We start from the raw sequence: 121896 nt of genomic DNA, 5'->3' as shown, positions 1-121896 counted from the left end.
AGTGGGCAGGTCAATCACCTGGCCTCAGAAAAGCAGATCCATTTGAAGCTGTGTTACAGAGGTAGAAGGAATAATTAGCCCCTTAAAGAGATCATAATGTACTTTCCCTACCCAACTTTCTTACCCTCTCAGTAGCTCAAAGAGGTCAGAAGGTTAAGAAAGGGTCCTGAGGCTCTGTTGGTCTCTTAGTCCAAACTCTGACAGGTGTGTTTCTTTTTGTTTTCTCCTCTGTACTTTTCCTTTAGATGCTGGTAAGAGCCCAACCATGCTTCCCCTAACACTGTGGATTTCATTCATTCTTCAAGGCCTCCCTCCTTACTGTGTGGCCGATCTTCATGGTGGCTTAGCTCAAACAGTATGACCTTTTTCCTTCTTCCTTCCTCTTCTTCATTCTCTTCCTTCTCCTTCACTTCCTCCCCCTCCTTCTCTTTCTCCTCTATCTCCCTCTCCTCTTCTTCTATCTCCCTCCTCCAGGCAGCCAAGATTTGTAGCTTGCTTGTTTTCATTTATTTTTAAAACTCTAATAACATTTCTCAAGCTTTTATTTTGATTCCATTCTTAATTCCTTTTATTAACAAGACTAAGAACCCCAGGAGAGGATTCTAATTTACCCAGTAACAAGGGTGATTCTGACAAGATCAACCCAAATTTTTTGCTACCAATTTAAGTGTAGAATGATTTCTGAGGTAGACTATAGAAGCAACACTAAAGAAAAAATTAGAAAACTAGCTTCATAAAAATTTAACTAAAATATGCATTCTTCAGAAACTATATCTAAGAAAATGAAGACATTGTGATACATGCCTTTATTTCTAGCACTCAGAAGGCAGGGGCTGGAAGACTTCATGAGTTTGAGATCAGCCTGATCTACATAGGAAGCTGAGTCAGCCAAGCCTACATCCTGAGACCCTGTCTGAAAAACAGACAGACAAACAAACAACTAAAAAAACACAAAAAAAAAAAAAAAAAAAAAAGAAAAAGAAAAAAAACAGCAAAAAAAGAAAAACAGTCAATTCACAAACTAAAAATATTTGTAAAACATACATCAGCTAAAGTTTAGTAGTATATAGGATATATAAAAACCACACCTAAACAATTTACTAAACACTCAATTGAAAAACAGGAAGTAAGTTGCACAGACATTTTTAAAAAGATCAATGAAAGGCAATAAATATATGAAAATTATGGTTATCACAATTATGGAAACGCAAATTAGAGACCACAGGTTACTACTATCAGCTAAGAAAATGTTTAACCGTAAAGACAAATGCCACCAGATATTGATGAGGTTTTGTAGCAACTCCATCTCTAGAGCATTCCCAGTGGGAACGCAATCTATGCTAAGCCCTATAGTTTATTAATTTTTCCATTAGATCACCTGGGCTTTTTCTAGTTGTCATCTTTTTTGAAAGGAAGATACTGTGAACATTCATGTACAACTCTTTTTAAAACTTGTTCCATTTAAAGAGGAAGTGAATACTCTGGACTAGAATTGTTTTATCTTGATGTAAATGTGTAGTTTGAAAAAAAAATTAAACTACCAACAAAACAACCAACACTGAAAAGAAAATATATAGAGTTAGGGAAAATATTTTTAACCTATTTAGCTAATACGTAATTTATGTCCAAAATATCTAAGAGGTATGGGCAATTCAACAGAAAAAAAAAATAACTTAAATATGGGCAGGTTTTAAAGGCTTCCTCCACAGGAAATAAATGGGTACTATTGTAAAGCTAAACAAGAATCCACAAGTAGGTCTAGCTAGTAGGCCCCAGAGGTCAGCCTACTACTATTATTTTGTTAAACTGACCTAGTGTCAAACTCCTCTCCAAATCCATCTCTGTATCTATAGATTAGTGCAGCTCTTGGGCCTCAGCAGATGAGTTTCTTTGTGCAGTGAACAGTGAATGACGTAGAAATTCACAACTGATGCAAAGTGCAAAACATGAGTGTCTACAAAGCACCATCTGGAAACAGATCATCTGCATGATGTGACACCTCTTCCCTCCTAGGCTAGGGACCATCATGGAAGAAGGCACAGAGGGATTTAAAGAGGTCTGGAAGACCAGGGTGACATAACTAGACCACTCTATTCATGAAATCACAGCAGCTGTAGTTGTCTACAAAAGACCTGCACAAGAGCAAATCAATCAATATTTCAACATGGAAGAGAGCTCATGAGCCACCACTCTATTGACAGTTGATCCCTTCTGGGTGAGGAGAGAGTCAGTTTTAAGTGTAAGGCCTCTGGTAGGTTGCCCATGCTCCAGTGGATAGCCCAACAGCCATGAGTATATGGAGAGCACAAATTGAATTTGGTTGGTTATTTTAAAAACTAGGACATGAGATGGGAGGGGTGGATTAGATCAGGGATAAGTTGGGGGAGAGGTAGGAGGTTAATATGATCAAAATACATTATATACATGGATGAAATTCTCCAACAACTAAAACAAATATTATATTAAAACATTAAGTATTTTGATTGCTTTGAAAAAAAATCTCAACAATGAAAAACAATGGGCACAGTTGGAAGACATTTCTCCAAACAAGCCACATAGCCAAGAAGTAAATGAAGAGATGCCTACCATCACCATCCATCAACTAAATCAAACCCAAACCACAATATGTTTCCTATCTCACAGTTCTTTTTTTTGTTTTGTTTTGTTTTTTGTTTTTTGTTTTTGTTTTTTCGAGACAGGGTTTCTCTGTATAGCCTTTGGCTGTCCTAGAACTCACTCGGTAGACCAGGCTGGCCTCGAACTCAGAAATCCGCCTGCCTCTGCCTCCCAAGCGCTGGAATTAAAGGCGTGCGCCACCACCACCCAGCCTATCTCACAGTTCTTACAGTGGCAAATGCCACAGCTTGAAAATGGTTTGTGCTCTTCAAAGGTCCAAGTGCTAAAGTTTGGTCCCCAGCATGCAGTAAATGAGTGAAACCTTTAAGAAGTGGGAGGGTCATAGGACTGTTCCTTCAGGAATAGATTAACATTGTCTGTGAGCTCTAGTCTAGCCTTGACAGCACTGTTTGGTTCATCTGAGAATGGGCTGTTTCTAAAGCATGGGCCTAATGTTTTCAGGCATTCTCTCCCACAAATGTTGTTGCCACTGATACCATTCATCAGCAGGCCCACACTGGAATCCAGCAACTGTAAATGCCACCCTCTTTAACTTCAAGAACTTTAAGCCATACAAGCCTACTTTATAAAGTATCCAGTTTTAGGTGCTTTGCTATAGAAAATAAAAAGGTACCAAGAAACTATAATGAAGACAAAAAAGACAGTGGTACCTGCCTCTAAACCAGTTACTTGAAAGGCAGAGGAAGGCCACAGTTTCAAGTCTGCCTAGGCTACAGAGAGTTCAAGACCAGGTTGAACAATCCAGTGAGATCCTGTCTCACATAAATGGTAGGCTTAAAAGAACTGCATACTTATTTCAGCAGTAATGTATTTGCCTAGCATGTACAAGACTCTCTAGGTTCAGACAAGTACCAGTACCAAAAAAGAAAACACAGCTCAATAGAAAATGTTGGTGAGAATGTAGGCATCTATTTCTTGATGTATAAAACTCTCCATTCCCCCCAAATGCTATGAGAAAGTCCAATATATCAAGTGATAACATATTCCTCTTGGTAGATCTAGTAGGGAGAGAACTGGAGCCCTCCAATTCCTGGAATCCCCAATGTAGTTCTTTAACACCAAGTGCTCTTGGAAACAGAACTTTAAAAATATCGCCAGAGAAAATTAATTGGTTTAGTTCATTCCTCTCATTTTTACAAGTGGGCATTCAAACATTCTGTGCTAAATACAAAGGACAAAAGAGACAGACACAAGATTGAGACAATGATTACTAGAAAATCCCTACATGCTCAAATTTTGTGCTGTTCTACTGCCCCCTGGTGGACAAATATTTCTGAGCTTGTGACCCATGACTCCCAGAAATGGCATCACTATACATATAGCATCTCAAGCAGTGGGATATTTCTGAGACAGGGAGGCAGGACCTGTGGAGGAATAGAATATGAGTGACGCAGAGAAGAAGGGGGGTACTAATGAGGATGCCTAGCTTTTGCTCTGCAACTGGTTTAGTAGTGAAGGGAAGAACTGGTGAGGACATGGGGGGGGGGGGCTTATTGTTCACACAGCTACAAAGTTGTAAAATCAGAAATCTTAAGCTACACATACTATATCTAAAATGACAGATAATCAAAAGTGGATAGTGGAGGAAACCAAAAGGGCAATAAGTAACTTTATTCAGATCAATATTGAAGAACTAGTCAGTTTCATAGTTTCAACTGTTATACAGTACCTTATAAAACTACCTATGATACCTGCAATGGTTGGATTCTTTTTTAACTATTTCATTGTAAAAATGATACTAACATGTCAAAACAAATTAAAATGTTTTGAGTTATGATGAAAAAATAAACTACCTCTGATTAAGTCCAACTCATGCTACCATGAACAGAACCAGTGTCCTCCCAGATGTCCCCTACTGTCCTCTTCATCCATTTCTTTAGGGTGTATTCCCTAGAGTATAACTTTCTTGACCAGATATTGTAAAATTCTTCTCCCAAAATGCTGTACCAGTCAACTGTGCACTAGGTGTGCCCAACGGAGGGGGGGTGGGAGTGTAATGAGTTTTTTTAAATTGCCTATTCATCTTTCTTTAAAATTTGAGATTTCTGACCATGGTAGTAGGACTTCAGGGTGGCCCACTATGATCATTGCTGCATGACACTTGCATGAAAGTGTATTTTCCAACAACATTAAGTAGGCTGACCTATATAACCAATGGAATGAGGGACATGCAGTGTGTAGATTCTAAGAGTAGGTCAAGGAAGAGATTGTAGCTTCTTTCCCACTCTTAGATAAGTTTCTCTGTCTAGGGACACGAAACGGCTATCTAGTGAGGTCCCAAAAGAAAGAAACAGCTCCCTTACCATCACTAACTTGCCCACTGTAATAATCTTGTCAACTTGAGTGGATCTAGAATCAGAGAAGACTAACAAGGTACATCTCCAGGTATGTCTTTGAGGGTATTTGCAGAAGCTAATAGATGAACAATACATTCTGAATGTGATTGGTGCCATACACGGAGACCCCAGAGGCCTAAATGGAATGATAACCAGAGACACAGCCAGTCACTGGCACTGCCTCTATGCTTCCTGCTTGGCTATGAGGCCAGGCCTCCTCTATCCCATCTTCCCATTCACTCATGTTGTTTAATCACACTAACACAAAAGCTAATATACCTATTATATGAACAAGTGCTTTTACAAGTGAAACTTGCAGCTTAAGCATTCAGGTACTTGCAAACATGGCTACATGAATGCTTCATCTGACCTGAACCAGAAAAGCATGTGAGGCCACTCCCAAGCCCTAGCTTTGTCTTAGTCAATTCTTTGTCTTAGGCAACTCGTAAAAGAAAACATTTAATTGGGCTTGCGTACAGTTTAGAGGTTTAGTCCATTATCAGCATTGTGGAAAACATGGCAGCACACAGACATGGTGCTAAAGAAGGGACTACATCTAGTTATATATCTAGGCCATAGGCAGCAGAGAGAAAAAGCTATTGGGACTGGCTTGAGCATTTGAAACCACAAAGCCCATCCACACCCCTCCCCATGAAGCACCTCCTCCAACAAGGTCATACCTACTTCAACAAGGACATGCCTGCTAAATCCCTCAAGTAGTGTACTCTCTGATGACCATCTATTCAAATATATGAGTATATGGAGGTCATTTTTTTTCAAGATGTATTTATTTTATGTAAATGAGTACACTGTCACTGTCTTCAGACACAAGAGGGCACCCGGTCTTATTACAGATGGTTGTAAGCCACCATGGGGTTGCTAGGTATTGAACTCAGTACCTCAAGAACAGCCAGTGCTCTTAACTGCTGAGCCATCTCTCCAGCCTATGGGGTTCATTTTCATTCAAACCACCACAGGAGTCAAACTGACATTGTTTTAGCTACTGAGCTATAAGGTAATTTTTATACAGACACATTAATATCCCAGAATTCACTGCCAATTTGCAGGAATTCTCTGTATAAACGTAAAACATCTGTTTTGAACTTTACATATACCCTCTCTCGACTATTGGTCTGCAAAATCTATCCAGTGTTTTTAAAATGATAATTTTGGCATGATCACACTCTTTCCCCCGGCATTATTGTTCATGTTAAATAGACAATGGGGTAGGTAGACAGGGCTGCTGTGGAGGCAAGAAAGTGACATAATTATATTCTAATTAAAACGTTTTAAATCCTGCTGCATCTTTGATCACAGTGTATTGTCTTATATTTTGTTCTATCACAGCCTTCTAGAACATTCTCTCATTCTCTAATCAGAAGTTTAGCATCTTCTCTTTAATCTCTGGGAAATAGGAAAAGTGTAAATTTTCTAATCTGTAGTTTAGCAACTAACAAACTTCATGAAAATCAACTTTCTTGGGTTCAAACGTTGTATGTTTGAGCTACAAAAAGCTTACTTTCTTGAGATATATTTTCTGGTGTGACTGGTTTTAAGTTGATCTGTTGCCACCCCTTTGATATCATAAGGCCAAATTCTACAGAATAAAGTATGTATCCTTTAGATAGCTGAGTTTTAAGGAGGGTGTTAAAGCTCTCAAACCATCAATTATTTGAATTACACTTTTAAATTCACCATCTTGACACTGCTAAAATGTTATCAAAATGTTATGCAGCAAGTACATTGGTAAGTCAGTGCACATCATCTTATGTGCAGAGAGCAGAATATTTTCCACTATTTACCTTAACAAAGTAACCTATTGTGGAATTGAACTGGTGCTCTTAAAATATACAAATTTCTGCCTCAGAATGTAGAAAACTAGGAAATGTTCATTTCATCCTTAAAGCAAAGTAGAATAGAACTAAATTCATATTTATAACTATTCAATCTTATAGGAAATCTGAACACAAATGCAATTAGCTGGTCCAAAATTTGACTAGGTCAAAGACCACTGACTCATGCTCCCTCCATGCATATCAGCGAGGGCAGGAAACAAATTGGTGAAGACAGTGGACAATGGGAGGGGGAAGACTGTCTGAATATAGTTTTTTGAGTCCTCAATCATTTCCAGATTCTCCTTCCATAAAATCTATCTGGCGCTCAACAGAGAACATCAGAATAAGCAGTATACAGAGTAGTGTGTATTGTGGTGCATAACTTAAGATGGGGAAGGGATGGCAGTCATGCATCTTGTGTAGAAATTCCACCATAATGGCCAAATTCATTAAAAAATTATCACCGAATTCACCCAAGAAGAAACTGCCCTAGAATATAATATGAGGCCAAGAATTCAATTTCTAGCATTTCATAATCTGTGCATTGTGGTGGACACCTGTAATCACAGAATTTTGGAGGTGGAGACAGGATGATAAGAATTTTAAAGCCATTCTCAACTACATAGTGAGTTTGAAATCAGCTGTATGAGATTCTTATTTTTTTCTTTGCTTTTACCAGAAATTCTAATTTTAAAAAAACTCAGAAATTTTAAGAAAAGATTTTTCAAACATATACATATGCTTGTAAACACATTATATATATATGTATATGCATATACATATATATATAATGTGTTTACAAGTGTCTGGTAAGCCCAGCAAGGGTGTTGGCTCACTCCCTACACAGTTGGTGTAGCTGGAGCTACAGGAAGCTGTGAGCTACCCAATGTGGGTGCTGGGATCTTAGTCAAGTCTTCTGGAAGAGCAGCAAGAACTCCTCTGCCATTTCGCCAAGCCTTGAAAAGACTTTCCAATTCATACTTGTATTACCCCCAAACCAAAACTATGGAAGAAAATGACAGACCAATATGTCCAAATGAGCAGATGCGAAATTTATCAACTCAATAGGAAGCTGAATTTAAGTATTATATTTTAGATATAGATATGCAGTTTATCCAAAAAGCGCAAAGTTGTTTCAATAATCAATACAATCTACTAAATTTTTAAAAACTGCTCATTTCAATAAATATAAGGGGAAAAAAACCTCAATATTCACAGACTCTCAGTTCAAGGGCGTTTATATAAAACTGATGCTCCAGAATTGATAAAATAATCGTTCTCAAAGATGGCAAAGGCAAGTGTATCTTATTTATCACTCCTACCTGACAGTTCAGTATGAGAAAATGGAAATAAGAAAAAAAAGTGAAACTATTTATTTGCATTTGACAATATAAAGGAAGATCTGAAAGGATAACAACAAATCACTAGAATTTTTAAAGGGCTTTTTACTTATATTTATGTGTGTGGGAAGGATGTGGATGCAGGTGAGAGCACATGCCCATTAAGGAGAGAAGAGGACAACAGCCCTTGAAGCTGGAGTTACAGGCAGTTGTGAGCCACCCAGTGGTGGTAGTAGGAACCAAACTTGGGTTCACTGCAAATCCCATGAGCACTCTTAACTGCCTAACTCATGTCTCTGCCTCTACCTAAAATCAGTGAAATTTAATATGACTCTAAGAAGAGTACACAATCTGAAGCCTATCACAGTAAAATGTATTTCCATACATAAGAATAAAATATTGGAATCAGAAATTACAAAAAATAAAATAAAATCATACCCAAATCCCATAACACTGTATGTCTAACAAAATATATAAACGATTAAAAAAAATCAAAATAATATACAATGCTCCAGATTTGAAGATTGCTTTGTTTCAAGTCTCCTTTGCTTGGTCTACAGACTCAATGCACTCAAAACCCCAGCAAAACCACTGTATATACAAGCTTATCCTAAAATTTACATGTGGAAGTACAGAATCTAGAAGTGCCAAAAACAACTGTTTAAAATAAAAAGTTGGAAGGCTCACTACCCAATTCCAAGATTTATTATTATAGTAAATCAGGCAGTATGGGTAAGGTCAAAACATGAATATGTCATTAAAACGTCACAGTAATGAATGCCTATTTCAGGCAAGAGCCACGGAAGAATGCTGAATTACTGGACAAATCTCTAACTACAAACTTAGTATCTGTGGTAACTCAAAGTATGTCCCCACAAGTCTACTAGTTGTGATGGTGCTTTTAACATAGACCACATTCTTTGAAACTCCTTTCTCTAGAAGCAAAGATCAGTTCCTCTCCCTGATGACCCATAACCTCTGAACTATGTTTTAAAAGTTCATACTCACTTCTAATAATGTACAACACTAAGAGTACAATTAAAATCAGAACCTCCAGACCCTGAGGACTACCTGACATAGTGCAAAGGGCAGGCACATTACTATTGTCGTATCTTCTCAAATCCCTGTTGCGGTAGTCTTCAAAATTCCTTACTTCAGACTACTCAACGAAAACATCAAACTGAAAACAGGGTGCTGAACAAAATTTCTACCATTAAACTCTGGTATCAAAGAAACTAACGTGTGTGTGTGTGTGTTGTGTGTGTGTGTGTGTGTGTGTGTGTGTGTGTGTGTGTGTGCGCGCGTGTGCACGTACACCTAGTAGTTTCTAAGATAAACATGGCCAGCTACTTACCTAAAACAGAAAGGAACTGAAGGTATATAGTTTCTCATTAGAACTGACTCAACTGGGAGAATAACATCTAATATTACATATAAACTTACGATAAGGGTGTTCAAATAAAAGCATTAAAGCAAAAATACTAGTAAAATCAGTTTGGAAAGTTAAGGAAGACTTACTTTGCAGAGAATAGAGCAATGTGTATGAGTGATAAATGCCATAAAGAAACCTGGTTTTATGTTAATTTTTAAAAAGTTTCAAAGAAAAAGAAGACTGGTCTATAGGCTGGATGAAAAGATGGTGTCAACCATACTTAAGTCTTGATTGTATTACCATAACAAGCATTATATTATGTCTATTAAATCATTATCTTCATTATGGACTTTTCTAATAAGATTTGAATGGCAGTTTAAAGAGAAAAGCAAAGGCATTAAAAGTAAGATTTCATTTTTCTTTACAGCTGAGCAGTATCCATTGTGAAATGCACATTTCTCATCCATGAGTAACACCCATTGTGTATATGTACATCTCTAATGCATTTATCAGCTGGACTTGATAGATTCCATTTCCTAGGTATTATGAATAGAGCAACAATGAACCTGGATGGTGCAAGTTATCTCTAATGTAGGATGTAAAACCTTATTTCCTTACTGTGGTGGTCTGAATAGGTATAGCCTGCATAGACTCGTGTTTGAATGCTTGGCCTATAGGGAATGGCACTGTTAGGAAGAATGGTCTCAATGGAGTTGGTGTGGCCTTGTAGGAAGAGTATCATTGTGGGAGCTTGGAGATCTCCTATGCTCAAGCTACAACCAGTGGCCGTCTCCTTCTACTACCCACACAAGATGTATAACTTTCAGCTCCTCTGAACTACGTCTGCCTGCACACTGCCATGCTTCCCGCCATGGACTAAACCTCAAACTGTAAGCCAGCTCCAATTACCATGTTCATGGTGTGTCTTCAAAGCAATGAAACCCTAAGACAATTACCAAAGGGTATGGTAGTTCTCTTTCTTTCTTTCTTTCTTTCTTTCTTTCTTTCTTTCTTTCTTTCTTTCTTTCTTTCTGAGAAATTTCCAAATTACTTCCAAGGTAGCTACTCAAGTTTTACATTCCCACAAAGAATATGTGACAGTGTTATTTTTTCCACATCAATACTAATACTTGCTGTTATTTGTATTCCTTTCTAAAGCCATTATGACTGTAGTGAGACAGAATCTTAATCTTTATTTGCATTCCCCTAAAGCCTAGGATGCTTAACATTTAAGTGTTTACAAGCCATTTTAATCTTAACCTGAGCTATTTCTTTAGCCCCACACAGCCCATTTTTTAATTGGGTTGTTTCTTTATGTTTAGATACTTTAGTTCTTTGTATATTCTGGACACTAATACACAATTCTGTGTGGTGTTCACTCCAAAACCATTTCCTTTGTTGTACAGAAGCCATCTAATTAAGAGATCCTTGTCAATTGTCGATTTTACTTCTGACATTAGGGAGTCCTATTCAGAAAGTCTGATCTCTACCCTACAAGCTAAAGCACCTTCCCTGCTTTAGCCTCTACCAGTTTCAGAGTAAATAAAATCATAAAACTTGCAGGTAACTTGATTAACCTGGAAAAAAATTACACTTAAGGCACCCAGGATCAAGAAGACAAATACTGCATGTCCTCTCTTATACGGATTCCAGCCTTGATTCATTGTTATGTGTATCTCAGAAAGTGCCAGGTAATTACCAACAAACCACTGGGAGTAGAAGCATTAAGGTAAGATAGTAAAATAGAGATAACATGTAAATGGAGTAGGAATACTCAAGATGGAAAGGTTCCAACATGGATGCGGGTGGGAGAAGGCTTAACCAAAAGCCTGCTATGAAAAAGCTGTATGGGATCCCATGATCTTGAATGCTTGGCAACTTTAAAAAGCAGACGGCATAAAAACACTTGGTAGCATAAAAGAAGAGAAGCAGGGATACGGGGTTAGAGGTTTAGGTGAAGCTGAAAGCAGGGGGATAGAGAAGGGCTGATCCAATCCAGTCAAGAATGTACAGAGCCTTACAGAACCCTAGTACAGAAGCTAATTCAAACGGAAAAGGGGGAGGGGCTGGACAGAGGTCCCTGCAAAGCGTGGACAGTACTGCTCTCAGAAGACATGAGTTATTTAATGAAAACTAAGTGCCAGGCATGGGATACCTCCCTTATGAGTTACTGGTGAAGGAGGCCTTGAGGCATCTAAAACAACTTGTTACTGACATTGCTCTTGGCTGCACACCATAACAGTAAAACCTATTTCTGGTCAGGCAGTGGTGGCACACACCTTTAATCCCAGCACTTGGGAGGCAGAGGCAGGCGGATTTCTGAGTTCGAGACCAGCCTGGTCTACAGATGAGTTCCAGGACAGCCCGGGCTATAGGGAGAAACCCTGTCTCGGGAAAAAAAAAAAAAAAAAAAAAAGAAAGAAAAAAAAAAAAACTATTTCTGAACACAGCCCACTCTGATTTCTGATTTCCATACACTGAGAAATTAATGTCAAACTAACCAAGACACCTTCTCCCTGCTAACAAGGTTTTATAATACTGGAAGGTGCTTGATACTGCTAGAGAAAGGTTATCCATAGACTTGCTACACTACTAACCCACCAGGAGCATTGTACTCACTGATACAACTGTGGCATTAGGGGATAAACAAGCTTGCTAACTGGATTTGAATCTGATACATAACCTAGTTAAAAGCCCATGACTGGGGAAAGATCACAGGCCTTGGGGTGCAAGGTAACTTACTGACAGTGCTTCACTAAATAGTTAAGTAGTCAAGCCTCCTAATTAATATTTATGTTTATACCCATACCCATAGATATATGCTGCTTTCGACCCTGGTCAAAGAAACTTCTTACACTGGGCAACAGTTGTCGTGGAGAATAAGAGATTGAATGTTCAGGTGTATGAGTCATCTATACCAACCTCCCCCAAGGCTCAGGAAACATCATGGAAGAATGGGCAGAAAGAATGTTAAAACCTGGAAGATGCTAAGTAGAGCTGTGAAATGATGTCTTTTACACAAAACATGGATGAAACCTCATAACTTCTATGTTTGCTTATACAAGACTGGCATAAGGTCAAGTCAGTGGAAACCTGAGTGAGGACAGGGAAGGGCTTCTAAGGTCTCATTCCTTTCAGCAGAGCTATTCAGTTACTGGCTGGTGAGGGAGAGTTACTTTTCTTATGGCCAATTAACAGATGCCCATGCCCCAGAGAATGGCCTACATCTATTCAAATATGGTCAGTACTAAGTGGATTCAGGGTTATTAATAATAAAGACGACAGTGAAGACATGAATTTGGGATGAAGACAGGTTGAAGGGTTCTGGAGGAAGGGTGGGGAATTAAAGGGAGATATGGAATAGAGGTCAAATCAAAATACATGGCATATATTCATGACATTTTCAAAAGTTTTTAAAGTTAAGGGAGATATTCTTAGATGATGTAAACAAAATGGAAGACAAGGTAAGACATCACATTTTACATGGACTAAGATGGCTACTGAGAGGCAATGCAGGAATTTAAGGCAAAGGTTAAGAACAAATCAAAAAACAAAACCAAAGATCTGGACAGCTTAAAGTATGTTGTTTCAGGAAAATCTGCATTTTAAATTGCCAGACTCAGATCTACTAAAGATTCCCCTTCAAATCCCACAATTCTACTGGCAATTATGCTAAGAAAAATAACCCTATATCCTTAATAAAAAGTAATCTGGGCCATACCAATACATCAGGAAGCAGGTATGTTTCATGGCATACAGTTAGCACTTCAGAAACATGAACTATAAGCACAAAACAGATGTATGGAGAGGACAAGGCAGGGAATGGAGTAGGAAGGAAAGGGAGTGACACACAGCCTGGTGTGGAATACTTTCTAGAGCTAGTTCTGACACTGTAGATGTTCAATACCATCCTTACTCTGCAATCATCCTCTGACAGCGGAAACTCTACTATAATCTTCTGATAGGAAATGAAAACATTTCTTCACACACATTTTTATTAAACAAATAAGGTTGGTAGTAGAACAGTTTTTATTTAATGCATAAACATATAAGTCCCATTATTAGAGAAATTATTCTTATTGGTAAATATGGTCAATGGTCACATCTATGTATTAATTCTTTAAAAATCAGAAGCAGTAATTAGGATAGACTCTATGTCCTCTCCACTACATTGTGAAGTGTCTTGTGTAGTCATATTCTATTGTTGGAATGACAGCTTGAACAAATTTCAAAAAAATTAAAAGATACCTGAATGTCTTTAGCTAAGGAAAATAAGATTTGTAAATAGTATTGTTCTAAATCCATAATAATTATCAATTTTATTAATTTATCAGAAATATGATAAAATCTTATATTGAGTAGGCTATTAAAAGTTGCCTAGCCACGAAAATTTGTATCTGCTTAAGAGAGGTGCTCTATAAATGACTGACTGGCTATTTGCTCTAATATCTGAATTTGAAATTTCTAAATGAGAAGTTCATATATGTTGAATTACCACAATTTTTATAAGGCAATGTTGTCTTTAATGTGTTCAAATAAGTATAAAACTTATTCATTTACTTTGCCCCTTTACTGCTTACAAATTTTCTAGAATTCATACGAACTTAAAATGAAACAAGTATGCAAACACCATAGCAAATGAAAAACAAATCAGATGCAAACACTTCATAAGGGATTCTGAATTCATAAGGGGCATTTAACAACCATAGAATGGACTATATTGTACCATTTTCATTTAATAAAATGGTGAAGTTTTCTTTTATTGTACCTAGAAACATTGTAAGCTTACTTAGTTTTCAATAGGAAAACTATTATGAATCACCTATAGCATTCCAAGCTGCTACCTAGCCTTCAGCATAGAGATAAATGTGAAAGTTAATGTACATCAAGATTCCAGAAATAAGTCTTATTAGACTGAAAAGAAACTTGTTTGTTTCTGTTACAAATCAACCAAAGTTCCTCTGCAGAACATGTTTTATTAGCAACACACAGGTTATCATGCATTTATTTAAGGTCTGAGTAACCCGTCCCTCACTGAATGGCACAAATCACAAAATTCAATACAAACCTATGTCCAAGTTCATTCAGTTTACTTGGCGTGTCATCACTCACTGTGAGTGCTCTGAAGAACCCGATATGGATGCACACATCTCAGAGAGATGTGGCGAATTGCTTGGACATTAATACTCATTTGTGCTTCCTGTTCACCCAGAGACTGAGCAACAAAGCCAAAAGATACTTTTCCACAGGAGAGAAATTTACACTTGTACTTTACTTTCAATTAACCTGTTTAACTTGAATTCTTTGCTTCAAGGAGGGCTAAGGCTGATACAACCTTAACTTTACCATCGTCTGATGGGAACACATTGTGCTAAACATTACCTCTGTAACAAGGTAGAGTTAAGTGGCACATACACACACAGAGTATAACAGCTGACTGTGGGCTACTTTTCATAGTATAACACATCCTAGAGAAATTAAACTTCACAAGAACTTCCACACATGAGGAGCTAAAATAAACTAAAGGTTCTGTTATGAAAGTTACACTAAATTTCCAAAATGAACAAAAAAAAAAATCTGTAGGAGCCATTTGCCACCAATCAAATATACACATAAGGATACATATGAACACCAAGCTCTCCCCCGCCTTCTGCAACTGTCTCAATAATTTTCTTCATCACTTCAGCATGCCTAGAAGCAGAAAACAAATCTTATTAGCATAGGTCAATTTAAGCAAAATAGGTTTCACTTATAAACAAAATTTTAAAAAGCCTACTGTAATTGCTCAAGTTAATTTTTAATATAGAATAATTGAACTAAAAAATATGCTGTTAATTGCTGAGCCATGAAAACACTTCCACTGAAAGGGATTTCTAAAAGTTATAATCATCACCATAAACTCAATAGCATCAGTTAGCTTTTTGATAATAGAGGCAGAAAACCACAAGAAAAAATTCTTCCAAATGATAAATGTGAAGCTGGGGTTATTTGTTCTAGAAACATAACCAGGTATAAAATAAAAAACAAACAAACAAAAAAGCTATGAGACCCCCCATAATCTTGTGATTTTAAATGTTTGTTATCGATACAGTGTGTGTGTGTGTGTAGGTATGTGCATACCACATGCATGAATATGGGTATATCTACACCATGAACATGTGAGGTCATGGGACAATTTTCAGGCTTGATTCTCTCCTTCCCTAGTAGGTTCCAGGCTTGTGGAGCAAGAGCTTTTACCAATAGGCCATCACACCAACCCCTTAACTGTTTAAATATTTACTTAGCGTAGGGAAAAAAAAAAAAAAAAAAACTATAGCCGAAAGGCTCAATAAAAGCTGAGAATCAGAGCCCCTCTGTATTAATGAGTATTATTTATCTGATTCTACTTAAAGAAAAACTTCGGATTTACATGAAGACAGTAAAATCTCAAGATTCTGTCCTATGCACAGGTACACATAATTCAAATCTCTCCTATGCTGCAAATTGAGTGACATCAACTAAAGGAAAAAAAACAATATACAAAACAAACAGTCCTTCATACATTCCCAAATTTATACAATGCTATTTCAGTTCTTATGAACAATCTTTTACACAGAGGAAGATCCTCAGAAAATTGGCACAGTCCAAGGCAGTCCTAAAAATGTCCCCATTTCTTGTATAGGGCCTCAGATTTTTACATCTTATCTCATTCTACTTCATTTAATAATCATTTGTTTTGGTAAAATGTTTAATGTAATTATCAGGTACTTATCTCTTCTTTTCAATAGAGTAAACTTATGCCACAGGCACATACTCCACTCAATTAGAACTTATTAAAATTCCAAACTGATAGAACAGATTGACTCTCAAAAAATGATCAGCTTTAGATATGTAAAATTAAAAGTACGCCACCTGGTGCTTATTATATAGGCTGTTCTCACTACAGAGAAGGGAAGGCAGAGTAAATCTACCTACACAATTCACTTAGCCCCAGTCCTGTGCATGGTGCATATAAATGTGGAAACAGGAGAAGCAAACCAAACATCAAACAACAACAATCAAATCCTAATGAATTACTTTATAGAAATATTAAAATTCTTGACATAAACAAGCTGAAACATGGAAGCAAGTTTTCTCTGGGGTAAGAAGTTCAGCAAATTGGATTAACATTCCTCAAGCCTCAGGGTGGGGAAAGCCCAAAGCAAGAAGACACATTCCTGACCACAGAGAAAGACGCAAGTCATCTAGGTGGGGCTAAGGCCAGAGCAAGTGAGAAATAGTTAACCTGAAATAGTTGGTAATGACAGGGTAGGGCACAGTGACATGGTAAAACTACATTCTTGAGAAGAATGAGTGTGCAGAGTGATTTTCACATGACTCTAAATCATTTGGGGTGGGTTCCTCTGAAATGTTCCACTATTTTTATGTTATGTATCCTTGACAACCCCTCACCCCCCTTCCCACTCCCCTGGTTTGTGGTTTACCCCTTTAAAAACCCTCCTCAGACTGACTGGCTTTGTCAAACTCTACTCCTGCACGAGTGTGCAGTTTGACCGCTGGCTGCCAGCTCTCTTCCCTAATAAACCTCTGCTGATTGAAAAAAAAAAAGTTCAGCAAATAAAAAGGTTGCATAAAATAAAAGAACACCATCAACGGTTTTTAGCTTTGGTACACACTGTACAGCCCAAGATGAGATAGAATTTGCAATCCTCCTGCCTCAGCCTCAGCCTCCCAAGTAAGAGTGTTGTGATTATAAGTGTAACCCACCATGTTCACCTAAACAATTTTTTTAAAAAAAAAATTCTCACCTAATTTTTCAATAGATTATCAGCATTCTCAGTATGTCATGAATATTACTTGTTATACATACTAATCCAAAGAAACAAGCATGTTGCTTTTCTGTAAGGAACATTCGAGACAAATCATGTATCTTGGTTCAACCTGACTTTACTTGGACTCATGAAAACACACTGACAAAGAGAATGCCAAAGCTCAGAATTCAGCTGCCTTGAGAAGGCTAAAGAAAGACCTCCTAAAGGAAGAGCTTACACGCCACACTCATGTAAGGAGGCCCTCGCAACACTGTAGACCATGTCTAACGGGTCAGTGCTGAGTTACAACAAGCTGCCTAAGCTGCTGATAAAACAAGAATCATCAATAGATCTAATCTATAACTAAACACAGAAAACCAAAACGAAATTCTTAGTACTACTTTTAAAATAAATCAGTAACATTTATTGTCCTTTCTCTTGAATATTTAACTAAACAAAAGAACATTTCTAAAGATGAAATTTTGCTTATAAAGTAAAATTTTCTGTTACTGATGTTTCCACATCCCCAAATAATAAATTCATAAAGTTGACACATACAAACAACACACACACTCGCTCTCTTTCCCCATACACATATACACCCAGACCTGCATGGGTGAACTGAACACATAGGAGGTGGTGGGAGATGAGGATGGTTTTCAATGGTCACTGTTTTCTTCACATGATCTTGACTGATGTCTTCATACATGTGCTCAACTGTCAGAGGCTGCCGTTGCTGAAAACATAAAAAGTGCTGTGAAGCCACTACTGAAGCTTGTCTCCTACAAGTATTTATAAAAATTAATTCTCTAATATTGCTTGAAATTTACAATTCCAGAGTATTCAGGATGACCAGATTGTTTGAGAAAGGATTCTGGACATTCAGGCTCTGTAACAGGAGCCATCATTAATGTTGAAAAGATGCCACAAACAGGTAAGTTTATAGATGCCAAACATTTGTAAATTTTAAGAATTTCTTCCTTAGACATTTTTCATTTTTTTATTTCCTTTTAACAAGTCATAAAACGGCAAGTTAAATGAGTTGATCTTACTTCAATTATTCTCTAATCCATTAGCAGAATAAAAATTGGTAAGGAAAATAGTATCTGACATATCTGACATAATCAGTTTATAAATGTTTACATACGCCACAGATGCATCCTGACAAAATATAAACAATTATACAGAGTTCAACTTCCTGAATTTTGAAACAATAAGCTTAGAGAAAGACTCAGGAGTCAGTATACAACATTATTTGTATTTAATACTTAGCACTGTCCCACTGAATAGTTTATTCTAAATGTGAATCAAGGTCAGTATTATAAAACTGCAAAAAATGACTTCAAAAATTTAAAAGACCATATACACTCACGGATCAAATAAAGAAACTGAATTAAATCTACCAATTTAAAGTATGTATTTCCTATTTCTTTCTCCTTTACCTCATCATAGCCAAACAACCATAGCCGTGGGGTCTGGTAATATTTATCATAAGTGATATACAGGTCATAAGTTCTTGTTTGCAAAATAGCATCTTCACCTCCAGCGTCAGCTTTAGCTTTACAAGCTTCCACTATTTTCCTTGTGTCTAGGGTAGCCTGTCACACAACAATGAAAGAAAGTTAGAGCCTTTAAAAACTATTCTAAAAGACTATTGTCATTATTGAAAACACTAACTCCCAAGTTCAGTCATAAAAATTATCTTAAAAATACATCAAATTTACAAACCTCATCTGTTTCCAACAATCCACTCTCTTCATATTCTTATATAAAAGAGAGAAAGAAAAAAGTTAACTGAGTTAAACTTAATGTATCAAGACTTTAATCTGTTTAGTTTGACATATTATCATCTTTTTTCTTCTTGAAATTTAATACACAGATTTGTTCTCACCATAGAACTTACAACCTCGGTATAAGATTTTCTATTTTCTTACCAAATCATGGGCTTTCACCTTGTCACCTAAAGTACTTTCCAGACTCTCTCAGATATACCCAAGTGCATAAGTGCCCTGAGGCCATTATTAAGTAAAATAAGCCTTACTTGAACACAAGCATGGAGATACCATGACAATGGCCATGATATAATTGAGATGCTGACAAATGGAAGCCACATAGTATGCAGCACACATATGCTGGACACAGGGGTGATTTAGAGATCATGGATGAAAGACGTTGCTCAGCATAAAATGCCATCGTTTTACTTAGAAAACATGCCTCTGAAATAAGGCAACAACCACAGCTGGCCACGCCACCTACAACATGTTCTTTAAAGTTAAGAGTGGCTTCGGTTTCACTATGCCCAGGACCATACTACTAGTTTCCACCTTTGTGGACTCAGAGGTTACTAATAAACCAATGTAACTTATTCCTGCACATTGAAACAATTTTTTTCCTTGCCTTTCACATTATATTTTATTGCCTTTCTCCTAACTTTCCTGATGCTGCAGCTTCTTCAGTATTTTCTACTCTGCTTCTTTTATTGTACCTAATTTAAAAAAAAAAAAAAAAAAAACAGCACTTTTAATACTTCAGTAACAGAAGTAGGAAAGACTTCAAGCCTGTGACTTAATCTTCTCAAACACTTTGCCATTAAAGATAAACTCATCAGATTCAATGTCCCCACCAACAGATTAGGGTGTGTAACATGGACACAAACTGTATTTTGAAACAACACTGGATGACTAATGGGAATTACAAATCATATATCTAAAACTGACCTGACTCCTTTCAAGGTAATTACCCTCAGTTAATGGCATTTCTCCAGACATTCAGGTCACATTTGTCTATCCTGCCTTTCACATTTCACACCTAATCCAGCGTCAAACTGCTTTCTTTCTACCCTCAAAATATTTTCACAATTCTGTTTCTCACTGCTATCTATATTATGATCCGAGCCCAAGATACTATTATTTTGTATTTTTCTTTATTCAGTCTATGTTATAAAGAGTTTCCTATTTTCTTTTTCCTCTCAATATACTTCTATTCTTGGTTGTCAACTTGATTAAATATGGAATTAACTAACACTAAAATGGCTAGATGCACCTGAGACATTTTTTTTCCTATTATTTGACAGGGAAGACCCACTTCTAATACAGATCTTTTGAGGTGAGAAGATGCACCTTTAATCTGGGTCACACATTCTGCTAGCACACTGTATAAAGGACAGGGAAGAAGGACACTCCTTCTTTTCGCCTGCTTGTTCTCACCGCTATTAGTAAGTCCATTCCTTCACTGGCATTAGAGCCCACTTCTCCCAAGATTCAGGAATACACTGAAGATTAGCTGAGACATGCATCCTCAAGGACTGAACAACTACTGGATACTTGGACCTTCTGCTCATAGACAGCCATTGTTGTATTAGCTGAACCAGACTGTAAGTTATTCTAATAAATGCCCTTTACATTATAGATAGATAAGAGATTGAAAGACAAACAGACAGACATAGACTCATTCTATAAGTTCTGTTACTCTAGAGAATGTTGACTAACAGAACTTCCAATTTTACAGTCACGTTGATTCTGTTCAAATGTTAACTCATTTTACTTAGCAAACTGCTTCAGTGGCTTCTACTCTCTCGTTAGGACACCATACCATCTGGCTCCCAGTTATTTGTCTGACCCCACTCTCTACTATCTTCTTCTTCTCTAGCTATGGAATACTTTTTATAGAGTCACACATGTTCCCACCTCAGGACCTTTGTATTATACTCCAGTATAAACAGCTTGCTTACTCCCTTTACTGCATATATATTCTCAAAGTATATTCCTTGACTAACTTAGCAAACTATAGAAACAGTACTCCCCAAGATACCTTGTTCTCTTACCTTATCTTTCTCTCTTAACTCTGAAAACAATTTAACACAATATATTTCATTTTATCTAATCTCTGTATTTTTATCTAGTTAAAACAAGAATTCCAAAAGATCATGTCTATTTCATCTCCAGCCCTAAATGTGTTTCAACATACATTTATTTAAAAAAAAATCTGAGGGATGGAGGCTAACAATGATTTAGTAGTATTTAACAACTATGCAAAAGAATAAAAGGCCCAATGAAAGACATAAAAGTTAAGGAAGAAAAATCAGTCACAAAAATAAAGGGAGAAAAAAGTAAGAGGATGTATTAACACAATCAAACAATAAAGACACTAAATAAAGTAAGATTGACTTTAAAAAAGAAGGCCATCACATGGTGATAGCAATTCCTTCATCTACTTTTAAGTATCTGAGATTTCATTTCTATTAAAGATTAATGAAACTGGAGGGGCTGGAGAAGTAGCTCAATGGTTAAGAGCACTAGCTCTTGTAGAGGACTAGGGCCTAGTTTCCTATGTCTACATGGTGGCTCACAATCATTGGCAACTCTAGGATCCGAACACTCTTTTCTAATCCCCTTCATGAATGTGATTCAATCATACATATAAGGAAAGCACTCCTATACACCAAATAAGTAAGTATAAAAAAATTAAGTACAAATTTTGAATAGCCATGTATTTAGAAAGATTTCTAGCACTCCACTATGCTTTGAATCTGCACCATCCTCCAGTAAAGGTTCCTGTTCTGAGTGTATCTCATCTGCAGCATTGTTTTAGGAGGCTGTGAAGCCTTGAGGTACGGCCTGACTATGGAAAAAGTCAGAGGGAGTGGGTTTCTAAAGGCTGTAGCTTAGTCCTTGGTTTTAGCTGCTCTATTTCCTAGCCTGCTACTGTGTAAACAGCTATTTTGCCAAGTGCTCTTCATATCAACAGGGTCAATTCCACCAGGTTTTTCCCACTAATGATAAACTGAAAACTCTTAAAATTGAATCAAAATAGATCTATCTCCCCTTGCTTCTGTCATCTATCATGGTGATATAAAAATAACTAATATACTACTATTCAGCTACAATGGTTGGTTTTGATCTTTTTAAATAATGTTTCATTAATACACCACCCTGCTCTTTCAAATTCATGGCCTCTTTTCTCCTTAACTGTTGTTTTATGCAGCAACAAATATATCAGAATATAAACTGCTTAAAATATAAACTGTATAATGTTACTTATAAAATATGTTTGCAAGACTATTTTGGTATTGGATAACCAACTGGTGTGCTCTTCCCTGGGGAAGGCTACTTCTCCTATTGTCAGTATTCCTTAGCTGCCTGTAGTTCTTGTGTAGGGTTGAGACCTCCTGGGCTTTCCCTCCACCCACTCAGCATGTCTGTTGTCATTATCCTTGTTCAGCTCACATTTGGGCACTCATGTTGGCGAGACTTTAACTGCTGACACTACTTGAAGACACAATCTCATAGCCAACTCCCTAATCCTTTGGCTCTTACAAGCTTTCCACCCCTTCTGTGGTAATGATTCCTGAGTATTAGATATGGAAGGTGTTTTGTTGCTGATGATGCTTATCTGGAAACCAAGGTTATTTCAAAATCTAAAGGAACAAAAGGGGATTCTGCGCAGCTCCAAAGTCCACATTAAATAGACATTAAGTCTCTCTTGCCCATGTGTGACACACACCTGTAATCCAAGCACTCACAAGGCTGAGGCAGTATAATCATGAATCTTAGGCCAGACTGAATTACATAAAGAGATCCTGCTAAAAAACAAACAAACAAACAAACAAACAAAAAAAACTACTATCTTTCCATGTCTAAAAGCACAGGACTGCAGTCCTAACACCAGACTGAGGTGGGAGAATTTTGAGCCAAGACAATGTAACAAGACGCTGTCTAGTGAATCCTTTGGGATTTATGACTAATCATCCTAGTTGAAATAATTCTGTCAAAATCATGTTCTAATTGAAATAGAACATAAAATCAAAACAAGTTTTATCCTGACCTGATAAAACTTAAAATAAACTAAATATTTGCAAGGCTCTTAAATGTTAAGCCAACAAAAAAGAATTCTTAGTCCACATGAAGTATAAATATTCTAGAATCAACAGTCTAATGGAATTAAAGCAATCTAAACTAGTAATACCTTCCATGTCTGCAGCTTCCCCTTCATCTTCCTCTTCTTCTTCATCACACAGTGCTGAGCAATCTTGGAGTTTTATACTGTCCTTTGAAATTAAGTTATACAAGTACATCTCATTAGTTCAATATTAAGCACACTTAACATGAAATTTTTATCAGCAGTATTTATTTCCTTCAGAAACATTATTAGATAGCCTGTCACATGGTTCTATTCAAGGTATTAGTAATACAGAGTGAAGAAAACAGAAACAGTATCCTCCCTCTTGATTGTCTGCCCATGCTTCTTCTGTGAATAGTTTTACAACGTGTATCATTTAGTGATGAGGACACATTCTGAGAAATCACTGTTAGGTGATTTCACCAGAAGACCACAGAGAGTAACTAAGGTAGCCTTGACATTACCAGAAGACACCATCTTATAGAAACTCCAGCATTAGTGAGGCCATCCTCATAAATATTTATACTGAACACTGAGTACGATGGTAACTAACCACAGTAAAAATCAATGTCACCTAATCAGGCAATTTATGTTCCCTAGAAATTCACCTACCAGTGACAATGACTATCCCATAAATAAATCACTGGAAGTAACATGCTAAATGCTGTGAGTGAGAAGTATCAGGGACTATTACAATAGGTTCCAAAGTCACCTCAGGTGACCATTTAAAAGTCATTTCCAACCAAACTCTCACTGCAACAGTATATACTTTAAAAAAAAATTTTATTTTGGGTGTGTACACATGTACAGAGTTCAGAGAAAATTTTTAGAAGCTAGTTCTCTCCTCCCACCAATGTGAGTTTTGGGGATTGAATTCAAGTCATCAGACCTAGCAGTAAGCACCTTCACTCACTGAATCATCTCACAAGCCTCAAACAGTACTTTTACTGTTCACTGCCAGTTTAAAATAGTCCAAAGTTATGTTAACCTATTTAATTACATTTGTAATTTGAAATGAAGTATAAAGCTTTATTTTATGCTAATTTACTAAGAATATCCTAGCTGAATTAATCTAAAGCTATAAGAGCTTACAATTATAATACTTTCATTCACCTATTAATAATATTGTCTAAGAAAGAATAATGGCAGTGAGAGCCTACTTAGGGCTTATTTACCACTAGGAAAAAAAAATCAAATATATCTCTACTACACTTAAAATGTAAACCAAATATTGTCAATACTTGGGTAATGATTTAATGAACTTTCCAGTGTATATCTGACACTGACACAACAAGGTAGAAATGAACAACATTTGAGTTCAGATGGAGAATATTGTAAAGACTAAACTAACTACAAAGAAAGAAAGAAAAGCAAGTTCTATTTATAGTAAATTACAGAAGGCATATACATAGTCAAAAAATGAGTTCACCACTTCTTCTTTAGAACAAGAAAGTTAAGTGTCAAAATAACATTACTGTATTCATTAAAAAAAAAAATTTAGGCAGGCCTGCTGGCTTATAACAGGTAATTCCAGCTACCTGGGAGCCTATGGCAGAAAGAATTAAAAGTTCAAGTTTCTCTGAGCTACATAGCAAGTTATAGTCCAACATGGAAACCTAGTGGAATGCTGTTTCACCACAGAAAAAGAGACAAGCAGCTCAGCAATAAAGCTCTTGCCTAGCACCTCGGAGGCAGTAGGTTCCACATTTAATTCCCAGTACAAAACAAACAAAACATCAACCATATTACCTTGCCATCTGTCATTACAAATCTGAAGAAGATTCAACAAACAAAATAAACAACATGTTCTGAAGCAACAACACGATTTTTGAGATTTCTTCTCAGTCATACTTCCAAAAATTAGAAAATCAAAGGGTAAATTACTAGGCCAATGAACCATCATTCCGAAATAACAAAGCATATTTTGCTTTCTTATTCTTTAGGTTCCAAGTAATAAATCCAAAAGATACAGTGACTAAAATACATACACAATAAGGCCTTAAATTAGTAATTTAAGTAGAGAACACTTCCTAAAAACAAAGGGGACACAGTTGTTCTAGCCAAATATTCTACCTCTAAGAGATCTATTAAAAAATTTGAGAAAACACACACACACACACAGAGAGAGAGAGAGAGAGAGACAGAGACAGAGACAGAGACACAGACACAGACAGAGACAGGGAGGGAGAGAGGGAGGGAGGGAGGGAGGGAGGGAGGGAGGGAGGGAGGGAGGGAAGGAGAGAGAGAGAGAGAGAGAGAGAGAGAGAGAGAGAGAGAGAGAGAGAGAGAAATTGAGGGAAAACCAGGAACACATATACTAAAACTAGAACATTAGCCAGGCAGTGGTGGCATGCCTTTGATCCCAGTACTTGGGAAGCAGAGGCAGGCGGATTTCTGAGTTCGAGGCCAGCCTGGTCTACAGAGTGAGTTCCAGGACAGCCAGGGCTACACAGAGAAACCCTGTCTCAAAAAACCAAAAAAAAAAAAAAAAAAAAAAAAAATCCTAGAACATTTACATGATCCCTACATAAGGATGAAATAGAAATTAAGAAAAAAAATCCATATTTTCATTTGTTAAAAAAAGAAAAGTAGCTGGGCAGTGGTGGAGCACAGCTTTAATCCCAGCACTCAGGAGGCAGAGGCATGTAGATCTCTTAAGTTTGAGGCCAGCCTGACCTACTTAGTTTCACAACAACCAGGCCTACAGAGAGAAACCCCATCTTGAAAGAAAAAAATGAAAAACAGCAAGCATTCTGTATTTTTTCATAGCATTTCAAACAATCACATAAAAATATGAAGCAGACGCACTCAGTCTGAGAAGAGCTAAAATACTTAACCTAAATCAAATGCAAATGTGCTAGCACAAAACCTTTACCCAATTACACTTACATTTACCCACACAAACTTAAGTGATTATTCAAAGCGTCACCATTTTGGCTGATACTAAAGTATTCAGTGAAACCTCTAAAAACAGAATTTTAGAAGTTACTACCAGTAATTTAAAAAACAAAACAATAAAATTGGTTAGAATAAACTACAAAATGTAATACTAATATAACATTAGCACCTGTTAATCAGCAAAGGTAACCTCTCACCAATTTTCCTTTTAACCATTTACTATTCCGTGTACTTAAACTAGTACTTTTATTGTAATTCATAACAGTTACAAGCCCAATTACCTGAGCTTTATCTGCTGGGCCCACATGATGGAATAAGAGAACCAACTATCCCAAGTTATCTGTCAGATTTCTACATCCTTGCTTTGATACACACACATTCACATATACACACCCAAAATAAATAAAAAATACAACTTAAAATTTAAAACTCATATATAGGCAAAACCTAAGGTCACTGACTTTAGAAATGTTAAACAATACCTTGCTTTCCAGTGTTATCTCCTTAACTGCTTCAGTAATTCCTGTATTACCTGTTTAAAATTCAGCAGAAAAAGTTACTAAAATTAAGCTGCAAACATTCCAGTTATGTGAATAAACCATTTATTTAAATTCTCACAATTCTGAAATATGCGTATCTTGACAAAATCTTTACAAATGAGATTTTACAAATAATCCCAAAGGTACCTCCAAAAATATGTCTCAAAGAAATTCTAATTTACAAATTTATCTATACTACCGTGGCTTGGCCCATTTACTCTTCTTCATTTGCATTTTTATCACAACACACACTATGATCAAGAGATTATATGACTTGTATTTACAATTTAATTAGACCTGCATCAAAACTAGGTTTTGGTTATGTTAACATACTATTTACTTCAAAAATCTTGGCCATCTGAATGTAGTAAGACCATACCACACTCTTATGGACCTTTTACTTCACCAAGTATTTCTACATTTAATCCTTACAAACTCCATCTGTAAAACAGAGTAACATTTTTTCCCTATGAAGAAATGAAGTTGACAGACAGACTCTGGCTAACTACCCTCATTGTGTTTGGTGGGAACATCCTCAGAAGTCCCTTGTCACAAACGGTACCATGCGATAAGCAGGAGCACTGCACCACAGCCCTGAATACTGTTTCAATCACAGGCACCTATCAGTGCTCAAAAGGACAGTTAAACCAGGATGGGAAACTTAGTAAGATAGGAGTACCTAATACTATTACAAATTGAATTCAAAATGTATTTAGCTCCCAATAAATCCAGCATACTTTCTTATTCTAAAATTGGCATGCCTTTAACATTCCTAAACCAAAGGATGATAAGCTCACCTTCACAAATGGAAGATGGCACACTCCAAAGACCAGCACTACAAGTCTTTATTTCATAGCAGTTTGGCTATCATCCTACAATAGATATGATCAATCAAAATGGTAAAACCCAAATCTCAGCCAATCAAACTAAAAATACAAAATTATTTACTGGACATAAAAAAAACCTCTCATCAATCTGCCAAAATATAGTAATGTATCAGTCAAAATATAATAATGTAGTAGTATCCCGTTAATCCCAACCCCAGGCACTGGCTGGAGAAGCCTCTCTGCAGTGGGAAGCAGTCATGCAGAGAATCATGATGGTCAAAAGGGCTAAGACTAAGTGACTACTAGGTGCTCAGCCCTCAGTATGACTCTTATCCCCAAGGCTCAGGGAACTTCAGGGAAGAAGTGGTAGAAAGAAAGGAAAAGCTGGTGGGTGAGAAGGAATGCTGAGGGATGCTGTATTCTAGACATGACATGGACAATGCACTCATGAACTCACAGCATCTCTCTGGTTATCTGTACAAGACCTACATAAGATTAAGCCAATCAAGCTTACAGCATGGGTAGGGAAGGTACTCATGAGGTTTCATCCCAGGTAAGTACCACTGGTGTTGATGGCTGCTCAGGGAGGTAGAGAAAAATTTGTGTTTGTTTGTTTTGCAGGGAGGTACCACTAGTGGGTTGCCCAAGTTCTGGTGGTTGGGCCCACGTCCATTCACATGTAGCCTACACTAATGCAACTCAGTGAAATCATTTTAAAAGAAAACAAAGGAGGGGATGCTTAGAGGTTAAGTGCTCTGGTTGCTCTTCCAGAGGACCCAGGTTAGGTTCCCAGCACACATGGTAAATTAGAACTGTTTCTAACTCCTGTTTTAGGAAGGCCTCCCCAGGCACTCAACTGTGTGCACATAATGCATACATACATACTGATAAGACATCATACACATAAAAACAGTAAGGACATGACAATTTTTTAAGAAGGACACAAAGGTGAGAGAGGTAACCAAAAATATGAACAATGTATACTAGACATATATATAAAACTGTCAAAAAGATCGTTTTTAAAATATTCGTAATTTTAAAATTTTAGCACACCTGACAAAGCCAAGAAAGCTCAAATGTTTCTAAATGCAGTCACATTCCAGACTTGTGATGTTGTATTCTGTCAATCTGGTTAGTGTTAGAATAGCCACTATCTAGTCAAAAACTAGTCCAAAGGTTGTAGTGGATGTACTTTTTAAGATACTTTGAATAAATATTAAAACCACTATTAAATAAAGCAAATAATTCTTCAAAAAGTAGGTAAATTTCATCCAATCAAGTAAAAAAGAGAAAAGGAAATGAGGGCCAATAACTGCCTGTAGCATCACCTGTTCTTTGGTACTCCAGCCTGTTGGGGCATACCCTGCAAAGTTCAATGGTCATATAAACCAATTCCTTAAAATATACCTACTTATATTACAGTGTAGCAGTGATCCTATCCTGGGAGAGAGTAGGATTTAAGTCTTGGCTACAGATGAAGAAGGAAAGTGTTCACTCAGGCCTGACAATTTATGTCATAGCTAAATCTACATTACATTTCATTTTATTACATTTCCTGGACTTTGTTTCATCTTTTCTGTAAAATCATAGCATCACTTAAAGAAGGCAAAGATCTTTTCTCTTCCAGGTCTATCCAAATCTGTAAATAAATCCATTTCCATGTCCCGTGGTTTTCCCCTAGCATGACAAAAAGCTCCATTTCTCCTGTCATGCCTCTCCTTCCAGCAGTATCACTGCTCTGTACCTCTAAAGAATTGACCAATACAGGGGCTAATAATAGAAAAAACCAACAATGAAAGGTGGATGAGGTGAAGCAAGGGAAACTGGCCTCAGTTGGAAGTACTGCCCCTTTTCCTGAGACACAGTTTAAAATGATAATTAAGTATCTCTAGCCGGGCGGTGGTGGCGCACCCCTTTAATCCCAGCACTTGGGAGGCAGAGACAGACGGATTTCTAAGTTCGAGGCCAGCCTAGTCTACTGAGTGAGTTCCAGGACAGCCAAGGCTATATAGAGAAACTCTGTCTTGAAAAACCAAAAAAAAAAAAAAAAAAAAAAAAAAAGTATCTCTAATGAAGATCAGAACTTATTATATGTATTTAATAAACTGGAAAAGAATACTAATCATTATTTCCCACAGAGGAAAGTGATGTTACTTGTTCTATAAGTAAACATTTTTTAGCAGTCAACTTTTTGTAGACTTTTGCTAGTTCAAGCATACTAACATCTACTTAGCTCTGTGCATTATGACCCTATATGTAGGTTCAAGTTATATGTAGTGTTTATAAAATAAAATACAACTAGAAAATTATAGTCATTCTAGTCAGTCAACAGGCAATTTACTACTGACATGCTACCTGTATCTTCCAGCCTTGAGAAAACTAATGTAGAGCCCTGAAAATTCTCTGAAGGATTGGGGGAAAGCCTAACAACATGAAACAGAGAATGAATGATGGAATGGGTTTAAAATGATGCTGAACCTACCACTTCCCCTAGGCTTTACCACAAGTTTCCAAGCAAATGCATATACACAGTCAGTACTTTATATTGGATATGCTTTCTCTTCTATTTAGAAACAAAGAAAATAAGTGAATATTTCAAATTGCAATTGAACCAACAGATGCTACCTTTTCTTTTTTGACTTTGGGGACAAAATTATACTTTATGTAAATTTTTAAATTTCAAATCAAGCCTATTATAAAAGATTGTGAAAAACTTTAAAATAATTTAAACTAAATACATGCTATTCTGAACACCTCTCACCTGAATTGTGGTATGTATCTACCCATCCCCCGTCCCCATCATCTTCTTCAATGATAGCCTCCAATTCATCCGAATACTCCATCTGTTTACACCGTTTGTAGCATGGAACTATTAAAACAAACAAAAGCCAAATGTAATTACTAGTATATAACCCACTAATAATAAATCCATTAGAAAGAGAAGGCTTCTATCTTAAAAAGTAAAAATCTCACTCTTAAGTAAACCTTTCCTTCCCAGTAAGACTGATAATATAATAAGAGTTACATTCAGCCCACAGACACATTATCTAGCCCCATTAATCCTTTCCAGGTCTGCTTTATCAGAAGACAAGTAAAAAGGCTCTAGTGTGGCATCTCTGTCTTCCTTTACCACGATCTGTGAGGAACAGCTGGCTGAAGCCAGATGAGGGTGCTCAGTTCTAAGCTAATGAATAATATTTCACACTAATGGCTCTGGTCTTAGAATATGCAAACACCACCTGTCACTCTGAAAGGTGGTAGAGGTGACCTCTGAAATGCAAAGCTAAAGTAACCATCAATATGAATTTCAAAATTCATATTTAAGTTCCAATTATTTACCAAGGATAAACAGATTAAAATTCAGTAACCTGCTAAATTTTATTCCCTAATAAAGGTGTCAAATCTTTCATGTAAATGTATTAACAAGTACTATTATTTCACAAACCTATAATTATTGACATCATGTTTTATAAACATTATGCTCAAGATATCACCATTAATTTCCTGATTAAACAACCAGGATATAAATTATCAACCTTAAAAATACATACACTGTAGGAAGGCTGTCTGGATTTCTTGGTTTTGGTACTGTACATCAAACATAGGGCTTTGAGCTGAGTAAGCCCTCTTCCATAGAGGCAGCACTTTGCCTTTTTTTAACCACTGAAATCGAATTGGAATTTTAATCACTGGAATTGAAGGAGACCAAATGGTCTCCTTATATAGCTCAGGCTGGCTTGCACTTACTATGCAGCCCTGATAGCATTCTTTCATCCCTATATGCAGAAAAGGCACACAGGCACAATCCTGCAAAAACTGCTACTTGTTACATATTATCTGCCTTCCAAGTTTAGGTTAAATTACAATAGACGTCAATGTATTGTTATGTGGTTATTTTAAGACCATCACAATCTTCTAATGTTTTAAAAATTAACATCATAAATACGATGACTTCTATTTTAAAAGAGCTGTTGTGCCTGTGGGTAAACTTTTGATGGTACAATGGATAATAAAGTCTTTAATCTTAAGATTTTATATGTTAAAGGTGAAATCAATTTCATGTTCCATAAAAATTCACATCTAAAGATTAAAATTAAACAGCTAAGTATATTGTGATTATAAAATCAACTTTAAAAAAATGATTAAGAGGAATATAAGTTTTCCTGAGGAGTTCTTCCATACTATGACAATTAGATCTTTTTGATAAACAGAACTAAAAAGAAAAAGATAAAAATCAATCAGAAAACATTACTGGGATAATTTCCATCTGCAAGAAGCCTAACTTCAGACACAAATTAGAATCAATATCTATAAATGGAATTTTATTGTTTCAATATACTATCCAAAATTTACTACATGTATACAATGATATAATTCTTACCATTTTTGGTTACCAAAAACTGTTTCCCTGTTGGTAGATATGCCTTCACTTTCAATTCTTCCCCTGTAGCCCTTTAAAAACAGTGGAAAACACAAAAATACAAAAGATTGTAAAAGTCAAATTTGAAACAGAAGATACCACATGAAAATCTCAATACTATTAAGGCTATATTTCTGTGAAAATTGTTTTAGCACTGTTAGGGAAGTCTGCCATTAAATAAGAAAAGCATATACTAACATGAGTAAAATATACTGGGAGATGCAACAGAAGGATTATTTAAGGAGGTAGTGGTTGAATATCGTCTACATGAAAAAAACTCCATAAAACCTATCACTTTGTACAATGACTATACACTAAAAACTTTTAAAATCTCTCTTCCTACTATGTTTAAAATTGAAACTAAAAGATAAAAAGTATTGAATCAAAGATGGTAGTACTGAAAAAAATGCTTAAAAGCAAACAACAAAATCCTGTTACAGCATGTAATTACAGGACCTCCAGCTCCAACATGCTATTGATTATCAGTACTTTAAAAGGCTACTATTAATACTGTTGTCACCTTATAAATAACAAAATCAATGTTCAAAAGGGTCAGAGTGCTCATAATCAGTAAAGAAGGCTGGAAGAGCCAGGTGAAATCAAGTGCCTGTAGGACTCTTCATCAACCACTCCTACTGTGAGTCAGGACCAACTGTAGAGAGTCTGAGTGCTCTGGCCCTGCTCTCTAAGAATCTCTTCAGTCCTCTGTGCACTAGGACTACTAGACCTGGCCAGAACAGAGCTGGCATATGGTGCCTTCACAAGTATCAACACAAAACTTGAAGTTATGCTGCCTTTTCAAGCTTCTTCAATTTAAACCCCATAGATTTGAGAACAAGATAAAGCCAGGAATATTATTTTTAAACCTTATGATCTTCTTTCAATAAGCTCAACTATCAGATTCAGCACCAGTGCCTGAAGTTATAAGGGAAGGAAGGAGTTAAGATGATGGCATCACATGTACACAAACATTAGCATTCAAATATTTTCTTCTGGGACTACCCAGCAATTCAGAAAAAAGTGTAAGCCCTGGCATGGAGTATGACTGGGTTATCAGTTACAGTTTAATTATTTCAACAATCACAATTCATAAAAGTGAAGCTGGCCAAGTATCTCAGTGGCTAAAGGTGCATGCATCCATCTGAGTTCAATCTTTGGCATCCATGAGGTAGAAAGAGAGAAATGACTCCCACATATTATCCTGTAATCTCCACCTGCATGCTCTGGCATGCTGCATGCACATGCACACGCACACACACACACACACACACACACACACACACACAGTAATTTTTTTAAAAATTCTGTAAATATAGTAATCTTAACTACTAATACCTGTTAAAAGATATTGCCTATTTATACACAGCTCCTTCTCACTGTGCTATACTTGCAACACCTTAACTACATGGATAATTTAAGGCAACAACAACAACAAAAAAGCCTTTAATAAAAAAATATGGGTCTATCATATTAAAGTCAAGTAAGTTCTTCTAACCAAATTACTGTTACCTTATTTCTACACTTTTGCCTTGAAAAGGATGGAGATATGTGTATGTGTATAAATATACACAAAACCTAATTATAGCAAGAAATTTAGAACACATTAAATCAGAGAGCTTCTATAGATTTTTTAATTTTAGAGCAAAATACAGACATGTACACATATAAATAAATGAAGCTGGCAATCTGCCATTTCTAGGTGCAGAAGAATTAATGCCCTGTAAGAGACACAGCAAATGATAAAAGCCAAGGTACATGTTAAAAACAAAAGTGAAAGGAACTAAAACAGGTCACAAATGAAAAAAATTTCTAACTTTGGTTTAAAATAATTCAGGTGATTAAATTCTTTAGCTAAAAAAAAAAAAACAAACCAACTACAACCTTTTCATCCTAGACATGTTAAAACATCCATACAACATATATATGAAAATAGTTGATTATATACAGACAACTGTGACCAAAACAAAACAGTTCAACCAGTACTGAAATCACATTTTAGAGAAAAACCCATCTATTAGTACTAAAAAGTAATAAACTTCCATACATTCTAAAGCATATTTGTGTTAAAATTACTTTAGTATTTAAGAATAATGTTAGTGAAAAAATTAATTATAATTCTTTATGGGCCTAGTCCCAGCCAATTTCCAAAGCAGGACCTAAACATTCACCTGTGATGTTAAAGTTTAGGTATTATATCTTAAAAGATAAACTCCATAAAATCTCTGCATTCATCATAAAAATGTTCAAATTTACTAAACTCCTAATCATATTTTTAAAGAACCACATACCAGACCTAGGGAAAAACAAAGAAAATACTAGCAAAGGAAGTTAAGTGAATTTGAGTGTGCTAACAGAGCAAAGTAAAATACATGACACCCACTGTCTCCCACCGTGCACTCTTTATTTTCCTTGGTGTTTCACGGTTTCAGTAGAAGAACCTAATGAAGAAGATGATGCTGGCTCATCGCCCTACTTTTCATGTGTTAACCAGTTTACAAACTGCCTGTAATCCTAAAGCTTCAGCAGTGTTCCAATTTTCACTCAATATTACTTACCATTGCCATGTTGGACAGTGGTGGACTAAGTGATCTCCAGCTGCCACAAACTATGCAGGAATTGCAAGGAATATGAAAAAAGCGAAAAGATACATTGAACATCACTGAGTACAGGATGGCAAAATATCAAACTGATCACCCTGGGTAACTCTGAGACTCAATAATCAATTACAATGAAAATAGCATAAAACCTGCTTTATCAACCTGAAGATTTTCAATTAGTAACCTTAAAAAAGTTTAGTTTAGGACCTATAAAACCTCAATTTTGGAAGAAAAAAAAAAACATTGTTATCATTTTGTTTTGTATTCTGTGTATCCCCGGCTGTTCCGGAACTCTTTGTAGACAGACTGTCCTATCACCTGCCTCTGGATCCCAGTGAGGCACCACCACACCCAGCAAACACTGTTATCTTTAATTCAATTTTCATCATCAAATCATATTTCAAACCTGATATGAAATTGCTGACGGCAAGACAATGAACCTCAAGTGTCAAAGTCTATCTTGCAATTCAGTAGAGTCCTGTTAAGGACTGGAAACTCAAGGAAGATGTTTAAAGAAACAGATATAGGTCTAATGTCAACCTATTTCATTAAATTACAGTGGAGGTTTCTTCTTCCTCCTATGTTATTTCTTAGATTTTTCCATTAATTAATTTATTTATTTATTCACTTTACATCCAGATCACTTATCACTTTACTCCCCCTCTCCTCCCAGGCCCCCTTTATAATCCCTTCTCCTCTGAGAAGGGGGAGGACCCCTGGGTACCAATCCATCCTGGTACATCAAGTCACTTGAGGACTAGGCACATGCTGTTTTGCCTGCATGTATGTCTTTGCATTCCTAGTATCCACAGTGGGTCAGAAAAAGGCATCAGGTCCCCTGGAACTGAAGTTAAATGATGGCTGTGTGTCATCATGTGGTTGCTAGAAACTACACTCAGGTTTTCTGCAATATCTAGTGATCTTAATACTGAGGCATCTCTTTAACACTCTATTATTTTCTTAAACTTTTTTTTTATTTTCTGCTGGTATTAAACCTGGGGCATATTAAACAAGCATTCTGTGTCTCCCACAGCCCTGGACCAATATTGAAAGAAAGCTTTATTATATTCTTAAAAGGATTAATTTTAAAAAGTTATAATATAGTAACAAACAACATGGGGCTTGGGGGTAGGGAGGAACTTAAGTTCTAGACTAACTATGAAAACATCTACAAAATCAGATTTGGGGTCCAGGCTGGATCTCCAGCACCTCTTCACACCAAACCTGGTGGCACACACATGCAATTCCAGGACTTCTGAGGTGGAAGCAGAAGGACCAAAGAGTTCAAGGGCCTTGTCAGCCACTTGGTACATTCCAGATTAGCCTGGGATACATGAGACCCGTCCAAAAAATCTCTAGAGGGAGGAGGAGAAAAAGAAAAATCTAATGGATTCCTTGGGCTTTCTGAGCAAGCTGAAGATTATATAAAATTTCATTTTTCATTACAAATAAAAATTAGACTCAATATTTGAAAAACAATATTTGAAAATTTTCTAGTTCACATGAATATAAGATAATCTCCCTGAAAAATACTAACCTTGCTTACCTTTAAATGCAGAAAACAAGCGTCTGCTAAGCACAGCTACATTGTAACAACTGGAAAGATTTGAAAATGCTTTCCCAATTGCCTCTATTTCACAACAGTTCTAACTTAGAACTATCATTTGTGGGTTATTACACAGCACAAAGTTAGGATACTTTTCGTATTCTCAATACCTTTTGAAAAAGTCTATCTATCCAAAAGTCCATTTTCAATTGAGAGAGTAAAATTCAGCCATATATGCACTCAGAAAATAGCCTACTTAAGATGATAGTTCACCAAAGTTAAGATATGGCAACTTTATTCCAAACATCAACTCTTTCTTCTTTCATTTGATGCCTTTGGGGGTTACCATCACCAAGTGTTTCTTTTAGCTGTGTGGTTGTCAGGAATTTATCAACACATCAAAGTAACAAGTTAACAAAATGCAAGCCAAAGAAATCATTAAAAATGAAAGTTCTTTAATTATATTGCCTTCAAATCATAAGACATTATTTTTATCTAGTGGTCTCTTGATAATAACTATTTAAATATAACAAAACATTATAAAATAAAACTGAAAAAAAAAGAGCTGATAGAACTGCACCAATAATTAGCACATGTGGATATCTATCCTCATTAGCAAAAGCCATTATTACTAGTTTCAAAACGCAAGTGAAATAACATGTTACAGTCAAATTTCAAATCACCAATTGTTTATAGAAGCTTTCTCATAGTAAATATTCTTCTGTGATGTTTCTCAATACTGTACTATATTCAACAAGATACACCCAATATTTGCATTTTAGCAAACATTATTCCTCAACTGACCTTTAATTCATGTATCAGTATTTAAATTAGTTATACAGGCATTTGCTTGTCCCCAAACAAATACAGTATCACCCTTCTCCCTTTTGAAACAAAATATTTCCACATTTCTCAATGAAAACAAAGAGAACTGGAAATTGGTGAGTAAGAGCCCAGAAATAAGAAGAAACAAACAACTCAATTCAGTCGGTAGTATTTATCCCAAGCAAATCATACCTTCCCATTGTCTTTTCTTGGGCTCATTCTAATTTAGCTGAATCCTTTAATTAAGTTTTATCTAAGCCTATCATTATAAGCTTTGTATCAAATTAAGCTAGTTTTGCCTTATTTATTTTCTTTTAAGGGAAAATTCACACCTCACAAGGCTATTAATTTACTCATGTTAGGATGAATTTTTGTTTGAAAACAGATTGGTTCTATAAAACTGCAGCCAAAAATTAGTTATATTCACACAGTAAAGGTAAAGCAAAGTATGCAAGCACAGCATATGATTATCTTTGCTCTTCATTTCAGATAATTAAAAAGCCACAGCTTGACAATGCCTGTTCAGGAAGAAAATTAATGAGACCCTTAAGAACAAATGGACTTTTAATTGGCATTGAACATATTACACTCATGACATCTAAAGCAAAGTAAGCCCTTTCAAAGAATTTCTATTCCAAACTCCTCATTTTACAGATGGGTAAACATGATGCCTAGACATATATAGCTAGCTGATTTGCATAAAGTAAGAAAAATTAGGCAGATGGTTCTAGAAAGCACATTCCTTAGGCTCTTTCCACAACATCCCATGTCTTTATTAAGAATAAAGGCAGTTTCAGAAAAAGAAAAAAAAAAGTCCAATCAGTACAGCAAGCCATTATTAGGCCTCAAAATGAACTGGACTGAAGAGAGGATCAGTTAATTCTCTGGTTTAAGGCCTTTTAATCTATAGCCAGAGCCTCATCATACAACACAGCTTATTTTATGTTTCTAACAAAACAAGGAATATGATTTTACTGCTAATGAATCATGTTGTCAGTCAGTGAAAACTGAAGATCAATTTTAAATAAATCTGTTGCTTTTATTAAGAACAAGTAAGTGTAACACAAACATAGCTATTCATAAAATTGAAGTTCCTGGGATAAATCTGTCTGGGGGTGAATTATCTAAATGAATGAGATCACAATACAAACTTGTTGAACAAATAAACTGAAGTGAAATTCAAAATACTGCTCTATGCGAAAAGTTTAAAAACTATAGGGAGCAGGTAAAATGCCCATAGTTCTAACAGTACTTAACTTTCACCACAATTTGTTTAGCAGACAAATGAAATCATGGTAAAATACTCAGTGTCAACTATGTAAAATTAAGCTAAATGATAGGAGAAAAATCACTAACAAAGTTTCAACACAATATCATAAAATACACATTTGGTCTAAACAGAGCCAAGACAGCAAATGCCAGAGCCAGCAGGGCACATCCTCACACAGCAATAAAAGACAAGTAAACACAACTAATCTCTTCAGCTCCCCTTCCCAACCATCACTTCCACAAAGAGTTCAACTATAGAAAAATATTAGAAGCGTCAAAACGAAAAGATGTTCTATATCGTTTGCTAAGGGAAGTAGAAATTCTCTTAACCTAATTATTATAGTTACCCAAGTGTTAGTTCACTAAAAAAAATTCAAGGTGTTTTCTAACAAAGAAGAAAAGACACTAGTCTAAAATAATTGTAAAAATACAAAAGCTTTATGGTATCTTCAACACTCACCTCTTCTGGGGTAATTACACCCGTTTCCTTAAATTTTGATTCCTAAAGAGTACAGAAAGAATAAAAGTATTAGACCATGTTCACATTCAACTAAAAAATGTCTTAGGGGCAAATATTTGCCCCTCCTGGACAATGAAGAATATACTATGGAACAAACAAAACACTAAAACCTAAATATACTGTGTGTAATAACAAAGACAAACATATAATGTAGATGAATTAAGAGTATAATCATTTGAGTATAATTTGATCAGTACAGTTTTTAAAAAGCATGCTAATATTTAGATCACAGTGGCTCTGGGTGGTGAACAAGTTACAGCACTTTATCACAATGTTTCAGTTAAGCTGACTTATATTAGAAGCCAGCAGAAGAAATCACTTAGTATTTCATATTTTCCATTATTCTCATCTCTACCAGAACTTTTTTCTTTTGTTTCGATTTATTTTCTTCAGAATTGGGTTTTGTTAATCAGGCTAAGCTGATGTGTAACTCAAAAGCTTTCTGCCTCAGCCTCCAGAACAATGGAAATCTAGGCACTATGTCACTACCACCATATCCAGCTTCACTAAACTTTTAACAGTATTTTCTCCTCTGAAGCAACACTGATATTGACTAAATTTTGTTCCACATTTTTACTTACAAGATTTTTGTGGTATAGTCTACAAAATAAAAAAATCCATTTGTGAACATTATTTATTCAACAAATATTTACCACTATATGACAGTAATATGTGAGACAATGTGCTATATGCCTGACAAATAAATCAAACTCATCTTTATACCATGAAGAAGAAAAAAATTAAGTAAGGGAGAGGTGGTATTAAAATACAATAGCTCCTCAGCTAGGGGTTCAACTTAGCACCTCCAGAATCCAATGGAATGTTGACTGGCTTGATCTTGTACAGGTAATCACCCGCACTCTGTATCAGTCCAAAAGACACTTTCAAAGCAGTCCTCCCAACCTCTGGCAGTTGATGGCTGCTAGGAGAAGATAAGTCTGTTTTCTTCAAGTTGTGGCTCTTGGTAGATTGTGCATGCTCTAATGGGTGACCTATACGGCACACATACAGGCAGCAGTGACTGTGCTCAGAAGATTAAAACATAAAGTTGGCAGAGGTATAGCCTGGGGGTGATCTGGAAGGAATTGGAGGCGGGAGTGAGGGATGGATGTGATCGAGATACATTGTACACATATAAGAAATTCTCAGGAAATAAGAACAAAATATACTATAAAGAACCAAAGGATAGATAAAAGACCAAACCATAGGGCTGTCTAGAGTAAAAGCATTGCTGGCCAAGGGAGGAAAACGAAATTCTAGAAGCGAATGTCTGCTGGATGGTGTACTAAGGAGGGAGGCTATGCCAAAGCACGCACAAGATAAAGGAGACGGGGATGTCACCATCACTGTAAGGATTTGGGCTTTACTACACAGCTGGCATCTAAACAAAGCATCTCTAAACCTTCACTTCCTAATAAAACATCATTTCTTTCTAGATATTTCCTTTTTTCTCTTTTCCTTCCCTCACCTAGGAGGTATCTATAAAGATTCTCTTTGCAGGAGTGACAGGAGTGACAAGGTGGAGTCATTAAGTCTTTCTTTTATACTAAAAACATGCTACACATTGCCTCAGGTAGGGAAGCAAAACACTTTAACCTCTGAACTTGGGAGAGGAAGGTGGGTCTCTTAAGAATTCAAGGTTAGACTGGGCTACATAGTGAGTTCCAGACCAATTAAGTCTACACAGTATATATATTTGATTGCTCAAAAAACAGTTTTACAGCCAGGCAGTGGTGGCCCATGCCTTTTATCCCAGCACTTGGGAGGCAGAGGCAGGTAGATTTCTGATTTCAAGGCCAGCCTGGCCTACAGAGTTCCAGGACAGCCAGAGATACACAGAGAAACCCTGTCAGGAAAAAAAAAAAAAAAAAAAAAAAAAAAAAAAAAAAAAAAAAAGTTCAACAAGTTCAACAAAATACAAGTGGTATATAAGATAGTCAGTCATTTTATTTATATTTAATTGAAAGGTGTTTTGCTCATCTCTCCCTCAGACTAAAAGTTAAATTAGTGGTACAATATTAAAACACTGAATCTATGAAGATACAACATTCTGAAAGCATAACATACAAAATAAAAAGAAGGATTTGATTCCAATGTTGAAATTATTTTCGAATTCTTAAATAGAAGAGTAAATCTTAACTAAAATGACTGTCACAGTAAACATATAAACAAAACAAAATAAAATGCTCATTTCAATTGTTCCAGACTCTTCAAATTTGATCCAAAAATGTATTATTTTCAAAAGTACTTTAGAAATAATTATTGAAAAGCATTCCCACTCCCCTTGTCAAGGAAAGACAGAACAGCCTAGTCAGCAGATTTCACCCCTGCACTAAGATTGCTAAAATTCTAACTGAAAGCTAAATACAGAACAAAAACCATGAAAATTATCTGCTTCCCATTTACTGCTCGCTTTTTGCAAAGCAAAATCAAGTTACCGTATGAAGCCTAGAACGTGTAAGAAAGCTCTGAATGAATCTCTGGAAATTTACTTTTGAAAACAAGTAATCCAGTCTGTGCTAATAGCTAACCTATCACAACTTTCACCTAAAAATGTTAATAGTATTTCCAATCTATACAATGTCCCTTCGGTTGTGCTTAACTGTTGCTGTAGAATCATTCAAGTCCAAGATTAATAACCAGTTACGGCTACTTTAAAGGCTTGGGAAACTACAAGTTTCGCTCTAGCTCGGCTCAAAGTTACTAACATGTTATAATTTACTCTGTTCCTTTGAAACCTAAGGAACTTGGGAATCAGATCGCCCGAAAATCAAAACTTCCTATGAAACTTGGAAGGAAAAGTGGCATGCTGTTCGCCACCAAGCTGTCATGTTTTCCAAAGGTTAACCCAGTTCACCTGTTTAAAAAGACTACGGGTGTCAGAACGTTCGTACCTCTGCTCCGCACCACCTTGCCTTGCACCCCAAGGCACTGATCAGCGGAGACAGCAGGCAGCAAGCTTCACTCTAGTTGAAGCCAGGAAGCCGGCGAGCCTTGGGACCGGCCCAGAAGCCCAAGGCCAGAGGCAGTACCTGGCCGTGCGTCTCGCCCCTCCACCTACTACACCGGTCCACGCTGGGGACCGGGATTGGGCGGCCAGTGCAGAGTAAGCCAGACCCTCCCCGCTTACCTTGAGGACGGGGGTCAGGTACTCGGCCACTTCCAGAGCCTTTCCCTTCACCGTGTTGATCACATTCTGCATCCTGGGGCTGGAGCAGCGATGGGGCACGGAGGAACTGTCGCAATTCGGGCCAGGGAGTCAAAAACTGCCCCGGACGTGCCCGACTGGCATCGAACCCCGCAGCCGCACCGGCCCGGCCGGGGGGAGGAGCGGAGGCTCGCGGAGGCCCGGCCCAGCTGTCACCTGGCCCCGACCGCAGAGGCCCAGCCGACTGAGCGAGAGGCGGGTGCGCGCGCAGCCCCCGGCCTCCTCGAAGCTATCTTTCGTCCCCCCAAGCTCCACTCACACCCCTTCCGGGTTCCCCTTCCTCTTCTCACACTCTCCCAACAGCCCCGCGGCCACCTAGGCCTCACGTGACTCGAATCTCACGGGACACGTGACAAAAGTAGGCCGGCTGGGCCGCTCCTCGCTCCGGCCCGCCCCCCGGAAGCGCAGGAAGAAGCGCGCCTGCGCAATGGGCACGCAGGCCGCCCTTCCCAGGCGGGCGGCTCTCAGCTTTGTGTTCCAGCCCTGGAAGGAAGCGGGAGGGTTTTTTTTTTTGTTTGTTTGTTTCTTTCTTTCTTTCGCCTTTGTTCCCGGCTCATAGTTTTTCCACCAGTGGGCCTTCAAAACCTACTGCTGCTACTACGGAGCTAAGCAGTCACTATCTCAGCTCTATGATGTCCGTTCTTCCACTAGAACCTTCCCTGAGCTACTGAGGTAACCGCGCCCTCGAGGGCAGTGTTGCTCGAGCGTCTTAGGGGCCGAGGGAGCCGCCCGCTATTCCTGTTGCGCATGTGTGGGAGGGTTTCCCTGCCAGCGAGGGAAACCTGACAGTGGTGGAGGAGTGCTGACCATTGGCCTTCTGTACGCTTCCACCCACCGGGTCTCTAATTTGGGCCTGTCTCTGCGGCCCTTGACGGCTCTGGGAGCCCATCCTACTTGTGCTCTTTGGGCAAGTATTTACCCTGCCTGGAATTTCGTGTCCATCTGTCATGAAAGACTGACCAGTTAGGCTCACTGACCCAAGATGTGCCTTCTGTTCCCATCCTGGTTCAGTAAAAGTAATTAGCTGTGTTTCAGCTATTTGCACTATGGTCGTTTCTGTAAAAGAATCGTTCCCAGTAAGCTCTTTTTCTACTCTGAAGGAAGAGCTGTTATTAAGAGTAACCCCCCCCCCCAAGACATGTCAAAATTCATTCCTATGGACCAAAGTGGATATGAATAAAGTGCTTTTCTGTAGTCCCAAACTCTCAGTTACGTACTTCCTAACTGATTTCCAATGTGGCCATCCCCTAACTGTCTCCATAATCGCCCCTCCTATCAGATTTTGGCAATAGCATTCATTTCCTTTAAGTTCTTTCTGTTCTCTTCAGTTGTTTTAGTGCTGATGCAATTGTGGCCAAACGACTACAGGTTTCCTTTTTTGTTATGCACAGTCTTCAGTATTTGCATTGTGCTTTAATCCTTAGGTCTGCCAACAGGGCTGCTCATGAAAGTGTTCTTGTTAAGACAATTAAAAACCAGTGGAATGGAAAGAAAATGCTTCAGGCGCTCTGGGTTAGGCCTACCAACTCTGTACACATTACTGCTAGGCATTGTATTCATTACTCTAAGTTCAAGTCGCATCTTACTGGTAAAATATTCTGCCAATGAAGGTGAGTTAAAATGTAAATGTGTATGCCTTACTTTTAGTCATTTGTCTGGTATTCTTATGATACCTTTTAAAGTACTATGTTTTGTGTCAACGATAAAGTGTATTTAAATTTTAAACTTTAACCTTGTGTTCCTTGGCAAGATTTTTTGACCCTGGGTGAAATTTGGATCATTCAAGTTCAAAGCAAAGCACAATGTATCATAACATCTGATTATACTTCACCCAACAAAGTGTTTCTGGATCTCTAGCAAAACGTACAATTGTAGCTTATTTGGAAATACAATATATTTGTTTAGTTTCTTGGCATTTGTGTGAGTCAGTATAAGTATTTTTATCAATGGGACAGTAAAAATTAAAAGTTTGGTATGTATACTCATGAAACCTATTTTTTAATTTAATGGTTTATGCAAATTTTTTATTCTACAAAACTGCATTGGTTACTTCTTAACCATTGACAACTATAAAATCATGACAGCATGACTTTTAGTGGCCTACTTGAGCTCCTACCTGTGAATATAAGCCTTAACTTCAGATAATATTTATCTTTCAGGCCCTAGGCTCCGTTTTGATAGTATATTAATTTCTTTCCTTGATGCTCTGACAAAATACCTGCCCAAAGCAGGTTAAAGGAAGAGGCTTCTTTGGGCTCACTATCTGAGAGTAGAGTTCACCACCAAGGCAAGGAGGTCATGGCAATGGAAGCTTGTAGCAGTTATTCACATGGCATCAAGCAAGAAGAGATAGAATATGCTTGGGGCTAAAGAGATAGCCCAGAAGCAAAGAACACAGGCTGCTTTTCTCCAGTCTGTAGGTTCAGTTCCCAGCATCCACGTGGCAATTCAAAACTGACTATAGCTTTAGTCCCAGAAAGTTGAAATGTACTCCCCAGATCTAAATCCACTTTTTCCACTGTAGTCTTCTGCCACCTAGCTAGAATTCTTCCACCCATTCACATGATATTACATGAAAAATATTTTTTAAATTCTTTTCAAAGTCACACCCAGCTCATTTTCACCTTTTTATTTAGTCTAAGACCCAGGAAATGCTGTTGCCCACAGGTAAGGTGGGTCTTCCCACCTCAGGCTAATTTACATAGTCTCTTATTGGCATGCTCAGAGGCTAATCTGAGATAAATCCTCACAGGTATGAATCATCTTAAATGGTTCTAGATCCTTGGTAATATTGGCCATCACAGTCACAGAGGTCAAAGTGCGTAAGATACAGACCATATCTTAAGAACTTGGTTTATTAGAAGAGATAAACATGTAAATATGTTATAGAAGTCTATTATAAGAAATGCAATAAAAAGACTATATCCAAGATGCAGAGATAGTCTATGAAAAAGTACTGCATATGTCTGGGAAAGGATGGTGAGCAGTGCAGAGGAAGCAGGGCCACTTCTGACTAGACGCCACTCAGTTGATTTCACAGAAGACCAGGGATGTGGGGCATTGAGATCAAAGACAGCAACTTAGAAAAAGGAACAGAGGCAAAAGAATAAACAATTGGGGGAGAATATGTAGTTAGGATGTATTAGGTGATAGTGGCCCACACCTTTAATCCCAGCATGTGGGAGGCAGAGACAGGTAGATCTCTGTGGGTTCAAGGCCACCCTGGTCTACAGATTCAGTTTCACACAGCCAAGGCTACACACACAGAGAAACCCTATCTTGAAAAAAAATCAAACAAACAAAAAGGAGGTGGGGGTTGACTAGAGAGAGAAGTAGCACATTGTTAAGGGTTTCATATGTCAAGCTGTGATGTTCTGCCTAGGGTCTGGGCAAATAAACATTTGAAGGATTATAGCTGCTTGCCAGTTGAATAAATACACTGAAAGAAGGCTAGTTAGATAGGAGATTATTGAAAGTCAAGCCACAGGCGATGAAGACTAACCAATCCTGCTATAAGAATATAGACAAGAGAGTCAAGAAATATTCAAAACACACAAAAACACTCAATTGGACAGTGTGTTGAGTGTGAGGGTTAAAGGAGATAAAATACTGGATATTTCAAATCTTTCCAGTTCAAGTTCCAAGTAGTTCGATAATGTTTTTAGCTCAAATATGGGGACTGTTAGTAGGAAAAGTAAATTGGGTCAAATTTGAAAAAAATTAGTCTTCAGGTATTTACCTTCCATGAAGCCAGGAGATATGCCCTATTTATTGTAATGTATTACAATGACCAGCACAAATGCCATAAAGGTAACACCTAGGAAAGGAGTAAAAGGAGGTAGTTACTCGTAGATGTATTTGGTGAGCTTTAAACTAAATGGTACAGGATTTAGATCTCAGTTATTCTTGAACTGATATTTAGACTCTAGGAGCAGCAGCTTGTGCAGATGAGACGACAGAGCAATGAGAATTACATTAAGTGCAAGGCCAACATTCTGAACATTAAGAATTCATTAGAGCTGGGATCCAGGGTCACATGCATTTGATAGCTTTTTAATCTCAAGATGTGGGAGGTGAAGGCAGAAGGATCACGGGAGGCAGATGTTCAAGGTCTACATACAAGTGGCCTGGGAGAGAAAGAGGGTTGGGAAAGGGAAGAGAGGTGGGGACCACCCTCAAAGAAAAAAAAAATCCCATGTTTTTGTTGCTTGGAATGTAAGAGAGCTAGGACACACAAGCTAAGGAAGGGAACGTCTGTTTTGGCTCACAGTGTGGGAAGACAAAGTGCATCGTGGCAGGAGTGTGAGGTAGCAGCTGGTCACACCACATCCACAGGAATCAGGGACAGACGTCCTACCAGAGAGCTCACTCTCTCTGTTTCCCCTTCTTAGTCAACCTGGACCCAAGGACTTAGGATAGTTTGCCTCACTACCTTCAGCATGCTTTTTTCCCTCATGTAAAGCTCTCTGGAAACATCCCCACAAATGCACCTTCAGGTATGTCACAGGGGACTCCACATCTAATAAAGATGACAGTGAAGATTAACCAGTTATCCAAAAGAGATAAGACAAAAGTGCGGTGCCATGAAAAGATACCAATTAAAACAAGGCCAATAGCATTTGTAACTAGAAGATATTTATCAGAAAATGAGTGATTTGAGCCAGGTGGTGGTGGAATACACCTTTGATCCCAGCATTTGGGAGGCAAAGGAGAAGGATCTCTGAGTTTGAGGACAGCCTAGCCTACAGAGCTAGTTCTGGGACAGCCAAGTTACACAAAGAAAACCTGTCTTGAAAAAAGAAAATGAGTAATTTGACTACAATAGTAAAGTAAGAAGCCAAATGAGTGTTGACTTCTATAGAGAGGAAGATGTGTGATAGGGCCTGGTGTCTTACATTAAATGTATCAATCTTTAAGCTTTATGAATGCTAAAAGTCAGGTTAATAGAGGAATAAAGGGCTGTGCTGGAGTCACCATAGGTAGGTATTGCAACTAATCCTGAGAAGGACAGAGTTTGACAGGAGAATGGGCAGATAGTAAGACCATCCATCGTTCCTTTCTCTAGAACTAGAGGAAAGCCACTTCTAAGTATATGTAAAAGATAGTGGACTGAGGCCATCCACACTGTCATACACTTTGGGATTATCTGTGAGAGGAGTGCCAGAAAGAACTAATAAAGAGTAAAAGTGCACTAAATACCATTGACACAGTGTTCACTATTGTAATCTGAGCCTCCTCGTGTCTCATTACAGTTCATTTGTTTGTATCTCATGATAGAAATCATGAAAAGTGTCTTTTAAGGGTAACAGTGTGATTTAAGTCCCTCTTTAAAATGAGTAAAGGGAGGAGGTATCTGAACTCATCTTCAAATGGTGCATATAGTTGAACGGGCAAATACTTCAATTCAGCTGGATGTTTATTAAATGTCTTGTATGAATGTGACAAAGTCTGGTCTGTTCGTCATAAGACATTTACTTTCTAGGAGTTTCATAAGCATAATAAGTAATTATAATCTGGGTTGTCAAATGCTGCTGTAGAGGTTGATAGATTGTACCTAGAAACAGCAAGTAGTCAATTTGGCATATGTTTAATGTTCAAGGGATTCTGCAGCAAAGAGGGAGAAAATTGGAGAGAGGTTAAGTTGGCAAACCACCTGCCATGTTTGTCAAGTATGACAAAGAGAATGACTAAGAGAAGCTTCCAAGTGTTGGCAAAGAAGGAGAAATGCATTTCTAAAAATAGTACTTAATAAAGATTCTGTTTGTTCTTGTCACTATTATAATGCAAGTTGTTGTTAAGTATTTAGAAAAGCCAGGCAGTGGTGGTGCACACCTTTAATCCCAGCACTTGAGAGGCAGAGGCAGGTGGATTTCTGAGTTCGAGGCCAGCTGGTCTACAGAGTGAGTTCCAGGACAGCTAGGGCTACACAGAGAAACCCTGTCTTGAAAAACAAAACAACAACAAAAAAGGATGTGCCATTGGCAAAATATACCTTAATTTTTATAAGACAAGTAAGTCAGGCTAAATACTGATTCAGCTGGTAAATTCATAACTGTTGGTGAGTCAGGTGCTGAATGGTAGTCATCTGGTTAGAAGTCAGTCTCTGCCTCCTTCCCATGGGACTTTCTTTGCTCTTGATCCTAACCTCCTAACATATTTATCCAAATGTTGAGAAAAACTGTGCCAGCTAAAAGACATTTAATGTAACAAGCATTAAGTATGATTTTTAAATTTAAAATATATTAATTACATTTAAAAACATGCAGGATAAACTTGATTTTAAATTTTTCTGTCACATTTCAGAGAACAAGTATGACTATCTCCCTACTACGGTGAATGTGTGCTCAGAGCTGATGAAGCTGATTCTCTGTATACTTGTGTCACTCTGTGTTATAAAGAAAGGTAATTGCTAATACTGTCTATTTCCTAAATCATGCTATCAAGAAACATTAGAACTGGTGCAGCGTTTGTATCATTTAGTCAAGTCCAAGCTTGAGTATATCTTATAGGTCGGAAACAGGATCAAAGAAAATGTTAGGAGAGTTGTATTAGAAGGTGGGGAGCTAGGAGATTTTCCATTGCATTTCCCAGTGTCCTGCCCTCATCACTGTTGCTAGGTTGGATTTACTCAGTGGGTTTTTCTTAATTCTCTATCTCAGTTTCCCAGTTATGGGCTTTGGCACTATCATATTGCTCTTTCATCTCATGTGAACTAAGCAGAGCTTTTAGAGCATTAAAGTGCTTGCACAGGAAGTCTTGACACCACACAGTTTCAGCCTGTGATGAGTTTCTAGTCAGTTAAGTGCATTTCATAATTTCATGAAATGTGTTCATTGCTTGAAGGGTTTAAATGAATGACCTTGTCTCTTTCTTTGCATTTTATTTCTATCACAGCATGCCTCCCTAAGTCTCTGGAAGTCTGGAGCAGGAATACTAGCTAAAACCAGGATTAGCAAAAGTTAACCATCTCATAGTCCATGCATAGAAATTTTCACTTACTGGTTCCCTTCTCTGATCACCCCTTAAGGGGAGAGTAGAAGCATAAAGTCTTCATTGTTTTGTACTTACTCTGTTGATAGTAGTAAAACATACAAGTCTATCTGAAGTCACTTAGAGTTTCTAAAATTATGGTTCTGTTTCTGTTAGGGTTTAGTTGATTGTTCATTGCCACACAGGTGGGGAAAAGAGATACTAATAAATGCCATATTATCTTTTACTTCTGTAAACCTGAAGTCACTTACAGAGGCAATTTAATAAAGCCCAGTTTACAGAATTATACTAGTAATCAAGTTTAGTGTACTTTCAATGGAAGCATAAGCATTCTCATTGAAGATTGTTTGCTTGTTGTATGATTGCTGTGTATGATTCGTATATTTCTTTCTTCAGAAGATCATCAAAGTAGACATTTGAGATGTACTTCCTGGAAGGAATTCTCAAGTTTCATGAAGTGGTCCATTCCTGCCTTTCTGTACTTCCTGGACAACTTGATTGTCTTCTATGTTCTATCCTATCTTCAGCCTGTAAGTAACAGTGAAACAGGAAATGCCATTGAAAAGACACAAAGAAATGAGTCCCCAAACTGATCTTCCTTTTTCTCATTTTCCACTGGCCTTCCTGACACTTCTCTAGAACCATCTGAATACTGATTTTCCTGTCTGTGCCAGGTCTTCCCATTGTTCATGATTTCTGTGCTGGCTTTTTGGTGGGGTGGGGGATTACTCTCAGGCACAAGGACTCAGAAGTCACCATGATTTGTGTAAATGATCAGTCTCCCTTTAATTTGAGCTCTCTTATGGCCATTCAAGACCTCCACTCAGACTTCCAGAATTAATTCAGAAAATAATATAGCTGATGGACCTCTCTTTAATGTAGCTTATCCATTTACTGTTTGTAAGTGTTTATACCCATATTTACTATATGACTTTTTCTTACTATTTTTTTACATTTATGTATGCATTTGTGTATGTGTACACATGTGCCATGGCAGAAAGTGGAGGGCAGAGAAGAGCTTGTGGCTGGCCGCTATATGAGTCCCAGGATCAATCAAACTCGGATCATCAGGTGGCTCTAAGTACCTTTTCCCATCTTGCTCACCCCTTTCTATATTAACCTTACGTACAGATTCCTTAAGAGTGTGGAACTATATCAATTCAGCTGATAATGCTAGGAATACTCACTTTAAGAATCCTCACTTTTGATACATCTTTTATTTTAATTTGGAAAGGCAATGGCAATCACAACTGAAAGTCTTCTGCCTGGGCGGTGACTCACCTTCAGTCCTAGCTAGGGCTTTGAAGTCGTGGCAGACAGATCTATGAGAATTTGAGGCCAGTCTGCTCTACATAGTGAGGTCCAGGACAGCCAGGGCTATGTAAAGATCCTTGCACACACACACACACACACACACACACACACACACACACACACATAAATAAAAATCTGTTTTCTACTTTCACCTGTAGTTAGTTTGGGTTCCATTGTTCTCTTCCCTCAATATTTTTTAAAGTAGGATTTTTTTATTGCCTCTGTTATTTTCATTATAAGTAGTAGTTTTATTGGCACTGATCCTTTATGTGAAGCCTCCCTGATCTGCTTTAGAAACGGATGAAAAGGAGGAGCAAGAGAACATAACAGGAATCACGTGCTTGGTGCTTTTCCACATGTGGACATCTGTGTGGCTGGAGTGCCCTGGCTGTCCTCTGCTTCAATTCTTATGTCTATAAAATAAAAGAAAGCATGCTGACTCAGCTCAAAGGCAGGTGCTTAGGCCAACTGAATGCCTGTGTTCCTGTCTGCTCTGCGATATGGGGGATGTTTTGTCTTTTGTTTTGTTTGTTGGTTTTTTTTTTTTTTTTTTTTATTAATTTATTTACTTTACATCCCAATCAGAGCTTCCCCTCCCTCTTCTCTTGCCAGTTCCTCCCTCTCCTCTCCCTTCTCCTTAGGCCCTCCTCTTTTTCTCCTCAGAGATGGGAAGACCTCCCAAGGATATCAACCCACCTTGGCATATCAAGTTGAAATAAGACTAAGTAAGTGTATCTTCTCTTATTGAGGCTAGATAAAGCCATCCAGTTAGGGAAAAGAGACTCAGCCCCTCTTCCTGCTACTAGGGGTTCCATGTGAGAACCAAAGTGTACATCTGTTACATACATGTAGAACTAGGTCCATCCTATGCATGCCCTCTGTTCAACAGTCTTTTTGAGCCCCTATGGGCCCAGGTTAGTTGTTTCTGTAGATTTTCTTACAGTGTTTTTTGACCTCTCTGGCTCTTCCAGTCCTCCCTCCCCTCTTCCACAAGATTCCCTGTATTCTACCTACTGTTTGGCTTTGAGTCTCTCTGCATCTGCTTTCATAGACTGCTGGGTAAAGCTACTTATATGACTGTTATACTAGCCTCCAGTCTGCAAATATAGCAGAATATTATTAATAGTGTCAGGGGTGGGTTTTCTTTCTCATGGCATGAGACCCAAGTTGGGCCAGTCGTTGCTTGACCAGCCCAGCCATTCCCTCACGTTCTGCTCCCTCTTTATCTCTGTACCTCTTATAGGCAGAAAAAAAATGTGATTGGAAGGTTTTGTATCTGGGATGGTATCCCCATCTTGCCTTGGAAGTCTTGACTTGTTACAGGAGTTGACCATTTCATGTTCCATATCCCCTATTGCTAGGAGTCTTAGCTGATGTGACCCTTATAGATTCCTAGGAGTTTCCATTGTTCTAGATTTCTACTTGTCCCAGAGATACCCCCACTGATTCTAATTCTCTCTCCTACTTCTCCCTCCCAGTATCCTCCCTACACTTGATCCTTCCTGTTCCTCTCCTGACTCCCTTTTCCACACAGTTCCCTCCATCCATCCACCCTAGATGTCTATTTTATTTTCCCTTTTCAGTGTGATTTGTAATGATAGTAACTGCTTAGTTCATGTAGCATACCTACTACTAAATTCTACTTTACACCTTTTCACATTTGATAATTCCTATCACAGCAACGTGATTATTCATATTCAATAGTAAATATTACTTATATTTTATTGGAAACTAACAGATTAGCTATACGTTTATACCCATTCCTACAAGCCCGGTATTAACCAAATTGCAACTTCCTTATTCTTCTTCCGTAATTATTGCTTGGCTCTTCCCGAGCAGCTACAACCACAAATATTACGAAACAGATTATACGATTTATTCTATGAATTTCTTGCCTAATTCTGCTTAAGGAATTAAATAAAGGTACATAGAAGTTTTAGAACAAGGACTATAATTAGATGCATTCTCTGTTGATAACACAGGAAGCAGCCAGATTTGTGCATTTGCACTGCTCCTGTGTGACCACTCAGCGCTACCACTTCCTTACTCTTAGCAGCCTCTTTCCTCATCATCTCTTCCTCTTCTCTCCATCTGAAGCTCACAAACATTGTGTCACAGTGAGGTGCACTAAGAAAATCCCCTCATAGTCTCCCAGGCAGACAAATAATAAGGAATTGGGAAGCTGGAAACATTGATTACCCTGATTCAATCATTATACATTAGTATACATAGTAAATTACTACTTTTTATGACCAGTAAATAAATATGATTGACTAATTATTATTATAAAATTCAATAGAAAAACATTAGAATTACTACTACTTTTATTCAGTTTCACTGTTTTGTTTTTAACTGTTGTAGCTGTGTTTGCTTTTATTAGTAGTTATATAAGACTGGGTAGTTTGTGGTATTCGCTTATTTGATTTCTTCGTGCAGAGTTTTACTATGTCTCAGATAACTACACGAGAGCTCAAGATCTTCTTCTGAATGCTAACACCACAGATAGATAACAGCACACCTGGTTTCTCTGTTTATTCACCCTAAAGTGATAGCAAGAAGTAAAGAAAAATAACTCATACCTTTTGATTATTGTTAAAGAATATCAGTATTGCCAGATCCAGTTATAGGTTAACAATGGTAGAATTTCATATATTCTGCACAATACAAATATATGTATGTATAAATACATATAAATAGGCCTAGCATGTTCCCTTCTCTTTGCCCATAAAGCCACTATTAAACAGTTCTAAGGGGAGTATGGTTAGAGCTCAGAGGTAAGGTGTGAACAGCTCTTACTTGATTCCCAGAACTACACACAAAAATAATAATTTTTAAGAAGTCTATAAAGCACCTTGGCAGCTGTTAAAATAAAAAACCTAAAGTATGCTTCTCCTTTAGCTTTTGTATTTTTTTTTTATCTATATACATTTAGGTCATTTATACATACCTTTACCAAACTTAAACACATAATGTCAAAATCTGACAATAAGTTGATGATATCTGCATAAATTTACCAAGCAATAAAATGGAATTTAATCCCCCAGTGAAACAGCTGCCCTAATAACCCCTCTGCTGTGTGACTAAAAAGCTCTGTGTCAGGTGAACAGCAAGCCGGGAGGTCCTGAGGTCCGTGCTTGGCTTGGATGGTAATTCTATCTTCTCTCTCTTTCTAGGCCATGGCTGTTATCTTCTCGAATTTTAGCATTATAACAACAGCTCTTCTATTCAGGATAGTGCTGAAGTAAGTAATCCAGAGTGCAAGCACACGCCAGCCTTTAAAGTGGGCCAGTCTGGCTGTAGACAGTTGACACAGAATGCTGAGCCTCAGACTCCATAGACCACAATTTTATTTCTAATTAGCTGTGTATATTAGACACCTTGTTTATCCAGTGAGGAAAGCAGCTCTAGTGCTCTTTAAATCCTCTGCCATTGGGTATTTGATTACCATTGATCAGTATTTTAATTTTTAGTATTTTTTTAAATAGTATTTTTTAAGATCTTGTGACAAGATCTTACTTTGTAACTCACAATAGCCTGGAACTCATAGTCCACCTGCTTCAGCCAGGCAAACTACTGTAGAAGTTTCCTGAAATATATACATATATAGACATATATATGAGTCTCGATAGAGTTACCCTGTAATGTGACAGAAGTACCCCCACTAGACACTGCAGGCTAACAAAAAGGCAAGTCCCACGAATGTTTACCTCTTTTGAGTTATTAGTCAGTGATACCCCTTGTTCTTTTTATGTCAGCTTGCCACAGCTAGAGCTATCTGGGAAAAGAAGCCTTGGTTTGAAACAATGCCACCATCAGATTGTCTGTAGGCAAGCCTTTGGGGGCATTATCGTGATTAATGATTGATATGGGATTGGGAGGAACCAGCTCACTGCCAGCAATACTACTCCCCAGCAGGTGGCAAAAGAAAGCAGGCTAAGTAAGCCATGGAGAACACACCACCAGTATGCAGCTTCCTCCGTGATCTCTATATAGTTCCTGCCTCTAGTTTTCTGCCCTGCTTGGGTTTCTGCTTCCTTCAGGGAGGAACTGTGATTATGATTATGTAGGCCAAATAAACTTTCCTCCCCAAGTTGCTTTTTCCTCCCCAACACTTTTGGTCACAGTGTTTATCATAGCAATAGAAAGCAAATGAGAACATCCCCCAGGCATTGCAGGCCCTTGGCAGTGCTTTTGAGTCCCTTCCAGAAACTGCATTAAGACTGTCACTGAATAATACACTATGTACTTCATTCATAGAACATGGAGAAATCAGCTAGGTTTTTTTTTTTTGTATCTTTTCCGTAGAGCTCTGTGCAAACAATTTGTATAGGGGGATGTGATGTGGGTATGCTAAATGTGCGTGCGTAGTGCTGTACCACTCGTATCGAGATCAGAGGACAACTCACAGAAATGTGCATTCCTACCACTGTGAGATTCCATAATCAAACTCAGGGTGTCAGGCTCGTCTGCTAGCCCTTTTCCCTACCGCTCTGTCCCACTGCCCAGGTTTATTCAGAGTGGAAACGGATGCCAGACATTATGCTTCAAAGCTTCCCTCACGGGTTTGTTCTTACATAAGCATAGTTGTGTCTACTTGGTTCTGGGAAATGCATTACTTGAGTGTTGAGGTTTTAGGGTTAAAAAATAAAAATGATCAGTAATAATTTATCTACCAAGTATAAGTTTTCTCCAATAGAAGCAGAAAACAGAAGTATTACTAATTAGTACAGTAATTTTCTCCAAAAGCATTCACTTGAGAAATCTTTATGGTTCGTCATAACTCTATCTCTGGGAACTCGTTCAGTGCTACTAGGAAAGGTGTTTGGTGTGATTTTCTTGAGAAAGCAGTCAGATGAGTCCTTTTATTGTTTTATTCTCTGCATTGCTTAAATACAGTAGAAACACAATAAAACTGCTCTTATCTGACACCGTTTAACCTGATCTCTCACTTACTAGGTAAGCTAATGATTATAAATTATGCATAGTTGCCTCTAAGAATCTGCAGGATTTGTTCTAATGCCAAATATTATGTGAAAGTCCCTTAAATGACATGTAGTATCCTCATGTAATCTGCCACATTTTCAAAGTGCTTTATGTGGCATATGCTGCCTAATATAATGTAATTGCTGTACAAATAGTTTTAAATTATTTATCCTGCCTAATACAATGTAAATATTCCTATTTTAGGAATAATAAACTCTGCACCTGAACTATCTTTTTAAATACTTTCAATCCACTAAAACTCGGCTTGCTACACAGTAGTTCCTCTTAGTGATGGGAACTGTGTCAGTTCCCAAACTGGATGCTTGAACAGTGCTAAACACTGCATTGTGCTGATTTTTACCCCCAACACACACGCACATGCACACACACACGTGCACACACACACAACATTCATTTTCATTTGAACTAAACACTTAGCCACATACATCACCGTAGCTTTTCTAGTTTGAGATCATTGTATAGTTTGTAACACTAAAACTGGGATAGGTTTGTTTCATTTTTCTTCAACTTCATGAACAGATATTTTTTTCATAAGAGACCTTAACAACCCTAACATATTTTTTCCTTTCCCTGTTAAGTTGAGAATTTTCAGCATTCCACTTAGAGGAAACACCTTCCAGTCTCTCTGGAAGGTTAAACTGTCAGTACCACACTCCCTTTGCACTATTACGTGAAATAAGGGTAACTTCTCTGCAAACATTGTGATACCTCAACAGTATTATCAGAGAGCAGGCAGGTGCTGAGTGACTGCCAGGGAGGTTACACACCTAGAGACAAGGGGCAAAGGAGTGATTCACACGGAGGATAGAGCCAAGGGGGAGGAGATTCTGTCATGCTCCTCACATAGTGGACAGTTAAAATCTCAGTGTTGGCAGATGGCCCAGTGGGTTAAAGTGATGCTGTGAAGATGATGATCTGAGTTCAGTCCTTAGGACACACATGGTAGAAGGAGCACCCTTTCTGCAAGTTGTCCTCTGCCCTTCACATGTGCCTGTGTGCATGCACACACATGTGTATGCACACACAAAATATGGTAAAGTATTTAAACAAAATAAATTCTTTTCATAATTTATCATTTATGTATTAATCTGTAAGAGACTATGAGATCATTTTGTAAAAAAAAAAAAATCTAAGACATAAATTAATGTTTATGAGAACAGAAGCCCTCAGCCATCCAGCTACACTCTGAGCATCAGCCACTGTCCTACAGGGCAGTGGAGGGGTCTGCTCAGTGAGCTCCTGCTGTCTCACTAACTGAACAGGAATTCAGTCATGTGAGGTCAAGTCATCACCTATGCACAGATCCTCAGCTGAGTCGTTTATGAAACATACTCGTTTTCTGAAAATACCCCATGTGTATCCAAATTCTTAGTAACTTTTATCTTCCCTACAGCACTAGCTTGAATCAATAGTTATTTGCAGTGGCTACTTTTGACTTTATTTCAGGGCTTTTCCTTTAGATCCTTTTCTTCACAATATTAGCAGAAAATCTATAGCTGCCAGTATGAAAAACTTCTGAAAGCTATAAAGTTCCTCATCTGCCATGTACAGCAATTCATTATAATTATTTTCATAAATCAGATATCCATTCTCTGTCTACATTTTTTCAGTCATTACTTCCTACAGCTTCACTGTGTGACACCTGCACCTTCAGCAGTGCTGCGGCTCTTCGTGGTTTAACCCCATGTCGTAGGGCTATGACTAACCCCGTCACTGGAATTTAAATCTAGTTATGTGAAAATCATACATGAGAAGGCATGATATACAGAGATGCTGCTTCCTAAGCTACTGTACGTATTTAGCACTTTCAGAGAATGGAGCTGTGGAATTGAAGTCAGACTCATTTTTCTGCATATCTTCTGGGAGTTTAGAATGAGTCTTAAAAGCTGTAGCTGTCTAGGAGGAAGAAGATACACAAAGCCATGACAAATCTTTCTTATTCTTTCATAAACACAGGAGCAAGGAAAGCATTAACCTCTCACTTAGCTTTTTCCCTAAGTGCAGGAATTGCCTACAGTGTCCTAGGCACTTGGTAAATCCTCTAGTGATAACATCCTTCTCACTTGTACTTCTCACTTTGACACTTCTGCTTTTGCTTAGCGTTCCCCATCTTATGGGCCCTACAGATGCTTCCCGACTGAGAGATAGATGCACCTTCTTTGTGGCCTTTGCATAGTTGCTTTTCTGCCCTACCTCTACAAGTATCTGTCCTCGGTATACCCCCCAGGATCTTAAGTCTCAAGTCTGTCATCACTTAGCGTATGGCTCTCTGCTGATTATAATGTAAACTCCCTCAGGAGGGAGGGCACATCTTTATCTGCCCAGTTTGCCTGTTGATTGCTTGTCTTTGAGCTGAGTAAATGACCAGGTAGAACAACAGTACACATCATCTACAGTCCACAACTTCATTGTCCGGTACAGCCAATAAGTAAAGCCTTTTTGGGTTTTATAAGAAATGCTACCCAAGTGTAATTTTTTTCTTTCCTTATCCTCTAGTACTTTGTTTTATGGTGGCTTATTGTTAGGCCCTTGGCCCAGTAGCTAATGTCCTCAACAATGTGTGTGCCGTGACTCTAGTCTTCTTTGAGAAAATTTATCTGTATTGATTACTAAAGCTTATCCGTATTGCCTTTTCTGATTCTTGCAAACTGAACTAAGGTCTTCTGTCAGAATTTATAGTTTATCACAATAAAAATCACTGTGTTAGAGATCCAAGATAGCCCTCAAAAATAGGAGGGTGTGTTACACCTACATATTCAAGGTAATTTGTAGGAAAGAGAAGTTAAAAATGTCCCTCAAGCATTCTGAAAGTGAATAGAAGGTTGGGGTGTGAGACACAGGCCCCTCAAGTTTATAGTGCACTTGGATTAAGGGAATACTAGCAACTGGGTATAGTTTATTCAACCAAGTATTCAAGTTCCCAAATTTGCAGTAGAACATTTAACAGGGGAAAGAGGAGTGATGAAAGCAGAGGTGGTAAAATCTTGTTTTCTCCCTTTTGTGTAGGCGGCATCTGAACTGGATCCAGTGGGCCTCCCTCCTGATTCTCTTCTTGTCTATCGTCGCCCTAACCGCCAGTACCAAAACGTCACAGCATGACTTGGCTGGACATGGATTTCATCACGATGCCTTCTTCACCCCATCTAATTCCTGCCTTCATTTCAGGAGAGACTGTTCCCTAAGAGACAATTGTACATCGAAGGAGTGGACTTTCAGCGAAGTCCAGTGGAACACCACAGCCAGAGTTTTTAGTCACATCCGTTTGGGCTTGGGCCACGTTCTAATCATAGTTCAGTGTTTTATTTCTTCAATGGCCAATATCTATAATGAGAAGATCCTGAAGGAGGGGACACAGCTCACTGAGACCATCTTCATACAGAATAGCAAGCTTTATTTCTTTGGCATTGTTTTTAATGGTCTGACCCTGGTTCTTCAGAGCAGTAACCATGATCAGATTCAGAACTGTGGGTTTTTTTATGGCCACAATACATTTTCAGTAGCCCTTATTTTCGTGACTGCCTTCCAGGGCCTTTCAGTGGCTTTTATCTTGAAATTCTTAGATAACATGTTTCATGTCTTGATGGCCCAGGTGACAACTGTCATCATCACAACAGTGTCTGTTCTGGTCTTTGACTTCAGGCCCTCCCTGGATTTTTTCCTAGAAGCCCCATCAGTCCTCCTCTCCATATTTATTTATAATGCTAGCAAGTCTCAAAATCTGGAGTGCGCACCTAGGCAAGAAAGGATCCGGGATCTAAGTGGCTGCCTTTGGGAGCGTTCCAGTGGGGTGAGTCGGTGCAAGTGCACCTCGTACTTATTCTGTCTTTGGGAGCGTTCCAGTGGGGTGAGTTGGTACAAGTGCACCTCGTACTTATTCTTACATTCAAAGCACATGTATTCAAGAAAGAGAATAGCATCAGTGTGTCAGAAAGTGTCTTAGATCTCTGTGACTTACAGAAATCATGCACTAGACTTCTGATGATGGCAAGGACTGTGTGACTCAGAGTGCCCCGAGGATCTTGTGTGTTCACTAAGTAATTGTATCACATAGAACCGCAGACCCTGAAAGTACTCATTCCTTGTCTCATCCTCTTCCCTAGATTCAGTGGTTAGAGAGTGAGCCAAACACTTTATAGACAGTGAGTGAGAGAACGAGTAGTGGGGCTCTGTGCTCTGACTCCCAGTTTCGTAGTTTTCCACTACATAGGAGTTGGAAAAATGAAGCTAATCTTTTACACTGATAAATCCATGTGAGACAGAAAACTTGTTACCTTAATCTTCCCCATAGCTATCTGTTTATTTCACATAAGAAAATAGTTTTTCACAAGAGCTTTCTTAGATAAGAATATATTCTAAAACAAAGAGTTATTCTGAATTTACAATTTTTGTCAACACACAAAGATGAACTGCTTCACATCAGGAGCCCATTTTTCTCTGCAGAAAAGTCTGTCATTTTCTGGGCTCATAAAGTCCACATGTTTTATCTCTGAGATTTTAATAACAGATTTTAAGATTAAAAAAAAAAAGGTAGATCATGTTTCCCAAACAGGAGTCAGCAAGAATGTACATTCGGGAGTCCTCTGTTCTTTCCAGTGAGCTGATAATAACTGCTTGCCTTGCCCTTTAAGGAATTAAAATCATATTAGTACCAAGAGTTCTTCAAATCATATATCATCCTTTAATCACTTCCCTGAAAGACCTGCAGGTGGTGATCTTGCTCTGAGTTGAATACACTTCACGTTTTTCATTATAAAACAAAAAGTATTTTTTAGGTTTATTTTATTTTATGTGTATGAATGTTTTGCTTCCATGTGTGTACATTATTTGTATGCCTTGTGCCCTCAGAAATAAGAAGAGAACATGAGATCCCCCAGGGACAGGGATTACAGGTGATTGTTAGCCACAGATAGTTGTAAAGTGCCATGTGGGTGCTGGGAACCAAAGCTGTGTCCCCTGCAAGAACAGTAAGTGCTCTTTATCACTGAGCTGTCTCTCTTGTCCCGTCTTTACTTTTGATCATCCCCTGTGCTTCTAATTGTAGCAATTTCAACTCTTTAATTTGACCAGATTATATAAACAGTTAACAAACTAAAAGTCACAACTCAGTGAATAAACCTGTGATTCATGAATTCAGTAAGATATTAAAACATCTCGAATAGTTACCCATTTCCTGTCTCCTTTTAGGATGGAGAAGAGCTGGAAAGACTTACCAAACCCAAGAGTGATGACTCAGATGACGACACTTTGTAATGGTGCTTGGTTGGTGGACAACTCCCACAAACTATGTTTGCACATTTTCAGCATTTGTGGCAATTGTCTTTTCTGATAAACTGATGATGTTTCAAAGCATAATATTCTTTACATGTATCTAACCACGAATAAACAGCTCCATCCAAGACCTATAGCTGCCACAGGGTGGCAGAGTTCTGAAACATAGGACTGCATAACTGAATACCTGATGAGTCAACAGGACATATATGCAGATTGTTTCCTCAGCCTCCAGGTTCCAGAAATCATGTTAATTTGACCCTACAGATACACAAATGGTGACAGCTTGCCAGATACTAATCATGGAACCATATCTTCTGCCTGCCAAGGTCATCTCTCTCTGTCATTGTTAAATTGTCTGGGTTGTCCCTCAGATTTCGAGGCCTTAGCAATAGTCGTTTTGCTTTCATTAAAGCAATAAGACTCTAAAAGTTTTGGCTGAAAGACCTAAGTATCTGGCTGTGCCATAGATTTTATATAACATCCTTTGTGATAAATATTTTTAAATTATTCTTCAGAAATAAAATTTCAGATTTTTATTTGTTTTTTTGGAACTTATAAGAAATTGTATTCTTTGTAATCATCTTTTTTTAAAGCTTTATTTACATGAAAGTTGGTTGCCATGTTATCATAGTTACCACTTGTATTTTAAATCTCCTAAGCCGTTGTGGAGTTGTTTGCTCCATCCTCAGTTTGTACATTTACAAAATCTTGACATCATTACCTTTTGATGTTGAGGGACTGTGCTGAGAATTAGGTTGTTTTATTTTTGAGTTATTAATTGAACTGTATAACTGTTATTTATCTTTGTATAATACCCTATTCTAAAAGTCAGAGCTCTGGCTTTAGGACATCTTTATAAGAATCCTTTTATAAAAACAATAATGACTTTTCATGAACTAGAGTAGTGTTACTGCTAGAGGGCCAGTAGCCAGTAAGTCACCTCTCAGCAACACTTCCTACTTATAAGTGCATGGTGGTTCTCAAAATAGGTTTGCATGCAGCCAGCTGACTCTTCATTGGCAGAGCAGTTATGTGACAGATAATTAAAATGTAAGAAAATAGAGTGATTTGTCCCAGGTCTTATAGCCCCGAAGGGTAATAGAAACAAGCTTCAAGCCTGTGTGTTTACAAACTCCTACATGGTAATGTGAATTATAAGCTACCATGAAGTTTGCACATTCCTTCTTCAAGTTTCCATGTATTTATATATAAGATATTACTATCATTATAATTCTCATGACTACCCAGAATAATATAACTGGCAATCATTGCTAAAACTTTTTAATTAAAATAATTACTAAACTCTTATCTTGTATCTATACTCTGTCATATGAGATGTGGTGTGGAAGGCTTTTAAATTTTAAAACAATGGAATAAGGCAAATATTCAAGCAACTTAAAACTTTGTCTTTGACTAAATCTTGATGTCTAAGGAATGGTTAAATCTCTACCTTACCATAGGCATTCTTACCAAATTACATGAAATGGGATCAACCAGCATGATTCATCTTAAAGATAAGGAAAAATAAGATACATGGGACTCACTTTTAGAAACGAGAGCATGAAAATTATCTTGCTGAGCTTCAGAAGAAATTGCAAAAGTGTAACCTAAAGACATAGTATAGCAACCATTTGTGTAATGGTGTGGGGTAGTTTGATTTTTCTTATTTACAGTTATTTTTTGCATTCTTACTTGTTTGGAAATCATCCACTGTTCACTGTCATGCTAACTTGCCACTCCCTGGAAGGGCTGAGCTGGAAATAAACTGTCAGATAGATGCACTTGAGTGCTTTACAAGCAGTACAGTTTTAAGAAGGACAGTGTGAAGGTAAGAGGTCCAGAAACCATTCCCCAGGTACTGACGCAGTGGGAACTGCATGGCCTAAAACAAGAGTGTGGATGCTGGTTGTGAAAGGAACGTGGCTTAGACCAAGATCCCAAGTCCTGTACCAGCTGCCTCTTGCCCCATAGGTTGTCAAGCTCTTTGTGCCGCCGTGGCCCTGTCAGTCTCTATTTGCTCAGCTTACAGCTAAGGCTTATCTTCTTGTTTCACTTCTGAATCCCCATGTGGAAGCCCTGTTGCTTGTGAGGTAGATATTGAGGCTTTGTAACTGCTAATGCTGCTCTAATCCTTTCTCTCTGTATAAGCCAACTGGCTGGACATGCCCAGATCCTCCTTGGGACCTTCTCCCTTTTCCTACAAAGGTTTTAGCTATGAGCTCTCAACATTCCAAACAGAAAAGGCTAAATATAGTGGGTAAGAGGGTGATTTTCTCTTTCTGAAGCCTAGATCAGAGTTCTTGAAATTGAGTAATTATATATTTCCACTTTTAATGAAGAAAACATTTAATAAAAGTTTCAACATGAATTTTTACTTTTATTAAAGTACATCCAAATAATGTGATATATGAACTTATTTTTTCAAGATAGATTCTCTCTCTCTTTTTTTTTTTTTTTTTTTTTTTTGGTTCTTTGTTTTTTTGTTTGTTTGTTTTTTTGAGACAGGGTTTCTCTGTGTAGCCCGGGCTGTCCTGGAACTCACTCTGTAGACCAGGCTAGCCTCAAAGTCAGAAGTCTGCCTGCCTCTGCCTCTGCCTCCCAAGTGCTGGGATCAAAGGCTGCACCACCACTGCCTGGCTAAGACTGATTCTCATTGTGTACCTTTGGCTAGTCTTGAATTCACTATGTAGACTATACTAGCCTTAGAGTAATCTACCTGCCTCAGCCTCCCAAGCTGAAATTTCAGCTGTGAGCCACCATACTCAGCCTTAGTTACATGTTTTATATGAAAACCAAAACACATTTACAGAATAAAATATAGTACTATAAAGATCAATAAATTTTAAAATACAAACTTTGCTTAGCTTTATGTCAACTTGACAACAGTCATCTAAGAGGAGGGAACCTCAATTAATTAAATGCCTCCATCAGATTGAGCTGTAAGGAAACATGCAGGCATTTCCTGAATTAGGATTGGTGGGGAGGGACTACCTCATGTGCATGGTGCCATTCCTGGGCTAGTGGTCCTGAGTTCTATTAGAAAGTAGGCTGAGCATGCCATGGAAAGTGAGCAAGATACACACACACAAACATACACACTATGGCCTCTTCATCAGCTCATGCTTCTAGGTTTCTGTCTTGTGCTTAAATTCGTGTCCTGACTTCCTCAATGATATGGAAGTCTGTCTCAAATAAATCCTTTCCTCCCCAGATTTCTTTCATTCATGGTGTTTTATCACAGTAATAAAATCCTTAACAAAGAAGGAAATCGATACTAAGATTGTGGAATACTACTGTGACAGACATGACCATACTGTTTTAAGGAAGATTGTGGGAAGACTTTGAAACTTTGGTCTAGAAAAGACATCAAGTGTTGAGAGCTCAGGGGACTGTTCTGTAGGAGCTTGGAAGGTAAGTGTTTCGAGCAGTTCAGAGAGGGAAGCCTGGCTTGTGAAGTTTCAGAGGGAAGCAAAGACTCTTAACAGGCCATTTGGAGAATCTGTGATGTCTGGTCAGCTAGAGCTGAAGAATTAGCTGTCATTAACAAGAGACCAGACCTACTAAAGTGAAACCTTCATCTTACTGGGACAATTGATGCTGCTCATCTGGGGCTGAAGAATTATCTATGATTAATAAGAAACCAGAGTCTTTGAAGTGAATCTTCTAGAATGTGTTTCCTAAGACGCAGCACATAGAAGCTATGTTCCAGAGGTAGCCAAGGTTGTACCTCATGCTGGCATTCCAATCTCCTTATTTTATATTTGAAACACCCAATTTCTTTTGGTTATCTTTGTAACAGGAATGGGTTCTTATGAACTATATAGTTACTCCACTGTAGTATAGAATATTGATACCAGTTCTTTCTATGTCAAGTGTTTGGGTTCCCAGTTTACACCCACCCTCTATCACCCCTGCTGCCATGCAATTCTATTAGTCACTGTTCCACAGTCAGATCAACTTTTAAGGTTCTGTATATAGAAGGACATGTATTTTTTTTCTGTCCGATTTATTTTGCTTGCCACAATGTCTTCCAGATACATTGACCTTACTGCAAATGATGGTTTTTTTCCATGTCTAAATTATATCCATCACGTGTATATACCACATCTCTTCAAATATTTCTCTGCTTATAGGCAAGCAGGTTGGTCTCATATTTCAGCTGTTGTTATGAGTACTTGAGTACAGCCTGATTTCTGTGTATGTATATCCAAAAGTAGGATAGCTAGTCTATTTATTTCTGTGTATGTATATCCAAAAGTAGGATAGCTAGTCTATTTTTAGTTTTCCTAAGAACTCGCTCACTGTTCTCCATAATAGCTGTGTAAACCTTTCCCTTTCCTTCACATTTTCACCAGCACAGTTTGTGTTTTCTTTTGATAATGGCCATTCTACTTTTCATGACTCAGTAAGTCATCATTATTTGACAGTTCCTTTCTCTTGTGGCAGACAGGGAACAGATAGAAGGATGAAAACTGCATAATGTCAATACCTATGCCCAGTAATTCATCCACCAGCAAGGCTATGCTACCAAAACCTTCCCTAATGGTGCCACCAACTGAACTGTGTTCAAACACCCAAGCTTATGGGTGGGAGTACGGAGGTTATTTAAACCATCACTATAGGGAAGAAGTAGATCTTGAGGTCTTACTCTGCTTCTTCAGTCTTTGAAAGTTTTCATTGTCCAGTCTTTCTTTCATTCCCCTTGTTAGAGTTTATTTTGTGACATTAATTGGGGGTGGGAGGTACTGTGGATGGGATTGGCTCCTGATTTCTTATATCTTTGTCTTTGGCATTAAGGAAGGCCACTGATTTGGACATGCTAATTGTGTAACCTGCTCTGTGCTGAAAGTATCTATCAGCTTTAGCAGTTTTCTGATGGAGTCTTTGGCTTTTCTTTTATATAGATTCATGTCTCCTGTAAATAAGGATGCTTTGACTACTACTTCTCATGTCTCCCTCTTATTTACTCCTTTAGTCTCATTCCTCTACCTAGGACTTCTAAGTATGAAATGGGAAGCAAGAAGTCAGTTTGGTTAAACACAACTAAGTAGCCAGTGTTGGCTCAAACTTCTAGTGTCTGACCTTGAGTAGGTTATTTTAGGTATATTTAAACATAGCACTATTTGATGAAAACTTATTCTGGTGATAATTAACTCATATTGTTAGGATCCAAAATTCATTGACCATTGACCATGATGATAGTGGAGCCAATGGGAGACACCTGGCAAGATCATAGGAAGCTTGCAGGGAAAACAGTGTAATCATCCAGGTGACCACCAAACTGCCATTTCTCCTCATTTCTCCCTTGCTGGTGCTTCCTCCCCTTTCCATCTCTATGCCTACCATAACAATTAGCTATCTTTGTAATGGTTCTCTACTTGTCTGAGATTATGTAAAAGGAGAAGTCTTTTCCAGTTTTGTGTTCGAGATTCTAGCAGAATGTATAGAAAGTAGCGTAAATTGTTTTAATCATTTATTCTACATGGAGTCTAACCTTCAGGGTAATATTATTAAGAATGGCGATGTCAAATCATTACTTGCTTAAGCCACTTTGTTCAGTAATTCCCAACTTGGTCTTCTCAAATTTAGGACTGTTTCTAGAATGATGCCCACTCATGTTCTCTTTTGTCTGTCTGAAGACAGTCCATTGTGAGAAGCAAGCCAAAGGAGCTTATGCATGAAGGAAGTATCATGAAAAACTACAACACATTGTGTAGCTGTGATGGGACCTTGCACCAGACAGAAGAACTAGTAAGGTTGAGTGAGCTCAGGCCCAGGAAATCTCAGAGACTTGAGATTGGCAGAGGTCAAGCTGCCTCCTACCCATTTCTGTACCTGATCTAGAACGTGTATCCATGACACCCCACTGAGAGGACAATGCCAGTCAGTCACATAAGGAAACACCCAGAGTCTTTCCCCATGCAAATAGAGCATCACTAACATCTCAAGCTGAGCCAATAAGAACCCCTAAATCTCACTCCACTCCTCAGTGTTTTATAAAGTTGCTGTACATGTGGACTAAAGCTCACAAGTTATTTCATCGATGATCATATAAGAATGACTGTTTTTACTGAGCTGTAACACTTGGGGAAGAGTTCACTCTCCTGTTAGACCTTGGAACTTCCTAACTGGCCAGGCTCACACCACCACTGCTACCACTGTTGCTGCTGTGGTAGCTGACAAGGGACCTGGGACCTTGGCTACCTGCCCTGCCCAGGTTGCCCAAACCTTGCTTTTTTGTTAAAAGCTGTAAAAGAACCTCATATGGCATAGAACTGTTGTAAATACTTTTAGGCTGACATTTCAAGTGTTAAGAAGCCATCTGAAGCTAGATATGATGATTCATGCCTTTAATCTCAGCATTTGGAAGGCAGAGGCAGGTGGGTCTTGCGAGTTTGACACAAACTTGATCTACATAGTGAGTTCTAAATCAGTCAGAGCTACACAGAGAGATCCTGTCTTCTATGTCTATCCAGATGTTTTACAAAAACATTTGTACTGTGAGTTTTAATTTTCCTTAACACAATTTTTTACTTACAAATTGATAGAAGAAATGAAGGAAAGATATATAAACATTTTATACATTTGCATATCAAATAATAGCTATTACATAAGAAAAGAGATGCTACCTTTTGTTTTTCAGTAAATATTATTTAGCACCATGTTTTCCTCTCTCAAGTTAGTGAGTTCTTTTAAATGTCTTAATAACAACTCATGAGTAGGGGAAAGTTTACTATGTCTTTAATCTTGTAAGAACACTGAGAGAAAAAGGCAGGGTATGTAAAGTGTGGAGGAATTCCCTTCTGAAGCTGCCTGCACACAGCTTTAGCAGATGAAGGGGAAACTGGATGGGAATAAGGTTACATATTTCTGTTCAGTAAGGGTATCCATGGTGGTAACTTTCATGATGACGGTAGTCATCCTGGTAGCCATCCTGGTATCCTTGGTGATAACTATGGTAACCATATCCCGCATACTCATCTTCTGGGCAGCGCATCCCCAGTGACTGCTGAATAGCCATTTCCTGTCTCCGAAGTTGCATGGAATCAATTAAGTCATACACGATGACCATCGACCACATAGGAGAAGGATACCAAGATTTAACATTGCCGTCTTTTCCAACTAGAAGCATGGAGAAGTACTCTGGGCTCACTTGAAAATAGTTGCGGATGTCTTTGACCAAGTGGGCTGGCACATCTTCCCGCTCAACAGTGGAGCTCCCTGGAATAGCATTGAATGGTTGTTAGTGGATTAAAGAGTCAAGAGTTCATAGATACTACAAAACAAGAGGAAATTGTCCTGAGAGCAGAAGACCCACAAACCTGTTCTCTTTAGCTCAAAAGCCAGTTGTTTGCTGGAAGTGTCCAAATAGCAATTAAATGCCCGGTTGTGCAAGGTTGTTACTGCCAAACTATGGGACTATGGCATCTCTTTTGAGAATGTTACAAAATACAGAACCCATGCCTTAATTTAATCCTGCAACATCAACATCTTTGCAATCTGTCACAGACAAACAATGACATTTCTATTTCTAGGTATGTTTCCAATTAGCTTACTTTTTTACATTTCAGTTTTCCACTCAGTGGACAATGGAAAGCTTGTTTTGTTGTCCAGCATGCAAAAGAATAATTATGTTGAAAACCAATGGCTGGATCTAAATGAGTAGTATGTGTGAAAAGAAAAAAGGAGATGGAGAACTGCAGTCTTGGGGGGGGGGGTCTACTCTGGCGCTCAGCCAGGTATTTCCCACACTGCCATTTATTTCAAAACAAGGGTCGGTGGAGGAAGGCGGGGCTATGCCTTGTGCAAGCTTCAGTCTGTAGTCATTTTCGTTTAACTTTTTTGAGCCTTTTATTGCCTTTCCTTATCTTGTGAATGGAAATCAAGGTGATAGACCTCATAAAACAATCCTGAGATTAAATGATACAGCACAAATTACTTTGAAAACCTTAGAACTCATTATGGAACAAAAGCATGATTTTGATTATGAACATGGATAGGTTTACTGTTTGTAAGGTTTGAAGGATTTTATATCAAAACCAAGATTAGTCCCCAGTCTAGCCCCTGTCCCATACACATCGTGGGCACACAAGCATGCTGTGTTCACACAGTGTTCCCTTGAGGCGTACCTACCAATTGCATATAGCCAAACATAATGTTTTAAAATAATAAACTATTACCATTAATTGGGAACAGCTCTAAAACTCCTCCAACTTCCTCTCCAACACCTAAAAGCTTCAGAATGGTTATATGTCGCAGACCTGACATAAAAGAAGAAAATCACAAAATTAGAGGAAAAAAAAATTCTGAAAATGTCTTTTCCTTCCATAGACCTGACAGCTGATGATTTTCATGTCACTTAAAGTCTAAAAAGAATATATAACACAATAAACCAAATAGAATAATCTGTCTTTGATATTTCTACAACACGGGAAATTGTTTTTAAAAAAACGACAAGAGCAGTTACAGATTTTAGGATTAACAAGAATCAGGTGGTTTTGGGTGTGAGGCAGACAGACTGAAATAGATTTGCTCTTAAAATGATTCTTGCTGTAAAATATCAAAATATGAAAGTAAAATATCTACCATGAGCTAAGCACAGTGTTGGATTCTGGGGAGGGGAGGGGATTCAACCCGAAAGTTTCATACCTTTTATGGATAACTTCCCCTGAAAGAGAAAAACCACACAAACCATCTACGTGATGGTTAAAGAGTCCGTCAGTCACAAGCGAGATGCTTCACTTGACTGGCAGTCTCTTACTCATAAAGAGGATATATAGGGGAACCCCAGGCAAGCACAGCTGGCTTCCCATCTTCAGCTAAGGTTTCAGCCAAGGAGGGAAGGTCATGCCTTGATAGCTTGTTGGAATTCTTTTGAAGATGAAAAGCATGTGAAGCGATTCATAAAGAAAACAGAAAGATGAAGAGGATCTAACTAACTGGGGTAATAGCTTGGAGCTAATGATACGATCAGTGGAATTTGTTGCCCAGGGAGAAAATTAAGTTTCTATATGGGAGGGCTCCATTAAGGAGGAGCTAAAATCAAGGCAAAATGCCATTCCCCATAGGTTTGTTTTGTTTTCCACCTTTATCTTTTCCCGGAAGGGTGAAGTGTTCTATTCCAAACACCATTGAGTCACATTTTCAGAAACTGATGATCATGAATTTAATGACTCCTAGAAAGCGTGATTTGTTCACATTTCTTGCGTATAACAAAAGGCTTTGCTTACCCTCGTATGGCACAGGCTTTCTGTGCTATTATAAAAAAAACCAAACAAACAGCCCCTCCTAGCTCTTGAGAAGGTATCTACAGAAAGGTAGCAAACCATGATTTTACTTGGTGTCATTGTCTCTTTGACATGGTTCATACTCCACAACCCAAGCTGGTCTGGGACTCAAAAACCCCTAGTTGGAGTATCTTGGTGCTGAGATTACACATATGTACCACCAAAGTGGCATTTGTTTTGACTTACATTTCTACTGTGACTAATCCTTCAGTGCTCTAAGAATATCTTTCATAATCAGCATCATTGGTGACTCTGAAGGGTTTTAAATACAGTTCAGAGTATTGACATAATCAAATATTGTGTGTTGATGGTTGTAAATCATTAGCCATGATAAACAGAGGATAAGTGAGAGATTTCCTGGATTGTCTTATCATTTTGAGCTCACTTGGTGCCTTCCTTTGCATTATTTCACATCTTACATTTGTAAAGTACTTATAATTGAGATATACTTGGCCAAATGACTGAACTGGGTCCCGATAATGCTTTACAAAACTCACAAACACCCTTCCTTCAAATATCAAGTGCAGATTTTCTTTATTCTATTTTATTTATTTATTTATTTTATTTACATGAGTACACTGTAGCTATCTTCAGACACAACAGAAGAGGACATCAGATCCCATTATAGATGATTGTGAGCCACCATGTGGTTGATGGGAATTGAACTCAGGACCTCTGGAAGAGCAGTCAGTGCTCTTAACTGCCGAACCATCTCTCCAGCCCCCAAGTGCAATTTTATAACTGTGCCATAATTATAGACATGAGTCTTCCTACTTGAAGTGTCAAAATGGTCTTGATTTGTAATGTTATAATGATGAATTTTTAAAACAGTGACAGGAAACCAGCCCTTCCATACATACCTCTAATGATTCAAAGTGCTCCCCTTGGCAGCTGCACAGAACATAGTGTCAGCTGTGACATTGACACGACTAACCTCACTGTCACCCCATGTCACACTGAACCTAGTAAGTTTTGTATACTGTGCATATATTTCAGTGGCAAGATTAAAAATACCAGTACTTTTAGTTAGTCCAGCAGAAAATATTTAGCAAGTAAATGCCATGTTATTTTTCAAAATATTGAGGGATTTGCAACAAGTAGAAAAGAAACATTTTTCCCTTTCTGATTTGGCTTTAAAAGGTTCGGAACTAGACACGGTGATACACACTGGAAATTCCAGCATACAGGAGGATAAGGTAGGAAGATTTGGGGTTACATATTGACATTCTGTTTCTAAACAAATAAAGTTCTGTTTCATTAATTCCTAGAACAAGATCAATATATGGAGAAGTACCCTATGATAGTATCCAGTACCCAAATATCAGATAAGTGATGCTGCTTGAATTTCAATAACTTAAGACGTGTTTAAAAACTCAATTAAAAGTAAAGCAGAAGATACTTTCAAACACTTACAAGGAATGCATAGTTGACTAAAACAGTACTTGGAAAGCAACTTCATATTCAATATAATAGACTATGTGTCTGGGAATGTGCATCTGAATTGGAGTAGATTTCGATGAGCTAATGTTCCATGTTCCATTTTAGAACCATCCAAGAAGAAAGCAGTATGGGAAAGCAAAAATAAGGTGCCTCCTACTCACCAAAATTGCATGCCTGACCGTTGAGGGCAGAGAGCTGTTGTGAATAGGCCCAGTCTTCATCATTAGGAGCAGAGATCACCAGCAACCGCCTCCTCCAGCGGAACCTGGAAAAGATGCAGAGAGCTGCTATGACTGCTTCAGACACTAGAGGCCAGTGTAAGAAAACCAAGCAACATCGGCTGTTGGGTTTTTCCATTCCCAGAATAAAAATCCCTGGCCTATAGAACTCTTCTGCCGCTCCTGAAAGCCATTCGGCTGCATTGCCACATACCTTGCTTTTTCTGTTGTGTCTCCTGTCTGCCTGAGTGATATGTTAGGTCGCAGTCATCATGCCTGATGAGGACACTCAGAGAAAAGTGACGCTCTCAGTTATAAGGGACACTAGTCAAAACTGTAAAGGAAGCAATGATCCCAAGATGACAGAAGAATGCTAAAGAGAGTTAAAGTCCCTGCAGAGTTCCCCTTTGAGTTCAGCAAGGATTGGGGAATGAGACTATAAACAAGAAAAGACTAGAATGGGGCTGCCAAATTTTAAGTACCTGACCACAGCAACAAGAAGTAGGAAAGTCACTGAAAGGACTAAAGAAGGTTCCAGAAAAAGAAAACCTCATGTACTCTCCTTAGTAGGGAGTTAATATTCTAGAGGCAAATAAATGCAAGTTCAGATCTCTATCTTATTATCATTAATAAACGGCAATGCAAACTGCCCCTATGAAGCATGGGGTTTTGATAAAGCCAACTTCTACTGTTAGTGTGGCTGTCATGGTGGACTGATAGACCTTTGATCTTATACATGGGAACTTGAACTCAAGTTTGTCATCACTGCTTTTTAGGATGTCTTTGTGCATGTCACTCCATTCAACTTTTCAACTTTTCATCATTTCTGGAATATGAATATATATATATATATTTCTACTTCTAAGAAGTGTAACAAAATTAAACTCCCAAACCCATCAGTATGTTATCCACATGATGGCATGGAACTAGGAAATCATGTCTTCATTTACAGCTGCTCCCAGTTTAAAAACCTCTACCATTACCATACCTTGGACATCACCCATCACAATTCCACATGGCAACCTATTTGATTGTGTCAGTACGCTGTAAGTTTTAAAGTTCACTTTCACTGAGTAGTAAGTGTTCTTTACTAAGGCTCAAGAAAGCAAGCTGATTTCCCCCAATAGACATAAAGAAGTAATTTGCGCAACTAGTAAGTCTAAGATGGTAGTGGTACCAAAATATAGACTTAAGGATGAGGAGGCTGTATTTGTGCTTACAGGGTCCCCAGTGCAGTATGAAATAAATACAGTGTGCTCCTAGTGGAAAGCTGAATGGAATTATCTCAAACTGGAGAAAGAATGTTGCTTTCTGCCTTGGGTGCAGGCAACCAGAAGGTATTAACAATCACTGAGCTGGTGGTCAGCCATTTTGCTTATGCTTTCTCTCCCTATGCCCCATCTAGCTTCATGAGCGTTTTTAATCCCAAAGAAAATGGCCTCTTGGACGGAACAGTGGTTTTGGGGGAATGAAGGAAAATAATAGCCTAATGAAATACAAGCTCTGAATAGATGTCTGTCTCCTAAGGCTTGCCAAGAATTGCTTGCAGTGACATTACATTCACTTCCTCTGCTTGTTTTTTCTTCAAAGGGAAAGGAAAACACGTCTCCACTGAGGATAAGAGATGAATGTTTTGGCACAAATAGAGGGAAAAGAGCATATGAGACAGTCCAGAGGTTCCTGGGAAAGGGAACAGTGGTGGCTGCTGGGTCACAAGCTCGGTCTCTGATCTCCCTGCTTCCTTAGGAAGAATGCCAGACCAAAACTGGCTCCCAGCCAGCATCTAACCAGGCCAGCCTCTCTGGCCTACATGGAGCCATTGAGTTATTTTGGTGATGTCTGTTTTAACTTGTTTACCTGTATGTGCCACTCAATGAGGTTTTGATGGGAGAGGGATGAGACGCCCTGTCTCAGACACAACCCAGAGAAGGTCTCTTCCTAAAAAGGAATGATTGGACTTCGAACACTGGGGCCCAAGGCCCTAGCTCAAAGGCACTAAAGAAAATAACTTCCAGGGTCTGTGACAAGAATTGTGACCCTGCTTAGGTCCCCATTTGTGCCAAATTTTCTTCTGTCACATTAGCTTCTCAGGAAATGAAACCCTACAAGCTCTGCGTGTGTTTGCTTCTTTTAACTGGCATCCCAAATTAGTGTGCATTTGCCCACTGTTTGGGACTTCTGTCTCAGCAAGGGTAATTATAGCCTAAAGTACAGTGCTAAAGACCAGACTGGCTTCAGGGGCTGGTCAGTTGAAACCAGGCTGTGCAGGCTCACCAACCAGTCAGCAAATTTAAGGAAAATTCCCATTTAGGAACTGGCTTAGCCATAGGATTTTATTTTTTTCTTTTTCATTTTAGAGAAGTTTTCTTTTTCCTTTTTAGCCTAGATGCCAATTTTGAATGGGCTACTGAGCTGCTCTCATGGACAAAGTATGGTTTAGGACCCGAATAATGCACTGAATACTGTAATAGCATTTACTGACCACTTGCTTTGTCCCAGGGCCTAGGCTAGTGTTACCTTTAGTATCAAGTTGCCCTTTTGCAATAATTTTAAGAACGAGAACATGTATTATTATCATTTTGCAAATTAGAAAACTGAGTGAGAAAAAACAAAGAGAAAGAAAGAAAGAAAGAAAGAAAGAAAGAAAGAAAGAAAAGAAGGAAAGGAAAGTAGAAAGAAAGGAAATGAAAGGAGGGAAGCAGAATTCCAACACAGGGCTGAGAAATCTGTTTATTCTGTTTAAATTTTTAAGATAATATTTTATTAGTTCTTTAAATATTTCATACAATATATTTTGATCATATATTTCTCGACCTACCAACTCTCTCAGATTTACCCTCCCCACCCATACCTCCTACCAACTCAACTTCCAGTTCTTTATTTTTATTTTTTCAAAAGCCATTAAATACAATTGCATTGTCCAACTACACTCAGGAGTAGGGCCTCCCTGGAGTGTGGTCTACCCACCAAGGGTCACCATTTAAAATCATTGACTCTCCCTCACCCAGCCACCATCAAGTGTCAATCTTTCTTCAGCAAGTAAGTAGGATTTTGTGTCTACCATTAAAAAAAAATTAGGGATATTTTAAGTTCAGAGGTGGTGGTTAACTTTAAGGAAAATATTTTCTAGACACAGCAGAGTGGTTGTACATACAAACTTATAAAGATTATGACACCATCCATAAGACCTGTAAATAAAAATGTATACACACACACACACACACACACACACACACTTGTAAAGTTTAAAAGAACTTGGCCTACTGACAAACTTGCAACTACAAGTGAGGTTGTGTAATTGGATAATTCAGAAGTTTAGCACACATAGAAATCTATGTGAATATAATGGGGGAGGGGGCATTTGAAAATATCCAAACACAAAAATCTATGGGCAACATTTTACATCTGCATGGACAACAGGTGAAGGTTCCTTGGTGTCAACATGGATGAGTATACAGCAACCCTAGATAGAGGAATGGTTCCTTGCTACCATTATTTCAATTTTATAGCAGGGAGATTTTTAAGGAAGTTTAGATAAGAAGCATAATGTCACCATAACGAATGTGCTGTAGACTGAATCTTGATATGAATGATAAATTTTACCTTCTTTAGATGCCTTGCCCTAAGAGTTCCAAGTCTCCTGAATCTACAGGAATCCCAGTCAGTCATGTACTAATCCTTATTTCTTGAGAGCCTGACTAACAGGAGACAGTGAGTAAAGATTAAGCCCATGCGACTCACGTTTAACACTGAGCCTCCAGCAAATGTTCACTTCCTTTCCAGAGACTCTCAGCCTTGAAGTATAGCCTGGGTGGTGCTTATATTGAGATCTCTGTGATTTGATTTGCTGTGAGTACATTCTTCAGTTTTTTCCCTCTTAGGGACTGACTCAACGTCCCTATGAAACTTTCACCTGACATTGGGAAAGACTTGAAGCAAACAAGAAAGTGTTATTTTGTTTTTCTTAAGCTGGTCTCCAGGGGATGCCCCACCCCTACTGTCAATGAGCTTCTAATAAACACTACTCCCCAGAGAATCCCGGAGCAAGGTCAAGAGGATTCCTCTTTCTAGGGTCTCAGTGTGGCTTTCCTTGATGTGTTGTAAGAAGTGGAAAGTGAAGCACAGTGCACCAGTCCCATTTGGAAGTGGAAAAACACATGCAAAACAAAATGTGATGTTCACAGCTTCTCAGGTTTGCTGACTGCATGAAGCAATACTCGTGCTTCATGGATTCTAAGCACAGTACCAAAAACAAAACAAAACAAAACAAAACAAAAAAAAAACAAAAAAAAAGAAAGAAAGAAGCAGAAGGGACCTCTCCAATATTACAAAATCAACCTTCACAGTCGGAGTTGGACCTACCCTTGCAACCAGAACCATTTCTAGATGTACAGGACTAAGCCCCATAACCATGGTGCTCAAAAGATGAGTACATGTGAACCTCAGTGTTTCTGTGATTCTGAGTCACCAAATTCAACCATCAAATTTACAAAAAAAAGAAAGAAAAGAAGAAAGAAGAGAAAAGGAAAAGGAAAGAAAAGAAAAAAAGTAAAATCTCCAGGCAAAATTGCACTAGCATCTTTTGGAAACACAAAGATGATCTACCTGGATAGGAAATTCTCCAGGGACTGCCTCTTGTCCTCCTTGCAGGCAATGCCCTCCTTCTTCTGCTTCTCCATGTCTTTGATTCGGGATTGGAAAGTATCAATCAGATCAAACACAGACTTCATTGCTATTGGCACTTCGTAGTATTGCTGTTTAAGAAAGCATAGGATACATGCAATTTATACTGTCCAGAGAAATCTAGGAAAATCTTTTGATTTGGAGCCTAGAGGATTTGTGGTTTATAAATGCTTTTTTTTTTTTTTTTTTTTTTTTTTTTTTTTTTTGCTAATTGCTTGAAATTGGGACTCCGGGAAGCAATTGGTATAGGTATATTTATAAAGAATGATTCTGGTCTTCTTTTACTAAAAACAATTTGTACCTTCCTTACCATACAGACCCTAACTTTATTCCCACACACTGACACTAAGCTGGTTTCTATTTATGACACCACCAGAGAAGCGAGGGACAGTATACTAACATAGAACAGCACATGAGACAGCACGGTAGGATTGGTAACCTGACTTTCCCACCAAGTCCTGTTTTACTGGATCATTTAACATTAGGTCATGTTTGCTCACATGTTCTCAGAAACAGGTAAGGACCCACCTTACGGATAATTAGATTCATTTCCTTGGATCCCAGCCACCCAGACTTTTAAAAGTCACTTGATGTGGATATGGACCCTGCTGAGCAAAACTAATATGAGGGGCCACCTGAGCAGGACTTCCAACTTAGTCCCAGTGGGTTTTACCTCAGAAATCATCTAGTTCAACTTCTCCTGTGAGAGATAAGCTAACACATGTGCAGAACACATTAATGGAGTGATATCTCCCCAGAACCACAAAACCACTGCAGGTCAAGTCAGCTGCTCTGATGGTGCAGATAACAACCCCCTTCAAACAGATCTTCGTGGAAGCTTGCTAAGTATCATCATCCTAGAACACTAAAGACTCCAGGACCTTAGATGGCCTTTGTGGGGATGAAATCTAATGCTATCTGGATCAACTTGGACAAGCCACTTGCCCATTCTGGGACTACATTTTTTTTCTCTGTGAAACAAGAAAGATACAGGTATTTATTTTTATTTTTTAAGACAAATGTTGCATAGGTTTGAGCAATTTACTTGGTTCAAGGAAAGCACCCAATAAAGTGAGCTATTTTGTCACTATTGTGATTGTGTAACTCAGTTTTGGGTGGTTCAGATACTTTGTCATTACAGAAAGAAAGTAAATGGAAAATTCTTGCAGCCTTTTTATCTGCTAGACTTTTCATAGAGCAGTGGTTCTCAATCTTTCTTCCAAAGGGACCTTAGAAAGGTCCAACACTGTGACCCTTTAATACAGTTCCTCATGTGATGACCCCAACCATAAAATTTTGCTACCACCATGAATCTTAATGTAAATGCCTGATATGCAGGATATTTGATATATGACTTCCATGAAAGGGTAGTTTGACCCCCAAAGGGGTCGCAACCCACAGTTGAGAGCCACTGCCCTAAAGGAACCATGGCAAATATAGGGTTTCTGGAAGGCAAAAGCTCCACTGTCTCTTGTATTCCCAGGGCATGGATCACCACAGCCATTTAATTTTAGTGTCTGATAAATTTATCACATTAGTGTGATGGAAAGATCCAGTCTGAGTCACGTAGCTTGCGCTGACTGAGTTCAGTCCAACCCTTTTCTGAAGAGATAATTTCTGAGTGCAAATTCACAGGACGGCTTCAATACTAGAACTGTTTAACAACCTTACCAGTAGGACACAGTTTGTGGACCAAAAGAAACCATAATTTCTATTCCGAGGAACTGAAACCTTGTCACTCCCAGCAATACCTATACCTTGACTCTCAGATCCACATCTGTCAGCACCATGAAGAAGTCATTGTAGGTCATTCCGTACTCCTTCCTCAGCTCGCCAATGAGATGTTGGTCCACCAAGTCCTCATCATCCACCACACGCAAGGGTTTTTCATTATCTTAAGGAAAACAAAATGTCCAGAAAAATAAGTATGGCAAAAGAGAAAACATTGAATAAGATGAGTGGGAACCATGAAGTTGATCTAGCTCAAACCAGACCATTCTGTCTAGTTTTATAGACTTAACTCATAATATATGTGAACAGTTTTACAGGGAATTAAATTAAAGTAAAACTACATGAATAGTGAGTTCATAGGTATAAAGCTACCAAACTACCCACACTATCCATGTGAATCAGACGTGTTAGAATTAAGTTTGCCTAGCATTGCTAGAAGACTGCCCATCCTGTCAGGGAATGAGGCTTTATCTAAATTGCCAGGAAGCTAGACCAGACATGTTGGTTAAGGCTCACTTCCACTATAGATAATTCTGTGTCTGAAGCCTGTATCTGCTCCTCCTTTAGCATATAATTAACTTCGGAGCTCAGCAAACATGTGCCATAGAGGAAAAATAAAGAGTCTATGCTCAAAACTAGACACAGGTTCACTTGGGCTCCAGAAGAAGCTATACAAATTTCTCAAAATGAACACAATTTCAAGCAAGATTTAAGAGCTTTTGGAAGGCTTTAAGCATTATGCATGCTTTCAGTCGAAGAAATCATTATCATTCAGAATAGTTCCTGAAGGTGCCACTGAGGAGGACATGGGAAACACGAATATCCAACTGTCTTGGTTAGGGTTTCTATTGCTGTGTTCAAATATTGTAACCAAAAGCAGCTTCAGGAAGAAAGGGTTGATTTTAGCTTATAGTTCCACAGCACAGCCCATCACTGAGGAAGTCAGGACAGGAACTCACACAGGGCAGGAGCCTGGAAACAGAAACTCATGCAGAGACCACTGAGGAGTGCTGCTTACTGGCTTGCTCTTCCTGGCTTGCTCCATCTGCTTGCTTACAGCACACAGGACCACCAGCCCAGGGGTGGCACTACAGGGATCACAGTGAGCTGGGCCTTCCTACATCAATCACCAATCAAGAAACTACACCACAGGGTCTCCCACAGGCAGTTTGGTGGGGACATTTTCTCCATTGAGGTTCCCTCTTCCAAAATGACCCTAGCTTGTGTCAAGATGACATAAAACTAGCCAGAACACAAGACACAAGAATCTGTGGTTTCACATACAAGTTACATATCTGGAAAGTATTTATACATTTCTAAGGGCAAGACAGCTCTACAGACTGTCACTAAGTTGTGGTTTGATTTAAAGTTTTTCAACTTTATGACAGAGCAGCAGTGACACCACTTCAGTGAAGCCGTGATTTGAATGTTAATCCTTTTCAAATATTCTCTCATGATGTAAAAGCTATAGAAGGCATTTGATCGTGGGTAGCCGCTGACTCTGTAGGGTCAGCTGTATTGCTGTGCATCACAGCTTAAAATATCAGGTTAAATGCATTTCTTATTTTGGCTCTTATTTATGTGTGTGTGCCAGTGCCATGTGTTCATTCAGCAGCATCGGTGTGGAGGACAGCTCTCAACAGTTAGTGCTCATGAGAGCTAGGTCTCCCATGCCATGGGGGTGGGGGCTCAAGGAACCAAATTCAGGTCATAAAGTCTTCATGCAAGAGTCTCCATCTGGCATGCCATTTTCCAGGCCCTAGATGTGTGTCTGCATCATAATATTCTAGATCATTGTAGGTTTGTCAGGTTACAACCCCACGGTCAATTAAAAGATGTCTATATTTAATTACCCTTCACAACGGATTAATGTTTCCCTCATCTCCACCTAAAATAATCCCTCATGTTTACGATAAATAAAATTGTGAATGTGATACATCATAACTATTAGCACAGGGAGTCTCAATTATCAGCATGGACACACAGTGAGCAGTACTAGCGACTATTTTGCAAATAAAATATTAAAGCTGAACATATCCACTGCCTTCCTGATAGGAAGACAATTATAGTTAAACTGTTACTTCAATCTAGTTGATTATGCTAGTTGAAAAAAAATAGAAACAAGTAGCTTGATTTCTATAAAACAAAGTGAAAAGAGAAAGAAAACAAGGTTTTTTTTTCCCCCTAAGTCATAACAGTGCTTCATGGAGAAGGTCCACAGACACATGACCTAAGAAAAAGTATGAGGACCAAACACTGACAAATAGAGAAGGATATGATGGGACGTATTATATAGGTCACAGATCTATGTTTCCAATTGTACAGTTTGTTTTTGTTGACAAAACATATACTAATTAAAAACTGGTATGTGGGGGTAGAAGTTTTGCTTGTTTATAGTATGTCTTCTTCAGCATAGCAAATAAGTTGCTTAACTAAATGTGCAGTATGGTATTGTTCTTCATTCAAAACATATTTAAGGCAAAAGAAGATGCAAATAGGAATACACAGCACACAGCTCCCGTTCTGTAGGCCACAGAGCTGTTCACAGTGATTTCCTCTGAAACGGCAGTGGCAAACATAAGGTGTAGTGTTGATTTATTACTCTCCATGTCTATACTATTCAAATTTCAACAAGGCATAAATAATTCTGTGAATAAAAATGAAGATTTAAAACATCCTTACCTATAATGTGTCCATCAAACTACTTTCTAAATAATTGTGTTTGTGCCTATGGGGTAGCACTGTTGTCATCTTTTTGCAGTGCCCAGGGGTAACTCCACACATGCAATGTTGGTCAAATTACTGGGAATAAATGGTTGTGGAATGACCTACTGTACAGGAGACATCTGTAACACTGCCTCCAAGATCAGGGAACATCACAGAAGAAGGAGGAGAAAGAATGTAAGAGTGGGAAGGCAGAGGAGATGAGTGCTGAGTTCTAGGGATGACATGGCTGTTGTACTTCTCACACTCAAGGCTAACATGCTTACCTATACAAGATGGTGCCCGTCAAGACCTAGTCACTGAATAAGGGGCGGATTATGGAATGCTGGTGCTCTATACCATGGTTGAAAGGGAAGGAAGAGGCCGTTTTCTTCAGTGATGTAGACACTGATAAGGTACCCATGTTTCTATAAACAAACTCTCACCCAAGTGCCTATTAGCAATGCTAATGAAAGCAATTGGCACACACACACATACACACACACACACACACACACACACACACACACGACATAAAAACAGAAGGCATAAAAACATGCTAATAAAACTATGAAAACTAAAAATGTCCTTTGTGGTTAATATTCTAAATCTTTAATAAACAGGTTTTATCTTCACCTGGAAATTATCATTTTGAGGGGTTTGCTGTTATCTTATTTTGTTTATTTTTTTAAACAGGGTCTCGTGTAGCCCAGGCGGGTCTTAAATTCACTCTGTAGCAGAAGATGACCTTGAATTCGTTAAAAATCTAGTATTTGTTTTATTATTATCATTATTCTGTCTCCGTCTCTCTGTCTCTGTCTGTCTGTCTGTCTGTCTGTGTCCATGATGTAAGTAAGTGGGTGCTCATACTATGGCACATATTCAGAAGTCAGAGGACAAGTCTGTGTAATCTATTCTGTTTCCACCCTTGCATAGGTCCAGGTGATTAAACTTGGGTCACCAGGCTTTGAGTGGCAAGTCCCTTTGCCATCTCACTGGCCTGACCTTGTGCATGTGCAATGGTGAGTGCAAGGTTGGGTGTGAATAATGGATATACAAGCCGTCCTGCTCACCTCCAAACTGGCAGACCCAAGTGTCAGCGACATTAAAGCTCAAAACTGCCTTCGTCCATTCCTGTGCTCCTTTGCTCCCTAAAACTGGAGGAAGGGAGATAACCCTCCACTCACCTCCTTGCATTCACAACTCAGAGAGTTGAGATCTCTTTTTCAGAGTACACAATCTATAATGGATTCTGAGGAAGAAAAAGAGGACTGACTTCCTCAAGATCACACTGCTAACTAGAAGCAGAATGGCCACAGGACTCAGACAAACTGACTTACTCCCCTGTAGCCCTCTCTGTACTACACACAAACACCTCCCAATCATTGGCCAAGAGGACTCTGGTTTAAGGCCTAAGCCAAACTTCGCTCTAACCAGCAAGAAGCTGATTTCACAGTCTGGTTTCACCTCTCAAGCAAAATGTTTTCAGAAGTAATTCAGCCAAACATTAGAAATAAAACGTTTTACACTCTTGGGCTACTGAAATGTCTACATGTTTGGCCTGAGGAGACAAAATCTGCCAAAGGAAAACAATGAAGTCTCTGATCAAGGCTGGATCCAAGGACGACAGAGGCAAGTGTACAGCAGGGAAGAATCCACTCCCAGCCAAATTCTGAAGAAGGTGCATTTGAGGCCAACTCCTGTCTGCAACCGCCTGCTCTCGCCACAGGTCTCTGCTGTCCTCTGTACTCTGTTCAGATCAAAGCTGGGCTAATAATATTCTCTAGTCTGGGACACAACACAGAATGTGTAGGTTCTTAAGTTTATCCACGTCTGTCTGAGCACATTAGTCAGTCCTCGTGGAGAACTCCAAGACTTACAAGGAGACATTGGTTAAAGAGGTCCTATAGCCGGGTGGTGGTGGCACATGCCTTTAATCCCAGCACTTGGGAGGCAGAGGCAGGCGGATTTCTGAGTTCGAGGCCAGCCTGGTCTACAGAGTTAGTTCCAGGACAGCCAGGGCTACACAGAGAAACCCTGTCTTGAAAACAAAACAAAACAAAACAAAACAAAAAAGCCTATAAACTATTAACTTTCTCCGAATTTAGCTAACATGACTCGAAGATCCACGTTTATTTTGTGAGCTCAGGAATGGGATTGTCAAGGAAAGGGCTAGCCAGCTGAGGAAAGCTCTTTTTCACCCTCTTACAAATAGCCCAGAAATGGGATGCTTGTCTGGTTCCTCACCCTTTAGGAATCCCAGTCCCAAAATCCAGTGGCACAATTCTAGTTGCATTATATAGTAAATTTCTTGGTGTATTTGATTGACAATAGACAGCACAGTGGCGCTTAAAAATTAGCTTCCATTATAAGCTATGAAATAATTGTATGCCTGGCATCAAGGTTAATACCCCCACCTGTGACTACTTCCTCTCTTGGCATCCGTGGTTTTTTTTCTTTCCCCTAAGTTCAAGCTGTGACCTGAAGTTCTATAAGGGTGCCTTATCTGTCCCGCAGAGTATGCCGACTGTCGGGTGACTGACAGAGTGACTGACTAGAATGTTGTAACTGTGGAGAGATGGCATGTTGCAGATTAAGAGACAAAATTATCTCAGGCTCTCTTTAGTTGTCTTAAGATCCACTCACTCCCAGACCATGTCTTCAACCTAACATCTTTCTGACTATTAGTAAAACTTTTGGAATGTGCTACTCAGCAAATCTCCAGCAACCCAAAAGCTATGAGTGTTAAAAGATAACATCTGGGCTAAGGAGATGACTCATTTGGTACAGCATTTGCCACGCAAGCATGAGAAGCTGAGTTTGGATCTCTAGTTCCAACGTAAAAAGCTGAGCATGGGATTAGACTAACTTCCTAGTCTAGCCAATCAGCAAGCTTTAGGTTCAGTGAGAGACTGTATTTAAAATGAGGTGGGGAAGCCAGGATGGAGATGCACACCTTAATCCAAGCACTCTGGAGGCAAAAACAGATAGATTTCTGTGTGTTTGAGGCTGGACTGGTCGACATATAGATTTTCAGGCCAGCCTGGGCTACATAGTGAGGCCCTGTCTTAAGGAAGAAGGAAAGAAAAAGAGAAGGGAAGAGAGGGAAAGAGAGAGAGAGAGAGAATGGTGAAATGTGATTAAAGAAAAAATCTGACACCAACCTCTGATCATTACACAGAATGGCACACATAGGAACAGTCACACAGACACAAACATGGATGCACAGACACACAAAGACATACACATATACACATACACAGACACACAGACTCAGACACACACACCCAGACATACACATAGACTCTCTCTCTCTCTCTCTCTCTCTCTCTCTCTCTTTCTCTCTCTCTCTCTCTCAAAACTGTAGAAAAGATTGCCCTAATGTGTTGTACCTCACGAACCTGATCTTCTACCAATGTATTTGATAAGTCCATTGATTTATGAGTTTTCTTTTTGTTATATCACTGTGAAAGCTCATATAACCTCTTCCATGTTAGAGCATACCATTCAAGGTGGCCTGAATCTATGTTCACAGGCCATTATGATGAATGCCATTATTTCCTTGGGGCAAACACTGCGCAGTGCGTCTATAAAGCCCTTCCCCAATGCCAGGATCATTTCACCATGTTTTGCTACAGCACTTCCATATTGCCACCGTGTGTTTTTTAAAGAGTGGAATTCATTGCCAATTTTCATCACCGTCACTAGAAACCTTCCTGTTACAATCCTTGGATCCACACCGATCAAATTAGAGTCACTCATAGTAAGACCAAATAAGCTGCATTATGGCTAATTGTAATGCATTCAAAGGACAGAAAGCCACTCTCTCAGAGAAGAAAACCTGAACTCTTATCATAGTATATAAGGCCATTACTGTTATTGACCCAGTGCATCTTAACTAATATATCTATTAAGACTGCCTCCATAGACTCTGCTCGAGTCCTCTATTTTCAACTGTTGGAACTATGGCCTCTCTCAATACATTGGTGGTGCACATCTGGAATCCCAGGAGGCTGAAGCAGAAGGATGGTGAGTTCAAGGATAATCTGGACTACAGAGTGAGTTCCAGGCAATCCTGGGCAACTTAGGGACTCTGTCTCTCTCATAAGGAAGCACAAATACATATGGTTGGCTGCAGAGGGCAGGGAGTAATAGATAAAAGGATCGGGCATAGTAGATTCAAGAACCCTCAATGTACAACTTCTTATATAAATGGTATAAAATGTATCAACAACAAAAGTTAGATAAAGACAATACGCCAGTTTCCAAAATTAGAATGACATAAATTTGATTTTCCAAGGTTCTCCATTAATAAACCCACTATTTATGTATGCCATTTATGATGTTATCCCTGATTATGGGAGTTCGAAGACTCTATCTTTTTATGTGTATATGTACACACATACACATAAAAGTTTAAATGTAGCTTCTGCACACAAGAAGTTAGTTGTCTTTATTACTTGTCTTTATAAGTCTGGCTTCTTGTGCCTAGCATGATTTCTAGTGGCACCTGCTTTCCCACAAATTTCAGTTTTCTTAATGGCTGCTGAAATCCTCTGGGCTTATATACCATGTTTTTTGTATTTGCTCATTTTTTTTTTTTAAAACAGGGAATCACTTATGTCTCTACAACAGTATCCAGTGACTTGTTTTGCACATTTGACTTCTGAACTTTTGTCCCCTTGGTTATCCGGGGTTGATGCTAACATTGATACATTAAGACATTAAGGGCAGAGGGTGGAGTAAGATGAGTCAATGGGCACTGGCTTTGTAGTCCACTTAGATCCTTGCTCATCAGAGACTGAGTACACAGGAAACACCGAGACCCTGTGGACACCCGCTCACCCGGGCTTCCTGCCTTACTAAGGGTAGTGAGGTCTGTCTAGGGATACTGTAACCACAAATACAAACAACACTTGAAGTCAGAGGATCAGTTTTTCTGGACTGCCTCAAAGGGAAAGCAGATTGTGGGGATTATTATGGGTACTGATGCTGTGAGCTTTACCATATAAAGTAATTCTCTTCAGGAAAATCAAAGACAAAAAAATAATCTAGACCAGAATGTGTTTTGTCATTCTTATTTGTAAACGTTAGTTTAAAATCCAATTGTGTGCATTCCTTATTTATATAAATAACTTTACCTCTTCTTATATTCAATTCCACACTCATCAATTTTTCTACCTCTTTTAAAACACTCACTCCCCCAGAAGAAGCTATCAGAGCTAGGGAGATAACCCAGTGAGTAAGAGCACACACTGGGGTGAGAGAGGGACTTAAAGTGTCCATTGTGTTTTAGCCCTTAATACGTGGAGACCAATACAAATGTAAAAATATTTTTCAAGTTTATGGGTTTTTTTTTTTTTTTTTTTTTTTAGGGAAATCAAATTCCCACCTGCTGTATTCTATTTCCTTCTCATTCCATCCTTTAATAAAGAACCAGTACCCAGAAACTTCTTCCTAACTGACCAATTCTATGCAGCAATATTCTCAAGCTAGAGTAACATTTTAAATACGAACAAATAAGAAAGCCTTTATGTATGAATCCATTTTAGTGTCTCATGCATAATATCCTTCTGTATTGGCAAACCCATATGGGCATTGGAATTTGCCCAAACCTTGTGACTTTCGTTAAACTAATGTCTGAAATCTTCAGTTTAATTTCCTAGTGTTTGCAGGCCCATAGCAGATGTTCTAACTACCATTAGCAGGACGGACTGGCTGATGAGGGCACCTGCATCGTGTCTGGTTGTCAGTGTCTGCTTTGAAGGACCAGTAAAACTCTAGAGGAACACAGAGTATTTCCTTCCTATTTAAGGAGAAGTAAAGCTACTGGACTGATCTCAGGCTGAAAGTCAAAGAAAGCTGAGATTTGGTTCACTAAGACTATAGCTCATGCCGACTTTTATTTTCCCATAACTGAATCCCAGTCTTGGCTGAAAGAGCTACAAGGCTTTCTCATAAAGGTAGCCTGGGACACAGGGAGGGAAGGTCCTTCCAGGAATTAGGTGAAAGAAAAAAAAAAAAAAAAAAAAAAGCATCCTCCCTTTTAAACCAGGCCAGTGCTGTCACTCTGAGACAAAGATACAAACTACAGTATCTGATTTCCAATAAGTCAAAAAAAGAAAAACAAAAAATCCCTCAGTCCCTACAGCTCATATTCAATCCAGATTTCTCAAAAACACCAGAATAATGCTAAAAATTTTCCAAGGCGGTACCAGATGCTTATAGTATGACTATACCAAGACTAATGGAGAAGATATAATGGCTTTTCCAAACTCCTCTGAACTGAGGAATGAGAACGCTCTGTGGAAGAGTTGGTGGGTAGCACATTTGACAGAGAACACCTGGCCGAGGAAGACTTTTATCACTTGCCAGCACCGGACTGTGCTGGATTGAATGCCTATTTCCTCTCTAGACATCTGGAGTATCATGATGCTGGCTGGCTCAAGCTACTATGTGAAACTCCAGGAAACAAATGGTTTGAATCCTCGTTAACTGCTACATATGCCTTTATGTCTTTTGGGCTTCTCATTGATCATCCAGAATACTAATACAATCTTGCAATCTGACCAGAAAGAGCACTTGCAAGTCAGCATTCTGTAATTAGTTAGCAGAAAGCAATAGCAATTGTTTTCCTGGTGACAATCATGACAGCTCCTTTGATCTCCAAACTACTTGGATCAAACTATTGCTCACCAGATCCAACAGTGGTGATAAGGAGAGCTATAAGAATCATGTCCATTATCAGCAGGGGTGTGTATACACAATCTTATTTCATCATCACCATAGCCTGTGAAGTAGGGTTGATTTTTTTTTTTTTCTAAGACTTAAGAGTTCGGTTGGAGAGATGGGTAAGCCATTAAAGGAACCAAAAAAATATAACCTGCCCAAGATCACATAACAAATAAATTGTAACTCTGGATATAGACCTATTGGCCTCCCAAACTACTGTTCCCCATTTTGGTTTACTTGATTGTTGTTGTTTTAATTGGTTTGAGGCAGAGTACCACTATGTAGACCAGACTGCCCTCAGACTCACAAACATATGTCTGCCTCTGCTTCCCAAGTACTGGGATTAAAGATGTGTGTCACCATATCTAGCTGTTGTTGTTGTTGATTAAGGGCATTAGTCTCTCCCTAAGACAAGTACATAGCAGAGGGATAGGGTTCACAAATCAGTTACTAATATGTGTTAATTTGTGACGGGGCACAAGGAAGGGTGTTATCTATGTACCCTTTGCGGTCACCTCAGAGGATGGTGAGCTAAAGAAGAGAATGTATAACTGAAAATGTATAGCCACGTTCTAGAGAGCTGCTGTGTACCACTGTGCCTATGCTTACACCACTATATTTTACATTAAAAGATTTGTGAAGACAAGAGATTGTATGTTAACAATTGCTGTTACAATTAAACATGAATAGTTCAGAAAACTAGTTCATATGCAAATCAAGCTGACATAATTAGGACAGATGGGCCATTTTTCCTAAGATCCTGCATCAGAAAAATCTGAGCCATGTTATATATTATTTCATGTTAATATTAATTAATAGGGGAAGTATCTTTATATCTTTTTTGATATTTTCAGAAGAAATATATTTTATGAAAAATATAGAGGACAATGAAGATAAAAAAGATAAAGAATAAATACAGAGAACTTTCAATATAGCTAAACAACCAAAGCAGTAAACCTAAGAAAAGATTTAAAAGAAAAGAAAACTTTTGATGGGAAGAAGGGTTTCAGTGGAAGAGGGAGGGGTATGAGAGAGGGTAGTTAGAGTAAAAAAAAAAAAATGACCAAAATCGTGCGTGCGCACATGCACACACACACACACACACACACACACACACACACACAAATTGTCACATGGAAAGTTTTATAGATAAAAGAACTATAAAAGAAATCATTACCTCTGGTTGCAGCCTTCTGAGTGTGAGACTCAACTAATCAGTAAATCTTGCAGTGTGCTCAAGGGACCTGCTACATATCACACCTCAGCTGCCTGAGGTGCACCTCATGCACACCAATGTGAAAACTCTAAAGTTCAGCCAAATTCTTCTGCTCTCCAAAAGGACTTGGGAGAAGTTCAATCTATATTTTCAGTGGCTTTTTAGTTAGCTCTTCAGTTTAGTTTCTAATTCTAGCTAATTCCCTCTTCTGGCTTGCCAGCATCTAAGGGTCTGGCAGGTCCCCATGCATGATGAATCACCAGTAGCATAAACTCTGTCGGCACATCAACTGGTACTGCTCACAGGCAGGAGGACCCAGGAACCAAGAGCTAAGGGGCCATACACCTCTCTGATTACCCACAATCATGTAGTACATTTCTCATTTCCTCCTGTTTTACAAATCTTAACATCTTAAGCCAGAATGTTCCTAGTATGGCTAGATAGGCAGGCAAAGCAGGCAGGCAGGCAGACAGACAGACAGACAGACAGACAGACAGATTCTTTTGACTTCCTCCAACCACCACCCAAGACCTCTCCCATAACAACTGTCCCACCACAAATAAGAGGCAAAAAAAAAAAAAAAAAAACAGTCAAAATGAACAAACAAACAAACAAACAAAAATAATAAAATGCTGAAGGGTACCTAGCTGGAAGTGGTCAATTTTCATGGAGCTGTTGTTGACAGGACCAAAGATGGTGACCACAGAGATCCTCCTGGTGGCCATCTTGCAGAAGCTCTCCAGATACTCATCCCGCTGCTGCACATACATATTGTTCTCAGCCTTGGGAGTGGTGATCAGCTGGAGGCATGGGAGGACAAGCAAGTATTAGTTCATAATACTCCAGTCACGGTGAGGTCAAACACAGAGACAACTGAGAGCAGAGTGTACTCAAACTGTTAACTGCTTTCTTAGGCAGCTGCATAACCAAGACCCAAACCACCATTGTGGCAGTCTTTTCGTTTGAAGTAAAATAAAAAGCTAGTTCAGATAGTTTAGATGTCTCTATTCAGTTCTCTAATTTGCCTTCATTTTATGTGTTCCATGGCCTTCCTATTTGTGGGCACACAGAAATATTTATTCTTCAAGTCTGTCACATTCCATGAATATCTGAATGCAATAATGATCTGCCTTTCCTCATTTAGATCTATCCTAAATAATTAGACACTGGATAATTCAATCATTTTTTTTCACTTCCATATTGTTGGGAGAGTTTCTCAGCCAGGCCTTGCACACTATGGAATAGAATTTTTATGAGGTAATCTTGCAGACCGTTTTTCTGATGGCTTATGGAGCCATATTTTGCCATATAGATGATAGTCATTATCACACTGGGCCCAAGGAGGCGGTTTTTGATACTAGGGCCCAGCTCTACTCTGTCAGGTGGCTCTAACTGATTTACTTTAGCCTTCTTTAAACCAGATCTAGGATTTTTTTTTTTTTTCATCTGTATTTTATGACTCTTCTCGAAAAAAGACACTCAGGTATTTTGATTGCCAGCCATATGAGAAGCTGTATTTCATTTTGTTTCAGTTAAAGTGAGTAGTCTTTGATTATTCTATTTATAAATATATGCACTACGTGTGTATGTATATGTATGCCTGCATGTGCATATGGATGTACATGAATATGAGTTTAGTTAATTATCTTGGTTCTCCTGTATCCTCTAAGAATGTCTTACTGTTTTGAATCTACCTTAACACAAAAGCTTCTCTGATCCTCTGGTCATTTTAGTTGCCTTTTTTTGGAGCCTTCTCCAGTGTCACAGATTTTCCAAGCTGAAACCAAAAGTATCGCCCACATTCTGAGAATGGGCGGGAGCATGCTGCTTGCTCTGGATGTGGGAAGCTGTGGAGTCTTTTCTGAGGATGGTCAGGTCCTTCTTGATCCTCCTGAAAACTCACCAGGAAAACTCACAGGGCAGGTATCTGCAGTGAGGCCCAACAGCCCCCTTTGTTGGCTTACCTCTTGGCTTAGAGACAAGCCCATAAGGATTTTTTTCCCTGTAAATGTTTTCTTGCATTCATTTAGCTCAAATTTAACAGTCACTTTTCCATTTACCCATCAAAAACTTGTGAGCTCTTTCTAAAGTCTGTGTCCACAAGGTTAGCATTTTGGGTAGGAGGAGTTACTGTGTTGTTAATCTCTGTCAAATATTTTAACAAAAATGGCCAGTAAATTTGGCTCTGAATTTATCTTGCTCTTTATTTTTCTTCATCAGGGCTGTTTATTGATGCCTACTAGAATTCCCTGATGAAATTTTTGTGCTTGACAAAATACTCCCTCGGGGGATGTAAAATGCTTCTGGAAGCCCACAAGCAGAACCTTAGCAAAGGTTTTTTGGTTTTGCTTTTTAAAGTGTCTTTTTTTCTTAGCACATCATTTTAAGCAGATACATTCCAGTTAATCTTGATTTTCTGTTTTGTGCCTGTTCGGATGGACATAGTGGCCAGGAAATCTGTTTTAAAAGATGTAATCTCCATGAGAAAAGGTATAAAAAATACACAACTATATAAAATGTATTCATTGATTCAGACTTAGCCTTAAAAAAATTAGGGTGGTTCTAAAAAAAATGTTGATTGTATTTTTAGTTGTTGTTTGTTTTTAGTTAGCTACGTGTTTTAAGAGGGAAGGATGAATTTTGAAATTTTATTTTAATTTGACATATTTTAGATTTTCTTTTTCTTTTTTCTTTGTTTTCTTTTCTTCCTTCCTTTCTTTCTTTTCTTTCTTTCTTTCTTTCTTTCTTTTCTTTTTTTTTTTTTTTTTTTTTTGCCTGTCTTTTGCTTCTAGTAGACCATTTGGAATGAACAAAATGTTGTTTAAGTAATAACATAAAACAGTGAAGACAAAGATAAAAAGATCGACTAGTCATGATTTTGGACTCCTAGCCCATATTTAGGATACATTCTAGAAAGGTTGTATGTTTGACAGCACAGTATCCCAGACACTAGACAAATGATAATTACTGTCCTCTCATATCCATACAGGTAGTGCCATTTCATCATCTCATGCTTTGTCATGAGCCCTGTGGTCCATGACCATACTTTAAGAGTTTTCAAAGTCTCCTCCAGTCTTTTCCTCCTGGGCATGTATAATTTAGAATTTCAGACAATATGTAATCTCAGAGATACCCTTTCTCCCCTGCATGGCAGCTTCTCCCACAAATGGACACAGCAGTGCTGGGCCGTGGGAGCCGGGTAGCAATCTCAGAGAAATAAAATCCTCTCAGGTTTATCTTAACCTGGAGCTTTTGCCCAGGGATGTTTTTAATTAACCAGGGAGGTGATGCTCACATTCCATGATTCAGCTCCTGGCTTCCAGCCTTGTAGGCTCTCTTCCCAGGCCTTTAGGCTCTCTTGACCTTTGTTATCAGACCAATCTTAATCATGAAATAAAGCAATTTTAGGCCGAGTGGTACAGAGGAAAAGGTGATGCCCACCATCAAAATGGGAGGCTTGGCATTTTGTCTTAGCTCAACCCCTGCATATCATGTAGTCTCTCACCTTTGTCACCGTTGCCATGGAAACATTTACACAAACATCATGGTCTTGGGAATTGAGTAATGCACATAGATACTTGTACAGGCTACGCATCCAAGAACATTTGTTGCCTTTGACTAGTCCACCCCGTCTCCTCCTGTCCGTGTTTGTCCATGTCCTCCAGCTTCCTACACTCTCCCTACTACCATAGCTCAAACCCTCACTGCTTTTAATGTTAGTTCTAGTAGTCTGCAGAGTTCATATGGGATTTTTGTATCTCTTTTATAATTTTTTTTTAATGTAGACATCATGTTCTTTAAGGCATTGAGATCACAGACCCGTCCCTATCCTGCTGCTATCCATGCTGGCTGGTTCAAATTCCTTAAGCTACAGAGATCAGTCCACCCATACCAGAGGCAGGGGGAACTCAGAAACATGAGGATCCCTGTCTATGATTAGGCAGAGCCCATAAGCCAGATGGAAAAACTTCCTTACACTCAATCCTCTGATGGATAGAGTTTGCAGAGGGAAAGGGGAGCAGCTGATCACCTGATATGTCAGAGCCTTTCCCTGGGTGTTGACATCTCTGTCACATCCATTTTCTAGCTTGGCAGCATTTCCAACAATTCTAAAAACGGAAACTGTTTCCAGTTTCCTCTTCCTAGAAAGAGTTCCACAGCACTCCCCAGTGAATGGTCCTGTCTATGGCCTCTGGCCAGCTTAATGGCAGTAACTCAGGGCATGTCTCATGAATTTAAGTATGCAAGATCTTACTCGTGTTTCTGTTTCAGTGGTGTGTTGGATCAGTGAGTCTCGGAGGGGACAAAGCCTGGTTGCATAAGTTATTAAGGGGGCAAACAGGAATCAGAAGATCCTGAGAAAGTTTTGGAATAAATGAAGTCTCCGCTTAGTCTAAGCAGTGTGTTGGACTCAAAACACTAGATTTTAAGAGGATTCCATAAATTAACTTTCTGCCTTAAATCTTTTGCTAAAACTAAGCCAAGTAAGCAGACTTACTCAATACCCAAGTCATCTCAATACCCAAGTCTCCATAGTAGAAAATATTAACCCACTTGGATTATGGGAGATTCCATTGACAAAGAAAGCTAAGACAGGAGCCCAAATCTATGTGGTTCAGGACATGGAAGCTTGCCGTGAGCTGACAAGTAGAGGATCTCAGAGCCACCAAATGATTGTTAGCCATCTTCCACAAAGACCAATGTTTTGGTGCTAAACAGTTATTCACCCTCTCTGCAGACAACCCCAAATGGACAGCCAGCTGTCTGAAGGAACAGGAAAAAGAATTCAGTCAACCTTCAGACTGAGTTTGAAGTTGAACAGATACAAGGTCTTTGTTACATAAAAGCTACATGCCTTGGGTTAACATCTCAAGTAATCTAAACTTCTGTTTTCTCATCCGGGAAAGAGGGTTAATAAATCATTCCTTGTAGGAACTGAGCGAACTAAGCCATGCAGTTTCAACAGAGGTCTCGATCGTAGAATCTGCTCTTTCTAACAAACTGAAATGCAGATACATGGCTTAAAGGATTGAGCTCTGGGCTAAAAGTGGGACACCTGGATCTATGTGCAATATATGTGGGGGCCTTGAAGAAGCCATTTGCTTAACCACAACTTATACAGTTGCTGCTAGGGTTTCCCTAAGTAATTGGTTAACTAGCAGCTATGGGATGTTTGTGCATCTAAAGAATGCTATGGATGAAAACAAAGCACCAGGCATTTTACGATAAATTTGAGTCAGGGATCCAGTTACTAAAAAGCTGGAAACATGAGAAAGAAAGCACACACCATTTCTTGGAATGCAACCCCACTCGTAAATTGAGCACACTGGGTTAAGCTGAGGCTAGAAGTGAGTGTTCTCTGCCATACTTTAATAGTTCAGAGACTGTTAAGCCTTAATGAATGCTAATTGACTCAATACACTTCCTGAATAACGTCAGCAGAGTTGCATGGAAAAAGTGAGTTGGAAGGGATTAATGCACCAGTGTTGCCTTTCACCCAGAACCATTGTTTTGATATCAGGGCAGTTCCATCTCGCCTTTTCTACTTCATTCTTCCCTGGTACATCATTAGCGCTTCAGAAAACACACCAGTGATATGATCAGCTGGTCACACACAGGCTTGACAGACTGAACCTTATCCTGCTGGGATTTTCTTTCTAATAACAAACCCGATTCTCTGGCTAGCTCCAAAGAGCCAACATAGACAGGGGCAATCCCATCTGGTTTCTGTTTTGCCTCCTATGACATCAGCAGAAGCCATCCTTTGAGTTTTATTTGATAACAATTTATGACCAGGGATACTGTTAAAAGCAGAGAAGCCCCAGCTGGGCATTCCGGTCTCTAACAGAGAGAGTGGGGAACAGGCAAAAGAAATCGAAGACACAACTAACATCAGGGGCAGAGCATGAAACCCCCTTTCTTTTGAGTTAGCTGTTCGGGGCAATGAGGGTATTTGTCAGGCGGGTGCACAATTACAATCCTGACATTTTACCCTTGATTACTTCTTTCTGCTTAAAAATCTAGCTATGAGAAACACTCTACTTGCATTGTTGGCTAAATGGACAGAATTGGGTGTGAGGGTGCTTTAGTGGGCTGGGCAAAGTCCCAGGTACTCAGAGAGCAAAACAGCCCAAGTGTTAATGCTTTCCCACGCCCCCAAGAGAGCAGCTTGGCTCCATGGATCCCAGACAAACATCCAGGAGCCTGCTAGAGTTCTACTTTGAAATTGCTGATTCTTATATCACTAACTAGAACATTTCTGTTTTGAATTATGGATTCTGGGAATATACAAGTGGCTGTAAAATGACTTTAACAAATAGCCCATCAGATGATAACCTAAATTTGTACAATCACTTGAAAAATCTGGTTTAAAATGTCTTCAACCTACAGAAAGTGCCAAATGGAGTCTCTTCCCTTTCACCTCTCTCCTTCCCTCCCTCCCTCCCCCTTCTGTCTTTCTGTCTTTCTGTCTTTCTCTTTCTCTCTCTCTCTCTCTCTCTCTCTCTCTCTCTCTCTCACACACACACACACACACAGAGAGAGAGAGAGAGAGAGAGAGAGAGAGCACTTAGGTTTTGTTCTAATCTTTAATATCACTATTGGTGGAAATTAAAAGAAAATTCAGGACATGTTCCACCCAGAACAAATTCCACATAAGCATCCTTGTTAACTTTTCACATGTGCATTTAAAATTTTTGAAGCCACTAAAGGTACATAGTCATTAGAATCTCTCTACTTGATTATTATTAATTCAAGTTTAGGCCACATTGGACAAACCAAAAGAGTCTTGAGAAACACCCTAGAGAACAGTGCCTGTTTGGCTTGCATGATGGATGCAGGCCAAAAGTCAGCTCCTGTGTTCAGAAGAATGGATGTGGTCCCATTGGCCTGACATGGCTCCTTCAACCAATATCAAAAAAAAAAAAAAAAAGCCTCACCCAATACGAACTTGCTGATATTTTGTTATGTATTATGAGTACCGTATTAAACTTTTCCTTGGCAGCCTGGGTTTGTATCGTGGTGTTAAAAAGCCAAGGTTAGGGTAGAAATCTTGGAGTTCTGGGTACATTCAGAAGGAGTCACAAACAGGAGAAGCTATGGTTCTGTCTTTGATGAGGAAGGACCTTCCTTTTAGGATTGGCTTATTCCTGCCTAAAACCTTCTTTCAATTTATCTAGATCCTATTACTATTTCATAAACAGTAGCAAGCAATGCTGAAAGAGAAGGTTCCTGAGATGAATGTACACATTCAGCTTTAATGGTACTCAGAACACCAGGCAAAACAGAACTGAGGATTGCATATCTCCTTTCCCCAGCCTGGGCATACATGCCCATTTCCAATACAGCCTCAGAAGAAACTGACATCTGACTCCAAATTCATACAAACATCTGGGGGACTAGAAACCAGAGCAAAGAACTCAATCCAATGTCATCCTGAGATTCTGTCTGCTCTTTCTAAGAATTGAGGCAGTAATGGAGGAGGCAGCCTTCCTAGAGAAAAGATATCTGTCCAAGTGCTTTAAAAGTGTCTATGAGTCTCATAATCACTGACTCACTGTGTAGACCAAATTGACTTTGAACTCATGGAAATCCATCTACCTCTGTTTCCCAAGAGCTAGTATCAAAGGCATGAGCCACCACACCCTGCCCCCAACCTTCTTGAACACGAAGCAGACTCAGCCCCAGTCTGTCGTCCAAGATGTGATTTTAAAACATACACAACAAGCATGTCAATGCCCCCGCCTCTGCACACAGAGGAAAGTGTCAAAAAAGGTTACTTACGAGGAGTCTTCGTTTGCCTTCGAAAGACCCCAAAAGGTCAGCCACTGACTTCTTGGGACTTGGAGGGAGATGTTTTGCGGTGGGCTTCTGATACTCCTCCTGCTCTGTCTTTCCTGCCTTTTTCTTTTTATTCTTTTCTTTCTCCTGCTTGCTCTTCTTCTCAGCTTTCTTTGCTTGCTTTTCACTCTTGAGTAACTTGTCTTGTTTTGCACTCTTCCCTTTTTTTTTCTTCTCCTTCTCAGGTTTCTCGAGCTTTTCATGCTTTTTGGACTCCTTGGCATTCTGGGAGGGAATGTTATCCACCTGCAGCTCCTCCTCCCCCTGAGAGGTGGTAGGCCGGCTGAGGTCATATTCATTGCTGAGGATTTTGTCCTTCTTTTTGGGCAGCTTCCCCTTCACTGGCTTGTGAGGACCTGGCACCACATTTGGGTCCTGATGGCCATGTTCTCGTTTGTCTGTCCGGTTGTCCCGGAAACGGCTTGTGCCCACAACTCTCGTGCTGCCCTCCCAGAGGGTGGTAGGTGGGGTGGCTGTGAAGCTTCCATAGTTGGTGGCTTTGCTGGGCCTCCTGGTGGCCTGTGTCTTCTCTCTCTGTTGCTCCTTCCGAGGTAGAGGGTATAACTGCTCTGAGACGGAGGGGCCCCTAGCAGTGGTCACCTCAGCTGTTGCAGGCGGCCTGTGGGAGACTGAGAAGGGATGCAGCCGGGATGTCCAGGGCCTCTGGGTAGCTGGATAGGCAGTGGTGGTTGTAGGTCTTGCAGCTATTGTCACCATCCGGGATGTGGCCAGAGTGGCTGTTGTAACTGGAACAGGAGGAAGGGTGGTGGCCCTTGGAGTTGGGGGAGGTTGAGGAGTGGCTGCCTTGCTGGTGGCCTGCTTTCTCAGAGGCTCTCTGGTAGGATGGACGTGTGTTCTCCTTGGGTCCTCTTTCCGTTTCTCACTGCCCAGGCCTGTGCTCCCTGCTCCTCCACCGCCATTGTTCCCTTCCTGGACCACATGTCCCTCTATACCTGAAGCCTTACACTTTTGGACAAAACCCTTCTGCCTGATTTTCTCAATCCTGCGGATGGGACCTTGATCAATAACCTCATACATGGCTTCCAGCCTGACCGGGTAAGGGTAGCGCTCCTCCACCTGCAGTGTCTTTTTTAACAGCACCATACTAAACTTGCCCTTCTCCAGTTTCAGGAAGTTCATCAGCTTTGGGATGAGATTAGGGTCCAGAGGCTGCTCCAGGATCTGCCCCTCACTGGTGATCCTTCGTACCTTTCCTCCTTCCTCACCTGCCTGGTGGAACAGCACGATTTGTTGGATGTGCCTTTCTGCCAGCTCACAATACACGTCGTCCTTCAGGAGGCTCATCATGAGGCGGTAGTAGCCCTCTGAGGCGTGAGGGGCTGAGATGACCCACACCCTGTTTTTTCCTGCAAAGCTGGCCAGGATATTGGGAGAGCTGGATCCAGAGGGGAATCGCAACATTCTTGTCCGAGAAGAGGACCCCTCATCTCGGATCATCTCACGCGCAGAGCTCCTAGCTATGGGTCTCAACTCAGGTCTGGCTGGGACTCCGTTGATACCTGAGGGGGATGGTCTCACGGTCGGCTGAGCTAATCTCAACACTGGTACACTCTTCCTCCTTTGGAAAGGTTGAAGATTTGGTTCTTCCTGAGTGGATTTTTCAACTCCACCAGACCTCCCAGTGTGCCTCAGATATCGAGCTGACCTACCGCTGATCGGAGAAACCAAAGGTACTTTCCGTCCTGTGTGGCCGTCGCTATCCAAGGCAGGAGAATGAGATGCTGATCCACACACCAGCCACATGGCCAAGAGCATGGTGAAGTGGGGTCCCATTTTCCACATTATTGTAGTATCCACTTGGGGATGCAGAGGGGGCATAATACAAAAATAAAAATAAAATAAAATGAGAAGGGAGAAAAAGGAAAGAAAAAAAATTATTAATTGCAAACAGAGCTGGGCATTCTCTCTTTCGCCAAGAAGGGCAGGGAGTAGTTAAAGAAGAAAAGGGAGGGAAAGCAGAGAAGAGAAAACAGTGGGAGCTCTCAAGCTGCTGTGATTGTCAGTGCTTATGAGAGTCAGTCGTTAAGCAGGAAATCCAGCTTTGCTTCACAGGCAGCAGGCATGAGGCAGGCTTGTTCTGCCTCCGCTGTGCTCCGGATGCACCAGAGACCTGTGTAAACTGAGCAGTCTAGTTATGACAACATTCACACTCCATTTCTCCAAACAAGCAACAAGGAAACAAACACCAGAGAGCAAAGTTTGCACACTTACACAGTGGTTCATGGAGATGGCATGCAGAGGCTTTCAAAAGAAACTTGAAGGCTGGTCCCAAGGACAGTTTCCTAGGTGAGGTCTTTCCCTTCCTGCCCTCGGTCTCCTTGTGGAGGGTGAGCAATACAAAAGGGTATGCTGCAGCTCCTGTCTGCAAAGCAGCCCCAGGGAGCCCAGCCTGGGCTGATTCCTTTTTCTGGCTGTGTCTTTTACCTTCTGGTCCAGTGGGATGAGGTGAGCGTTGCTGTCCTTGGGACTGTTTGTATCTCCATTTGTCTGCAGTTTCTCCTGGGTCTGTGTGTGCCGGTCCTTGGCTGCCACAGGGATTTTCCTAAAAGTGAAGTCCTAGTGATTTCTGAATCTCTCTCTTCCCTTCTGTGGAGTTCCCAGAACTTCTTATCACCCTTTCCCTCCTGCAGTCTGGCTGAGTCCCTTTGTTTCCGAGCGTAAAAAACACTGGGATTAATATGTTTTCCAGGCTGAGGGAAAACAGAAGATTGTGGACTTGAAAGGGGACAATTTTCCCCTTCCCTTCCGACTCTCCTCTTTTATTTCTCCCCACCTTCTTTTCTCCTTCCCCCCCCCCCTTCTCCTTCTATTTCTTCCTCATCTGGATTCCATCCCAGAAATGAGAGGGCTACTTCAGGTTTGCTCCAAACCAAACTCAAACAACAGCAGCCACTGGAAATCAAGAAAGTTTCACTAAGAATTTAACAGATCAGCAAAGCACGCCTCCTTCCCCCTTTCAGTACTTGGAGAGTCCAGTCCGTGAACCTGGCGAGGAAGGAGAGGGCTGTGCCTGGGCTGGGAAAAGTTTTGAAACTCTAGACATCATCGTAAATCACTCCAGAATAGGATGACTGAGGACTTAACCCCTTGCATACTGAGCCATGGGGCGGGGCCTTCCCTGTGGATTCTCACACTATAGTTTGAAAGGAGGAAAAATCCTCAGATTACTGCATCTGACTGGATATCCTAGAGACAGCTGCTCATTTGGGCCACAGAACTTGGCATTGCATTTCGAGACAGTATGCATCTATTTATGGTTCCACGTGTGTATTTTTATCTCTTTCTCTCTGCTCTATGCTTTGAGTTTTAGGTTGGAAAAGCTCATGGAAAACATGACTACGTTGTTTTTATATTATGCTAATTGGGGCTCATGTTACTGTGTTCTCGGTCGGTCCTTATTTCTTCTCCTTGGGATGGGTGGAAGCTGGTAAAAGGTTAGCAATGCAGGCAAAGGCGGCTGTCTCCTGAGTCTGCAGTTGGACATTACATCAGTGAATGGGCATTCTGGCTCCCTGCTTCTCTCTCTCTCTCTCTCTCTCTCTCTCTCTCTCTCTCTCTCTCTCTCTCTCTGTGTGTGTGTGTGTGTGTGTGTGTGACAATACTCAGCTTTCCAGATGCTTTAGGAATCTAAACTCCTTAGTCCCTAGAAGAAGTTGTATGCTTGTCTGGTAAAGTCTTTGCTCCTCAAGCATGAGAACCTGAATTCAGATTCCCAGTACTTACATAAAAACTGGGCACTGAGGCTGTAACTCCACCACCGAGGAGAAGGAGCAGAGGCAGGTAGATCCCTGGAACTCACTGCCCAGCCTGTCTAGCTAAATCGACCAGCTCCAAGTTCAGTGAGAGCCTCTGTCTCAAATAAGTAAGGTGGAGGAACTAGTTAGACTCACTGGTTAAGAGCATTAGTTGCACTTGAAGAGGACTTGGGTTTGAGTTCTAGCATACATGGTGGCCCACAATCATCCACAGCTACAGTTCCAGGCAATATGGACATTTCTGACTTCCGCAGTCACCAGGCATTGCACATGGCACGCATACACACACACACACACACACACACACACACACACACACGAAGGAAAAGCTTTCATACACATTAAATAAATAAGGTAGTGACTGATATAGCTAATGTCAGCATCTGAGCTCCATTTCCTGCTATGTGTGCACACACGTGATTATGCACATACACACATAAGACACACACCCAGACAAACATGCACATACACAAAGAAATACTCCTATCAGGCTCTACAGGAGAGACTGTGGCAGGTTTTCCATACACCTCCTGGGTCTGTCATGAGGGCTCTGCTTTAGGGGAGAAGACAAGACATCTCAGGTCCCATGGGCATCTCTCCCAACCTCTCCAAATTAGTATTAATTGTCAACAACAGTGGCAACCCAAGGTGCACCAAAACCCCGTGAACTAAGCCATACAAATGGCTTCTCTCAATGGATGAAAACCTCATTCCTAGTTACATTCTTCAATCAGGTTCATCTCTCCCCATTACATGTGCCTTCCCCACACATAAAGAAAGCTCTGAGTACAAAGCTGAGGAAATTCCTGTAGGTGGTGTTGGGTGCAGTACTCTTATGCCATAGTTCAGAGTGCACAGGATACCAAGCAGGAAGGGTGCCCACCATCACAAATCCCATCTCATTCAAACTGTGAAGTTCATCTATGCCTCATTCCCAGCCATAGAGTCTGGATGTTATTTTTATCATCTTCCGGTATGTTCCACACTGACCTCACTGAGCCTTCTCCTCTTATTTGTTGTTGCTATTTTTTTTTTCTGTTTTCCCTTAGTGGCAACGGATACCAGTTTACTAAGTATTTTCATGGGCTCGGCACTTTCATGGATTCTGATATCTAACATACTTGGGAGGGAATAGGATGACTCCCTTCCCCAATTTATAGCTCGACAGAGGCTTGGAATGTTTCAATACATCTACTGTTTTCACACAAATGATTAAATAGGGTGGCACTGAAGTTCAGACACAGACATGGTATCTTGCAGTGGGGTTTCCTGCCTCCATTTTCCACCCACACTCTTCCTTTTTAAAGGGATATACTCTCAGTTCCTTTGTGTTTCCCATTTTTATAAAAGAATCTCTCGTTGATTTGTTCAGCCAGAACAAACTTATCCTCTTAGAGTTCTGCTTTCTGAAACAATTGTGCAGCTTACCTTTTGCCTTTCTCAGTAGTTCCTTAAAGATCTTAGTCTATTTCCTGAATTCTCATGTATTTCATGACACCCCCACCCCCCACCCCAAACCATGTGAACAACATTGGACACCAGTGCTCCGTGAGAGAGTAAAGCTGAGATACAGTTTTGACAGCAAGCGTCTGGTGTCCGGAGGGGAATCCATTGCCACCCTGAGCTGCCTTTCTCTTTCTGGAATCTCAGGCTCACCTTCCATCTCCGACACCATGTCAGTAGGTGGCGCACTAAATACGTGATCAGGAGCAGACCTTTCAGTGTCTGCCCAAATCCGGGGCCAATTGGGATTTCTCCTGGTTGCTCAGTTTTTCATCTTGCTATCTAAACCCTAACTGGGACCTCAGAAAAGCTCTTCAGGGATGTCTGGGATGTGGGCATAAAGGAAGAGCAATTTAAAGAACAAGTTCACACCTACCCCTTTACGGGGAGACCTAGAATGATTTGTGGCTTACGAGGATCTGAATTTCTAGTTTTGCTAGTTTCTCATTTAGATCAGTCCATTTTCCTGCAACCTAAGAAAGAGTTGTATACGAGTGGGCAGATCCAGAGGAGATACTGAAGCTGAGTGATGTGAACTCAGCCAAAGAGAAAACTATACATGGATTAATTTAGCAAGGAGCGGTGGATTGTTTGCTTTTGTGGTTCATCTTTTGAGACAGGGTCTCCTTACACAGCCCTGGGTATCCTGGAACTCATACATAGACCAGACTGGCCTCGAACTTACAGAGATCTGCCTGCCTCTGCCTCTGCCTCTCAAGTACTGGAATTAAAGGTGTGCACCCTCCACACCTCAGCCAAGAGTAAATGCTATAAATGCCAGCTTGGCGATTTTGTGACAGGAAACTACCTGGTGTTGATTGCATAGTAATTGAACAGGAGGAAAGGAAAAGTTTATGAAGATTGATTTAGAGAAATGAGGGTAGGAGGTTGTGGTTGTTTGAGAGAATATAGTCCCTGTAAGCTCATAGAGAGAAGCACTGTTAGGAGGTGTGGCCTTTTGGAAGTAGGTGTGGCATTGTTGGAGTGTCTCAGTACCTTATTGCTGCCTGCAGATGCAGATGTAGAACTCTCAGCTCCTTCTCCAGCACCATGTCTGCCTGCATGGCTCCATGCTTCTTGCCGTGACAATAATGGATTAAACCTCTGAAACTGTAAGCCCGCTCCAATTAAATGATTCTCTCTATAAGAGTTGTCTTGGTCATTTTGTCTCTTTGCAGGAATGAGATCCTAACTCCTAAGACAGATGTGGTTATGTTTCGTGAAATATAAAGAAAACATATCCATACTTTCACTGGCTAGGCACTGGCAGATAGGCCGACCTGCTATCAGTCTGGCAGACTCTCTGACTCAGAGCTCCAAAATTGCTCTCTCTACCAGGCTCACTAAGTTCCTACAGCTGGCTGTTGCTATGCCCACCCCATCCTTCTAAATCCCTGCGGCTGGCTGGGGTGTACTCTTGCACACCACACTCTGCCACCATACCTTTCTCTAGAACCCAGTTGAGTCACAGCGTGAAGGAAAACACCACACAATCTTAGTTTACAGACAACAAGTAACACCATCGCTGGGTGCAGAACCTAGCCTCCTAATTTTGTAAACTAATCTATGTTAAATCCTCGAGTGGTGGATCCGCCAATCAAACTGACAGCCTCTGGCTTCCTACATCCGGTCTGCCTCCCTTGCCCCCGCTGTCCAAAAAGACCATGCCTTTCTCTTGTCTTCCCTCTTCCTCTTGCCAACACAGAAGTCCTGCCTAATCCTCGCCCAGTGACTGGTTTCTTGTAATGTTTATTTATTAGGGGAAAGTTCTGCTACATGGTTATCTAATGAAAGTAGAAGTGGGTACAAAGAGAAAGGCATCCAGAAAGGAGGTCACTAGCTGGCTTGACCCAAGTTCATAAAAATATTCTGTACCAGGCATACCAGAGAACCCAGGTTTTCCATTACCTGCAGAGAGCTCTTGTGCACAAAGTAATGTTTAACAAATGCCACTGAACTTAATTCAAAATACTCTTCTATTGCCTGAAAAAAAAAAAAAAACATTTACTTAGAAGGAAACAAGAAGCAAAGAAGAAAGAAGACATCTCAACGTCTCAATGTTATGGGACAGAGAGCAAAGGGAAAAAAATAACCTGTCATATCAATGTCATATGACAGGAGAGCCACCTCCCGAGCTCCAGGATTCCCTTCTTGCCAACAGAAAGGCAAGCAGAACTATTTGATCATACCTTGAGGTACATACCGAATAGTCGCACAGTAGACATGGCTGTGGTTTCTCTTTCCACTCTCAGACTTCAATCAGATGTTCTTTGGCCACAGTTGTGTTCTTCAGTATGCAAATGAACTCTCCTTTCTTGGTATTCACAGTATAGGAGGAGATAAAGTGGAAATAAAAAGATATAAAGGTCAAAGGAAACTCCACCATGACCATTAACTCAGGATGCTGAGGAAGCCCAGAAAGGTTCTCAGAAAAAGCAACCCCAAAGCAAATAAATACTTAAAATTGATCTCAAACTACCAACCAAATGCCACATACCTAAATTAAACTTTGAAACAGCATGTGTGCTTTAAAAAAAAAAAAGGTTGCCTAAAGACCTGCTGATATGAAAAGGAGGCTCTCATAGCACTTTACCCTTAGGCAAAGAACTATAAGCAACCAAGGGATGCTGAGATCAGTAAGATGGTCTTCCCCAAGGATGACACCCCTAACTATCTAATACCAAGTATTCAGCTCTGACCTCCTAGATACACAGTTAGCACTAAGTGAATTGATAAGGTTGTATTTATATAGTTTTGAGTGAGTGTGTGTGTGAGAGAGAGAGAGAGAAAGAGAGAGAGAGAGAGAGAGAGAGAGAGAGAGAGAGAGAGAGAGATGGTTATGTACGTAATAACAATGAAAGAAAAAGAGATCATGATTTTAAGACAAATCAAGGCAGCTACATGGGAGGGATTAGAGGGAGAAAGGAGATGAATAAAGGATGTCAATATATTTTATTTTGAAACTTTTGATTATTTATTTATTTATGTTTAAAAAATTAAAATATAATTTAAAATAAAATATGCAGGAAAAACATATTTTTAAAAATGTTGCCTGAAATGCCAATGACCCAAACTCTCAAAAAACAATTATTGGTTTTTTTTTTTTTTTTGAAAGTTGACATAAGTACTAAAGAGTTTTTAAGGGGAAATTTAAGAGCACTTAAGAAATATATTGATCTTACAATTAGAGAACATTGAAGGATTTTTACCCTAGAAGAAATTAGTGATTGGCTCCTTTTATTTATTTATTTATTTATTTATTTATTTATTCATTTATTTATTTGGGCTACTTATTTTTGTTTGACATGTATGAGTGTTTGTCTGTGTGTATGTATATGCACCATATGAATTTTGAGTGACTTCAGAGGCCAGAAGGGGGAGTTGCATCTCCTGGAATTGCAGTTACAGACAGTTGTGAGCTGCCCTATGGATCTTGGAGACTGAAAATGGCACTTCTGCAAGAGTCAGCTCAGGCTTTCCCAGAAGGTCCTCCCTGGGTGCTCTTCCTTTTCAGAGAAAGGCTTCTGAGGATGCATACTCACATGATTCTCCCTGTGTATCTCTCTCTGTGTCTTTCTCTGTCTCTCTTTCTGCATCTCTGTCTCTCTTTCTGCCTCTCTGCCTCTCTCTCTCTCTCTCTCTCTCTCTCTCTCTCTCTCTCTCTTTCTCTCTCTCTCTCCCTCTCCCTCTCCCTCTCCCTCCCCTATAGTTTCTGCATTCCCCTGTTCTTTCAAAGCTGACATTGAACTTCTGAAGTACCCTTCCATTCTTATCACTCTGACATAGAGCTCTGGTACTAAGATTATAAGTCTATGGCCATCAAATACAGTTGGCAGAACATGGCAAACCCCAGAAGACAAGCTAACTATGAATGGTCACTTAAAGAAAAGCTGAAGAGAAGAAAAAGTCTGTACTTCTAATGAAACAAAGGGTCTCTTTATCTCCATATATGTTAAACAACTTACAAAAATAGAAGATGTGGCACAACCAATTATCCAAATTAAAGTGAACATTTTCTTTTATTTTCTCTTCCTTTCTTGTCTTCCTTCCTTCTTTCCTTCCTTTTTTGTGACAGGGCTTCTCTGTGTCACCTTGGCTGTCTTGGAACTCACTCTGTAGACTACAGTGGCCTCAAACTCAGAGATCCACCTGCCTCTACCTCCTGAGTGCTGGGATTAAAGGCATGTGCCACCACCACTCTGTACGAATATTTTCTTTTAAAGAAAGCTTTCTTTACTTTTATGTTAAGTGTGTATGTGTATTTGTGTGCATCATGTTCATGGCTGTTGTCTACAGAGGCCAGAAGAGGATGTTAGATACTGTGGAGTTACATACAGTTGTGAGCAACTGCGTTGGGTGCTGGTAATGGAACCCTGGTTCTCAGAATGGCTAGGTACTAATCTTAACCACTGCACAAATTCTCCAGCCCCCCAAATGAATATTTTCATCAAATGCTAGAGTTATGAAACTGAGGCAAATCACTTCAGCAAAGTACTGTAAGTTTTGATTTTACCTATGCACTACACATTCAAAGACTAGGTACTCATGGACCTTATTCTAGTGTTATAAATAAAGAAATGGACAAGTAGATAGAGGTTGTTCCTGGAATAAGTACATCTCTGAATGGGGGAGCTTGGTTTGTGGTAGGTACTGATAAATACCCTGAAGAAAAGCAAGTGCAACTCAGGGAAATGTGAAAGCAAGTAAAAGAAGAAAGAGGCAGGATTAGATACTGTCGAGGGCTACCTCTGTCAACACACATACATCGTGTTATGGCTCAGATCTCTAATGTATCCCAAAGGCCATGCCACGCCTACTGCCCCAGTTGACATAACTATTTGGAAGTGGTAGAAGCTTTAGGCTGTGGCACCTAGTTAGAAGATGTAGGCCATGGAGTTGTGCCTTGAAGAATATATTGAGACCTCAGATCTTCGTTCTGTCTCTTTGCTTGTTGGCTGTGATGAGGCAAACAGCTTTGCTCTACTACACTGCCTGACATGATGTTCTGCAGGTCACAGGCCCAAAACAATAAGGCCAAATAGTTAATTGTTGAAACATCTAAGACTGAACCAATTTAACATTTTTTATAGGTTGTTCGTCTTGATCTTCCCCAGTGATGGGATGCTGACTGGTGTCTAGCTTTCAAGGAAATCTTCTGGTACAGCTTCAATTGGGTTAGTTGTGCAGTCTTTAGATTTTGAGTCATTGTCTGAAACGGAAGCCAAATTTTATGAATTTGGTCATAAATTCATATATTTATAAATTCATAAATGGTCAAATTGTTTAGTTCTGCTTGGGGGTCAACATACGATCACATAATAATAAGTTTCCTGCATAGTTCATTAACTAGCATAGGAGAAAATGTTTGGAAGGAATTTCAAGTATGCTTTGAATTCCTGCCACAGGATAAGTGTTCCAGTAAGTGGATTCTTTGAACATCACTATCTCCAGTCTCCTTACATGACTGCTTTGATGTCCGGCTCTGCTATTTTCTTACGGACACACTGGCTAATAATCACATCAAATAGAGTTCTGCTGGAAACCCACATTATATTCTAACTTGAAATGCTTTTAACAAAGAGTCCATTGCAAAGATTTCAGAATAAAGGTCAAGTACAATATAACCATCAGAATCTATGAACTATCAGAAAAATTCAGAGTTGGAGCCAATACACACTAAGTACATAACTTTATCAAAAACCAAGTGAAACAAATTATACTGAAAAAGTCCTAACTAGACACAAGTCCTAACTAGAGAGCCCCTGACCCATATTTGAAGATCCTTTCCCTATTTGGAGAAAGCCATTCATGTACTGGCTAGGATTTGTTTTGTCTATGGGAAAGCAGCATACAGTTTGTCAATATCCCTGACTCTTAGTTTATTCATCTCTAAAAATATACTGTTTTCACCAGGTGTGGTGGTACATATCCGTAATTCCAGCACTTGAAAAGCCCAGGTAGGAAAATCATCATGAGTTTGAAGCCAGTCAGGGTTACATAGTGAGCCTCAGTCTGGAAGAAAGGAAATAAACAGAAAACAGTAGAGCCATTTTTCCCCACTAAAGATGCTTTGTTGGAGTGCCACATGGTTTGAATGACAGGAAAAAACACAAGCAACTGAAGTGAGCGATCAAGAATTTTTCAGTTCACCAGACTCAGCATTTCACTCTTGGGTAGGTTGCTTTGTAGATTTGCCATAGAAGTTCTATTACGTTTTGTTCTTAATATGGTAAAATAAAGATGTTGTAATATCTACCTTTTAGTCATTACACATACAGTTCAGTGTCCCCCTGTTCACTGGTAGTGCTGTGCAGCCATCATGGTTGTCTATCTCCAGACATTTTCATTTTCACAGACTGAAGGTCTGTGTCCACTGAACAGGGCCTCTCTGCTTCTCCTGTTCCCTCAGTGCCCGATAAGAACTATGCTGCTCTCTATATCTTTGCATTTGACCAGGAGTGTTTATATTTATTGTATGAAATATAGGCCCACAACCAATGCTTTAAAACTGAGCCACTTTGAAAACAGCCACATAAGACTTCACTCACTAGCAGCCTAAAGCAAAAGACCAGTGAGACAGCATAGGAAAGAGATGGGCTAACTACCAAACACAAAGATAAATAGTTAGAAGACAAGAAATGCTCCCTATAAAGTGCTGCAATATCCATTTGTCACGAAAGTTGAGGGCAGAGCAGATCACACACACACCATCTTTGTTAACTCTCGGCTTCATGACGTTAACTACCATGTGGTTGCTCTCTGGGTCACCAGAGCCATCCTGTCTAATCATTCCTCCAAATGATCACTACCATACCTCCCTTGAAATGTCAGTATTGCATTCTTGCCATAAATTCCTTAGCAGTTTCCTCACTGCCCACAAGTTAGATTTCAGCCTGTAAATGAGGCTCGCTTTCCATGATCTGTTCTACACCCACGGCATTGGCTTCCTCAGCCTTTACAGGCCAACCCTGATGACTACTGACCTCACCTACTGCAGCACATAGCATCCTCCTCTCTCATGTCTTGAATCTGTGCTTGCTCAGTTCCTTCCTCTGGAAAGGCCCTCTCCCTTCTCCCTGCACCTGCTTGTGTATTACAACTCACTCTAGACTCCACCCAAATGTAATATCATAATGTTTAAAAGAATTATTCGATCCACCTTCAGACTGAAGTTGAAACCATACTCTGCAGCTGCTTAAAAACACACAGGGCCCACTTTTTGGTGTATACCGTCTTCAGTTTGTTCCCTTACCACCATGAACACTAAGCAAATGCACAAAGCAAAGACTATGCCCTCAGGAACTAGGTCAGCAAAGTATCAGTTAAAACCTACTGAATGAATGAATGATATAACAGAAAGATAAAAATCTGTAAGTTTCTCATTTAAAACAATTTTTCAGAATGAACAAAGACTTATTTTCAACTTTAATCAGAAAATGAAACCAGTGGTTAAACAATCATTTATAACCTTCCAATATATGTATAAGATTCTCTCATTATACCTATTTGTATTGGGTAACCTTCAAAAGTTAGACTCATTTAAATATATTTTATGTGTCTGTAACTCACATTTTAAATGCATATACACTCTAATATACTTATATGTATCATACACATATATATGCATTTGTACATACACACACAGTGATACTTGAATGATTCAAACTTTCAGGAAATACTTTTTCTCCTCGATGCATAACTACAACAAAATATTTTTTACCCTGTGGCCATTTTCCCAGGCCTTTCAAACACCAGTCATGGAACTAAGTAGATGTAAAATCAAGTGGTGTGATTACCTGAGCTGGACAATATATTACAAGACATCACAACCTCTGGTTTTCCTTCTTTTAAATTTGCTCCCAAACATGCCAACTGCCCACAACTCAGGGAAAGCCGACAGCCCCAGAGTGAACTCCCTGAGCCAGAGAAATGTGTCTTTCCTTCAACGTCCAGCAGTAGCCCATCATCCATGTAAGTCTACAGGTAGGTTTTATTGTGCATGATTCACATATTATGTAAAGGGTTTAGAAAACTAATATAGCCAAGATACCTTGTCCAAAACATTGTGGAAGTAAGATTTAGAAGTTGAGGTCAATTATGTGGGGTTTTTCCTATGGTTTCCATTGTCTTTTCCTGGGTTTTGCATGAGTTCTTTTTGGGTATATGGGTACCATTCGTAAACCTGGTGCCCTCAGAGGCCAGAGGAGAGTATGAATCTCTTGAAACTGAAGTTCCAGATGTTGTGACATAAAAGTTGCTGAGAATCAAACCCAAGTCCTCTGGAAGACCAGTTGGTTCTCTCAACGTCTGATCCATCTCTCCTTCTATCTTTCTGATTGTCTATAGTAAACAATTGTATAATATTTTTAAAACTATAAAGTATAGCTATAGGCCATATCAGAATATAAATGTATATTGAATATAAAATTTTATAATGCATTTTCTATATGAAATATAGAAGAGTGAGTATCCCCACACATAAAGAGAAAACAGACTACAGAGCTAAATAGGATGATTTGACAACTGAGTAGCAGCAGAGATTCTATTGATAAAAAATTTTTAACAACAAGACTGTAAAAACCTTTGCCCGAATCCAAACAAATCCAAAAAGGATTTGTTATGGCCAGGTTGGTCCTAAGATAACCTGCCATACATAAAGGTTGTATGTCACTGCTTGTTTGTTTGAGGCAAGAAGAAGATCCTGCTTCAAGTTTTTATTTTTAAGAACGAATATTTTATTTTTTCTTCTGTCAGGAAGATGATTGTGGTTTGAATTTCTATTTTTAAAAGCAAAATAACTTATTTATTTAGAAAAGTCTGTGGCTTCAATTTTATTTTTAATTTGATGGTTTCTCAAGACAGATGACTGTTCATAACCTCCATGGTGATCTGGTGTAGTAATATTATTTTTGTGAAAATACCATTTAGATTATAAGAGACTGGAACTTTCACTGACCCTCATAGATAAGTTACTAATACCCGTGGAGGTCATTTATGACTATATAGTCAACCAGATATGCTGCTACATGCTCAGATTATTTGTTGAACCTTCCCTTAGGACAATGGTTCTCAACCTTCCTAGTGCTGTGACCCTTCAGTTCAGTTCCTCATGTTGTGTTGACCCCTACTATAAAATCACTTTCATTGCTACTTTATAACTCTAATTTTGCTACTTTTATGAATCATAATGCACATATGTGTGTTTTCTGATAGTCATAGGAGACCCCTGTGAAAAGGTCATGTGCCCCTGCCAATGGGGTAGTGACTCACATGTTGAGAACTACTGTTTTAGGAGAACAGCATAACAAGCAACCTTGCTTGCCTTGAATTTTTATGTAACTAACATTTACATCCTAAATTAATGCATGCTTTTAATTATGTACTCTCCTATGCCCTCGGCCTGGAGAGCAATGCATTTGTGTCTGTTTGTGTTATTGTCATCATTTCTTAAGAAACAGCAAACAAGTCAAGAGTGGCCTTATACAACAGATATTTACCATAAATGTTGGAAGCAGAGTACAGATATTTCCTGAGAAGGATATGTCTGCAGTACTGAATGTGTTGGGGCCCATGAGGGTAAATAATTTAATCCCTTGTAAAATACTGTTAAAGACTTCTACAAAGAATCCCTCATTTCTTCCCCATGTGGTGCTTTCTGTTCTGTTCAATGAATACAGAGCAAAACCTCTCGTGAGGGACAGTCAGTCAGATTCACACTAAGATATCAGGCAGGTATAAATAGACACACAATGGACAGACTACAGACAAGCCAGAAACCAAGGAAGATACGGGTGTGGTACTTTGAATAAGAATGCCTCCTCCTCCCATAGGCTCAGATGAGGACTCTGAGAATTTCAAGGGTGGACTTGGACTCAGATAAACCCTCAGGCTGATGTCCTAGACTCTAAAATGAAGAAATTGGGCAAGAGGCCAGCTGGTCACTGGCTGTCATTTTTGGATGAACATGGTTTAGAGTTTTAGGGGATTTGATGTTCCAAGACTCCTATGTTTGCCCCTGAGCTACACCTCTTACATCTTTGAGATTGAACTCTGTTCCATGAATTCTCACCCTGGCCTCTTCAGAGTCCTCATCTAGGTTTGTCCTAAAATAAATCTCACCCAACCATCTTAACGGTAGATTACCAAAAATAGCTACCTAGGACTTGCTCAGCCTCCATTCATTCTTTCCCTAAACGTAAAGTAATATCCCAGAAAAGAACTAGGGGTTCAAGAAATTTTGTACTGAATGGGGAAGGGTTACAGTCATTCATAATTGAGTTGAGGATTTTGGATGCAGTTCACGTAAGACAGAGCTAAGGTGTAGAATAGGGACTAAAGGCAATCCCTAGATTCCAGCTAGCACCCCTGGACCTTCCTTGCACCTTCCTTATCATTTATCGAATTCTTGAACTCAGATCTTGATCTCAAACATACCTTCCTTTAGGATGAGGCAGCAGAGTAAAGCTTTTGAAGAAAACGCCCAGAGGTACATGCTACTTTGTTATTTATTCATCACTGGGAGAAAGGGCTTAGCCTCTGGCTGCCTCCATTATAACATTCATACCCGAAGGGGAGTCCTGAAAGCCAGTTGCTTATTTTAATGAAAGCAATTTTAAACTCCATGCTTGGTATCTTTCTAAAGCTTATCTATCTGGTTGGTTTCCTGGCATTTTCCTCTATGTTGGTAAATTCATGCCAGATGAGTTTTTCGTTTGTTTTGCTTTTGTTTTTTGATGAGATTACTTTTCTTTGAGGTCATAGGGTGAAGTCTTTAACTATCTATCTTGCTTAACCAGTATCCTTGCCTTGGGAATAGGCAGACCATTCCTGTGTTTGTTCCTGACTCTAAACAGATGAAACACAAGCTAATTGCTGCCCTGTGGGGCATACCAAGACAGTGTCTCATACTCCCTCGAGTGCAGCATGAAGTCTAAGGGAGATGAGAAATATACACCTCTTTCTCTATATTTGTCCTCCAGACACCCTGTGAGGGCTAGAAAAAGTCTATTCTGATTCTGCAAGTTCTCTCTGGTATGCATTTGAATAGTAAAACTATGGTGTGCATTTGTAGTTGGTATTAAATTTTTTTAAAAAAGTGAACATCTGGTTTTCCTCTTTTTAGTTTTGAAGCTCTAGAACAGCTGGGCAGGGCAACTTGGCATTCTTCTGAATCTCTGTGAGTCATAACTGAAGCTTGCAATCAGTCAGCTACTTGTCCATTGGCTCACCATCTGCCACTCATTTCCTCACAGCTTTTCTGGTTCTGGATGAGGACAAGGTCTGGATCAGCTTGTTCTATCCATCCCTTTGGGAGTTTTGAGAGTGCCAATATTACATGAAGATGCTCTGGTCAGCTGTTACCAAATTCGAAAGGTCCAGCCCCGAGTGGGTGAAAAGTCGAGTCTGGCTTGCACTCGTTGGGATTTTGAGTGATAGCAGATTAGTGTTTATAGAAACCGTTTTTCTCTCTTCCCTATTTCTATAATCTGAAACTACAGATAAAACAGAATGTGCTGAGGCTGTGAAGACTCGTTTATTTTGACCAAGGAAGTGATTTATTTGCATCCATCTTGTGAATTCCGTACTATTTGGAAGAAGGGGTTTGTTTGCTGCAGGCTTCAGTGCTCCTGAATTCAAAAGTTCTCCTTGTTTCCTAGACCACAGCAACTGTGGCAGCTTCTTACCCTGGCTCGAGGGAGGACCAAGGTACATCACTGTCTGAAAACTCTTCATCAGGGTTAGAGTGGGAGTCATGGAGGCGCCTCCAGTACTCAGGTGTAGAGTCTTCTTCCTGACCCACAGTGTCAGCTGCGCTGTTGTAGTGCTCACTCACCATTACTGCTCACAGCTACTGAAAACAGCTCACACTCGGTAACCCAGCATTCGAGATCCTCTGGAGTTGGTCCCCAAACTTTGATAGCCACCTGTCGCTATCAGAGCCTCGTGCAGTGCAGCCTAGGTACAAGATTTGCTGTTGTTTGTTCTCTGATATCTGTGGTTTGGCTCTATGCATGAGTGAGTGCTGCGAAACAGGAAGTAGCTCCGTGGTGGCACGTTCCTTTAATGTCCCCCTCACCTTTTCTCTTCAATGATTTCAATTCCACTGGGACCCCGATTATCCAGACCTAGGTCAGAGGTGTCTGCTACTTTAGAGTCTCCCCTGAGCACACTTTGAACTGAGCCTCTCTTGGCCTCTTCCAAATTTCCAATCCCTTTCCCATCCCTCGGAGCACCTCGGAGCACTTGACTGAGGTTTTCACCTGGAAGAACAGGTTACAGTGCCTCGCTTCTCTGTCTTCCTCCATCATGGGCAGGCATGGCTTGACTAGTTGTCTAGGTCACCTTTCTACTTTCCTTAGACCCTTTTTAGTGGTATGCACTTGGTAAGCTCTTTCATAAACACAGTAATAAATATTGGTAGAGAGATACAGATTCACAGAGGGGATCTATGGCCATTTCTTAATTCCCATAAAAGGTATTCTTTTTTACGACAAATAAGAAGAAAAGGAAAAATAGCTTCTCTTTAAACAACCATTTGCCTCGTTATCCCTGCATACCTTGTCTGTTGTACTGATAAAGTCTACGGGAGAAATAGCCATGTTTATTATTTACTGTTATATTTCCAGTAAACAATTTCCATATATTTCCAGTAACACACACACACACACACACACACACACACACACGGGTGATTCAGTGCTATGAAGCAGAGCTCAGTGAACTAGTTTAATTTTACTACAGGTATTTTTACTTCATAACTAAAAAAGATGCTTCCGAGACACATAGATCTGTGTCTTGGAGTAGGATGTAAACCCACTCTCAGGATCGTAGACACCACGCATCTTCACATCACCTCATCAGGTTCTCACCAATTGCTTTACATAGTCTTTTGATTTTACTGGGTATAGCTCTAATTGCTACAAATGTATAAAAGGTAACAAACAAAGCAAAACAAAACAAAACTACCCAAAAGTTTTCCTAAATCAATCTAAATATTCCTCCCTGTTCACTTCAGACACCCAAGCAACTGAAAAGGGGTAGGTTTTTTTTTGTTGTTGTTGTTGTTACCAAAGTCATGCCCAAGAGTATCACTGTGCAGTAGGAGAAAGGATGTACTCTTAGAATGAAGGGGTTATTTTTCTACTAACCCTGTCAGTTTTCTCTATAAGAAGCAACTAATTTGACCAAAGAGTAAATTTCTGTTTCCATTTCAATTTTATTTTGTGCTCCTTTACCTGGAAGAATCCCCATCGTTACATTTTTTTTTTCCTGTTTCTTTTAAAGGAACGAAACAAGCATTCGAGAAGCAACTGCATCAAACCCAGACTCTATTTAAGGGCAGGAACACATGGGGCAGACAGTGCCACTCACCTCTGTTTTAAAAGTGAACTAAGCAGGAGCTGTAGAGATGAGCTGGCACTCTCCCAGAAGACCCAGGCTTGGCTCTCAGCTCTCTCCTGGCACCAGTCACTCCAGTTCTAGGGAATCTGGTGCCCTCTTCTGGCCTCCTTGGGCACCAGGCAGGTATATTTACAATGCTCTTAAATTACTTATTTGTAGCCAAAACACTCATACAGATAAATAAATAAATAAATAACCAATCTTATTTTTATTTATTTTTTAAAATTTTATTTTATTTACACTATATTTACATTTCAGATTTTATCCCCTTACCCCATTCCCCCATCCACCCAGGAACACCTTATCCCATCCCCCCTCCTCCTGCTTCTATGAGGGTGTGACCCCACCTGCCCCCCACTCCCACCTCCCCACCCTCGAATTCCTCCTCGATTGGTGTTCAGCCTTCATGGGACCAAGGATCTCCTTTCCCACCTATGCCAGACAAGGCCATCCTCCCCTACATATACAGCTGAAGTCATGGGTCCTTCCCTATGTGCTTCCAGGCTGGTGGTTTAGATCCTGGGGAGCTCTGGTTGGTTGGTATTGTTGCTCTCCTCTTGGTGCCACCAACCCTTTCAGCTCCTTCAGTCTTCTAATTCTCCTTTGGGAACCCTTGATCAGATCAATGGTTAGCTGTGAGCATCTGCCTCTGGATATGTCAGACTCTGGTAGACCTCTGAGGAGATAGCTGTATCAGGCTCCTGTCAGCATGCACTTCTTGACATCCATATCAACGTCTATCTTTGGTGACTGCACCTGGGATGGATACCAAGGTAGAACGGTCTCCAGACGGCCCCTCCTTGAGTTTCTGTCCCACACTTTGTCTTCATATTTGCTCCCTTGAGTATTTTGTTACTCCTTCTAAGTAGGACCAATGCATCCACACTTAGTCTTCCTTCTTCATGAGCTTCATGTGGTCTGTTAGTTGAATCTTGGCTATTTCAAGCTTTTGGGCTAATATCCACTTATCAGTGAGTAAATACCATGTGTGTTCTTTTGTGATTGGGTTACTTCACTCAGGATGATATTTTCTAGTTCCATCCATTTACCTAAGAATTTCTCGAATTCATTATTTTTAATAGTTGAGTAATACTCCATTTTGTAAATGTACCACATTTTTTGTATCCATTCCTCTGTTGAAGGACATCTGGGTTCTTTCCAGCTTCTGGCTATTATAAATAAGGCTGCTATGAACATAGTGGAGCATATGTGCTTGTTATATGTTTGAGCATCTTCTGGGTATATGCCCAGGAGTGGTATAGCTGGGTCCTCAGGTAGTGCTATGTCCAATTTTCTGAGGAACTGCCAGACTGATTTCCAGAGTGGTTGTACCAGCTTGCAATCCCACCAACAATGGAGGAGTGTTCCAACCTTATTTTTAAAAAGGAACTATACACAGAGGCTGAGGCAGAAAGAGTTCCAGGCCAGCCAAAGTTATAATGTGAGATGCACTCTCCAAAAATAAAAAAAAATAAAAATAAAAATAAAGAAAAGACAAAGCTAGGACATCACTACTTTTATTCTAAGAAAACTTTAAATTTTGCTATTATTTAAATAACAATTTTACCTTTTTCTTTGAGTTATTAAACTTTTCTGCTTCTCCTTGTATGAAATTTGGAGAAAGACACGTTTCTTCTTCTTTAGTATCTTGAACATTGTATTGTTTCTTTTGTTTGTTCATTTTTTGTTTTGGAGATTTATTTATTTATTTATTTATTTATTCATTTATTTATTTATGGCTCTTTTTTTGTAATGTTTTATGTAATGGTTGATTGTTTAATCACCAGACTTAAGATTTTGTGTTTGGTTAATAAAACATTTAAAAGTAAGAATTAAACATTTGGTGTCTGCTTGTTACTGTTCATTAAGTGTGTTTACTCTTTCTCAGTCTTGTTAACAATGTGTTTCTTTGAAGGTTGTCAAGATGGTTAAGTGGTTAAAGGTGCTGACTACCAAGCCTGGATCCTCAGGATCTACATGGTAAAAGGAGAGGACCAACTCCCATCACTTGCTCTCTGAATTCCACACTCATATACATGTTCCCATGTACACAACACACACCACTAAATAAGCACAATATGTACAATATATATGTGTAATTTTTTTGACCTTACAACTTGTACCTAGGAAAGAACTCCTATTGAAGAGGAGCATGTCTCAAACTGTCATTGAACCTGGAACTGGACTGGTGACCAGCAAGTCCCTCTGACACCCCTGTCTCTGTCCGTCCGACCTCTACATTGGAGCTGCAGGCACATGTGCTGCTGCACAGTGCTTGGCAAGAATGCTAAGGATTGGAACTCAGATTTTCATACATGGACAGCAAATATTCTTACCCACTGAGCCATCTTTCCCTCAGCATGACTTCTAACATCTCTTTATATTTGTAATTTGACCTTAATCTGCCTTTGGTAACTACCATCCACTCTGTATGTGTAATAGTCACTCTGGCTGTAGTCTTGGTGGGTTTTCCTTCGTGGTTTCTGCTAAGGTTCTTGCTTGAGCTCCTGCCTTGATTTCCCTCAAGACAAACTATGACCTGGACCTGTGAGTCAAATTAACCCTCTTCTTCCCTAAGTTGATTTTGTCCAGACTGCTTTATCCCAACAACAGAGTGAGACTCAGATTCCCTTCATCCTCTCAGATTACCCTATTTCAAACTTTCTGCCCCAACTATTCACCCTGCTATCATCATCTTACCTTTCCTTCATAATTCCCCAAGAACGAGCCTCCCTACCCCAACTCCCTGCAAGTGCTCAATGACTCCTTTTTCTGCTTTCTAGTCTCTATAGGCATCCAATCTCATATAAACCCAGAAACCTAAACATTTTGAGCTAAGCTCTACACATGAGAGAAAAGGCAGTGTTTGTCTTCTGGGCCTGGGTTATCTCACTCATATTTTATTTACCAGTTCCACTCATTTCCCCACTAATTTCATAACTACATTTTTTATGGATGAGTAAAATTCCATTTTATCTCACACATTTTAATTACCCACTTATCAGTTGATGGCTATCTAGGCTATTTCCTAGCTGCCAGACTAGAGCAGCAATAAGCATGGCTGTACAAGTGTCTCTGCTGTAGGGTACAGAGTCCTGTAGGCATATACCCAGGAGTGACAGCTGAGGCGGAGGATGGTTCTATTTTCAGCTTTCTGAGAAACGTCCACAACGAGTTCCATAATGAAGCACCAGGTTAAGGTCCTAAGGACAGGAAATCAGAGTTTTTCATTCCTCGTGTTTTGCCAAAATTTCTTGTCATTTGTTTTCTTGATGGTTACCATTCAGATCAAAGTGAGATGGAATCTCAAAGTTGTTTTAATTTACCTTTGCCTGACAACTGGAGTTTAAAATGGTGATTAGCCATTTGTATTTCTTGTTCTGAGAACTTTGTGCTCAGATCCATCGGCCATTTTTTTGTTTTGTTTTGTTTTTTGTTTTGGTTTTTTTGTTGTTGTTTTTTTGTTTTTATTTTTGTTTTTGTTTTTGGTTTTGGTTTTGGTTTTTCGAGACAGGGTTTCTCTGTGTAGCCCTGACTGCCCTGGAACTCACTCTGTAGACCAGGCTGTCCTCAAACTCAGAAATCCGCCTGCCTCTGCCTCCCAAGTGCTGGGATTAAAGGCCTGCACCACAACATCCAGTTTGTTGTAGGCTGTTGACAACTCAAAGCCCAGCCCACATTGATACACTTGCTCCAGCAAGTCCACACGTTTAATCCTTCCTAAACGGTCCATCCCTTGGGAAACAAACACTCAACTCTATGACTCTATAAAAGGCCATTCTCATTCAAACTACCATGCACACTATTACGAAAGAAGTACAAAATGGATATCAGGACATAATTGGCTGAAGAATGTCAGCTTCTTTCCTTATCAGAGCATAAATGAAAGCCTCTGTAGAGTTTGTTTTAACATTTTAAATAAAGCCCACATAATTCATATGGTCTCACTAGTGTAGAGGATGAAAATTCTCTCTTCCTACTTATGTAGGTTGTCTGGAATTTGATGTTAGAAAAGTTTGTGTGTGTGTGTGTGTGTGTGTGTGTGTGTGTGTGTGTGTAGGCATGCATGTGCCAAAGTATGTAGAGATCAGAGGACAACCTGCAGGAGTTGGTTTTATCCTTCTACCATGTGAGTTCTGGGCATTGGACCTAGAGCATCACTTATTGTCATGTACCTTTACCTGCTAAGCCATCTTCCCTACTCTTAAGGAGTTTCCTTATTTTTTTCCCATGCTCTATTCAAATTCTTCTCTCTGTCTTTGTTATTTTAATTTTTTAAAAAATTCCATTTTAAGGAACTATTGTTGCCAAAGCACTGCACTATGCATGCATTCTTTATAAAGTGTAAAAAAACAAACTGCCCTTGTCATACCAGTCTGATAGATGTCCATAAAAGACAAAGAAGGAAAAGATATTTCTAAATTACACTAAATTACAATATATTACATATTAAGTGCATGGTATAGACAATGGTCTTATAGGAAAGAGGATATTCATCTGATATTGAAAGGACATGGAAGAATTAAATTATCGGAGAAAGAAATACCTTAGTTTGTTTTCCGTATTAATGAAACATTTGAAGCTGGGTATCTTAAAAAGATAAAGAGGTTAGCTTGATTTGATTGCTAGTTCTAGAGCCTCAGGGGCCTGGCTTCATCTCTAGAGAATACCTGGTAGTAGATGATACTGTGCAGAAGCACCTGTGGTGGGAGGAGTTTAGATACTAAGAGAGGAAGTCAAAGAAGAATTCAAAAGTCAGGGTCAATCTTTCATAGCAAACCTTTTTATGAGAACTAACCAAGTTCCCATGAACGCTGCCTGAATTTTTTTAAAAAGCATAAACCTCAATGACCCAATTACATCCCATGAGTCCCTTGAAAAGTTTAACATCACCTTTCAAAACTGTCACACTGGGAAACAACTTTCAAGACACCTTTGAGGGACACATTCAGGCCACATCCAAACCACAAGGAACAACCCTGAAGAGGCCCGCAGAAGAATAACGTAAACCATAGAATTGGAAAATAACAGTACTTGGCTATAGGCAGCACAGCCAGGCAACTTGTACACTTTAATTTGTTTCATTCCTTGCAATATTCTTTTGGGTATTAATTACCTATCGTTTATGTTAGAGAATAGAAACTTAACCAGGGCCACACAGCTGAGAAGCACCATGACTATTTCTAGAACTGTGGTGTTAAGAACTCTTCAATTCTAAATATCTTAGAACATGTGACCAGCAGAGTAGGCCTCTTGTCAGGGAAGCAGCAGAGAGCAGAGTTAGGAATGGGTGGACATGGGACATAGGTGAAATCTAAGAGGAAGGACCAAACAGACATGTCCACAGATTCTAATGTTCTTGATGCAGGTGATACCCTGAAGGGCATTCACCTCTGAGTTTTAAGACAAACTGTTTTCATTTTCTTTTAAAAAGTAAAATATTCTTTATTAACTCTTTGAGAATTTCATACATGCAGACAATGTCTTTTGATCATATGCATTCCCAGTCTTCCCCAACTCTTTCCAGGTCCACTGTGTACCCTCCATCCTTCCCAGTTTTGTGTAAAGGGTAAGTTATTCTCTGTTTCAGACACAGTGCAGTTTCCCAGTCACACACTGCGGCTGGACTGGAATTCACTGAAATGAGAAGGAAAGATTAGGAGTGACCGTCCAATCCAATTATGATTCTCAACTCTGGAAACGTACAAACTAGATGTTATCTGGAATTTGTGGCTATAGCTTTGACATTTGTGGGTGAACATCTATTTTAACTTCAAAAATTCATGAATGTTATATTTGGTCTTGGGACTGACCCGTCTCTATGGTGCTGTTTCTTGGTTTTTCCTCCTCTGCTGTTAAATAAACCAGGCAAGAATAAGACAACTGCCACATTTTTTAGCCAAATTTAAAGTGTAGAGTGAAAAATTATAAAGGCCATTTTATGAAATATGTGTAGATTTTTCACCTTAGACCTAAGCAGGAAAAGTGCAGATTCCAGAACTCGGAACTGAAAATAAGATTTCAGGCCTTCACGTTCCAGGTGAAGGACACTTGCTGGATTACATTCCTCAAGCCTCTCCCACCTATGGCTGGGAGAGGCCCAAGGCAGGAAGACACATTCCTGACCACAGATAAAAGATGCTGCCACCTAGGTGGGGCTATAGCCGGAATAAAAGTAAAGATAGTTAATCTGAAATAGTTGGTAAATGGCAGGATAGGACACAATGGCATGGTAAAAACCACATTTTTGAGAAGAATGAGTGTGCAGAGTGATTTTCACATGACTCTAGATCATTTGGGCTAGATTCTCTGAAATGTTCCACTGTTCTTGGTTACCCCTCCCTTGGTCTTCCCAGTGCTATGTTCAAAATTTGTAAAACAACCAATCATGTGCAACCATTCATGTGTAAGCGTGCAAAAATGCCTTCTTTTCCCCACTCCATGCTATAAAAGACCCTTTAACCCACCACTCTGGGCCAAAATCTTGCTCTTGGAGCTAAAGAGCTTGTGGTTTTGACCGCCGGCTAACTTCCCTAATAAAGCCTCTGCTGATTGCATCCAGGTATGGTTTCTTGTGATCTTTGGGTGGTCGTGATTTCCTGAGACTTGAGGAAGGGTCTCCCGAGTATAGGGGTTTTCAAAAGCAGATTTTATTTGGTACTTGCTAAGAAGATGGACACTGGCCAAGTCCATGCCTGGGACTCCCAGAGAAATAACCACAAGTCACATTTGGCAGTGGCATATGTATATGTATCATGTATATGTACATGTGTATATGTATCATGTATATGTATTTGTATATTTATATATACACATATATACATGTATGTATATATGATATATATTGTATATACATACATACACATATATGTATATGCATGATATATATTATACATATCAGGTCCAATCTGGGGCAAGCATATATCCTGGC

General features: G+C 39.3%; 3 protein-coding genes across 9 annotated transcripts; 1 reads left to right on the top strand and 2 right to left on the bottom strand.

Annotated features, from left to right (window-relative positions):
* Nucleotides 1-13531: 13531 nt before the first annotated feature.
* Nucleotides 13532-42272, bottom strand: Atg3 (autophagy related 3). Its single transcript, XM_034514966.2, has 12 exons — nt 41780-42272; nt 38590-38631; nt 34448-34497; nt 31854-31924; nt 30234-30341; nt 26589-26638; nt 23275-23356; nt 19039-19073; nt 18753-18908; nt 17919-18046; nt 15143-15211; nt 13532-13768 (listed from the first exon to the last, which is right to left on the bottom strand). The coding sequence occupies exons 1-12, from the start codon at nt 41849-41851 to the stop codon at nt 13687-13689; spliced, it is 945 nt and encodes a 314-aa protein (XP_034370857.1). The 5' UTR covers nt 41852-42272; the 3' UTR covers nt 13532-13686.
* A 111-nt stretch (nt 42273-42383) lies between these two features.
* On the top strand, nt 42384-61744 carry Slc35a5 (solute carrier family 35 member A5). Of its 7 annotated transcripts, none has more exons than XM_076942991.1 (7): nt 42384-42529; nt 43282-43467; nt 48161-48259; nt 49247-49377; nt 53335-53402; nt 58172-58952; nt 60350-61744. In XM_076942991.1, the coding sequence occupies exons 2-7, from the start codon at nt 43302-43304 to the stop codon at nt 60413-60415; spliced, it is 1311 nt and encodes a 436-aa protein (XP_076799106.1). In that variant the 5' UTR covers nt 42384-42529; nt 43282-43301; the 3' UTR covers nt 60416-61744. The 7 variants fall into 7 exon arrangements, with proteins under 7 accessions (XP_076799106.1, XP_034370855.1, XP_076799108.1 ...); XM_034514964.2 differs by having other exon boundaries at nt 49244-49377; XM_076942992.1 differs by lacking the exon at nt 42384-42529 and adding an exon at nt 42551-42764 and having other exon boundaries at nt 49244-49377.
* Nucleotides 61745-66771: 5027 nt separating this feature from the next.
* Nucleotides 66772-99280, bottom strand: Ccdc80 (coiled-coil domain containing 80). The gene is made up of 8 exons (XM_034515820.2): nt 98518-99280; nt 96229-98102; nt 89090-89246; nt 77822-77958; nt 75987-76135; nt 71325-71428; nt 68617-68697; nt 66772-67657 (listed from the first exon to the last, which is right to left on the bottom strand). The coding sequence occupies exons 2-8, from the start codon at nt 98086-98088 to the stop codon at nt 67311-67313; spliced, it is 2835 nt and encodes a 944-aa protein (XP_034371711.1). The 5' UTR covers nt 98089-98102; nt 98518-99280; the 3' UTR covers nt 66772-67310.
* Between the last annotated feature and the right edge of the window lie 22616 nt (nt 99281-121896).

This window comes from Arvicanthis niloticus, chromosome 12 (genome assembly GCF_011762505.2).
Source record: "Arvicanthis niloticus isolate mArvNil1 chromosome 12, mArvNil1.pat.X, whole genome shotgun sequence".
Taxonomy (NCBI): Eukaryota; Metazoa; Chordata; class Mammalia; order Rodentia; family Muridae; genus Arvicanthis; species Arvicanthis niloticus.
This window is presented reverse-complemented; position numbering and strand designations above follow the sequence as displayed.

Excerpts from the sequence above, each read along its gene's own strand:
- Atg3 (XM_034514966.2), bottom strand. The coding sequence starts at position 41,851 with ATGCAGAATGTGATCAACACGGTGAAGGGAAAGGCTCTGGAAGTGGCC. Across the intron at positions 30,342-31,853 it reads GTTTTTGGTAACCAAAAATG|TTCCATGCTACAAACGGTGT; the intron begins GTAAGAATTATA and ends TTGTTTTAATAG. Across the intron at positions 23,357-26,588 it reads AGATAACACTGGAAAGCAAG|GACAGTATAAAACTCCAAGA; the intron begins GTATTGTTTAAC and ends TTAATTTCAAAG.
- Slc35a5 (XM_034514964.2), top strand. The coding sequence starts at position 43,302 with ATGAAAGTGTTCTTGTTAAGACAATTAAAAACCAGTGGAATGGAAAGA. Across the intron at positions 43,468-48,160 it reads AAAATATTCTGCCAATGAAG|AGAACAAGTATGACTATCTC; the intron begins GTGAGTTAAAAT and ends GTCACATTTCAG. Across the intron at positions 49,378-53,334 it reads TTCTATCCTATCTTCAGCCT|GCCATGGCTGTTATCTTCTC; the intron begins GTAAGTAACAGT and ends CTCTCTTTCTAG.
- Ccdc80 (XM_034515820.2), bottom strand. The coding sequence starts at position 98,088 with ATGTGGAAAATGGGACCCCACTTCACCATGCTCTTGGCCATGTGGCTG. Across the intron at positions 89,247-96,228 it reads AAGGCAAACGAAGACTCCTC|CTGATCACCACTCCCAAGGC; the intron begins GTAAGTAACCTT and ends CCATGCCTCCAG. Across the intron at positions 76,136-77,821 it reads ATGTGGATCTGAGAGTCAAG|CAATACTACGAAGTGCCAAT; the intron begins GTATAGGTATTG and ends TTTCTTAAACAG.